Below are 137,677 nucleotides of genomic sequence, written 5' to 3'. Positions count from 1 at the left end.
ATACTTAAATGAATAATAATGATTTTCACAGATTGATGAAGTAAAAATCTTTGTATTCCGCCTTTGATCTTTTCCCCTCGACGCTTTTGCACCAACAACTCTGAGAAACCAGAGAAAAGTCTGTTTAAAGGGACAAACCGTGTAATGTGTGTGTGGTGAAGTGAAATGAATGTGTGTGTGTGTGTGTGTGTGTTTGCTCCATTGGGCCAAAAACAAACACGACTGTGGAAGGGAATGAAAATCGCGACAAGCGAGGAAGACGACGGCCATAAAGAGTCGGTTTGTGCTCGCGAGGAAAAGAAGGACACGGTGAATTTCCAGCAAACTGGTTACAGCGACAATAGCGCGCGATATCAACAGGCTCGTCCGCCTTTTATGTCTTTGTTGCCTGATAGATGAGGCGGTGCAGACTCTGTTCAAGAGGATTTCATGATGAACTGCGACGGGAATGATTTATGGACGTAAAAGGGCCTTTAACACACTTTCACTGTGTGTATATTTCTTTACTACATTATAAACACGAAAGAGAAAGAAAGTAGCCAATTAATGAGTAAAAATCTAACGTTTCTTATAATGTGCAAATAAAATAAATCTGATGATGAGCAAGTAAATAACATGTTTTTGGTCACAGAAAAGAAACCTAATATCGAAAAATATGTTTTCTTACAGAATTAAGAAGTGCGCTGTCTGTTTAATTATATTATTTTGGCATTTTTACCTTTAATAATGTAGATTAAAAATACACACAAGAGAGAACTTATCTGAGACTTTTAACACACTATTAAATGTAGGTTATGCACTACAGTGTAATTATTGTACAGATATTATTGTCATGAATACATTTAGGTTTATGTGACAACTCAATATAAAATCTCCAAACTCTTTGCAGAGACTTTTGTTCCTCTTGTAAGACATTTCTTTTTTATATTTGCCGAACTGCAAAATTCAAAAATATCTGACTGAATATTCATTCAGGCGATTGTTGTGGGACATTTTCGGTCATTTCTTGTAGATGTGGCTGAAATGTTGCCCTTTTTTAACCAACACCCAGTGACCAGATTTCAGTCACGGCCTCCTCACTCTCTCCTCATGAGTGCAGGTCATCCATTTTAAAGCAAAGGCTCTATATCAGCCCCATCACCACAGTCTTCACTGAGTGCCTCAGAAATCATTGATACACATGTATATCAGCAAAAACAAAAGCCCACCACAGAAACACTGTGTTTTTTTACTGCATAAACAGAATATAATCACTGCGGTGCTCCGTCTGAGTCTGTGTTTAATACTTGGACAAAATGGGGATGTGATGTCCTCATCAAGGCCTGAGTCAAAAACGATTGACGTCCCTGAAGCAAAAACAAAAAAAAAGAAAGAAAAAAGGAATCAACCAGAAAAATGACGTTTCCCCCTTTTCAGGAGCAAAGCTATGTTTGTTTGTGGCTTGAATGGAGGAGGCCTGTAATGGCACTGATGGCATCAGGATTGTCACCACAAATGGTCTGGGCGTTTTGCGAGGCTGTTTGACAGAGCCCATTATGTCATTGGTCACGTCCCTCCACTCCTTGCTCGCTTTGGGTTTGAATGGGGAGTGAATTAATCAAATGGTTTGAGAGAGATCAGCCAACTTAATGCACTTTGCGTCAAGGTCTGCATGCGCTGATCTGAGACCCGCGGCCTCGCGCTGTATACCTGCACTGCTTCCATCCCAGACACAGACCTACAGTATCTGTGCCTTTGTATGAGTCGATCAAAGTCTGGGGACATTTGAAGTGACACTAAAAACCTTTGATTCTATTGATCCACGAACATGTATCAATTATCGCTTTAAATATTCACAGTCACGTGTTTCCCTCACGTGGTTTAAAGTGAATAAATGTGTATGTTGTGTGATGTTATTGGTATTTTAACGTAATTATAAATAATAGAGAAAAGCATACAACTACGAATGTACATCTATTCATATAGGGACAAATCTGACCGGTAACCGCGGAGAAGAAGAAAAGAAAAGAACCTTTTTAAGTAAAAACTTCTGCACATTTTAAGATATATTTAACTAACAAGGACTGAGAAATCAAGACTTAAACTGGTGAGTTTGTAAACAACACGAGCTCATTATTTTTAGATTCATATCTCTTTTCTTTTTGCATCTCATATTTTGCAAGCGACAAAGTGACAACTGTGATGAGATGTCATTCATATTTAATAATCAGACACCAACTGGTCAAAAAAACTCAAAATAATAATAAAGTATAAAGTAAAAAACGAAAATGTGCCGCCTGCCACCACCAGGAGGAAAACAATGGTCCCAAAAAGCACGCGCTGTAACATTATTGCTTTTATCAAATACAATAAAAGCGCGAATTAATCAAAGCACTCTGCGTTAAGCTAAGTATGCATGAGCATTGTTTGGCTGTAATGGATGGCTTTAAAATTTGACGTTATTATTTCCCGTCATTTCTGGAAACAAATTGAACATTTATTGCATATATATTAAAAATTATACAGTCGTCGAGAGAGGCTGATGTCTCTGTTATTGAGGCGCACCGAGAGGTGAGGTCTCACCGGATCAATTTCCCTGTCTTGTTACTCCCGCAAGAGGATGTTTGGAAAATGCCTGCACCGCTAAATTGATTCAGAAACGAATTCATAACTTGGGGGGGTTTAAGCAATTTTCTCATATTTTCCTTTGTTTCGTGTTTTGATTGCTTTAGTATACACACAAAGTTTTTATGCCGCTCTGCTTCTCACTGCACTGGCGCTGAGTCCACGTCTTCATTCTTTGTAAAAAAAAAAAATGTATTTAATAAACTGGGTTTTGGGTGGCTTCACAAACATAGCCATTAAGCAGTCACAATGCTTTTATTGTGCACTTGATCTCAAAATAGAGGCTGCTGTGACTGCCGGATCCAGACGAACCTATGGAAAAGGCCTTGTCTTTGTCTGCCTGCGCGGAGATAAATGGCCCGTGTCAACCGGATGATTAGTTTGCACGATTAAATTGTCAAAAAGGAAGATTTTTGCCTAATAGTGCCTTTTCGTGAAGAATTATGGAATTCAGAGTTGTCTGCGACTGCTGGGGAACTTGCAGGGCTTCGCAGGGGCGAGGGCGAAGGTCAGGCAGAGTTCTCAGCTGCGGCCACTGCGGCACCAGCAGAGAGACTCAGCCAGTGAGGATGTGGGGACAAGTGCGAGCCTATTTCCTACAAAATGGGAATGTTTATCTCTGCACTCTACAAGAAGAGAGACACTGATGCAGTGGCACTGTGATTCAACAAGCTGAAGTGAGTTTACCCTGAATTCAGTGCATCTCTTCGTGCGTAAAAGTCGTGCGTAAATGCGCAACACAGCTGCCAAATGATGGCCTGTACTTATACGGGACAAATCAAATCAAATCTGACTTAAATCTAAAGACTTAACTTCCTGCATTGGCGCATGCTCCTGCAGATCTGTTCCAGCTCATCAGTTGTCTCCGTGTGCATGTCATGGCTGCCCCCCCTCCCCTTTCCATTCTGCCAAAACCTCTATTCTAGTGCCAACGTTTTGTGTTAAATGTTAACAACTTTGCCTGATCCATTTAATCACCAACAACAAAATCAGTGTTGACTCTAACACTCGCCTCCATTGTGCCCATTATGCGCCTGCCCTCACTTGAAGATTTATGTATTTTTGATATTAAATTCCTTCTGTCATCAAGACTGCTCTCTTGTTGACTTTTCTTGACCCGTCGACCTCGTTCCCCAAACTTTCCCATATTTAACGCGGGAGCCGCGCCCCCTCCAACTTCTCCTGCTCGCCCGCAGCTGAAAGCTCTGCAGCTCCTTTTGTTGGCATGTGCTGTTTGCACTGTTCTTGAACTTCAGCGCGCTGCCATGTCCTCATCCTGTACTTTGAACCCTGCAACTTTACCCCGAAAATAACGAGCTATTGTTCACAAACGCATGAAGTCACTTCACTGAACCACCGCAGACGCTTTAATTAGTTGGAAAGCAGCAGCGGGGATGTCGTGTTGGAGCAGACACAGTATATCACAATCTGGACATTATAAGGAACTCGGAGGTGTTCCTCCAGGCTCAGGCTTGGGCTCCCTTTGATTTCTGCGCTTCTGTCAAATTCTGCACAACGCATTCATCCTCTGTTGACGCACAATGACGGATGTCCATATACCTTTGCCATATATGACGTCCATGTCGCCTATACAAGCCTCCCTCTGGCTGCCCAGCTTGCTAATTAGTTAAACAAACGCTCATACTAATGATCCCACTGGCCTGGTGAGCTCTGAGGTTTTTGTTCGCTGACTTTGCTCCATCTTCTCCTGCTGGAAACTTGGCCCCGCTGACCCGAGCTATCAGGGCGCTGTGGAGACGCTGGACCGCCCTGTCCGGAGTCCATCCCCCCAGAGGCCAAAGGGCAGCGTCCAAGTCCCGGGAATGCCACCACCAGCTGCTTGCGGTGACACCATTTACAAAAGGGGCTTGGTGAGCCATCCTTCTATGGGCTGTCAGTGTTGTGACAGAGCTGGACTGACATTTATTTACTCTCTCATACGACCCAACATGGTGGTTTGGTCTATAAGCACCCGACCTACAAGGTTCAGTTTGATTCCACGTTATGTTACAGTAATTCAAAATCTGACGTCATTCAGTCATTAGGCAATCCTTAGAAAAGGCCTCAGGACATACGAATACACGTAATGTAAATAGTGCAACACTAGGATATGCACAATACAAGCTAAGATATGATCAATAAGAACTTTTGGGTTGCCAGGTTCTATTAAATTTCCCTCTTTTTTACATTTGCAGCTACAGACAAGAAATCCATTAACATATATTGGATTATTAATGTAGAGGCCTATTATTACACACCCTCCAAAAAACCCAGTATTTATTTGGTTATCATTGATGACTTATAACTGATCTATAAAGCATTAAGAAAGGATTTATTATCATGATTGAAGGACAGTGTCAATCTTTTAAGAATTGAGTGAGAATTTATCTTCTACAGACCATAATACTAATGTAAGTCATTCATCAGAGATTTTAATCATGATGTCAATGTAAGAGGTCAATGATTGAACTGAATCTGAACTGAAATTATCCAGTAGATAAAAACAATATATGGAGTCACAACTTCACACACTTGCAATAGCAGAAGCCAATCGATTTAATAATGTCCAAAATAATAATAATAATAATAACAATAACAACAATAATAATGATAATAACAATAATAATGATGATGATAATAATAATAATAATAATAATAATAATAATAATAATAATAACACCTTTTCAAAACAGTCCACCATTGGTCTCAGTGTGTGCCATACCTGTGCCAAATTACGCACCCACTGGGAAGACTGGCATTCTTCACAGCTTCACCCAACATGATTCCTCCAACATGAACCTGGTATTAAGACAAACGACAATTGTATTTAACAAAGCTAAACATTCAGTAACAATAGAATTATAATTATGTAACACGATCTTAATTATGTTAAAATGATCACTTTTGATTGACAAACATTTTCACAGTCCACATTCCACTGTAGCATGTAGCAAATCGTATTACGTGGACATTAACACGATATTACTGTAATATTATCGTATTATTACCACACATTACAGGATATTACCCATTTGGAAATTGCATTAGAAATAACACGCTGCTATTACAATATTACTAATATATCACTAACACGTCAGTGCCATGTTATAGTAACAGACACGAAGCTTATAAGAAAGTGAGAAATCTATAATTAATGTCAGTGTGTTTTGAGAGTAATACAATCTGAACGTCATTCTTCCATAAATATAAACTCTTTGAATATCAGTAATAATTATTATTATGGTGTTATTTATTTGAAACTATCCTGGGTTTGTCTTCTGCTCTCAAAGGTTTTGCTTCCCCCACAGCGCGAGCGGCGTGGTTAACACTGGCCCATTACACGTTGTCATTTGTGGCTCTTGGTGTTATTTGGACAATGTTTGGCCATTTAGCCCGGGCCCTGTGTCTGCGCGCTCCGAGGAGGTCTCGACAGAAATTGATACTAATTGCGGGGACTGTACACTGCTGGCTGGTGCAGCGCCTGCAGGCAGTTGGAGGACCTGCTTGTCACCGCCTAATTGACAAGGGCTTGTCTGTCCTGGGAGCAGCTGGTCCTAAGCACTGGCGCACAATCGCAATCTTGACACGGCCTCCACTCGCCTGAAGGAGTTTTGAGGGGGAAACGCCGTTAAAGGGAGATTTATTGAATCTCCCTTTGGGTGACGCTGTATTAAGTACGCAATATAGGCTTATTTCCACGGGTGCAAGAGGGAGCCACACTCCCGGTATTAATAACAGAGGGTGGCAATTAGGCCAGACAGGTGACATTTCTAGTGACATTATGAATCACTGCAAACAAGACAAGCGTGGGTAAATAAACGCTGGAGCTGCTCTGAAATCAGGTTTTAAGGAATACTTTTTTTGCTTTTATTTGCAGCTACATGACACACAATGAGCCATGCAGGCTATATGCGCAAATCTGATTCTATGCAGGGGGATGATGTGTTGCACCAGCCATTCAGCTGCAGAGGCGAGAACACAAATAACATCAAGCCTCACAGTAAAATAATCAATTCATTATTCTGGCCTGCTTCTCGTATAGCCCAAGCCTTTAAAGCTGAATGCACCAAGAGGGAGAAAAAGCCAAGCAAGTATTGTTTCCGTCTGCAAGTGGAAAAGGTTTTCCTCCACTTTCCCACTGCCTGTAAAGAAACGCTGCTTTTCTGGCTCCTTTGAACTGAAAATCGTGATTTTTCCCCTGGTGTTCTCCGGACGAGCTCCTTTCTTTCTGGGGAACAATGACAACACTGGAGCACCCCGCCGGTGCGCCACAGTTGGGGATCCCCCGGATTGTTGTGGACATCTTTGGATTTCATCAATCAAAATGACTGCAGTTTTCCATAAAAATGCTGAATTTGGTCCTGGAACCGAGCGGACAAGGTAGAAAATACGAGGCTGTCTCTCTCGATGATAAATGGCCATCCTTTGATTGAACAACGAGAGGAAAATACGTGCCACAGTATAGTGAGAAAACAGGCGAAGATTGTTGTGAGAGGACTCGCGCTCTTGCGTCAGGTCAGGGCAGAAATGAATCCACCACCAACACAAGGCTGGGAAATCAACAGCATTTCCCCCGCAACATAAGAAATGTGTGAGAGTGTGGAGCAGGACGCAGCATGGGTGAAGGCGCAATTACGCACGGACATGCCACTACCTGAATTCTTTAAGTTTCCACTTTTTAAAAACAAAATATCAACAGTTACTGCAAGAGGATGGGACTGTGGTGCCAGAGATCACCACAGTAAAACCAGCGCCTCTTAACCAGATTATTCTGACGGGAACAAACCAGATTAGGACACATATGTAGCTATTTACCGGAGTGTTTGGTGCGGGACCGCATGAAGCTCTGCACATCAAATAACTCTGCTGTTAACAACACGCGGAGAAACCACAGCAGTGACTAAAATCCAATTAACTGGCATCTCTCTCACGTGCAGGGGGGCCTCGTTTGAACAGAGACAGAATGAAGTTTGAGCAAATTTCTATGCAGACGTTTCATTTATTAGAAAAAGCAATAATGATTTAAAGAGCGCGCGTACAGACACCTCTCAAGGTGTCCGCTCTCTAAACGGCCTTAATGCTGCTGTGGCTAATTATCCAATATTGACGTTTTGTCCCGCCTCAGGTCAGCGGGTCAACAGTTGGAGATTAATGGCACTGGATGAAGCTTTTAGAAAACAAGGAAAAACAGCTCAACAATAACAATACATTTGTTGTGTTTCTTCTCTTGAAGCCTTTTGTTATTATAATAATAATAATAATAATAATAATATATGTGTTTACATGTGGGTGAAAATGGCAGTGGCGTACACAGACATTTCAGGGACAGGGGCTCAAGTTGAAAGAGGGCACCCCCTTCAAAAATGATGAACTGCTTTGAATTACATATTCATTGATTTCAATAACCACAAACTCGTGTGTAATCGGCCGATTGAACGTGTTCCTACAAAATGATTGTACAGGAAAACTATTTTTTGTGGCATAATGACACATGTATACATGATCATTTAGAAAAGGACATTTAAAGAAGAAATTCATGTGTTTCAAAGGGCAATGTGCACATTTTTGGAAATGAGTGTTTTACCATGAACCATTTACCATTTTTAATGTTTTTCCACAGAGTTTGAGCGGCTTGTCGTGCTTGAAGAATTGTTTAATTTCAGGGCCCTGGCGTTTCCTGAGGTGAGGTCTGCATTGGCTGCTAATAGAGATCTAATTGATGGGCAGAGTCCCGTTTCCGTGCTCTCTCTCCCTTTATTGCGCCCCGGCGTCTGCTGTAAAATAGGTCTGTAATCAAATTCCGCCTATTTCTCCTGGAGCAGGATGAGAGCTCAGGGCTGCAGAGGGGGAGAGAGAGAGAGAGGGAGAGAGAGAGAGAGATGGGGCAAAAAGAAGAGAAGAGAGGAGAAACAGGAAAATCGTTATTAAAAAAGTTAAGCCTTGAGAAGAAATTCGACATGCTGTTGAAAAGCTGATGAAAAGGAGAGGAATTAGCTTCTTCTTCTTTTTTCTTTATCTTCTTTTAAATACTCCTCTCTGTAGTTTGCCACATGTTTCCCACAGACATGCTCAGGCCGGCCGTGCCCATCCATCACTGTACAGTGACCTTATCAGCTTCTATACCGTAATACTCCCTTATTCCTTCAGGGATTTACTGTATTTTCTTTATTATTTCTACACTGAACCCCCTTTTTTTCTGAAAACCCAAACTTATAAGATTAATATAGATCTGTCATAAAAGGCTCTGTTATTGCTGCCCAAATGCCTTCTGTAATTATTATTTTAACTTGGTTACGTGTGCTTTCAGGACTCAGACTCTCAGTTCATGATCTAATCAAATACCACACATGCAAGGCCAATCTGCCAGTGTTGTCATGCGCCCAGAAAGTACACGAGATGCCAATCACATCAGACTTGAGACTGGCAGCAACAGAAACAAACTGATCCTCTGTGTTTTCTCTTCTCTTCTCTGTTCCTCTCTCCTTTAGAGTTGCCTGGAAGGCTGTGATTGGCCGCCTGTCTGGGCAGTGATCGCAGCCCGGGAGCCAAGGATGATTGATGATGGCGAGGGCAAGGCCGAGCACTGGCAGCATAAAGCCCCATAGACGCCTCAATAAAGAGCCTGGCTAGTGGAGAGCCAGGGCCCCGCTCAATAGGGCCCCTCCGCCTCTGAGGACCCAGGGCTAGAAGAGTGCATGGAGAGACAGAGAGCGAGGGAGAGGAAGAGAGGGAGAAGGAGAGGTGCTCTGTTGTTGGATAATCTGTTTAGCTATCGAGCCAGCAGCCGTCTGAGGCTGGATAAGTGCAGCGACGGATGTGTGTGTGGGGTGAAAATAGCAGGGGTTGGCTGGTGGAGTGCTGGGGGGATGCAGGGACGCAGGAGATGGAAAGAAAGAGAGAGAGAGAGAGAGAGAGAGAGATGGATCATTCAGTCTCAGGGTGCATAATGGAGAAGTGGATGAAACAAAGTGGAAATGAGATCTGCAGGCTAGAAATTATCACAAGCCAAATAAAAAAAGGTGATTAGGGCCTGAAGTGAGGGATAAGACCTCAGTGGTGCAGCTGTGGTGGCCATCACTCAGCCCACAGACGCATAACTGTGGTGACCTTTGCTTCGGCACATCAATGAGACCCTGCTAGGTCGGATTCCTTCAGTGCTGCGTCCACTGAAGTGGCCCCAGACCGCATGCAGCCCTGTTGTAACCCCGAGTGCACAGCAGCTCTGAAAAGCACAATTAGGCAGCAATCTGCTCCAACCACGCCAGCTTTCAGTGACTCCAGCATGGCTACACGGTGTCCTGCAGACCCTCCTGGCTGGAGGTGGCAGGACGGAGGCATGAGAGAGCAGTGGAGACAGTCTGCAGCGCACGGAGACGAAGACGATGAGGAAACAAACTCAAATGTTGTTGTTTATTAAAAATAAAATCTGATTTAAAAAGTGTGGTTGCTTGGAGACATTTGACAAACGATAGCATAAATATGCTCATGTCAGAGAATGATATAAAACACTTATACTTCAGTCAAGGGCCTTGCTTTTTGGAGGTCACCATCTTGTTTCTGCAGCAGAGACAATGACTAAGCGTCCTATGCAACACTAATACTTTCTATTTCTTATATGACTATGATATAAAACAAAAATCAATGATATTTTAATAAATCTGTATTTATGGATGCTATGTAAAGGCCACTGTAGTTCCCTCTTCCTTCTCACTGGACCTTCAAAAGATGAATACAAATGCATTTTCCTATGACTTAGCACAATTATTAGCACTTTTTATTTTATTGTTGTGTGATGCTGTTTTTTAAATCTTGAACCTGCTTTAAATGGAAATAAATCTTTCCCCGACAACATTTGCTCTATGTTCTTTCCTTTGTCGCTGCACTGATTAAGGAGAGGTTTGAGTCCAGTGTCCATATAGATGCATAGTTTTAGAGGATATGATAAATTAAAATGGTAATTATGGACTATAAGTATGCATGATACCGTGTCTGAGCTGGTGCTACATTCAAACCCTTGTGGGACATCAGAGCAGAAGACAGAGCTATGCAAGAGACAAGTGCACATTCAAGCAGAATTAATTCATTCACATTATTGGCTGCTGGTGCATCGGGGGGGCGTTTCAAGAGACTTTGGGGGCCCAAGGCAAAAGAGACCCCAGGGCATTAGTGGAACTGCAGTCGTCTAAATGTTGAGGGGGTTCTTATTAGCAAAAAAAAAAAAAGATCACCTGTTCTTGAGGGCCCCTTCTCCGCTCATGGCCCCAGGCGACTGCCAGCCAGTGTGGCTGACCCTGTTGCTACGGCCCTGCTGGTGCACACAAATGACAGGGATAATAAGGACGTGGCATTGCACTGATGTAGACGTAGCTTCAGTGTTCATGCTGTTTAACACTCGAGTGATTTAAGGTCGCAGTTCTCGGCGTGCATTTTTTATTTTTAAATGAGATCACGTTTGACTTGAAAACCATATTGTGTGTTTGTAGACGAACATGGAAACACACGTGAAGGTTTAAACACGTATGTTTCTTAATGACAGTGATGCTGCAATCTGAAAACTTCCAAGAATAAATGTAAAAGTGTAATAAGGAGACTGCAAATACAAATGAGGCCAGGAAAGCAGCAGAAAAGAGACAAACAGGATTATAAGACAACAAAGCACAGGTTTACAGATGTGAGTGATGAGTTCAGGGTCAGTCGTGTTCATTATCCCGTTCACATTCGGCTCATGATTAAGTTTTCGCGACTCAAATCAGTGACTTACAACATTTACTAATGAACCCAAAAACTAACAACACATCCAGTTATTGTGTTACGTCTAATTAGAGCTGCGGTAAAATCTGCGTGTGCAGTGCAACAGCAACAGGTTAATGAGAGCTTGTGTGTGTATGTGTGTGTGGGGGGGGGTATCCATAACAATTCTGCCTCAGATTTTAATTGCCTAATTGGAGTGATTATTTAGCAATGGGAAACCATTGCACCTGGAATTCTGCTGCGATCAACAGCGTCGATGTTTACGACATATTACATCCTTTCAAGATTTTTCGAAATAAAAGAAAAGAAGAATCCTAATGCAACAGTGTTAGTGTTTCCCAATCTGTGGGTGTGGCTCCTGCAAAGAGAAAGTTAATGAACATTGTTTGGAATTATCTTCTAAGGAAATGATAGAATATTAATAATATTGTTTGGTAAGTTTCCCCTTCCTTTGTTTAGTGAAACCCTATTAAACAGCTCTACAAGTTCATTTTGAATGAATTATCAACAAAGTCGAGATGGTTTGGGTCGCGTGCGGAGCAGAGGAGGGACAGTGAGTGAGTTTAATCCCTGGAGATGGACAGACAGATGGTTTTTCGAGGGGGTCCAACAGAACATAGAATACAGTTACAATAACAGATATAATATAACATACATAGAAAAATACAAAATAATATAATAGCATGGATATAAAGAGTGTGACATTGGACACCGAGGACACAGAAGAGGATATGAGGACATTACCCACAATGCACCTCACGCAGGCTCCAGAAGTTCAGGCAGAGATTCAGGTGATGTTGTTGTGTAGCCTGGAGTCTTTGTCAGAGCTGTGGAGGGGTTAAAGGTTAAAGGTTAAAGGGTAAATAGGCCACGTAAACTCACTTCTTTCTAACTCCACAGCAACAGATTGTTTTGAATGAAAATTCATATTCTTCGGCTGCAAGTGACATTTTTAAATTTTACTTTTCAAAAGCGTCCATTTCTATTTAAAGGTAAAACGAGGCCAGATGATAACAACGATTCACGATATCATCCAAACAAGATCCTCGTCTACGTGACTGATGTTGTAAATGTTTGTGTTGTCTGAGCTCAGGTGGAGGCCATTAGCCCGGCACACAATAATCTCATATTGTTGTTGTGTGCATTGTTGGTGGGCAGAGGTTAACAAAAGGCCAAGACCAATCCAAGCCACCGGTGTTGGCCGCATGGGGAAACGTTGGCAAGCGAGCCAGAGAATAATCATAGGCTAATCTGATTTTGGGCTCTGATAATGGAGGCTGAGCTAAACAAGAAAAATTCCAGGCAAATTTGTGCAAATGAAAAAGGATTCCTCCTGACATAATGGTACGGTGCAAGGCAGCCTCTAATGAGCAATAATCTGTCTAAGAGCTTCTCTCTCTCTCTCTCTCTCTCTCTCTCTCCTCTCTCTCCATCTTCTATCTCATCCTGTCTCAGCTCCCCACACAGCACACCAGCTCTCATCAGCTTCCTCTCTGTTCCTGACGATGTGCAAAGAGATGGAAAAGACGAGGAAGGAGGAAACGAGTGCGTGTGCAGGTGTGGATTGGTGGAGATTTCAAATAATAACAGCTGATCCATCACCTGCTTTTATAATCTACACAATAACTAGACAATTGTGAAACAGGTAAATACAACCTGGGACAACCAATGTTAGCAATAGTGGTGGATAACAACGCTCTATTTGCAGAACTATGTTTACAACTCAAACAGAATAAAGAGTAAAAGTAGCAGAATGTTTTAGTAGCAGCCGTCTGGGAATCCTGTGACAGGGTTTGTGTAGAAATCAATCCTGAATCAGAACAGAACATTCATTTACCATAAAACCGGCTTTTGGCTTTTGACCCAGTATGAGGCGCTGATTTAACCTGTTTTTGTTGCTCTTAACCTGCGTTATAAAGAGGAATTTTACTGTTTTATTGTTTGTCTTATAGGTCGTATGTTTCTAGATCATATTTACCTCTGTTCTGTTGGACTGGTGAAGAAGCGAGAGTAGTGTGTTTACTTTGGTAAACAATTAAGAAAAGATCAGCTGTAAATTATTGCTCTTGACACAATTTATATTTTGCTGTCCTGTAAAAAAGAGCTCTCCATATAGAAAGTTCACAGACTGCAGCAGCAGCAGCAGTGAGACAATTTAACTCCATAGAAAAATAACACCCCTCTCTCCCTTCCCTCCCCTCTCCCCCTCTCTCTCTCTCTCTCTCTCCCCCCTCAGCAGCAGCAGCTCGGCTCTGTGTTCCTGACAACGTCCATAAATTATTGGAGATTTTCATATTTCAAATTTCATCTGCATTCATGCGCAGCAGCCAGGGCCCAGCAGAGACGAGCGTCGGGGTGTCGGGTTATGGAGGAGCAGCAGCCCCCTCGGTAGCAGCGCTGCCACCGGCTGCCTGGCTCGGTGGCCCCAGAGACCCTCGGCTAATTGAATTGCATCCGCTGATTAGATTATCCTTGCGGCAGCTTGCTGCCAATCTGAAGTATGGGTGCCTTCTATCCTACTTAACCCTTCTGCCCCCCACCCGCTGCTGCAGGCAGGCTAGGCACACACACACACACACACACACACACACACACACACACACATACAAAGCAGAGTGCCCAATATATTCAGGGGCCATCAGAGTTGGCCAGTTTTGTTATTTTTCTTTTGCATTGTCTCGCCTCGTAAAAGTGGCCATCTTTCAGCGCCTGGCCTTCACCACCGCTCGCTCTTTGCCAAACAGCCGACTCTGGCAAACTGAGAGTGTCATTACTGCAACTTTGTTTTTCTGTTTGTTTTTGCTTTTCTGCACTCGTTCTGCTGACGCCACAGTGTTTAAAGATGAGATCATCTGTCGTTGTTGTTGTTTTTATCAACAAATCAACATATCATGCACATATTCTGTATTCTACTTTGAAGCTTGTTTATGGTCTTTGTTGACACTGTTGTTAGACTATTGTTGGAAACGCTGACTCGACATTACCATCTCATAACCTGTATGATAGATGTTTTATTTCTGTGGTGATTTAAATGCACTGTATCTGTAACACATTTTTAATTTGTAAAAAAACAAAGACAGTGCTGTTATTATAACACTAAACACTGTGTGATGTAATGTGAACACCTTAAAGGGCGGTTTCACCCATTTTCTTCCCACTCAAATGAAGAATAAAGTTAAAATCATTAGGATGCTGCTGTTTGTGTAGAACATACAAATTTGACTAGGTTTTATTTATTTATTTTGATTTTTTTCAGGTCTTTTACTCATAAAACTTGACAGGGCTTTTATGTTTGACTTTTTGTCAATTTTATAAATGGTTTACAATCCCAACTTCTTCAAACTCTGTTGTTGTGGGAACACATTTATCTCTGGAAATTAATTTATAGAAATTAAAGACACAAAGATAACTGCAACATAAAAATGCTCCTTATAGATTAAACACTACTTTTTAATGGGTTTCATGTATTCTCTTGATTACAGGACTCAGGGAAGAAAGTTGTTGTTATGACATTGTTTTATTACACTGTGGTATTTACATTTATTTAAACATTTTTTATATATATACTGTATATATGTATATATATATATAAATATAATGTGTTACATTACCCACAACATCATGTAGGAGACAGACGCCTGGGTGCTGTAAATCAAAACAAAAGGGTTAAGATTAGTTAAGTTTGAATGAATTTGACTTGTGACAAACTGAAGTAAAGTTTCTCAATCTTTTTCTTTCTTCAGTGCATGAAAGAAACAAAGGTTTGTCGATATCCGATTAAGATTAAGATTATTTGTCACATACACAATCATACACAGTACAATGTGCAGTTTCTTGTTCCTGCTGAATATGAAGAAAAAAAAGTATAAACACAATAATTACACATTTAAAATGCCTCGTTATTGAGTGTCCAGTATAAAAAAATTAAAGTGTAAAGTATCTAAAAATGTACAATATTAACATTCGACAATCAGTCACGTGTGTGTGTGTGTGTGTGATCTGCATTTCCCATCATTTAAGTCACAGACACATTTCCATTTTTAAGGGACAAAACTCTATTAATCTATTCATTGTGGTTCCGTGTCTCACTGAAACTGAACTGTCTGCGTGACGGGATTAATTCCACTTCACTCTGTGCCATAAATTACACAGAATGTGGTATTTTATGACAAACAAGGCCACCAGAGATCATAATGGACTGGAGCCTCATGACCCTGCAGTGACTGCATCCATCCACCGCCTCCCCCCTCTCCTCACCCTCCTCACCCTCCCACTCTCTGGGACTCATGTCATCTCATGCATTGCCACATTTCAGCTTTGGTCCAATGCATAACCCAGATGAATATAAGTGTTCACCGAGGAAAAGTCATGTTCTGATGTAATTATCATCTATTGCTTCCTGTAATCACATCAGATCTCTTTTGAACAATAATCTCATGGTGAAAGTCTGGAGGAGCGGCGGAGACCTCCTCCCTGTTTATTGTTCTCCACTCTGGTAAAAAAAAAACGCAATTGAATTGAGGACTCAGCTATTAGATTTTTTGCTCTGTAGAATAAACTGAAATCGTATTCTTGCTGGAAATTATCAATACGTCTTGGAGAGTAAAAGTAAGAAGACAGAGCAAAAGTAGAGCAGAGAGAGGGAGGATGAAATAGATGAAAGATGAGGAAGAGTCAATGGGAAGACTTTCACCAACTGGAGAAGGGATTTATTGACATACTGAGGTCAGATGTATATAAACTACAGTTTGCAAATCGCATCAAAACTGTAAAATACTGCGCCCTCACAGAGGAAGCTTTATTGTGCGCCTGCTAAAGCCAGTAAATAAAAAGGGGGAGGCATTGAAATGAGGAGCAGTCGTGTTTGCTCGGTGCATGAAAATCCATTCCCGCTGTTGCAAATAATGAAAAAAAAGAAAGAAAGCATTTGTTTTTGTAAGAGAGAGAAAATAAGGTTCATTTTTCTCTCGTTTGAAAAGTTTGAAAACAACAAACAACGCGAGGCTCATTCATCAGAGAAATGACAGTGTCAACTTTTAAATGAGAGAACACAAAACAATATCACAGTCAGCGGAAATTCAAAGGAAAACATCTGCTGTTATAACAATAAGTATATACTGTACAAGCTTCACTTACTGTACATACAGAACATGTTTCTTCTGCTCTCTGAGTGATTCTGACGCCGATCAAAAGAAATCAAAGAAATCTGTTCTCTGAAATATTGATCAATCGCTTTAATCCCATCAGTCAAATCAGACAGTAAACATGGTCAGCCGGAGAAATCCATCCCCAAATGTGATTTTGTGAGAAGGCAGCAGTGGAGCCGGGGGTCGTGTGTTTGCTAATATGATCTTAAAGAAACAATATATATATGCTAGATTAGATTATATGTATAAAAAAGCAGCCACAGTTACCTGATGAAGCTCAAAGGTCAAGCAACTGCTCCTCATAACTACAGACTAACAACTGTTAACGACTAATCCACATAATCCAGCCCTCGAGGTCAACTCACTCTTTATTTATCGATTCTCGACAAATACATTGTCAGAATAAAAATGTTCTCAAATAATGGAAGAACATAATTATGTTTACATTATTCTGACAATGATATGAAATTGACCTTATATTTGCTTCTTCCTTATTGTTTTTGTCGTTTATACGTCTGCTGCACAGTAACATTAAAAAAAGAACACATGAGACACAAATAACACTTATGGAATATCAGCAAATCATCACTTTCTATTAAAAGCAAAGAAAATGCTGCTTTCATGTTTCAGAATATGAGAATTTAGTTGGTGAAATACTGATATATTACATCTGGTGGGAATTTAACGACATACTCTCGGCTGATTTCTTCAAATTTGAAACCAAAATAAACAAATGATCTAAATCAAATCAGTGTGGATGTTTGGTTTAAAGACAGTGTGTAAAAACGGAGATGACTTTATTTTCATTTGGAGAATATTGAGGACAAAAACCCTTGGGATTGCATGTACAGTAGCCTGCAAAGGACAAAAAGAACATTTAGAAGGGAAGAGTGAGGTGAGAGATATTCAGCTACAACATGAAACACACTGTAATCTGTAATCTGTAAGATTAGCAGCAGTTTGGTTTGATTACATGAACATCATCTAGACAAAAATATAATAAAAAATTTTTAAATACAAGCTGCAAAACTTTTACTTTTAAACACGTGTGATTGGACGTTTCACACCATGGTGCATTCTGGGAGATATGTATGTTTGAATGACTTGAAATTAAAAAGGTTTGGTTTAATAATAAGGGCAGATAATGTTAGATATCACACTGGAGCCTTCACTGTGCATTAAACAGCTCTACAGTCGGTCAGTGTCCTACAGAGCTTCATCCAATCACGAGTCACAACTCCACACAGAAAGGTGATGTGAAGAGGAGGGAGGGGAATGCTAACAGTAGCAGCAGCAGTAAACAGGAAGTTAACCAAAAGCTGGCTTTAATTTGACTCTTAGGACAAAATAAATGACCCTGGAGGTTGAAAAGAGCCATAAAACGACGTAAAAGTTATTTTGCTTTGACAGTGAGGGCTGCATTCCATTAGAATGTGCACCTTTCAAGATATTTGCAATGCTTAGAAATGACGTGTGAGTGAGTATCAGTTCACCTGTGTGTGCGGCACCAGGAGGCCGAGGACGCTCCGGCATGTGCAGAGGAGCTGGCAGCCTCGCCGTCTTCATCCATCCAAGCCAGCGCTCTCCTGAGTCACTTTTCATAATTATTGAATTACATTCCTGGCAACCCATTAAGCAGGACATTCTCTTCTTAACCACCTGCTCTTCCCCCCTCCTCCGTCCCATTTTACGCCATCAATCTTTCAGCGTTACCGGAGCCCCTAAAAGCTTTCTGACTGCTCTATAATGGGGGACAGCGCGGGGTCAGGGGGCGCTACAGGACTGTGTGCTCAGGAGCAGTGATGCCTCAGCAGTGGGGGGGGCAGCAGGGGTCAGCCCGGCTGTAACAGGTCACGGACTGGACCTTCGCCTCGAGAACAAGAGGGGGAAACATGTTGGGATGAGCCATTACTTGACTTTGCACGTGTGTGTGTGTGTGTGTGTGTGTGTGTCATGAAAAAGTCGCCCTGCCACATCCTATAAATCTGTCGTGATCTGTTAATGATCCAAACTTTATCTCTCTCCTACATTTCCCAGAATGCCTTTCGACATCGTTTGGCTTGAGGGTCCAGTGTGTGAGTCTGTAAAGGACAATCTTTCCTGCCTCGTGTCGTCGTTCTGTGCCATTTCCACCTTCTTCTTTGTTTATTTTTGAATTCACAGCAGGCAGAGCTGTTCTTTATTTGCTGACCTTTGCCTAAAGTACAGTAAATAACATAAATAATAAAATGCAAATCTAATTCTATAGGAAATGGAAACCAAACAATGTTCATGTTAAATCCACAACATGTTGTTCATTTATTATATTTATTATAAACTCTCCTTACAAAGATAAAACATTGAAATCCACCTTTTATATAAAATGTGTTGGGTGAGTTTCTGACATTTTAACTGCGTGGCGAGTCGCTGTGGCGCTTTAACGTTGCCGTGTTCTCTTCACCGCGTCGTTCGGGAGATTCCACTCAAGTCAATGTTAAGTGAATAGTAAGGTTAGGTCTGACTCTCCACCGCTGGGTTATTGACTCGCCTGTCAATGCCACTGCAGGCAAAATCTATACGGCCAGCAAATGTTATCACAACATCCGTTTGTGGGGTGTGTGTGCGCGGTCGCTCATGCGTGCCGGGCTTTAGGGGTCGCACACAACGCTGGTGTTAGCACCACACCTGCTCAGTTATGTCTTTTAAAACAAGGCTTATAGGACTTTACTAGCACTGATGCTACACAAGCTTTGCTCTCTTCTCCGAGATCCTCGGCTTGAATCTAACCTTCAAATGTCTTTCACACATGGAATAAAGCGTGGAATATTCTCGCAGGTTACCTTTCCTGACTCCTGCACGACGGCATCTATGTTTGATCTGCATCAGCAAAGATTGGGCGCAGAACTCATGTCTGAAAAAGGTAAATGTGGACCAAACGTCATATGGTGCTTCACGGTGACGTCGTCTGAAAAATAGAATACAAAATAGGAAAAAAAGTGAGTGTGAATACTGCAATATAAGGGTTTCATTTCCTTTGGACACAGCACGTGACAAACATCATCATAACAAGCTGAAGCAGAACCGAAAGCCAGAAGTTAGCGAGAAAATCCTGGGAAATGAGCGGGAAAAGTGCAAAATGATCTGGTCCATTATAGACAACGACCTCAGCGCTCGGAGGGTGTGGCTTTGAGGGCTGATGGGAGGAGACCACACACATTTACCTGCTTCTGCTAAAACCAGGTTGTTTAGGTGAGACTTTAAAACATTAACTCATGGATATCTCATCTTAGATTGGACGGCACGAGCTGTCAATCACACTGGTGTCCACTCACATGTGCTGTGCTTTATTTTCCTCTAAACGGGAACATGATTTTTTATGTCCTTTTGAAGAAGAAGACCAGAAACTGAAGGAGGTTCTTTGTGCAACCACCGGAGTCGCCCACTGGTGGCTGACTGCTACTTCCTGGGCTTCACTTTGGTGAACGAGAGTGACCCGTGGTTAGTGAAGAGGCTGCAGGTCCTGATGAGTACAGCACAACAAACGTGTTGTGTGTGTGTGTGTGTGTGTTTGTCGGCTCAGCTCAGCTCACAGCAGGCTGCTCTTTACTCCACACTCACATCCCCAACATGTATTATTCACCTCTGACAGCTCGCAGCTCTGCAGTAAACAAACTCACAGGTGAACACACACACACGCACGCACACACGCACACACACACACACACACACACACACACACACACCTAAAACTAACAGGCAGATATGAATGTAAATGTACTTCACAGCTCCTCACAGCCCATATATGGTCTGGCCTCATCTGCTGCACACTGAAAAGTGACCTTGCAGAACTCAAATACAACATATGCTACACACATGCACACACACACACGCACACACACACACACAGAGTGAGCATATGAGTAATGAACAACCTTAATAACACCTCCAACTTTTCCTCTTCTCTCTGCTGGCTGTTTAAATTCACATCCCCCTTTAACGTCGCTCTAATCTCATTACTGCTGGGCTAATAGCTCTCTCTCCTTCTGCTCCTCCCAGACGCTCGGCTGCCCAGACCTTGGACAACACACACACACACGCGCACACACACACACACACACGCGCACACACTGCAGCAGTGGTACATCTGCAGAGTGCGGCCCAGGGAAAAGAGCTGATAGAAAGGGAAACGGGGAGAAGTTGGTGTGCGGTGTTTATGTGCATGTGGGTGAATGTTTTTGTGGGTGAGACGGGGTGAGGAGGGGGTGATGTATCAGCAGCCAACTCCACTTCAAAACCCTCCCCTCACTCTCTCTTTCTCTTCCCTGCAATACTACCACCACCACCTCCTCCTCCTCCTCCTCCTCCCTCTCTGCCCCCTGAGTAAATCTATAGGGAGGGAAGGCAGAGACAGGTGCATTTCTCCACAAATTGAGTTAGCCAAGACATGCCACATCCAATTGGGCTAAATTGATGTGAGAGTTTGTGATGTCTGCCGTGGGTATTACAGCAAAGGTCAGTGTGCCGAGACAATGACATCAATCTGGTCCACGTGGCCGAGCACTCGGGCCCCCGCCAGCCCCCTGATTCAGATGCAAACCTGCAAACACAGCCAGGGGGAAGGAGAGGGCGGACGAACGCTGGGATGCAAACTGGTGGGCATTCTGTGATCGCTATTGAATGGGAACTAAACAAGACCTCGACACACCCAGGCTGCTGCCCACATGTGGACGTTACAGGCGGCTGGTGATGATCCACAAACAGACGCTCCAGACTAAAAAGACTCTAAGTTCAGTGAAACTAGTCGACACAAATACCTGGATCTGACCAAAGCCAGAACTCTGATTGTGCAAAAGACAGAAATTAACTAAGGCTGACGACGCCAAGGTGCCATGAAAAGTTCCAGGACTGGTGCAGGATCACCGACATCCCATTACAACATCAAAAAGTTGTTTGATAATGCGGTTTAAATTGTTTTTTTTGTTTTTTTTGCCAGTAGAAAATGTGGTTAATCAGCATTCACTCCCCCACTCACATGCAGTGCAAGCAGGTTTTTATCAGCTTCTGCTCTTATCTGCAAGTAAACACGTTAATTACTCCTCCGTCGGATTCATTTTAGACAGCGATGCAACTTTTGCAGCATCGTTTCCGGTGAAGCGCGGCCGTTTGTCGTGAATGTTTGAAGTGAGCCACAGTTTTTACAACATGGTGACTTCACAATATCTTATTTCATTAAACTAGCTCCTTAAAATTGTTCGCTTGCCTTTGAGTTTGGACGAGGGACCAAAGTAAAAGACCTCACTTTTCACACAAGCGAGACAAATGGCAGTGCTTTTAATTGTTGTTGTTTTTTTTTGAAGTATTAAAAAGTGTAAGAATTCCAGCGAGACTCACTTGTTTTAGGTTGTAGACTTACGTTGTAATTACTCGGATTTCCTCAGGGGGGCGACAGCTGTTATGCAGCGCAGCTTTAATGTAAACAGCCTGTTCTCGTACAAACTCTGCTGCATGTAACTTTCTTCCCCTTTGAAGACAAACTGCCAGTCAATGTTGTATCCAGCACATGAGTGGCAGTGGTTTAAGGCTACTTTGCCTCCACTCTCAGGAAATCCAATAGAAACTTCATCATGCTGTCACCTCGGCCAGGCCCTGCAAACCCAGATTTAAGGGGTATGGCTTTCATCCCACCTCTATTCTGAGAGCCATTTTCTTTGATCACATTAGCGTTATTGCTCCTCTTATGGTTCCCTCCGTCTTCTCGCGGCTACTCTATATCAGCCCGAGGCTATTGGTTTTCATTCCGTGGCTTCAATCTGGACCTGGACCAGGCCAAACCCAGACCAGCGAACACTGACGTTCATTTATATAAAAGCAATCTGAACAGCAGAGTTCAGCTCGTTGCTTCACAGACTCACTCAATCACAGGAAACACAACATTTGACAGAGAGTATTAAAAGGTAAATAAACTGGGGCGATAATCTGAGGATGAATGGAGCAATAACCACCAATTCATGTGTGTGCATCTGTGTTTCCAGGTTTGTTTGACCTGATATTTCATTTTAGCCAAAGCTTTTCTTTTAAACTGTTCCAGTGGAAGTTACTGTTGGAGGCGTCTTTGGTTCCTTTTGCTAAATTATTTTAAAGTGACTAATTGTAGAGGACAACGTCTCCTCATCTGCTCGGGCTTTTGCTGGAACCTCTGGGAGGCGCGGAGAAGGCTTCAATTCATCCCCAGTCACTGGATCGCCAGACTTAGAGATTTGTCTGAGAAGCAATTTGCTGTCATTTGCTGGAGAGCGCCGGCCTGATGCATAAACATCGTCCTTAATATGCCAATTCATCATCAGGCTGCCGGGGGATTCTGGGTGTGTTCTGATCAAATTTGCACCCAGCGATGATGAGGGGCATGTAGGGTTTTGCTGCAGAAAAGTGCAGATCCAGCTATTTGTCACGTCAGGCTTACACGGGGATGCAGCATAGAAGTGCGGGAGATAGAAGAGAAGCTCACTGTTCTCTGTCCGGCTGAGATGGCTGGCATGCATCTGTCGCCACATGTTACATCTTTGGTTCTTGGGACAGTGATGCTGCTGCGTTTGTTTGTCCAGGGTCTGCAGAATGACTCGGTTTGCAGGTGGTTTACGTGGCAGCAACAAGACGAGAGCATGTGTGGTTATAAGTCAAATGTCTTGGTAATTCAGGCTTTCACTTGTTGCCGTTACATTATTCTTACATGACCCTGGTGCGTTGTCCTGGGTACGAAACTAAACTGCATCCAAGCGGGGGTACATGGGATAAAAAGTAAATTACTACTCAACTGAGCGGGCACTTGGGTTACAAGGGTTTGGAACCCTGAAGTCTCCAACAGCAGTTGTCTTGCAGGCGGGCTGGCGTGGTTTATGGCGGACCTGGACTGTAATCATGTCTCCATCCACAATGGTGCCGCTGGAGAAGACCGGTGTCCAAAGTGCGTCGGTCTCAGGATGAACAGCAACAACTGAGGCCCAAAGGATCTGATGTGGAACTACTGCTCGGACACGAGCGACTGCCTAGCATAGCATAGTCTCTATTGTCTGTTATCGTGTTGTTATGTTGAGGCCATGGCGAAACGTTGTCTCAGCTCTACATGTAAATAAGCGAACATTAAACCTTGTAGATAATCCTTTATTAGTGGAGATTAGATAATCTATAACTGTATTTCTATAACTAGATAAGTGGTTTTTCTACAGTATTTCACTAAGTTACGTGTCGTGGATCAGTCTTTAACTCGTGCTGTGTGCTTCTTCCGCCTCGCCTGCTCAGCTGTGATCTAAAATGTGTCACACAGCAACGTTACTGAGGACGCTGTATGTCGCATTATCACAAAGAAATCACATCACATTGATTCCAGCGCGACTATCTGATCTACGTCTCGCAGCTCTGTGGCGCAGCATCATCCCTCATCGCGCAGAGCGCTGCCTTCTGGGAACAGGAAGTGAATCAGAGTGTGCAGAGGACAGGCACACGCTGATGACTCCCATCTGGCTCTTCCTCTTTTAAGTATTCCGATCCAATCAAATTAGCTGTGATTGATCAACAGGCGCCGCCATTGGACGATGGCAGCGGCGAGATATAAATCACCCGCTGCCATCGACATGAACGAGGACTCAGGGAAACTCGACTCCCTCATGTCACATTTACACTTGACTCAGTTCTGTTGACGATGATGATGATGATGATGATGATATTAGGAGGCTAATGTACGAGATTCAGCAAACGTTTGAACAAACAGACGAAGAGATCGAAACATTTGGATTCTTACTGAGCTGGGGTCAGGGGTCACGACACGTCAGTCAGGGTCATGGGGTCATGGGGCAATAGGATCTTAAAATGATATGACGATATTCCATCTTGATATCACAAAAATGATATTTGTTTCAAAATAAAGGCGTGTATTTGAAATGGAACGATATAAAGTTCTGATGCAAAAATGAATCTGTAAATTTAAAAAACGTTTTAAAAACACTCAGAAATACTTTGAGATCTTTGTCTTAAAGGGAACTCTTGATTGTTGGTCACATGCTCAGCTGTTGTTGACACTAAGGATCATTTAATGTTCATTCTCAAGAAATTATTTATAATTAATATTATTATTATTATTATCGTTATTGCTGGATTATCAATTATAAACTTCCACAGTAATATTTAGCATTTCAGTCATAATTAATGAGGAAATAAGGCTGATTCAGGTATGTGTGGTGTGTGTATTCCATTACAGAGTGTTCTAAACAATCTGGAGCTAAATCGCTGGTTTACTTTTGTGTATTTTGTTTTCATTTTATGTTCATTTACATTTCAGAAGGAAGTGTTTTATAGTCTAGTCAAACTGTTTTTCTTCTCCTTGAAAATGGAATCATCTCATAATTAACGATGCAGCAGGAAATCACAACTTGATCAGGTGCAACAGGAATTATGTTAATGCACCAATTACAGTATGTTCAAATAATATAATGCAGTGTATTCTAAAAAAAAGAATGATGGTGCATCATTACCTGCATCTCCTCGTGGGTACACACATACTGCAGCTTTGCACTTTAATGTGGGTAAAGTTCTGGTTCTGTTTCCTCTATAATGGCACATTAAAGGCACAGTCAAGGGAAGTAGAAGGTTAATGGACAGCAGAGCTCTTGTTTACCAATCTGAATTGAAATCACTGTTAATCTGACTTATTAATGGAAAGTACATATATGTGCACGTTATAAAATAACAATAATAATAACAAAGTAGAGTAGCTATAGAAGGAGGACTTTATGTTGACCCCATAAATACTGACAATAAAATGAACAGCAGCTCATTATTGTAATGTTAAATCATTACTTCATTTATTGATGAATGATTGTGTTTGTGATCAGGCTGAACATCCTGTGGTGTAAGACACTGCAGGCCCACGTGACTCCTTTGACTCTATGGAAATGATCATTCATAGCAGGGGCCTTATATACATAAGTCTGATGGTTTATGCAGATGGAGGCTGCGGGCAACATTATATGTACAACAGGAGCGGACATGTGTTTGGCCTTAGCGCATAAAAGAATATGAAATTTGGGTGCTGGTGGTGTGTGTGTGTGGGGGGGGCGAGACAAATTAGCATCTTTAGAAAGTGATAGCAGGTGTTTACACGTGGTTTGTGTTTTTGCATATTATAATGTTGGAGCAGCATGATAATCAATACAATCCACAATGACCTTGACGTTTTATGATGGATTGGGAGACACCGCCTACTGTAATTGCCGTCCTCCCCTCCTTTCCTTCCCTTCCCTCCTTCCTCCATTTCACCCTGACGCCTCCACTCCTCTCTCTCTCTCCCTCTCTCCCTCTCTGTGGCCGTGACATTAAAAACCGCTCCATCATTCTCGATGCGCCGCCTTGTCGCCTGCCGCTCAGATGACCATTAATCGCTTAATTCCAGTAAACCTACGTGCGCACAAAGGCGCGCTGTCTGCCGCTTAATGCATGTGTGATTAAGCTTTTAGGGCCGACCACACGGCATTATTAGCCAGCAGGTCCTTGTATAGAGGGCCAAATGCCTTCAGGGGGCCCGGGGATGCTGTGTGTGTGTGTGTGTGTGTGTGTGTGGATGTGGAGAGGAGTCCGTGAGAGAGGGAGGGGGGAGGAGGGAGGGCAAGTTAATGACACTGACCCTCACTTCCCCAACAGCTATTCAATTCAACAATAATAACGGGTCACGCAGCTGATTTATGAAGCAGGGGCTAATAATTGTCAATTGCTAATGCGGGGTTTGGTGGTTGGGGAGGTGACGGTGGTGGTGGTGGTCGTGGGGGGGGCGCAATGCCAGTGGACCAAGCTAAATAAAATATGCTTTGACCCCCCACGCATGGGGTGAAATGCTGGAAAAAAGGGGAACGAAAGAAAGAAAAATGACAGATGATGCAGTTTTTTTTTTGCATTTTTTAACTGAGTCTGACACACAATGTTGTGTGTGTGTGTGTGTGTGTGTCAGTATTTTGGTTCAAAACCACCATTGTGATGACAACTGGACACTTTAAATGGCTTCTGAGAGTTAAAATGTACAGAGATTAGGGGTAGAATTAGGTTTAGGTGTAGGTTAAGTTTAGGGATCATGGTTATGGTTAGCCGTGGTCAAACAAGGGAAAACCTTAATCTTAAATATCATACAATACATAAAAACTTGAAAAGATTTTTCAAAATTGTGTAATTTATTTAACAGAATAATGTGACATCCATTCATGGAAACCCAAATCACACAGTCTGTGATGGTAAAGTGTTCCCTTAAATATTTTTCTCGATGTGGTTCATGTAAGGATAAGGGATGTCCTCACAACTACAGAGAGACAAGTGTGTGTGTGCGCGCAGCCCCATCCGTCTGCCCGCATGGCTGCAATAAATTAATAACAACCCAAACAATGTGTCGTGGAGAGGCGGATTCAATTACTAAGTTTATTTACAGGGGGGAAATCTCATGAAGGCCCATTGACCAACGTTAAACAGCGCGGGATGAAACGATGACAAGAGCCCCGATAAGAATTTAATTCCATCTCATTTCAGACAATTTTATGAATCAAATTCTTGAACACTGGCAAGAGATTTAATGATCACATCTTTGCGAAATCTTATTTCAGAAGCGGTCGATGGCATTTCTCTGCGTTAATGTCGACTTAGAGGTTGGAGTAATTTAGTAATTGATTCCTTGCCTGGCTCTCGCTCGTGCCAAGGCCGCGTTTGAGGGTAATATGTTTCCTAATCTTATCCCCCGGAATAAGATTTTTATGTTAATCCACTGGCTGCTCTCTTGGTCACTTGCGAAGAGCAGATAAAGGCTCAGAGGGGCCGGAGAGGCCACGGAGAGAGGAGCAGTGCGCATGTGGAAAAACTAACTGGACAGTTCATGGAAGAAAAATGGATTTAAAAAGCAACACAGCCATTAGAATTACACATTTACCTTTAGATGCTGCAACAAACAAGCTCAATTATTTCATTTTTAAATTTCCAGGAAAAAACAGCGCCAGAGACAAATTACGCACGAGGTAAAAACCCGTGTATAATAACACTAACATCCACATGAGCGAGGTTGCGTCATAATATTGACGTCTTTTGTGCTGCACACTCGCTTTTTTTCTTACCCTTTGCAGCAGACACTGAGAGAAGGCACCACAACAGCTTCTAATTTAATTTCGTCTCTTCTCCAGATGTCACTTTCCATCTGTGCGTTTGGAAACGCGATGCGCCTTTTACGCATCGGCCTGGAGCATCTTTACAGACAGATCTGGTTTCACATCTTAAAATTGTATCACATACGGTATAAATAAAAAAATAGAATATATGACAATATGACACTAGGTATTAAAAGGGGACAAAGCACAGAAGTCGTTTTTGTTGTTTTTGGTTTATATAATAACAACAATAATAATAATAATTATTATTATTATTAAGATGTTTATTTTTTCCAAATCTCACGTATTCTCGCAGGTGAAACCGCGCCCCTGTCAAATTGAGACATCACACTAAATTGCCACAGGAGCATCCTGATCCCCCTCCCAGAATTATTTTTTTATCAGCTCGCGAGACCCTCCCCTGCAACACGCGGCCTTATTAATAACCGTTTTGATAAGCGTAGGATTTCCTCGGGCGGCGGAGTGAGACATTGTGGGTAAACTGTGACAGCGGGACCCTCCCATCGCTCTCTCTCTCTTTATCCTCCTCTGTTTCTTTGCCTTTTCGGGGGAGTGGATCCATCCAATCCATCCAGAGACAATGGCATTTTGTTCCTCTGTTTTTGTCCCTCCTGTCCACCCGCATTCCTTTATCGCTGAGCAACGACAGTGCGCACTAAATGGAGAGGAGTTGCTCCCGTATCCCGCGCTATTGTCCGGCACTTGCCAGGGGAATTTAGGGTCTTGCACACATCGCATTTTGCTGATTTATTTAAGTGAACGCATATGGTTAAAGCCCTTTATTGTGCCACATAATTACGAATTAACGAGCACTTTATTCATCAATGGGTCATTATGTTACTGTAAATCACTGTTTTCACGCGGCGACTAAATAACAATAATGACTTTATTTATAGCACCGTTTAAAACACAGTTACGGAGATGCACGTGTTTTGTTTAAGAACCAAAACATGGACGTGTAACCTGCAGCCAGTATGCGTACAGGCCTAACTGTGCACGTGATAATGGTGCACAAATAATATTAAATTAAATAGAAATAAATGTCATAGAATATAGAAATAGCTCATGTTGTCAGATTATCAAACCATCACACTCGGACCAGCTGAAATAATTAAAAGATGTTGAAACTATAAAAGAAGGGGGCGTTCCAATAAGCTGGTGGACGCTGGTGCAGGACTATAGAGCGTGTTGGAATAAAGAGCGGCTTCAGTGAAAGAAAGCGATGGCTAAAAGCTATAATTGTATTTGCCTCGGCGAAATATCAGAAAAGACTTCTCGTTTCTTTGAGCGTTATTAGATTAATTCCCAGAGATGGCTGCTTCTTTCTCTCGCTGGCTGCCAGACGCGTGGAGGGAGGACGGTGAACCATTTGGCTCTTTGGTTTCAATAATCAAATTAACCATTTGGTACAACTTTCGGGTCCCAAATGCTCGTGTGTGGAGAGAAAAGGCTTGGAAATAAGAAAAAAAAGGGGAGAAAACATTTACATAATAGGGAGCAGGTTGTGTCAAGAAAGAATTAACTTTTTTTTCTTCTTTCTTTTCCTGGCGTTTATCTTTGAGAAGACAATGTACACAGAGAAGAAAGGAGAGAATCACAGAGCAACGCGTCAGCAATTGTGGAGGAAAAATAATGGATGACGAATCTGTTATTGTAGCAGATAACACAGGCTGCACCTTCAAGCCTTTACGCACGAACATCTGCATTAAATGTCTTCATTTATACTGATGTGAGAATCACAATTTAAAAAATGACCAAGTCTTGTATTTAAACATCTTAACTGGCCTCTTATTGTAATATTCTTATTATATTTATTTCCTATATCTGTATTTTCCACATCCTTCTTTGATTGTGATGAAAAATAAGATCAATATCGTGAAGGACGAAATCGAATCACACGTTTGTGAGGTTCTCTGGAAACAAACAAAAAAAAAAAGATCTATAATAATCCTATAATATAAAAAGAATAAATGTAATAGGTTGTGAGACTGTCGTTTATAAAACCCCGTGTCCAAACTAATATCACACAATCTGCGGGATTATTGTGGGAATATCGTCGTGATTTTCCCACAGACAAAGAAGGAAAACCACGCGTATCAGTCACGGGAATTCAAACATCAAACACTCATCCATTAGATTGAATCGATGCGCCATCATTCATGTCGCGCCTTTTAGTGTTTGGAAGGAAGAGAGAGAGAAATACTGCAGCTTCCTTCAGACGAGGACTTGAACTCGGTCCTGTGGAGAGAAAAGAGAGAGAAATAAACACACATCGTGTGCGTGTGTGTGTGTGTGTGTGCGTATGCGCGCGTGTGTTAGCGCCATCCAAAAGCGTTCACCTTATTACACAAACCAAATTAAGCACTCAGCCAATATTGTGAGCCTAAGAGGTCCGATGAAAGCTTCACCAGTTCGTTACTTTCATTAGAAAGATGTTATTTGCCAAATAAACGGAATAATGAAAGTAATAAAGACAATTATAAACTCATTGGAATCATAAACACACACACACGCGCGCGCCCTCACAAACACGGAAGTTTGGAATGAGATGACGATGATGCTGCAGCAAAGAAACGCGCAGGAAAACGTGTTTGCGTTTGGCACAAAAAGAGAGAGAGAGAGAGAGAGAGAGAGAGAATGAATGTGTTTGATTTCTGTGGAATCAAATCCATGCTGTGCACAGTAACGAGAGATTATTATTATTATTATTATTATTTAAAAACAAAAAACTCTAATAAATACTAATAAAAAAGGGTTCTTCTTACAGTACTCCGGATGTGTTTGTGCATCAGTCATTTATCTGTGCAGTCAGAATAAAAAGAATCATCTTCTTCACTGATATGAAAGAAAAAATCTCATCAGTGCAGATTGTTGAGAGGAGACTTCTGTATTTGTATTGTTCCACATTTAGGCCACAACGAGCCCTTAAATGTCTGCACGACATATTAAGTGATTCTATACTTGATAATAAGGACGCTCGTGTTATTTGGCTGCTTCAGAATCACCGTGCACACAGTGAGAGCAGCAGCAGCAGCAGCAGCAGCAGCAGCAGACAGAGACACACACACAGAGAAAGCAGAGGCAGAAGGGGGGAATACTCTGTGAAATCCTGCCCAAGGTATACGGTCGCTTAAAAGGCTTAAAAGCTTGGAGAAAATTGGATCAGGGAGAATCGTCACCCAACTTTCATTATTTCCAAGTGGTGTGATTGAATTAAAGGGCAAGATGGTGGTTGGAGAGGAGAGGGGTGGATGGGTATAGAGGTGGGTGGAGGGGCGGCGGTGGTGGTGGAGGAGGAGGAAGGGGAGGGGGGTTGGTGGTGGGGGTGCGTAATGGCGTGGTATTAAATTCTAATTAGAGATGCAGGGGATCAATGATAGGGAGGTTGGACAGCCCGGGCCCCCAGTGCCAGCCCAATAGACTGATGAGTTATTGTCATGTAAAAAAGCGCTAGCAATAAGACCAAACGCTTTGCTATTGTCCAAGCGGAAAGAGCCAAGTTTATTATGAGGACTATATGCTCTAGAGACCTCGGGCTAGGCGGCTCTTAGGGGGCTTTTCATAAAACAGGGCTAGGTTGCTATAAAGGAGGCCAGTTTTGGAGCAGGCGCTGAGCAGTGAACATCTACCCACCGTCCAGCCTCCTTCCTTCCATCCAGTTCAAACCAAGCAAGTCATCTTTTCCCCCAACTAAACCTCAGACAGACCGCGCGTGATCCTCTTTTTCATTTTTATTATTTTTTTCTTTCCAACCCACTTTTTTGGGCTGTTTTTTTTATTTTTATTTTTTTTCCCTGGAAGTGCAGCTTTCTAACTCCACCGAGCCTTCTCAAATGTATAAAATGGAGTATTCTTACCTAAATTCCTCTGCCTACGAGTCATGTATGGCCGGGATGGACACGTCGAGCTTGGCATCGGCCTATGCGGACTTCAGCTCGTGCAGTCAAGCCAGTGGCTTTCAGTACAACCCCATCAGGACCACGTTCGGCGCCACCTCCGGCTGTCCGTCCCTCACGCCGGGGTCCTGCAGCCTGGGGACCCTGCGGGACCACCAGAGCAGCCCGTATGCCGCAGGTAAGCAGCGGCTCCGGAGCCTCAGCCCGGCGTATTATAGGACGCGCCTTGATTGCATTTGAAAATGGAAATGTGTTTAGTATTTACCAAACGAAATTTGCTTACACAAATGAAAGAATTTATCACGTTAGAAGCGATTGCAGGCAAGCGGTAATTCGGTTACGGGGTTATACTATCCCAGTCACACCCAAAACCGCCAACAGAATTATCGTAAGCTGCCAAAATGATAGGCATAATTTATTTACTTTGCGATGAGACATAAAGCTTGGGAAATAATTAGATAACCAAAGACTAAAGCTCATTATTGACACTGAATTGCAGTTACAGTAGCAACAAGCGGCGCGAATGGGAACATTATGACAAGTTCTCAAAACTTGAGCCTCAATCTGAGGAGCAACAATTAGTTTAACGTTACAATTAACCGCATCACAGGTCAACAGCGTTATCACTTCTGAACTAATTCACGAGCAATCACAGCTGTAATGGGATTGAGAGTTTCTGCTCAGCGGCCTTAACAGGATTTTACACAAAATATCGAATTTGAATTTCAACAATTCCACACGCGCCACATTTGTATCTCGCCACGACTGCACACACAATCAGTGACATTTTCATCCCGTTTGCAGTTCCCTACAAACTCTTCACGGACCACGGCGGACTGAACGAGAAGAGGAAGCAGAGGCGCATCCGGACCACGTTCACCAGCGCACAGCTCAAGGAGCTGGAGCGGGTTTTTGCGGAGACGCATTACCCGGACATCTACACCAGAGAGGAGCTGGCACTGAAGATCGATCTGACTGAAGCCAGAGTCCAGGTACACACAGCTGTTTGTTCTGCAACAGGCGCCAAAACTGCTCATGTTACGCACGAGTACGCATGGGTGGATTTTTACTCCACTGAATAAAAAACATCTTCAAACATTTTCAACTGTAAAAGAATCACTTTTATATTAGAAGCTTTGCACGCAATGAACGAACACTGTGGTCATAAATCACTGACTTAACGCGTTCTCAATTTTCCAGGTGTGGTTTCAAAACCGGCGCGCCAAGTTCCGCAAGCAGGAGCGCGCAGCTGCAGCGGCCGCAGCGGCAGCCAAGTCCGGTTCTGGCAAGAAGTCCGACTCCAGAGACGATGACATCAAAGATACCAAATCCACCGACCCCGACAGCACAGGAGGACCGGGCCCGAACCCGGTGCCCACCTCCAACTGCGGCGGACCGAGCCCCACCGGTGTCCAGGTCAACACCACCGGGAACGGACAGGTGGACCAAGTGAAGACCTCCGTGTCCACCGGCATGGGAGTGACAGCACCGAGCCAAGGCTGGGCCACCGCCCCGGGAACCATCACCTCTATCCCGGACTCACTGGGCGGTCCGTTCGCCAGCGTACTGTCGTCTTTGCAAAGACAGAACGGAGCCAAAGCGACATTAGTAAAGACCAGCATGTTCTAATGAAGCAGACGCGCAGAGCAGAGGAACACAGACAACTTTCCTCCTTCTCCTAAGACTGAAAAGCAATGACCCAAACAGACTCACGGACAATATAAAAAAAAAAAAAAACAGTTCAAAAGAAGACGAACAACTCCTTATTTTATTTTTGATGCCTTGCGCCGTTTCTTGTCCTCGCTGTAAAAATTATCCATCTCGGCGAGTCATTGTCTTACAATATACAATAACAATATTTTTCTTTTCTTTAAAACAACTTGAGCGACATGTTTCTAGTCATATTTGAGGGGAGGAAAAACTGGGGCATTTTACTGTACTGATGTCAACAACGTGACACTGGTGTTTGAGGTGCGTAAAAAAAATCCAAAACCCAAACTGTTCCTCGTGCGTGTTTTAAGGAAGAAAAAAAAAAACATCACAAAAGTCACATTTCAAACTGGATGACGTGACTTTACGGTGAATCACAAGCAAAAGACCTGTGCGCAGTGGAAAAGGCGCGGTGCCAACGGAGCCTCGTTTAGTCACATTTACATGTCAGAGTTCAACAGCTGCTTTGTTTGGTAGAGACACGTTTGTCCACAACTGAGGATGTGCTCTCTCTCTCTCTCTCTCCTCCTCTGTCTGTCTCTCTCTGTCTCTGTCTCACGCCCTGATGCAACAACAACAAACAAAACAACAAACATCCGACAGAACGCATTTGTCATCTCCTCTGCTCTCTGAAGACCCAACAAACAAACAAGCCGCTGCGTGGACGTTTCCGTTCAAGAGTTTAGTTTCTTTAAAATGATCGATTATAAAACACAAATGTTTCCTCGAGAGAATAAGACAAAAAAAAAAACAAAGGCACAAACTTACTGCAATGTTCACCTCTGACAGGAAATCTGTATGTTTTGTGTGTCTTTCTACGGCAGTGTTTTTGTGGCTCAGATTGTATAGTGTTAATATGTATTACTGTCTCCTATAGTTGAACCATAGGCCATATCTCCCTCGTAGATCGATCACACACACACACACACGTCTTTTTTGATGTTTTACAAACATTTTCCCTTGGAAGAATTTATTTTGGGTAAAAGGAAGGAAGAAAAAAAGGGAAAGAGGGAATGGATGCAAACATTGTATTTATTTCTCTATAATTTGCATGTTGTCTCTTTGTCTGATTTTGATTTTTTTGCCCCTCCACCATTTTGTGAGCATTATTATTATTATTATGTAACATGTTTTTGTCCAGGATCTGAAAGTTATTTATATGTAGGTAATGAATGCTTATATTTAAGAAGGAAATATTTCTACATGTGCACATAGTTTTCCAGGTGTACCATTCAAATGGTTGTTGATGATAAAAAAAAAAATAGTCCAAGTTCATTTTTGTCATGTTGTTTTTTTTTTGGGTAAACCAACAACAATTAATCCCCTTTAATCCTCCATTAGATACAGCAGCTATATGTAATCCCAATCTTTTAAAATTTATAAATGACCAGTTTTGATTGACAAGGCCTAAGATTTCAGCACCACGGACAGCGCAGCGCCACAATTATTTACTTTTTCCAAACTAGAGGTAAATTATTTCTCTGCACCTATTTAAACACAGTGTGTTAATCTGCTAGATTATCCACAGTGGACCTGAACAGGTAAGAACATCCACAATTTGGGAAAAATGGAAGAGAGTTTTAAAATGTCAAAATATGCACACAAATGATGTATTTCAATACATTTTAAAAGGTCCAATAATGGAGAATAGATTTAAAAGCTCAATATCAGGAGAAAAAGAGGCAATGATCTTGACCAATATTGTGATTCCTAATTAAGTCTAAACATGTTTGCATCATTTACACAAAGAGAAATATTTCAAAATTATGAAGATTTGACACTTTTTAGAGTCCGTTAATGAGCAAAATGTGTTTTCTCGCCTGAAGAGCAAAATATTGGGGCCGTTGAAATTCCTACAGCACTGCAGAATTTCATCCTAATTCTTTTTATTTGGATGGTTAAGAAAGTGCATAACTAAGAAGTTATGCACTTTCATATTTTTCTACAAATTCTTAACAAGTTTTATCTAGATTTTCATCTAGATTGTATTTCAGTGCCACTTTTGACTGAAATTGCTAAATAATTCACCAAATTTCACTTTAATCTGAGCTAAACCTGAATCTCAAATTAACAGAACCCCCTTCTCTAAATGTTCTAAATATTATTATTATTCATCTGTCAGGCTTTTAAAAAACAACACAGACCGAGGCAAACTTTAAATGTATCACATTTTATTTATAAACATACGGCATATGCTATAAATGCCATTGCATTTAAACATCAAATTAACCTATATATATATATATATATATATGTATACATATATATATGTATCTTGGGATAGTGTTCAGGTGAATATTACAATAAATACAGACGTGAAAAGGTTTTCCGTTCCCCAGCTAAAGAAGACTGACGTCTGAATTTAAGAGCTCCGTCTCAAAGATCCCGCTATAAGAGAGTCAGCCGACATTTGTTCATCAACTAAATGAGGATTTTTTTTAAAAAAGAAGAAAAAATTAAAAATAATAATAATGAAATACACATTTGGAACAGAAGCTTAAAAAATACTGCAGATCAGAGAAGAGATGAACCGGGAGAAGCTCGGCTACAGGTGGAGGAGGAGGAAGAGGAGGAAGCTAGTTTTTATACAGCAAATCATTTGGTTTTAGGCTTAAAACGTGCATTAAAATAATAAGAATAATTAAAAAAACATTCACAGATACATAACTGAGCTCTGTTTCCATACAAGGTCATACAAAGTAAAAGAAGCAAAATATCCAGCCGGTGGCAACTGAGGTGCAACTGCTGCTGGTTTGTGTTTCACTACTGATGTAACATTTACACGTGGTTTTAATTTGATTTGATTTATTTAAATCTTTATTAATGAATACGATACTGCTGAGTTATCAATTATCAAAATTACCTCAATATCAGACAGAAGTGTGTATGTATATATGTACATATATATATATATATATATACACACACATATACATAGATATACATATGTATATGTATATATATGTATATACATATATATATGTGTATATATATATATATATATATATGTATATGTGTATATATATATATATACACACACATATATGTATATGTGTGTGTATATATATATATATATATGTATGTATATATATATATATATATATATACACATATACACATACATATATATACACACACACACACACACACACACACTGTGTGTTCTCCCAGATACACAACAGTTGCGTTCCTTTCTTTGCATCGATTACTGCAAATCACAGAGGAGCAAACGGAAAATTTAAAATGACATTAATGTGAAAATGAACAGTTGTTATGATGTGAAGTAAAGTGTGATGTAAGGAAGGGGCTGCAGTTTTGTCTGTCCTTAAATTTTGGCCAAAGTCCCTCCCTCCCTCTCTCTCCTTCCTTCCTTCCTTCCTTCCCTAAATTTAAAGATAAATATCATAAAACACCAGAGAGCAGCTGGTGTTTCATCCGTTCTCCTGCATCACCTTGCTTTCTTTCTTAAGGCACATTAAAGTCCTGACCGAGGAACAACCTTCTGCGACCCCAGCAGCTGTTATTGCCCCAGTGATGAACTACATCCATAATGTGTGTGTTTGGATTAGATTATGTCATTCTGAGCACAGAACATGGAAAGAGATCACCGTTTGGGCCAAAGGCTTAAACACATAGGGACTTCCTGTGGTTGGATTATAGTGAGCTTTGTTTCTGCAGATATTCAGATCCAGTCTGGATTCTTATCATCCCAAAAAAAAAATGAAAAGAAAAAAGGTGTTTGTTTTTTTTCCATCATATGGAACCAAGTGCTTTTCACAAACCTTTTCTTTTCCATCCAGGACAAAAGCAGAATCTGATTCTACTGAAGTAAGACGTGAGCGTCCCCGTCCCCGCAGAGCGTCCGTGTGTCTGTGTTTGAAGCGTCTGTGAATGTGACCGTGTGTTTTCTCTTCAACATGGCCGCCGCCCGCCACCGTCTCCCTCTTCTTCTCCCCCTCTTTACGCTCGTGATGAAACAGTGAGTCTGTGACGGCACGGGGAGACCAAACAAATCCACATATTTGTGTTTAGATGTTTTTTTAACGAAAACCTTTCGCTCCCATTTGGCCTCGTGATGAATCTTGGGTGTGATGTGTGCAGGTCATTGTGTTACAAACAGGGACTGGACTGAACCTTGTGCTTGTTTTTGTTGTGTAGAGCATCACAACGTGGTGGGCTGCCCGGCAGCTTGAAAGGGAAAAAAAATACATAAAGGAGTAAAAAAAGACAGAAATCACCATTATTTTCTTTTAAATCTGAATTGATTCTGTGGTTTCCTGATCGATACGACGATACGAGAAGCTTCTGTGCAGTGAGAGGGAGGAAAAGGATGGAAAATTACAGTCGCCGTCTTCCTCCTCCATCTCACACTGCTCCACAGCGTCTGACACGTCTTTATTAAAGCAGCGCTGCTAGAAAACGTCTCATATTAAAGCCTCGTGGCCTCATCAGCCTCACAGCACGACTGCAATTAAGCATTAAACCTTTGAAATGCACCTTTTATTTATTATTAATCGTGGAAGAAAAAAAAAAGGTGCCACGTTTACTCTGAAAACAATTAATCAAGCAACATTTTTTTGCTCCGTTTGTGTCTGAAAAACATTTATTCATTAGGAAAAAACACTTGTGTTATTTTCTAATTACTGAGAATGATTTATGGCTTTGATGTAAAAAAGGAAGACGGCCATATTTATTCCCGCTGCTTGTGTTTTTGCCGATAGCGGTTGATTTTCCTCGTCACCCGCTGACAGAGTTTAACCACGTCCATAATTCATATACGCTTTTGATGGATGCACGGAGATATAAGGGAAGGAGAAAAGGATGGTGTGGGAGGGGAAGGAAGAGAGGGAAGGAGACGAGGAGGGAGGAGGAGGAGAGGGAACTCACAGCGGGAGCGGATGTAGCACTGCTGGCAGTTGAGGAGGCCGTTTCGGATTCGCACGTCGGTTCCTGTGGTCGTGTCGCCCAACTGTCCCTTACACACCCCACACTGAAGACACAGAAACAGAGGTTTTAATATGAATAATTCATTATTCACGTGCTACTGCAGGTACATCTTTATTTTTAACAAAAAAAGTAAGGATAACCAAAGGAAAATCTTCAATTTTACACACGGTTCTATGTTTATTTATTTCCCATTAAGGTTTTATATAATCTAGTCTTGTTCTTTAGTGCACTGTAAAACTGTACCGTGTTATGTTGTTTCAAGTAAACGTCACATCTGTTCTGGACCATTTTCAGCTGCATATTTACATATTTAGTGCTCTGTTAAATCATTCCATCAAAGGGTGAGCTTTCATGATCTGTAATGAGCATCTGCATTGGTCAAAATCACTGGATCTGATATGAGAAAAAGAAAATCCAATGCTTGGACTGTTAAAAAAAGAAAAAAAAGAAAAAGTCATGTGAGCTAAAAGTGTCGCTTCTTTTAAGATAAAAACAGATGCGTTTCATTTTGTATAATTCTCACATCAGTACCAGACGATAACTCAAGGCTGTGATACCAGTGTCTGTATCAGACATGAACATGTGACATGTAGAAGCATGCGTGTTTTCAGCAACAGCAGCAGGAGGAGGAGGAAGCAGATTATTTATTACTCTTTTAATCACTGATCCTATCGTGGGGGATCTTTGTGTTTTCAAAACATTCTGCTGTTACCAATGTGGTGCCGATATTATGATGCATCCTCAGACTCAACTTTTGACATATGAACATTCTTATATGGACGTTTTAATGTAGCTCTAATAGTTATTCCAAAAATGTGGGCTACAGCCCTCTGGTGGCCTAAGTAGGTACTACAGGAGGCGGTGTCATAAAATTAACCAACGTAAAGGTTTTAAATGATCAGCTTTGTAATTGAGGTTTGAATAACCATAAAATATTCATGATTTATACTAAAACAAGTTTTGTTTTTTTACATTAAATGTATAGAAGTGTGTATAGAAGAGTGGAAACGTTATCTTCCACCTGTTATAACATAAAACAAGGCCAAAGCATTCATTCACATTTAAGAACGACGGCTCTGATAAATGATGATAAAAACCAGCTCCCTGCACGCTCACTTTTCTGATAAAGACAGAAAGAGTCCATGTGAGAAGAGAGCAGGAAGAGAGTGAATGCTCTGCCTCCTGCAGACTCCAGCCTAGCACCTCCCCTCACATCGTCCTCCTCCTCCTCCTGCTGCTGCTGCTGCTGCTGCTACTAACACGAGACCCAAGACAATCTCTCAACAGTGGAAAACGTCTGGAAAATGTCTGAACCCGATTCTCAAGAGTTCATTTTAGTTGTTGTCGCCCACCTTGAAGCACTGAATGTGGAAGTAGAGGCTGAGAGTTTCTATGATCATCGCGGCACCTTTTCCTAACGGCTGCCCACAGCTGGAGCAAAGCTTCTTCCCACTGACAGACCTGCAGAGGAAGAACACACACACACACACACACACACACACACACACACTGAAGCTTCTGCATTTCAGAGGCACAGTGAATAGTTAGAGTAAAGCATGTGTTTGTATTGCAGCATATGATGAACACAATAACAATGCAGCTGATACTGATGAGCTTCATTTTTAAGACCTTGTGAAAGGCCTTCACACCGTCACACTTTCAGTGGATGATCACTAATTCAATCACAAGAACTTTTACCAGAAATACTCAGACGTTTAGAGGATTTACACATTTGTGTTCACAGAAATACGATAAACGTCAAGTTAATAAAACTTTGAGGATTATTTGAGAAATTGCAGTTTATCATAATAAATCACCTTTACTTGATATTCTTTATCGTTTATACAACAAAGGTGTTTTGCTCAAGTCAATACATTTTGTGTAAAGGATTTATTAATTAAATTTAATTTAATTTAAGAAAAAAAAAGAATATCTGGCAACAGAAATCTGCCACCGACTTCCAAAGATCAGTTTCACTCGACCTTAACTAAAAATCAATAAATAATCTACTATCTTTGTTCATCAGTTTAAAATGGTTTAAAAGCCTCTTGATGTTGTTTGTAACGCTCTGATGTGATGTCAACTTGCTGCTGAAGATCAAGCATTTGGAAATACTTTTAAATTTGTAGCTTTTATTCTAACGTATTGTTCTTATGTAGATGAGGGAGATTAGAAAACAAATAAAAAAGTAAAATGAACTCCATGAAGGTTGGTGTTTACTGTGGTGCATGTTATGATACGAGTGGAGAGCAAAGCAGAAAATGACAGTGCAGAAATGAGGAGCCTCCTCCTCCTCCTCCTCCTCCTCCTCCTCCTCGTCCTCTCTTTTTTCCCTGTGGACTGTTTGTGATGCAGTACCTGTTCGGTGATGGAGGCAGTGAGTCTGCAGTGGGTGGACATGCTGCAGGAGGCTTTGATGAGCTGCGGCTCATGTTATTATCAACGGGACCAGCCCTGGAAATGGATAGCAACATGCAACATGATGATGATGATGGTGGTGGTGACTCATACATACAGAAACACAATTGGCTGCTGGGAGTCGAGACGTGAACCAATCAGAGCCACCGGTGAACTCAGAGATCGACTGAAAAACTAATCTCACTTTATTCTTTTACAATCTCGTCTTTCTCACCATTTATGATTCGAGTTATGTTTAAAACACTGTTTTCCTCTGTTGTGGAGCAGAGCCACTTCATACTGTGATTGTGGACAATGAGGGAGAACTACATGGACGTGATGCCACCTGCTGGCCAAACAAGGAAAGTGACGTTATCTGCACCAAGGAGAATTTCTTTGTTTAGTTGCATCTGTCAGCAGCATCAATCTAAAACTACTGAGAAATCACGGAGGGTTGGGTAGTGATGCAAAGAAAATCCTGCTAATTATAAAATATAATTTACAGTAAAATGGCAAAGAATTTTATGTATGCAATGAGTACAACAATATAACTTAAGACTCCTTCACTTTAAGTCTAATATTTACTATAATAAATTACATAATTACACAGAAGGAGACTGACTAACTAAGAGTTTCAGTGCATGGTCTGAGCCGCAGTGTTTTTACTGAGCACGTGACAATAAACGTTCATATTTTGAATCTGAATCTTGAAAATAAACTCGATGTTTAATGACATAAATTTGTCATTAATGGCAGTTTGTCAGTAAATTACACACTGTTTATTTGTAAAAGTAAGCTCATAGCTGATATATAAGAGGAACTGATTTTAAAATGGCTGATGACTCCTCTTCCACACACACACACACACACCTCCTCTCTCCTGCAGGCCGGCCGGCCTTGTTGCCGTCCGCCGTCAGCTCTGGATGTTTCTTCACAGGAGTGGAGGGCTTCATGTGAGGAGCTTTTTGGCCGTTCTGCAGACTGTGAGCGAGTGTTTCCTGCTGACTGCTGCTCTGACTCACTAAGCTGAGGAGAGACAATGAGTCTGTCGTCATTAATCAGCTGTAAAATACAAACAAACATCAAACACCCTGAATTTCCCGTCTTTGACACACTTCACTAACTAGTTTCTCTTGAGTTTCTCTTGAGTGTCTCTTCGCTGTTCTTCAGTGTGGATCAGAACGTGTTGTGAAAAATGCAACATTGACTGATTGAGTGCAGAGTTCGCCAACCTTCTGCCTGTCTTCATGCTGTCATCAGCTGTGCTGATGTCACTGGTTCTGTCGTTCTCCCTCCGTCTCCCCTCCGCGCTCTCCACACTCGCCCTCTGCACCAGGTAACGAGACACAGGTGAGAGTTAGACGAACTTACAGAGAATCATGACGATCACGGATGTAACAAAAGGAAGTGCAGGAAAACTGAGCAGTTATTCACCGACTGCCTCTCCAGCAGTTCCTGTTTGCGTTCCCAGTCGGCCAGAGAGCGGACGATGGTGTCGTGGGGCTCGGCGGTGGACGAGAGCTCGCCACGGCTGGGGGACGGCAGAGCGGAGGAGCGAGGAGTGAGAGGCGCCACGGTCTCCTCCAGTATCCTACGCTCCTGTTTGATGGGAGACACATGTGTGACTTAACAACGTCTATCAAGTTAGTCGTTTAATTTCATCGAGCTTTACTTGTAAGTCAAAAAACTCATGTGTTGTACATTAATGCTGCAAACACACACCTCCTCATGATACTTCCTCTCCTCCTCCGCCACCTCCCTTTGTGCTTTCTCCCACTCTTCCTTCAGTTTCTCCTGCTCGCGCCGGTACTTCTCCTGTTACCATGGCGACAGACACATGACATGCAGCCAGAGCCTCAACAGGCAGGAAGGAAAACTAAACTGCCTGCAGGTGGATGTTTATCAGAGATGATCTGCAGATTTTACAAGGCTGCACTCTTAGGCTTAGTTAAAATCCCACAACCAGACTACATCAGAGCTAAACCCCATTATCAGAATACATCAGATTGGATGAGAGATGCTTTTAATGTGTTATCTGAGTATAAAGTGAGTACAAAGGCTCATGGTTTCTCTGTTATTGCTAAACACAAATGCTTACTGGGGATAAAAAGCAAACAAACACAACGAGAAGCAGGCAAAAGGCTGAGAACATGCAGAGACTGCTGGGCACAGGGTTCCAACACAACTTACAATCTTTACATTTACTTTAGGTGGTTACTTCATAGAATAAAGGGCACTTGTCTCTTATGAGATTTGTTTTTCTTTCTCCACAGTTGTGTGTGTGTGAACCCCGAAAAGAGGACAAAAGATAAATATCAAGATAAAATCAAAGATAAATGAATTAAAGTGAAAGCAGCACTGGCAGGACAGATGACAGAGCAAGCACAGAGACAGCGTGTTGTAAACCAGGGAACAAGAACATTAATGCACCAGACATTCATCCATTCTAGTGCATCTCATTTCAAACAGTCAACTGCAACCACTTCTCCCCATCACTGCTCTTCTCCGAGTGCATTTATCAAGACGCTGCAGAGGAGCCGAGTTTGTCATAAATGGATCCGGTAAGTGCTTTGGACCTGAGATGCACCTCTGATTGGCTGAGGAGGGAGAGGGTGATTTGGGCAGCAGCAACAGCAGCAGCAGCAGCGACATGGGACAGAATCCTCATCTGTGTGTGTGTGTGTGTGTGTGTGTGTGCATCAGATGGAGACAGGGGAGGGAAAAAAAAGGTTCTTCCACTGCACAACATTCCCCTCTAGTGGTCAAAGTGTGCACTGGGGGAGCTGGGATGTGTCTTCAGGGGAGGATGTGCTCAACAAAGACACACATGGAGGCAAGCTTTGCAAGAAAGCAATGAAACATGGGTTCATTTAGAGAGTAAGATGAGCAGCAGGTCAGCGACTGCTACACAGAAGCTCGGTGTTTTAGGATTTTTAAGATGTTTGCAGTTGCAGTTTAAAAGACATCATCAGTAAATGCACATGTTAAATCTATGTAAACCGAAAAGTTCAAGAGCATCATAAAAAAAATCTATTTCATCTCTTTTTCAGAGTGAAATATAATCAGTGAAAGCAGAAAGTTGCTCCATGTAGGACTTTAAAAAGAGAGAAAACTCAAGAGTATTACTGTAATGTGTCATGTGACTCAGCCTAGTGTGTTTTCATAATAAACCCAGCACTGTAAAAATACTTTTACACTCAAGTGTGTGATGCCAAATCATTTGCTATTTATTTCATTACGACGTTGATTATTCAGCCAATTATCTTTAGTTGCTACGATGCGATGCAGTCAAATCAAAAGTCACTTCAGCATCAAATCCTCACAGTGCTGGTGCCTTGCTCTATCCATTGTGCTCCACAGGGAGTTGAACTCGCAACCTTGCAGCAGTCTCATGCGCCATGCTTCACCCTCTGAGGTGAACTGTGTACCTGCAGCATGCGCTCCTGCTCTTGCTGCCACCTTTCCTGACGCTTTCGCTCCTCATCCGGGTCCCAAGACCAGCGGTCGGCCCGCCTGGTCTGAGGCAACACCGGCACTGACACCTGATAACACCCCCGACACACACACACACATATAAACATGCACACATTAACACACACACACACACAGCTCAGAAATAAACATGCACATGTTCACACACACACACACACACACACAGGAAAAGAAGAAGAGAAGAGAGGAGACAGGAACAGTTGGTCTACCACAACAGCACAACTCCAATTCTAGCCAAACGACTCCTACTAAGAAGAGAGCAGACAGACAGACAGAGAGAGAGACAGAGAGACAGACAGACAGAGAGAGAGATGAGCTCTAATGAAAACAGAAGCAGTTTCGGCCGCCGTCGTCGTTCATGCTACATCGACAGCTCTGTGATGACGTCGGCCCTGAATCTGTGACTTTGACTATCTTTGAGACAAGATTATAGGGAGTGTTTATAAAATAAGAGTTTGTGCTTAAAACTCTTACAAAACCCCTTAAAACGTTTACCTGTAGGGTCATAGAATTACATTGTTTGTCCAGTTAAAGTTAAGTGTATGTTGCAGATAAATGCCCCTTACCCCAGTCACAAAAATGTGGTGGTCCTGATCATTAAATCATTTAAACACACTGGACTTTCAAGTGTTGAAGTTTCAGTAACAACGCAGGAGATGTGAGACATTTGAATCGAGAAATGATTTTACTCACGCTTCCACGGCGTTCCTTTTCCGCCTCTCCTGTGAAGTAAACGATAAGACACAGCGTCAGTAAAAAATACGATTTAACAGAGACTTGTATTCAAATAAGGGCAAATATTCTGGGAGAATGAAATGCTGAGTTGTGGTTTGAGAACCTGAGGAAAGATGAAGAGAGGACGAAACAGAGAGACAACCTGTGAGGCAGAGCAGACGAGGACAAACACAACCGGTCCACCAGAAGCAGTCATTTACATAGCCGTCTTTTGTCCTTTTATCTACTAAACTGTAGTTTTAATTGTAACTTTTCTTCTGATCAAGTCCAGTACATGTATGTGGATTTCTAGCTTTTGGTAGAAAGGCAACACATATGAAGCATGTTGATCATACAGTAGTTGACAAGTTAAAGTTTTATCACTTTTTCATGTCCAGTAACATCAATAAAATCGAATGATACTGATATCAGTCCAATAAAGTAATTTTACACCTTTTACACCTGTCGCTGTTAACAACAGTAGATGATGCTGATGCATTTACCATCTAGCCCACAGCAGCTCACAACATGACTCAGCTAAAATGCAGTTTGTTTTTTTGGATTGGATTGTTTGTATTTTTATCTGCCCAACATCCGCTCCAGTGATTTTTACCAGTATCGGACTGATATCAATATTAATTATTGTGCGAAAATGTAGTTTTCTTATCCATCTGTGTGAAGATTAAACTGATTAAACTGATACTAAAAGAAATGAAATCAAAGCTAGGGTTGGTCATTTTTTGCCGAAACAAATACAGGTCTGAACACACACTTATTTTTCAGGAGCAGAGCTTTGATTCCTTCTCTCCTCTCAACTGTTCTTCCATGAGAGTCGGGTGTTTATTCGATTCAAGACTGGCTCCCTCTGTAGACCATTATTGCCAACCTTAGCTTTAATGATTTAATGCCAGTTTTGAAGGTTCAGTGTGTAACATTTAAGAGGCTTTATTGGTGGGAATTATAATTGATTCAAAATAATAATTATTTATTATTTTGTAACATGAGTTTAGTCAAAGGTCCTGGTTGGAAGTGAAGCTTACTGCACAAACAAAGAAGAACATCCGTTTTGGTTTGTGAAGGCCACCGTACTTCCCTGATGTGTGTGGTAAAAGGGAGGGGTCACTAATTCTTACACACTGGACCTTTAAAGTCACACATATATCTCTATAAGAAATCTGAGATCATTCTTTTAATGATATTTAGAGCAATGAGTCGAGGACAAAGTGGACAAAGACGTGTCTGAGGTGCTGCTGTGTGCATCTGCACGGGGACGTAAACAGAAGCTCCACTGATGAGTGAGAGGTTTTACCTGGTGGAGCGAAGAACTCGCAGCGTAACTTAGGGTTGCTGGTTGCCAGCGGCGACCTGACAGTGTTTGCAAGCTCTAAGGCGAAAAAAAATAAAAAATAAAATATGCAAGTGAAGGCAAAAGAGAGGGACGGAAGGGAGGGAGGAAAGAAAGGGGGAAGGAAGTGATGATTGAAAGAATTAGAGAGGTCCATCAGACTGAGATCAATCACTTTTTAGGTTGTTTATCTTAAATCTACCAACTGTTGTTCTTGTTTTTACATTGTTTTTGTGTACTGATGTACTTCCTGGGTCATCAGAGTCATTTGTTCATTTTATTCTTGTTTGTTTGAACATTTGTTAGCCTCTTGAAAACGAGACAGTACATTTTTGGTTGTTTATACTCTTATTACTATAAGAAATAAGAGTTTCAGAGTGACAGTGCTGGCCTAAGAGATGTCAACTGGTTCACGAGATGATTCATTCATCTAGTGACAAAGACAAGACTTTACTGTGAAAATGTCTAACGTGTCAATTAAAGGGACATACAATGTGAAGACAATTGTCAAAATAAGCTAAAAAACAGCAAAAAGGAAAAACAAAAGAGAGAAAGAAGCGAGGGGGTGCATGGAAAAGAAGCTGCTGCTTTAGTATTTGAACATGAATACTTCACTGACCTGCTGTGATCTCCTGTGACGGCTGAGAAGCAGCTGAGCTGAGCTCACTCTCTCTTTTCTGCGACTCCTGGGAAGTGAGGAAACTCGCCTGCACAGAGGTTCACAGATTAAATGCATGTGTGTTTTCCTTCCTTCATGACGATGTTGGACGTGTTCAGTTTATTCTTCAGTGTGTTCTTCAGGCAGCCTCACCTGTGACGTTACAGGCGGATTCTGTGGTGCGTCGACCCCCGACTGGACGAGACTGCAGTTGTTCTGAGCTGATGGTTCAACCTTTCCTTCTTCCTGTTTGGCTTCTAAAAACACGCAATTGTATCATTCATGAAGCAATTTCTTCATCTGTAAAAGGTTGTAGTTTCTACAGGTTACCAGAAGGTGTCAGTATACTGAGCTTCAGACCTGTATGTGGAGCTGGGTGAGCTGCAGCATCAGAGTTGTTCTCTTGTGGAGCTGCTGCTGCTGCCGCCGCCTGGTTTTCAGCCTTCCAAAAGCTCTCCTGTGGCTTCTGCAGTTCCTATATGGGCCACAGAATCATCATAAATTTAATAACCAACTGTTATTAATGTGGAATTAACATAACTGTTAATTCCACTCAAAGATAAACATATCACATGCTAAGAGTTACATAAAAACAAAAGGTAAAGTGACAATCCTATGTTTTCCATGTTCTCCTTCTAAAATAAGCTATTACAATGCTTTATTATAAGTGTTAATCCTGACCGCCGGAAGTGAGGTTGGCCGACTGAGTGGCGATGAATGCTCGGTGCCTCTCTGCTCTTGGAGATCCTCAGAAACCTCTTCAGTTCCACCTTGTGCCTCTTTGGCCTTTGCCAACACTGGACTTCCTCCTGTTGGTGACACGAGTGGACAGTGGTGTGCAGGAGACGCTGCTGCTGCTGCTGCTGCTGCTGCTGAAGAAGAGGAGGACGTGTCGACAGTGATGGTGTTGGTGTAAGAAGGAGACGCCTCGAAACGAGGAGGAGATTCTCTTCCTCGGCGCTCGGGTGAAGTGGGAACGCCGTTGTCTCCTCCGTTGCCGTTGACGCGAAGGAAACCGTCTGCCTGTAGATCACAGGAGGTTTTAGTCTTTCACAGTTAAAAGCAACTCAATGCAACTACTTCACCTAAAAGAACAGCTTCAGACTCATTCAGATGCTTCCTTTACTTGTAATAAAACTGTTTTGCTATGAAGCATATCTGGCCAGGTATGAGCACTGACTGTACTTCAGTCATTAAACACAATTCTGTCTAAAAATCAGCAGTATCTTTAACATTTAATGAGAAAATCTCTTCTGTTCTGTTGCACCAAACCTTTAAAACCTGTAAAGATTTGGAACACACGGTTCTGCTGTGTTTCAGTTCAGTTAGAATCAGTGACATTGATTTTGATCGTGGTTTTATTTTCTGCTCATGCAAAAAACAGCTCTCACTAAGTAGTAAATTACTATTTGTGCCTACAGAGGGCGCTGCTGTTCAGCAAAACTACACCGTGTTGCATTAGGAGTTCCATGTATTTTAAAATAAGTCCAGAAAAATGTCAAAAAGGTGGTTTAGAGAACAGGAAATAACCCAATCTCATACACACATACTGACTTTTTGTCATTTCTTTGACAGTTTTGTACAAAATCTATTTACTTACATTAGAAATGTGTTTGTGCATTGAAGGATATTTTAACAGCTTTACACATATTGCAAAGTACCAATAACAATGTCTGTAAAACAACAGACAAGTTAAAATCATGTATCTCATTTAAAAAAAAAATAATGGTTAAAACAAATAACATAAAAATATGTATTTACTTTAAAGGAATAACTGTTAAATCCACAACATTGACAACAGTATGTCTGAATAAGTGTTAATACACAGTTGGCTGTACCATATATATGCTGTGTCCACATCATCATTGATTGTGATTGTCAAACAGTCGGCATTTCAGAGCCAGAGCTCTCATTCATGGTCATTACCAGCCTCTCGTCCCTGTTTGTTATTTGCTATTCATCGGGCTCACAGCAGCTCACAGCAGCTCACAGCAGCTCACAGCAGCTCACTGGCCCCTGAGACAAAGACGCACTACTGTATATGTGAGGAGTTCCTATAGTGAGCGGTAACTTAAGACACACTGGTGGAGTCGGGGTGAAAGCAGCCTCTCAGTCCAGTCTGCTCCCCCCCTCTCATCCTAACCCTTGCAGCCTGTGTGGGCCCCGCTTTGTCTGCTGGGAGCCCACTTCACATTGAGAGGTTCCTACTTGTCAACTTCTTAAGTCAATAGGGAACAGAGGGCTCCATTCAAAGCCGGGCTCCGCTCAGACTCCCGACAAGACATTCCAGAACATCGCAGCGCTCAGTTTGGTCTGATAATAACTGGCCCCTCCCTCTCCGCTGCAACAAAACATGAGATCTCATTATGAATATTTCCGTTTGGGATTTTTTCTCCAGAAGAAAAAAGGAAACAGATTCTTTCGCGAGCATTTTTGAGCTTAATTGAAAGATTACGCGCTTCTTCTGCAAGAAGGGAAGTCTCATGTTTTCCAGAGAAATCCGTTGGCTCGTCACCATGGCGGCTCAGTGGCATTCTAATGTAAATGCCAAGAGAGATGAAGGGGGATTTAGCCATCAGCCCTGCGAGGAGAGGAGGCCAACCAATGCTGGGAAGTATCCTTAAGCAAAGTGGTCAAGGCCTCAGTCATGCCTTAGACAACTGTTTAACTTAACTTAAAAGGATAAGTTTATTCTCATAAACCTGAACAAAGAATCTCTGGCAACACTCAACTGTTGTGTAACAGCATGGTCATATTTTATAATATGTAAGGAGATAATATCACAGTAATGCCACATTATTTCTAATGTAATAGCTTGATAATGAGACAAGATGAAGAAACAAGACAGTTTTATATAATATAACTTTACATTATTGCCGTATTACAAAGAAAATATTATCATTCTGTTCCTTCATTAATACTGTACTGTAATGTTAAGTGCTATTGAAACCCTGCAGGATAATTTTAGGCATTTTTAAAGTAGGTCACATTTCACCATGACAACCGGGCATCTGACAAGGAACTGACCCACATGGTGTTAAAAAGTTGGTTCAATCTAAAAACCACACACAGTTTCATTGTTAATGTGAGGAGGAGGTGATTCCACAGTCACACTCACCTTGTTGGCCCTCGACTCAGCCGCTCTGGCTCCGGACTCAAAGTAAGGCTTGGGTGTCAGCAGAGGTACCGGTTTGGGCGACAGAGCAGAGTGCGTGGACGGCGGCTCAGACGAGCGGGAGCGGATCTGGGGCCGCTGGTGCGAGGACGAGTCTTTGGGAAACTCCTCGATTCGCGCCTCCAGCGTGGACGTGAACTTTGGAGCCGGAGCGGACTGCTGGCGCAGGAACCTCAGCGGGCCATTGGGGTCCTCGTCAAAGGGGTCGGGGGTCGTCGGGGAGGCGGAGAGGGAGAGAGGGAAGGGCGAGCCGGGGAAGGAGGGGTCGGCGGAGATGCTGCGATCCAAGAGCTTTGGCAGCTGCAGGCGCTCCAGGACGGCGTCGCTGATGGAGAAGCGCTGGGCGTAACGGTGGAGGATGGCCGACGCCTCCTCTGGGGTTCTGGCTCTTCTGTAGGCATCACGCAGCTCCTCCTCACGACGCTCTCTGGTGACACGAGGAGAGAGGGAACAGGGGGGATAAAGATCGGTCTTTCTGTTCCTCGCATAACTGTCCTACAGTTCGCTTGACGGGATTTAAACTTCACACGTGACTTACTGAGGGCACCAGAGTGTGCAAGAGAACAGGTCCAAGTACTGCAGTAGTTACAGCTGATGTCAGTGATGTCATACTTTGACAAACCAGTTCACTGCTGTTGTTTGTATTCTCGTCCCTCGAGGGCCTTTATTCACCAACAAACTGCCTCAACAAGGAGAGAGGACCGCCTGTTGCTCTTGACTGAATAACGTTTATGGAATATGGAATATACACAGACTTCCGTCTATTATTAAACTAGATTATAGCAAAGATTGTATAATTCAAGTTCCTGTTTCACTCCCCCCTGTGGGAGACCTACTTAATTAAACTCCATGAGGAGTCGCTGTCACCTGCTACTAAGAATTAGGCTGTGTATCGAGTTCTCTTCCATGACAAAGACCTACTTTCCGCTCTGCACTCGGTGTCTTAGCAGAACTGCACTTACTTGTCCTGCACGATCTCTCTGTACGTCTTGATGCTTCTCCTCCTCTGCGAGATACAGGTGTCTCCAGTCAACAGCTGCTCCATCATCTTCCTCTCCTCCTCCTTCTTGATCAGGTCCTGAGAAACACTCCTCCTCCGATTTTTCCACTTCGCCAGGTCCTGGACACAGACGAGCACATTGAAGCAAACGCATCGGGAGATACAGAAGAAAACACAAGCGAGACAGGACGAGAGCTGCAAAAACAGCTGTGGCACAAGTGAACTGATTTAGGTTGTGCAAGTGGAGCACGGTAAGATCATTTTTCACCCTTTGGAAATCAAAAAAGAATAAAACTGATGAACTGCAGAGGGAAGGAATACGTTGTGCAGATAAAACAGGATTTTAAAAGTTCTCTCACAGCAGAAAAGAAGCAAAAAAAATGAATAAATACACACGGACGAAACAAATAAGACAAATCTTAGACACTTACATCCTGCCAGTGATCCTCCTCTTCCTTCATCTTGGTGTACTGATTGTGCATCAGCGCATGACGCACCTGATTATGGGGCTGCGTGATGGTCTCCTCTTCACCACGCATGTCGATCATACTCACACTCCTGAGGAGGAGGAGGCAGAGAGAGAGAGAGAGAGAGAATATGAATGATGACAAACCTGAGTCACTTCTAAGAACAGGGCGTAATTGTTATTTTAAGGATGATTCTATCGCTGCTCGTCATTCTACGATAAATGCAGCAAAGTTTGTTTGTGTGTCTGACATTTATAATTGCACACAGTTCTGTGGATGCAGACAAAAACTGTGACACAATCATTCTCTAAGACTCCGAAGGTTAAGTTACCGTCAGAACCAGCAATGATGATTCACACGTTTGCAAAGATTTCCTTTTGTAAAACATTATGATATGAAAATAATAATTAACAAAAACATACTTTGAAAGCAGAAATCAGTTCAGTGAAGTGTGCGGTTAAAAAGAAGAAATGAAAACTGTGCACGTTAAAAGATAAACTCGTGCTCATCCATCACATCCCAATCTTCTGCTCCTGCACACAAATCAAACAGGACTAAGTTATTTTTTGTGTGCAGTGCAGGCAACAATCTGAACTGTTTTCATAGTGGAGAAAGCAACAGTTACAGAACGTTTACATTGATCATGTTTTTAGTTAAGTCAGTGACGTTACAGCATTCATTACAGACAAGACACTGAAGTTAGAAACATGCAGCTCAACTGATTAGATTTCTGTCATGGTCAGATTTAGAAAAAAAATGTGCAAAATTATTTGGAAATAATTCAAACACGAAAAAAAAAAGATTGTACTACGTCAATGTTTTACAGTACGGAAGAGGATTAGGGTCACACAGGAAAAATAAATATTCCAACCTCTTCCATATTACAGCAATAATCCAAGATTAGCCAAACAAAGACTACAGTCTCATAAACACACTACAATGCAAACAGCGTTTTCTGACCTTAATCTGAATATTCTATCCCAAAATAAGCAAAAAGAGCAATTCAATCTAAAGTTGCATTACAAAAATAAAACGTTAAAAAGAATAAAAAAATAAAAATAACAACTCATGTGAACATAATCTGAATGTATTTTCCCAAATTAAGCACAATATTCACATTATTGGAATATTGAATGTTGGAAATTCAATACTCAATAAAAACCTGCTCCTCTACATTGTACCCTCGCATGCCTGCGAGTCGTCTGCGAGTATGTATTTCATTAGCGATGGGAAGCGGAAATGGTCGTGTTAGGTGAAACATGCAGCAGCTGGCAGAAGCACTAATGTCATGTCGCAGCAATAGTTTAGTCATTTCCTCTCCGCAGCCACTGCTGCAGGCACCGAGTAAATCTGAGAGGAAAAGAGCGCCGTCCAATCAGTTTCTTTCAAAGTGTCTCGTTACGACACTTCAGATGGAGCGGAGAGATTGGGGACATGAAAGCAGAGTGACAGACGTGCTCCTCGACTCAGGTTAATTTACTTATTATATGATACGCATGACGGAGTATTAGGGCCACTTTGAAGAAAAAGTCATAATATTCTAATCTGTTGTTTTGGAAGAGGAGAGTTGTTCAAATGAGGCTGTGGAGCATTTCATGCAATTGTACTTTAGAATAGGTTTCACAAACATCTTTTGGCAGCATCACATTGTCATAAGTATCAGGACTTTAAAAAGTATATGCAAGAAAACGCATCTCTTCAGTAGAAAGAACCAGGCGGACTTGGAGGAAATCGCTGCTTTAGAAGTAGCTGGAAGTGGTCGACTGCAGGGTTATCAGTGGATGCATCAGCTGCCATTCAGAGGGGTTTTGTGGTTTCTCAAGAAACAATGCAACTGATAAAGATTTTGGATCCAGAAGGAGTCCAGGTTCGGCGAGCACCTGAAGAGACCCGAACGCCTTAAGGCGTATGGATATGATCAACTAGAGAAACCACAAAACCCCTCTGAACGGCCCACTGACACGATAACCTGCAGTCGACCAGTTGTAGCTATTTTCTCCGTCTGCTTTTCTGTGGAAAAGATGTTTCTTGCTCTCCTCTTCTAAAACAACAGGTTAGAATATCACGACTTTAATCTCATAAATTAAGACTTTATTCTCGAAGACTGAATATTTTGGAGCGCTAATATTCCGTCGTATTTGTGATATGTGATTCAAGTAGAAGAAAAAAAAATCATATGTAGATAGAATTCAGAGCTTTTTAAACATACTTACAACTTTTAACAAATATAATTGATCCTGACTCTTTTGATGGAGCTACAGCGCCAACTTAGAGCACTGATTTAATTCATTCTGACATTAAAGTGTTCTTAAAGAAAAACCCCAAAACACAACAACTCTCTTGTGTCAGTCAGCACGTGACGTTTTGTCGGTCGTATCAAAAAAAGCTCTTTAAATGAATTCACCCATTCAGCAGATTTTTTTTTTGAATCAATAAAATCAAACAATTAAACGATTAACTAACAGGTTTTGTTTTATAAGTGCAGTCAGTGCCAGACAGCCGGACGCCACCGACAGACAACTTACTGTGAATCGTCCGACACACTATCTGTGCGGCTGAATCTACGGAGAGCAGAGAGTTAGACAGAGAGAGATAGAGACAAAGAGAGAGACAGAGAGAGAGACAGAGGACACAAATAAACACAGAGACAAACGTACACACAGCCATGTGATATGATTTTTAGCTGATGATGCACGTCATGATATGATTTCAAATACGTGTAGTCAGTGTGGGGAGGCAGATGTATTTGTCAGTTTTAGGGTCTCAAACCAAGCACAAGGGGGCAGTCTTATCCAAAACACAGCTCTGACAGAGCAGAGGCCACATTTACTGCAGAAACAAAACCCTGCAGCCATACAACAGATAAACATATATATGCAATCATCTTAACTGGAGTAAAATAAAAGAAATAAGCACATGCATCTTTTATTAGACGACACAAGAGCAACATCTGCTTCTGTGTGTGACCAGCACACACTTGTGGGTTCAGGCCTGAACCCACAAGTGTGTGTGATGTCTCTGTGATGTCACATGGGTGTGAGACAAAGTGTGGTCCATGGTTGGTCACCACAAGAGAAGACGATGATTAAATTCGACTCAAGATGGCTGCCTTACAGTATTCTATATGATGACTTAAAGCTGCAGTAGGTAAACTGTGATTAGTCAAAGTCTCCCGTCACAGACAAAAATATGCAAAGTGTAAACTCATTAAAATTATTGTGGAATTACTTTCTATATTTGCCGTCTTAAAGAAAATGACCAACAACGGACCACTTTGCATTTATATGCATTTTAAAATGAGGAAGAATTCCAGCCCTTTTTCTTTTTTTTAAATATCTTGGTTGATGAACTTTAATTGAGCATCAGTGGGAATTATTCTCCAACTGAGTCTCACGAAAACAAAGGTTTTCCATCCAAACCATGCACAGTTAATCACGTACATCCTCAAACCAAACCTTTTTTAATTTCTAAATGTCTTAAAAGCAAAATAAATAAATAGCAAGACAGTGGAATTCAGAGATTCCATGCATTTTTTTTTTTTTTACACAATTAAAACAAACCATATGACTTTGCATTCATGTTAAAAGTCCCATGCAATCCTCAGATGTTTAAGTCATCCGTGCTCGTAGGAACATTGCTGCTGCCATCGGTCAAGGTCACATGCTTGGATGGCTTATGCAAAGGAATCATGGGAAACATAAGAGTTTCCTCTCAGTTAAATGGTTGATTTGTTTAGATTTAGTTCAATGAGGCAACATTTCATTCAAATGTAGTGTAGCTGCTGGACGGGGCTCACGTTGCTGGAAGATCGTTGTCCAACCACGACGTCCCTCCTTGTGGGTCGTCACTTTCACTCAGTGCCCTGCCCCTTCGTTTGCCCGTACTGGCTGTTTCTTTTGAAGTGGTTGCCATGGCAGCGGGCACTGAAAGCAGGTGGGAGGGACTCAGGGTGGCAATGCGTTTAGGAGAGGTCAGCAGTCGACACACCTGCTTCTCCACCTGGTCTACGTCTGCGACAGGTGGAGTGCCAGCGACTACCATCCTCACTCTAAACTCCTCCCTCTCTGGCGTCCCTCCCGACGCTGCCATGGCGTTTCCGTTTCCTGACGGAGTTGTTGGCGAGCGGCGGAACAGTTCCTCTGAGCAGGAGCGAGCTGGACTGCTGTGGGGAGCAAAGCAAACTAAAAAACGTACTGCTGTGTGGTTATCATCAGCAATCATCAGAGAGCCTGTGGAGGAGCCTGCTCACAGCAGAGACTGCATGTGAAAGCAAATCATCAAATGATCTTTTCTTTGTCAACCTGTGATGAACGCCTACTTTGTGTGAGGCTTATTATTGTGTGGTGGGGGAGCGAGAGACTGGCCAGCTGCCGACAGTTAAGGGGCAAGGCTTCTTTTTCAGCCTGCTCAGGGTCAGGAAAGGATGATGGTCTCATTTCCTTACATCCTGAGGGTGGATCGGCCTATTCATGTTCCGTACTGTACGTGTGTGTGTGTGAAAGTGTTTGTTGGTGTGCGGAGGTCTGAGCAGTTTTTGGCAGAAATCGTGAGGGGGAAGAGGTCAAGTGCAAATAAAAAACGGGAAGTACAACGGTATCAATTGTGTTTCCGCGGTTACCGTTTCTTTTATTTCTTGATTTTGATTTTATCAGGTGGACTGAATGTGTCTTTTACTCAACTAAATGTGTGGTCAATATTACCCGCAAATGTCATAAAGGTTTGCAGCTCCACTCTTCCATAAAAATAAACTGAAATAAACATCTCAGCATGTTTTCTCATGAAAACACAAATAAAATCCTTTTTTTCCCTCATGCCTACACACAAATTCCACCCTAGTTTCCCTCCTGAACACGTTTGAGATTTTACAAGTATCCTCGAAATCCCACGTGTTCCTTGGCACACAGTTAAAAACCAGTCCGATTTCTAACTGAGGATCCCTTCACTGCATTGAAATGTTGACAATCCAGTCAATGTCGTTCACATCAGTGCCAGAAAAATGCTGGAAACTGCTGAAAAAGCTGCTGCGTGAGTGTAACAGCTCAATAACAGGACTGTGAATGAAACGTCTGCCTGAAACACACTGAAACACCGACACTGTTTTGAAGGAGAAACTCCACAATCACACATCCCACTGCATTTTGACAGATAACAACCTTCACTTTGTTGCCTGACCACTACAGTAAAGGCCTGCTGGGGTAAGACCTTGTATAATAACAATGTGTTCCTCTTGCTAATTCCCTGTTATCCTGCTCGGGGTAAGAATAGAATTAAGTAATGATCTGGAAATGAAGGCACCAAAGAATAAAGAGAGTTCGCATGAAAACACCAGATGTGGAAATTAGAAATATTTTCTGCCAGATAATCAGTCCTGATGAAAAATATTCACATGGAAACTCAAGTGCGAGGTTCTGCCCCTGAATTCTGCCTCAGAGACATCATCTGCTCCCTCTGCAGCCACAGAACATGTATAATATACGTCAATATACGTGATATATAAATTATACAAGCGTGAATGACATGTTTTGAATTAGAGAAACTACAGTATGAATGTGAAGGTAAAGACCTGTACTCAGATGTGACTGTCGGGTGAGTTACAGTCTCCGTGTGAGGCTCTGCATGGGGCTGGAGGAGGCTACAGTGCAGAGGCTCACTGCTCCTCCTGCTCGCTGTGGATGCAGTAAGCTCCCCTTCCTCCTCCTCCTCCTCCTCCTCTACTCTCTGATGGTCCACATGAATCTGTGTGTGGGGTTCAGGGGGCGGGGTGGAGTGTGGAGTTTGGGTGTCTAGCCTAGGGTTGCCATTTGGACTGTTAGACCACATATTCACACAGAACACAACGGAGAGGACGGCGCAATCACAGTGGATCGAGATTAGCAACGAGACAGTCACGTGACGCGGGGAAAACACACAGATGAGGTGATGGATGAGTGGGTTCACATGAGGTTTAAGGAGGAAGAAAATGGAGAATGAGGAAAACAATACACACAATATGAATTTACATCTGCATTTTGATGCAACTTATCATGATGGAGGAATTTAACGACGGGGGAAATGAAAGATAAGCAACACTGTTTCCCTACAGTATATCCACCTACTCACAGCATTCCTCCTGCTGTCCCTGAACACATTATCCAAACCACAAAACATTAGCCCGTTTAAGTCTCAACTCTCCCGTAAACGAGTCACACACAACAAACACTGACGTCACAGCTGATCAAAGCAACATCATGGAAATAGAATCCTAGCGCTCTTGCACACATGACATGCCAACCCGACGAATACCACAAAGACATTTAGGCTTTAATGCGTTTCATTTTTGTATATGTGGGGAATTTCACACTTTGGTTCAATCAGAGTCAAAAGCAAATGAAAATGCACACATGGCCTCCATCAGCCACGCCCTTCTCTACAGTGCTGGAAAGAAAAATAATCAAACGCTGAGGGGTTTTATTCCAGACAGCTGAACCTTGAGAAAGTATATTAATATACTATAAATAATATAAATAAAGAGTCCCCGGATAGAAAGTTTGACAACGTTCTAATGTATGTGTATTAGGGCGTTGCTAATGCTAAACCTGATAAATAAACTAATAGTCAATCTTAAAAATCTTGGGTAGTTTTATCATTTCCACAAAAATGCACTTTAAACTAATTGAAATGTGTCATCAGAACAGTGAGGTTTAATGACCATCTAAATAACTACACTGACCTTGCTTTACATAATCATTTCTCATTGCAGTCTCACTCACCTGAGAGGTCTGTCTCCCCCTATAGGTGACGTGGCAGTACTCCAGCTCTTGCGTCCTCCGTCCTCTTTGTCGCTTTTCTTCTTGCGCAGCGGTGTGGGCACGTATCCACTCTGGTTGCTCTTGTTGGGGAGGTACTGGTTGAAGGGCATGGCGGTCCGCGGCTCGCTGACGGACGTCCGACGTGCCAGCATGTCGTCTTTGCGGAGGTCGGGCATCTTTCGGAGGTTGGGACCGTCGGATTCCGAGTCGCTGCCACGACCTGTGCGGAGGAGGAGGAGCAGAGGGGATGAAGCAGCTTATTAATTAATGGAGATTTTAGTGTGCACAGCGCTGATGTGTCACTCTGTAGCTGATTTGATTGCAAGCTCAAGTGGAAGTGTTGGCTGAACCCTTTGACTCAAGTGACTGTACAGTTTACATAAGCTCTGTACATATTAGAGGTCGACTCATACTGGATTTTTAAAGGATGATAGAACAATAGTTTGCAGCATGAAATAACCAGTAGCAGATTAATCAACAGAGGAAATAGCATCAGACATTTCAGAAATTTACAATAGTCATAAAAATATGAAAAGTGTTTCATACATTACAGCATTGACAAAAAAAAAGAGTATATTCCCATCCTCCAATGACTATGCACCAGCAAGTGTTTGTTGAGTGGACTGCATGCAGATATTATGACATTTCCAAGGGTCATTGAATGCATCTCAACATGCTGTGGACTCCACATTACACACACGCCCTCATGCATTGGATCATTTATAGATCCAACAGTGGTTTTGTTTCATAGAGTCTTTATGGAGTTTTTGTTATCAATCATTAGGAGAAATTCACTCACTCACACACACACACAACCTTTAAGCATAACTGACCCATAATTAGCACTACATGTACTTCTAGCCAGATCATGCAGAGCGGTGACCTGCGTCTCCACATGACGGGTGGAGGCCATTGGCCGCTATCAGAGGCAGGTGTGCTGATGCCAAAACGTTGTATAACATCCTCTCAGAGGCGATTAATCGATCAGTGAGATGCAACTAACGATTAACTAAACACCTAGAAAGAGTATGCCTCTGTGTGCCCTGACTAAAAGGTCACAGACTAAAAGCTTATTAAATACACCTGCAATTGAAAAACATCAAAGAGGTGACTGACGACCGATAAAGAAGCAGCAGTAGCAAGAACACAGGTTGATGACACATGATAGCTTCCAGGTGAATGTGAATGGGCAGCACAGATTATATATACTATGCACGTAAAGCCAACACAGTCTTTAATGTGTGATAATGGCTTTTGAAAATGACCGCGATTCCCTTTTATGACTCCCAGAGTGCAGAGAAGCATCTGAGTCATTATCAGAGAGACAGACACAGACAAAAACAAAGAATGGAGGGAGTAAAACAAAGACATTAAGAGAATAAATACAAAAATAAACAGAGCAGAGAAACATGTGGTTGTGGTTGGGGAAAAACTTTGATTTCACTGAAATCCTACAGTCATCCCCAGGCTGTTACGTCACGCAGGTCTACTACAGTGTTATTAGACGCGGTGCATTCCAGTGGCTGAACATAAATCAACCACAAACAGGTTGATGGCCTGTTTTTTTTTTTTGTTAGACAAAGCATGCAACATAAATCTTTAGTAAATGTGTATTGTGTGGCTCGCTCTGACTAAATTGTAGCCTGCAGTTCGGAAACAATTCACTTCGGATGCCACCGCGTCCGTCTGTGTCCGACTTTAAACACGTTGTTGGCACTTTAATGTCAGTGCAGACACCTGGCTCTGCAGACGTGCATCGCTCAAGGACTTTTCCTGCTTTTAAGTCTTAAATTCCTCTGCAAGATGTTGACAGTATAGGGAAAGGAAGACGAGGTTCACAGAGTAGATTGCATGGTCATAATTCACGAGAACAATCATTTCCACCAAAATGTAGGCCTTTTTTTTTTTAAATTCATTCTATTCCATATTCAGTAACATCAAAGTGAGGAAAACTGATACCTGCAGCTTTTCCCAAGGTCTTCCCTGATGTTCCACACATGTGCTACTGGAATTCCCCTTTCCCGCAGATGCACGTGTACTCAATTTATGGCCAATAAATGCATGACTCAATTTCTATATTTTCCAACCAGATCAAACTAATAAAACTTTCCGCTGGTTTAGAAGAGATACATGTGGACGCGACCGGAGCTACAAGTGGAAAAAAACGTCACATTTTCTCTTTTTCTATGAATAGAATTGAAAAAGAAAAAGTAAAGCCTTGAGGCTCAATAAACGACTCTTTACCCATCAGTTGGAAACATGAATGACTTTGCCATCGGAGTCCGTTCATCTTCAAACAACACGACTACGAGGGGTGATCTACGTCTCATCGCACACATGGTAACACTGAAGTGTGCACTTTTATCGCGGGTCAGCGCCGTATACTGTACCGGAGCTTCAAAGGCTGTTATTTACATCGATAATCGTCAACATGCAGTCACGGTAAAGGACAAGTCAAAACCATGGAGTCCACGTCCATAAGTGACTGAGACGCTGGAGCAGAAACACACATGAAGAGTGACAGAAAGTGAGGACACGTTCTAGGATCAACTTTGGGTCTTTTTTTTTTAGCGTATCATGAACCACAGATGCATTACTTTCTGATCTGGGGCTGCAGTGCAGTGTAGCAGAGCTTTTAAGAAGCCCGGGTTAGTTTACATTTGTGTTGAATCAAAGACAGTCAGGCTTGTTACTTTTGAGAGCTGTTACTGGGGCTGACCTTTGCAGCAGGATGTTACACTGTGATCTACAGCATCAGCACGGACCGGAGTGAAACACAAGCTGACGTCTGTTTGTTTGGGAGCAAAGCAAGAGAAGATTTGGAGGAAGGAATTTACATGATGTGGGAAGCACCACAAACCTGGGGATAAAAGCACACGGTAGATCTGACTGAGAGCTTTAATGCAGACCCTGCTTTATCTATTTCAGTGTTTCTTCTGAGACTGACTTTTTAAAGTTGACATACTGCCTTGACCTAATTAACAAAATCATATTATACAATAAAAGCAAATGTGCTAATACTATAATAATTTACCTGCCATTTCAGTGAAAAGCCCACTACAATGTATTAGACTACAAAATCCTTGAGAAAATCCATCTTAGTGCGATCACTACGGATATTCTTTCAAACAGTGGGTATCACTCAGGATTTCTACTATACAAGCACCAGAAGCACAAAGTGCCTTATTTATAGAAGAATCCATCCACAAACAAAAGAACATCATCAATATTGAATTTCCTCCACAGATCAAATGTAACTTTTTTCCCTCTCTAATTGCTGTCAGAGGGAAGTCAGCTTACACGTCTGAATAGGGAAAGGGAAATCTGCCCGAGAGCCTGTTTGTGTGTATTTTAATAAATGGATACTCTTCCTCTGGGTGCATTCATGGTTCTCTGTGATTGGTTGATGAATGCATTGTGCTTTCCTCACTTCTCTCACCTGTGCCTCCAGGGTCTGATCTGAAACAACAACGATATGCAAACTGCAAAGATGGCTGTAGGACTTCAGAAATATGATCAGGCGTGCAAATCTGAAACCGCTGAGGCAGAAATGTTGGTTTCGACTAACTAGCCTCTTTATTCTTCTAAACCAGCAACTTCTCTCTCTGCCTCCTCATTTTTTCAACAGTTTGCAATATCCTTCATTTGCCTCATGGAAACACAAGCTGCTTCACGACACGACTAATCAGCTGTGGTTTACACAGGTCGGTAGAGAGACCACAGTCGTTTCATTGGTTGCACAATAAGAGCAGAAGGTTTTCATTAACACCTCGTTCTAGGTTTGAATTCTTGTCTATCGAGGCTACCATGGAACTGATGTCACCCTTATTAACCTCTGAACATCAGTCAAAAACAAGCTTGATGTCCTTGTTTTAGATTCAGGTGATAACAAATGTTACTTCTACCACCTGACATCTACTTTATACTTTTGCTAATAGTCGCTTAGAGTCGGACACACAGTCCTTATGCAGAATTGTCATATGTGTTTTGTTGTTTTTTGCAATCAAACATCAACTTCCCCAACAACTGCTTTCTTTGTTGGACTGTTGACAGCAGCTCAGGCTTCAGATAACAGAATCTTTCTTTGTACTTCCCCTCAAACAAAACAAAAATGCTCTTGGACAGGATGTGCCGCTTTCCCAGCATGCACTTCAGAGAAGAAATGTATGTTAAGCTTTGTCACGACTGCTGCAGTAATAATATTTATAGCAAAAGGCAACATTTTTAACTGTTTACGACTTCAACACACAGCACAAAAGATGTTATGTGACCTTATTGTTGAGGTTGTGTTGTGTATGGTTCACCGGTGCAGACTATAAGTGTGCATTGATTCCTTCCACTGAAATATAGAGACTTACAGTAAGTGTATCAGTACTGAAAAGTCTTAATTAAGTGGATTGTGTTGTGTGGGAGGTGCACAGAGGAGAATTCTGAGTGCATGACTCAGGAATAGAGAAGGAACAAAGAAGGTAAAAGTCAATAAATTGACTTTTGATTGGTTAGCGTGATAAATGTCATACACTGACGTCTGCGTTTGAAGACAAATAGATTGTTATAATTACTGTTATTTTTAATCACAGAGGCTGAATTGACTATTGAAATTCAGATATCTGTCAAAACTTATTAATCTATTTTAACTTTGAGATTTGCAATGAAAATGGAGGATGAAAAGAGCTGAATATCTTCATAGGAATAGGAAAAATAAAGTGACAGCGCTAACATCTGAACACTGGCTCATACATGCAGTGCTGAACTGTTGCAACAATAACATTACATCAAGTGTCAAGCATTCAGGTTTCATCACCGCTGACAGAAAACACAAGCCAAAAAGCTTCCATTCATACGACCACACCTCTCTCTCTCTCTTTCTCTCTCCCTTCTTCATCTCTCTTTAGTGTCACTCATTTCATTTCTGCACTTCAGGAGTCATCATACAGCCGTAACCCAGGGCAACCAGCACACAAACACGAAACATGCTTTTGTGTGGATGTCAATGACAGGGCAGACATACTTTACATTAACACGTGAACTGAAAATGATGCAGAAGTTAATGAAATGACTGTAGAATAAAAACAGACTGGTTCAGTGATAAGAGTCAGGAAAGATGATGAGCAGATAAAGGCATGTTGTAATAAATATATTAAATGATACGTCACCATGCCTGACCTCTGACCTTCAAAGAAACCCTTCAATTAATCATGATTGTCCCTTTACATACGATTTCACATTATGCAGAATGCGTTTTACCATTATTTTTATAGTCAATTTAATGATACAATGGGGACTAAAGAGGAGGTGAGGCAGCCAAACACAGTTTTAAAAAACAGTTGAGACATATTGACATTAATATAAAAAAGCATTTGCTTTTTCTCCACACAGGCCACAGCTGTGTTGTATAAATAAGAAAGAAAGACTGTTTTGTCTGTTTGAAAACAAACCGACATGCAATTAAAAATCAGATCCTTTTTGGATTCAACAACTTTCATCGCTTCAATCGGACTTAATCATCCCCAGGAGAGGAAAATAAACAACGCGTGTGTTGTGTTTAATGTCACCTGACACAGTCGCAGGACGGTTGTGTTAATATGACACAACAGAACACACTTTCTGAAGTATAAACCCGTGTTATTTGACATAAAGACAAGGGCGACCCGAGCAGGAGTTATGTAATAAACAAACACAAGAAACTTTTTGGATGGATATGAGTGATTAATTAGTATAATTAAAAAACACTTGTCGTAATATTTGCATCTTGCACTAAATTGAGGAATGCTGTGGTTTCCTCATCAGGCCACAGGGACCTCCTCTCATCCACCTTTTCCAACATTTTTCCAGTGAAGTGAAATGTGTTTCACTCAAAATATGATCCTTTATTGACGGAAACCTTTAATGATCTATTTGCATTTATCATTTATTGATAAACCAACTTCTCCTTCAAGCTTAAAAACGACTTAATTTTCTCTTCTCATTCTGTTTGTTTTTATGCACCAAATAAACATTTGCAATAAAACAGGCCCATGGAAACCCACCTTGAGTGCATGTGTGTGTTATTTCACTCTAAATAATACATTCAGAGGAGTTTTGAGACAGAACCGACCTCATTAAATCATGTCCACTAAATGTACTGAAGACATAAAATAAAACAATGGACATAAATTGATTTCTAAAGGGCAATGAGATCATACACATTCCTTTCTCAAATAGCCTTTGACCAACACTGTGGGTGTAGTCCTGCAAAAACATGGAAGGGGGAAGAATTAAAGGCTTTACCACAGTAGCACCAATAACAAGACAATGTACCTCATTTATCTATATTCTGTATCTGTACACCACAGCCGACCCAAACAAACAGGCTGTGCTGAATTACTTCCGTGAGACAAAAGGGCTGCGACTGAAACGACAATGGCTATTGAAGCGATTTAACCTGCGAGCTTATATTTTTAACAATATCACAACATATAAATAGTGCCGGTCCTTACCATCGCTGCTGCAGCGGGCGACCGGGACGTCTGGCGACGGGGTTTGTCGTGAGCGCGAGCCGAAGGAGTCCAGGCTGTCAAAGGAGTCCTCGCGGCCGTGGTGTGGTGGGGAGAGAGAGTCACTGCGCTCGGAGTCCCAGCAGTCGATGTAGCCGCTGTCACGGATGCTGCGTTTGGGGCTTTCTGCCTCTTCTGCCTCCTACATGTTTACACCAAGGAGAAAGTCAAGAAAAGACAACACCTTTGTGATGAAAGTGACCCAAAAACTAATATTAAGAAATTCCCTTTGCATAATCTACTCAGTACAATCTCAAAACTTTCACTGGAAACATTTTACAGCAACTCTGCATTCTTCCCACATCCATCTATCAATCATCCTCTGCCTACTTCCACTCTTCATCACTCTCTCCTCACCTCCGTGACCCCTCCCTTTGTCCGTCTACAGCTGAAACATGTCTTTGCAGCTAATGGGAGGTGGGGAAAGGCCTTTCCTGTCTACAAAAAGGCTTCCTCTTCCTGACCCCGGTACCATCTGTTATGCAACTCCCAAACCCCTTTGACAAAGTGTTTATTATGCTTCCAAGAACGCTCGACGACCATATAACGTCTGGGATTTATCGCATTGTCTGACGGACACCTTGCATTGGTGAAGTAATGACATCGCAAAGTGTCTGACCAAGAACTCCAAACAGTGTGACTGAGTTGTGTGAAGGTTATAATGAGGTCTCAAGGTCATAAATATTTTGTATGTTTTGGGTGTCAGAGTCTGACTTTGAGAAACTGGATTCAGTACAAATTCAGTCATGTATTTTAAAAGTCCGGTTTTAGTCCGGACCAACTCAATCATTTGTTTTTCACAAGGAAGTTTGAGGTACGTAGGTTAGATTCATGAATGGGCATAAATGTATTCCTTCAAATCCACATTTTTATTTTAGTCACAATCTAAATTTTGAGTGCAGCCCGTAAACCAGCCATTCTCACCACCTTAATCCACAAGCTACGTGTGACGCTGGTTCATAAATCGAAGCAGAATAACTACAGATGAAAATTCATTTTGCTTTTCAATCACTTTTCCATTTATACCCACTTTATTTTTTTTCCATTTAACACATATTCCACATGAATAATGGTAAATGCCACTTCCTGAATCCTGAATATGTGCACCTGATTTTCTTTCTTTTTTTTTCCGGATCGTAAAAACGTGGCGTTGTTTTGGTCGGCTTCACTGTGGGAACATCTGGTTAAGTGGTTGTACCGAGTTGGCAGTGATTCCTCAGTTTTAGAGAACAGCAGAGAAATGTCACAGCGTGGAATAAATTGCATGAAGGTGATATCATGACTGTGAAAGTGCTGTTTTTATATATAAGTGTCTGTGCCTGTTTGATTCTGTCAAGGGATAAAACTAAGGTTAGGGTGAATGAAACTAAAGCCCATCATAACCATGGGACATCACAGCAGCTGTTATATGATATAACAGCTGCTGTGATGTCCCATCATGCAATTTATAACTTATACCTACACTTAACCGACAGTGCACAACAAATCATTCTGGTCACAAATATGTCCCACTTCCTCACATTTCAGATTTCCAAATTCAACTCGACAAACCTTTCGCATCTGCGCCAGCAGGCCTTCAAACTCTTTCAGGTCCAGCGTGGGCCCGTTGTAGGAGGTACAGCCGTTGGCAGCACGACCCAACCAGTAGATGGTGATTAAAACCTGAAACGACAAAACAAACACAAACAGATGTTAAACTGATGAGACTTATGATTCTGGGCTTTTCAAGGCTTTTCAAGGCTTTTCAAGGCTTTTCAGCACTAGAAGTCCAGGGAATTCAGACCAATTACATGCACTGTAAATCACCATGTATTAGCCATTCTTTTTGATTTTGGACATAAGAAAACTGGATTCCTTTTTTAAAAAGGTTGCTCATGTATAACCCTCCCTGTTCACATTTGAACACTGATTAATTCTAAGTTTAAATGTAAGCACATTCATTCAACTAAATCTCGTACAAGTACAGCATGTGAACACAGCACATGCATGCCACCGTATGAACCGCCTCAGTTTCTGTTCTTGCACGAGTAAAAGGTACCATTTTGTCTGTCCGGGCTCGTACTGAAGGAAGGTAAAAAAAAGTGCTTGAAGCAAACACTCAAAATCCTTCTCTACTTTGTTCCTTTCATTTATTACAAGATGTTTCCTGCACATCATAATCCAGTCTCTTCTGAAGAAGTTGCAGTGTTAGCCAAGACGTCCTGCACAAACATGACAGGAGTGAGGCATTGTTCCGACCTTGAAAACAGCCCACAGGCTCTTCTGATCAACCAGAGGGACCAAAGTAATTTGTTTTTGGTTCTTAGCCTGCTTCGCCCTGGGTGTGTTCATGACAAGGTCAATGTAAAAATCAGTAGCTGAAGAACTATAGGTGCCACAAATTGATACCATCCAAGTAAGAGTTAGCAAAACACCCAAAATGCAGAATGTACAGATCAACTGTCGCCATAGGGGAGATCGCACAGCGCTGCACCTTTTAGCACTGCTGGCCAAGTGTTCCCGGCTATATTTACTGTGTCCATGTCAACCGGCACTCTACAGGGATTGCTTTGATAAGAAAGCTCAGCATGGCTTAATGTGTTTATTTCAGTGGTAGCGTCAGTGCAAACATCCTCCGTCGTTTAAACACACTCGAAGGAAGAGCAAAGCAAGTGGCTGACAGATCAGACGGAAACATAGTGCTTTTGTGTTTGATGTGTTGAAGGCAAATTCATCTTTTGCAGCCTCTTTGAGCTGCAACTCATTCTGATCATGCTGCAATCGTTGGTTTGTGCACACCACAGATGTGCATGTGTGAGCTCGCATTTCTCAATAAAAACAATTCTGCTTCTTATTTACATGTTTCGTTCTAAAACCTTCTAACACTTTTAGTACACATTAGGAAATGAGTGTGATGATAACTGATGAATGTGGTTACGTCACTGTAATTACTGTAGTCACAGATTATTAACTGTGGCTAAGTTGAGGCCTAAAAAGCACCTGCTTAGGGCAAGGAAAAGATCATGGCTTTTTTTTATCATAACATCAACACCTGAGCTATAAAACTGCACAAAGCTGCAGGGTTTAAATACACTGGGAAATCCCCATAACAACAAAAATCTGAAAAATTCAACAATGCAATGTTCGGTTCTCACCTAGTCACAAACTGTGGTCTGATGCTTCTAATGTAATTTATGCTATGTTATCACCAAATTTCCCTCAAAGTTTTGAAAAAGTGCTCCAATTTCATCCATTTCTGTTATGACACATAATAAAACAGTGTTTTATTCTGTTTTTTATGCTTGATATCAATACCAACAGATATTGGCTTTAAAATGTATATTAGGATAGCATAGCAGTCGGCTACATAGGCTGCTACCTCCTAGCCTTCTAGGCTGGTGCCCTCTCCAAATATTATTTTAGTACGTTTATTTATTTTGCTCAATGAAGAAAATCTAAATCTGCTGCAACACGAGGCATTTCACTACAGAAGAGTATGCAGTTGGGTGCAGGGAAAAAAGTATATATGCTGTATATATTAGTTTTCTATCGGTTATCAGTCTTAACACTCCCAACAAAAAGTCCAATATTGTTGATCCCTAATCGAGCAGAGGCTATGAAGTCTTAAAAAATAAGCCCTTGTATCAAACCAGAATTTATCAAAATCGATGAAAACTGTTTGGGTTTTTTTAAGAATAGCAGTTATAAGATACTTTGCTAGTGCAGTCCTACACTTATAGCACATTATCAGGAGAATTTCACTCCACTGAGCAGGGCGGTGTATTGCTTCTCTGTCACCAACACAATGAGCAGACTGGTGCCAGCTCCCACTAGAAGTGGGTCAGCAGCAATTGTGTTTCTGCTGCTTGCTCATGTGCTTTAAATGCATCAATATTGATTCCCATTTGGTGCACAACTACAGTATTTCACAACTGTGTGACCCCAGTGATTTAGACATGTAACGTGACACCACACAGCAAAAAACTGCATTACAGCACAGACACCTTCAATGACGGGAAATCGAAACTACACAAAAAACACACTGAAGAGGATTTTTGACTGACAGGAATATAAACAGTGAAGTGATGCAGTGTCACGGCAGCTTTGCCACTTCAGTTTCAGCAGTAGTCTCTCTCCCGCTCTCTCTCCCTCTTAGACACAAGCAGAAAGACCTGTCAAAGAGGTTCCACTGAGAAACAACAGTCATCTTTGTTTCATGTCCAAACACCGTGAAGTGATGCAAACGCAAGAAAAAACCTCAAAACCTCAAAACACACACACACATCCATGCACAGGCACTTTCAGCACTTGTCACTATCTGCAAACCTGCACTGCTCCATACACACATACATATTTCACGACACACACACAATCATGTCATGACTACAGCCAAATTCCACCCATTCATGCAAAACACTCTTTGTTTTAAAAGCGCATCCGTTTGCCAAACACCTCGTTTTTCACCACATCAGCACATTCCACCTGCTGCAGTTTCTTCACCTCTCAAAATGTGACGTGCAGCACAAAACAACTGCTGTCAAATCCCAGTCCTCAGCCTGAGTCTGCAGGATAAATCCACGGCATGTCGTAGTAGCAGTGGCTGCTGGGTATTTGTAGGCCTTTGGTGCTTGAAAAGTCTGGCTTTTACTGAGTGTAGCCGAGATTCCCCAGTGTGGAGCCAGCCGAAAGGGCTCGAGCAGCCCGGGACTAGCTCTGCAGCTCAACACATTCACTTGTGTGGTGCACAGCAGCATCACAGAGAGAGGGAGAGGTGGAGGGATGGGTGAGAGGGAGCCCTGCTTTGACTGCAGAGTGGGCAGGGCTACCATTCTCATGTGCTGTACGTCTTAAAGCAGCATTGTGAGAAGAAGGGGGAAAAAAAGGATGGTGACAAACATGAGTGGAGACAAGGATCGGGACATAAAACTGAACAATCAAGAAAAGAAATGCAGTAAAACCTCAGTGATTAGAAGAGCAAAACTAAAACTAGAAAATAAGTTGGGGAATCATGTAATATTATGAATTATAAACGTGTAAGATTACACTGAATAAAGTGACAAATGGCAGATTACCGTCTAACGGACATGACAAAGAATTAGTACAACTTGCAGAAATTGTACTGATATTAAGAACAGATCCACTTTAAGGTCTCTTCAATCTGATATTCATGGTTCTGCCTTTACCAATACAGGTACCAACGCTTGTTCCACCTCTGTGTATATGTACATATACATGTGACTTTAAAGAAAAACAGTGGGTGAAATTGTTGTTTCAATTAAAATTTCTTATTGTGTGTTCATGTTGCCAAATGTATGCTCTATTATGCCTTTAAATTTCTGTTTTTGCTCGTAATCAAGAGAGTCAGCATTAACTCACTCATCTTCTACCACTTCATCCTCCACATGAGAGTCACAGCGGGGCAAATCTGCATATTTTTGGACTGTGGGAGGAAAACCCGGAGAAAACCCATGCACACACGTGGAGAACCTGCAAACTCCATGCAGAAACAGCCTCACAAACCCAGGTCTAACCACTACACCAACATGGACAACATGTCTGTACATCTGTGGCATCAACGTGAGATCAGTTAGGTCCAAATTACTGAAGTTCTCCAACCAACAACACAGTGCTTTTTACAGGGGTTTAAAATAAAGAACAGTCTCAGAGCTGAAGCTAGAAAAGGCTGATAAAGTCCAGACAGAGGTGAAACAGACAAGACAAGAGCAGCTGAAATAAAACATGACAACCACAGCATACAAACAAAGACTGGGCCATAATCACAGCTTCCATACAAACATACATTTAGCACACAAACAAATTATCCCACTGTAATCCAGAAGTCTCACTTACATTCTTGAGTTTTCGGCTGCAGTCACTTCCCCTGGGGAGAGAAGGAGACAGAAGGAGACCATGAGTTCTGTGTTCAAGTTTAACCACTGACACTGTTAAAGACACTGTCTTTTAGATAAAATGCAAAAAACGAAGCAGCAAAAAGTACATTCCTAAAGCTGCTGTATTGCGCCAGTGTTTCATTCACAAAGACGACTCCTGTTTTTGACTCGGCAGCGCTCGGATGCTTCGACTGCCAAGTGAACTTTGAGAGGTGCAGTGAAGAAACGCCACAGCAGTGGCCACTTAGCGCCACACGTGCTGCCAAAATGAAAAGATGTGGATCTTGCTGCTCGCCACTTGAAGCTATAAATGGGGAAGTGGAGCGAGGCAGAAGTCAGAAAGTGACCCCGACACACACGATAAGGGTGAGAAGGAGGGAGGGAGGCAGAGGAAGAGCACCGCAAACATGCAAATCACCACCTCTTTCATCAATAGAAGTCACAAGAGAAACACATTTTTTTAAAAAACGGTATTAGAAGCAAGAAATCTATTATGTTAAGACATAAAATGACCACGATCATGCCATCAGTGATGCAGGAAACATGCATGGCTTCACTCCTGAGCTTTGTATCTAAATTTAAATTGCAGAGTTGTTTGTACTCATATATACAGTCAGATACAGTAAATCTGACATGACAACGTGTCACAATACTCCACTCACTCAACAAACAGGTGAAGCCTACATTTTTCATGACAGCTTTGACCTGAGAAAGAAAGGAATGTGAGAAGAAGAGTAGAAGAGCAAATAGAAAGTAGCCAAAGGGCACGATGTGTATATGCAGTACTACTCCTCCTCCTCCTCCTCCTCCTCCTCATTCTCCTCTCTTTGTCAGCCGACTGAATAAACACAGAGACAGGTAGCTTTTCTCTGCGGTTACATTGTAGAGATAAAAACCTGAAGGACAAACCCAACAGATTCCATGCGACATTAGATCATATTTCAGGACCAAGTCTGTGTAAACATCTATACTTCTCTACTGTTTTCTGCAAGCTGTCAGAAAAGAAAACCTGACAAAAATGTAATTTTCAGACTGTCGATATTGTGCATTTTCGAGGTAAAAGTATAAAAAAAAATGTTTTTGTACTGTAGATATTTATCAAATCTTGTCATTGTGGAACAGCAATTCTGTTTTTCATCACATTTGTTTCTACACATGTGAAGGAACGACATCAATCCATAGCTGTTTCATTTGCTCTCAAACCAGATCTCCTTTCCATCACTTTGATCCGTTTCCATCAACATGCACGAGTATATTTCAGTCCTGAGAACACACTGTACCACAGTCTGTCCGTCTTTACACCTTCCTGTCTAAAACGGTTCCGTCAGATGAGTCCAGTGTGACTCTGGAGGACAGAAGACTCACAACTGCTTCCTGTCGTGGGTACGAGCTGCAGGAAAATCCTGTACGACACATGGTTACATAACATAACAACTGAAAATAGCACACAGCCAATGAAACAACAAAACCAATATTTCCTATTAGTTTTGGGATATTGTGTGGATATATTACTTTTCACAAAACAACAAATGAACCTTCAAATCACAAGGCTTCCTGTTATTCACCTTATGGTTATTATTTACCCTGTGAATTAGCATTTGTTATTAACTGAAGGTCACGCCACTTTTTTCTGTGGTTGTTTGATTGATTTTAATCATCAATTTAATCTCTTGACAGTTATTTTTGAATCTACAATGTGGATGATTTCTGGTTTCACAGGTTTGTGGACAAAAAAGGACATTTTTGAGGTTTGGGGGAACAAAAACAAAAATTTAAAACATTCAAATCACAAATCCATACTGGACACTCCACACGGATAATGGACAGCTGGATTTAATATTATGGCTGGTCAGTGAAGGTTTGAGTACACATGCACACAGGCTACATAAACACAGTAAAATCACACACACACGCACTGCAGTGCTTTCAATCAATTATTTGTCCTGACAGAGCCGGTGGAGCAGCTAACATTAGCCCTGTCCCTCTCTCTCCTCCATCTCAAGCAGCACCTTTCTGAACCCTTGTGTGAATGACACCTCTCTGATGCACTGGCTGCCTGCATTAGGGTTCTCTCTCACACACACACACACACACACAGTTCCACACAAACACATACAGTATGTATATAAAAAAAATAACTACATGGACTTTGTTACCAAGCAACAAAAAGTCACTGTTCAGCGAGTGATTTAAAAGCCTCTTGTTGTGTTTGGACAGAGACCAGTTGTGTCGAACAGATATGCCATTGTCGCTTCACCGACACAGACTCAAACAAACTTCCATTGATTCTCATTTACTTGTTTGTGTTAGCAGTGAAGTGGGTGATTGTGCGACGCACAGATTGAGAGACGCACAAAGAAATCACACAGAGACGCTGCGTATAAACACACGACTGAATTATGTTCCTCTTCAACAATCGAGTCAAATCACTAAAAACTAAACACACACACGTCTTTGTTTAATAACAAAGCTACTAAGTAAGACATGTATTATATTCAGCCATAAAATGACCACAATGTCATTTTATGGCTTTATAATGTGTCATCAGAGGTAAAGGAAACATCTCCAATAACAATGGAGCAGTCAGGTCCAAATGTAATTTTTAAATTTAAAAATACAAATAATATTGTAATGAACAGAATCAAAAATACACTCAAAAGCTCAAGAACAGTGATTTCCAAGGTCTCGAACGACAAGTGTGCAGAATACATATGCTGATGAAGGTCATGTGATACAGTGGAGAGGTATTTATAGTGCCCAAATTCTATTTATTGGTACCTTTTAATGCTTCATATTATCCGTCTGCTGATTGTGTGTCTGGCTCTGCTGCCCGACAGCTTTTATCGTCTACTAAGCCTGATCTGTGCTTTTGTTTCGTTGTCAACGTGGTTTCTAACCTCTGTTGCCTTTTTATACTTTAAAGTTGAGATTTGATGATTTACACGTCACACATTTACGACTGTCTACACTATTTTAGCCTCAAGTATTATGCAACACACAGATGAGGAGCAGAAGTCTACAGAATATCTCTCAGATCACTAGATTTACACTATTGTGCTTAAAGGTTATTATAGACTTATGAATCAATAGCACAATATTGTCTTCTACCCAACTTGTTTAAAATACTTTGGCTTTGGAATAAACACAAAACATAACACACACAAACTGTGCGTCTTACTTGGCGGTGGGGCGTGTCGGCGTGTCCTGCAGGTCCCCGGGGTCAAACAGCTGAGAGCCTTTCAGTCCCAACTCCTCACAGCCGCGAAGAAACACACTGAGGTTGTCCTACAACAAACACACACACACACACACATTATATGATGTTAGCAGACACACAAAAGCAAGGTCACATCCATTCACTGCACAAACGTTTCATCACTTGTTGCTTCTCCTGCTACCTCAGACCTTTCTCCTGCTTTAAAAAGCACATTTGTGAGATCAATTAAAACTAATGTAAACAATTTAATACAATGTAATTTTATTGGTGAAAACACACTAACACATGGCAACTGTATTTCTGAAGCAGGTTACACAATAAGTCACACATAGGACACTCAGCTGAAGAAACCTGTACTTCCACTTTGTCTATTCTCACTGACATAAAGAGGTCTCTAGTTCCCCTTCACCCAAACCTAACTAGAGATTAGGAATAAATCCACGTTTTATACTGATACAGTAGGGAAACCTTGAGTATCTATCGATACTGATATCAGATAAATGTAACTTTTATCCTGAAATAATGTTATGCTGCATCTGTGGAAACTGATGTCCTACTCACATAAAGAAAGTAACAGTTGTCCCACAACATGCTGCTTTTTTTTGCTTAATTAAAGATTTTTCAATCTGTTTTTATTTTATCTAAAAGACAGCTCTGATCACATCGTCTAAACTGCAAAATATCCGCCCTCTTCAAACTGCAGCGTGTAACTTTTTAATATAAACAAATACATCCGATTCAAGCTATTGTCAAACGAGTTGACACAGTTCACATGACTCCCTGTGTTTCATAGCGCAGTGGTGTTTATGTCTATCAACACCCAGTGACATTCCCTCGTTAGACACAGGGAGTGATATATTCTATATTATGACAGTGAGAGAAAACAGTAATAATGTGCATTTAAAGTGACACACCTGCAGAGTTTGAGTGAAAACACAAAGTTATTCTATTGCTCAACAAAAAGCAAGACCCAGCAAACAGATAACGTTAGATTATTTCTGTTGATGAACAGAGGCAGAATAATAACATCAAAAACAACACGACTGCAGCTTTAAGGTCGACGACTGAAAAACAGTCGATTGAAAGCAAGATTCTGCAGATATTTAGATCCAAGTCTGTCTGTCAGAGAGAAAAAAACCCTGAAAAAGTGTAGAAATGCAACACAAAGACACAAAACGAGAGCAGACACAAACACATGGACACACAACGAGAGCAGACACAAACACATGGACACACAACGAGAGCAGACACAAACACATGGACACACAGACAGTCTGTGCACGACATGAAAATCAGGGTTAGGCTACCTGCTCAACAGCAATGTGACACCACCAAGGTTTGTGTCCAGCTCACTTTCACGTCCTCCCTCAGATTATTCCAACTTTCTATCTTCACTTTCTTTCCTTCAAGTGTATTCTTTCCCCGTTGTTTTCTTCTTTTTTCAATCTCTCCTGATTCACCTGCACTTTCTCCGTCTTCCCGTCTCTTCGCTTCAGTGTCTCTCCATCATCTCAGTCTTCCTCCCTCTCACATCTCTGCTCTCTCTGACAGACTCTTTGTTGGGTGCAACCTGAGCTGAGCTCTCCTCTCTCGTTCCCAGGTTCTCCCTCTCCCTCACTCTCTCCCTCTCTTTGTTTCCGTCTCTCTATCCCTCTGAGGGCCACAGTCAGAAGTCCTTCCCACCGCCACCCCCCCGCCCTTTCTGGGTGTCACTATTTCCTCTCCACACCCTGATTGTCCCGGGAACCCCTCTATCTCTCACACACTGACACACAAATACAATGTTGCTTATATTCACATACACCATGAACAAAGTTATAAAAATATGATGTTTAATCAACTTTATACATACATGCAGATGCTCGGTTTATAAACACTGCAATGAAAGGGTTGCAGGCTTGTAACTGGAGGGTCACCAGTTTGAACCCCTGGACACAGATAAGTGCTGCCCACGGCTTCTGTGCCAGGTCTGTGTGTGTGTGTGTTCACGACTGGTGTGTAATAACGATGGGTTAAATGCAGAGTTGGTTTGTGTGCAAATATATAAACAGCTATTGTTGTTAGGACACTGCACTGGCATTCATTTGGACCTAAACACAGCCTGTATCCCTAATCTTAACCAGTTAATGCCAAGCTGCAATTCAAATCTTAACCAGTTCTTCAAAAATGAGATTCTGCTCTTATTAAGACCAGGCTTTGGACTCCATGAAGACTACTGGTCCATGCCAAAAGGATCCTAAAAGGGGTAACAAATACAAGTACACAAACACACACACACACACTTGGAAACTGTTTTTCTCACGATCCTTTGCCATTTGTTGCAAAACACCTCCTCAAAACCCACCCTGCAGCTTCCTGTGTTTTCAGGACAGCTACAACTCTCCACTCTTGATGAAGCAACCCCACCCACAGATACACAAACACGCACGCACATACAATATCACACACACACAGTCTTCTCTTTGTCAAAGGACACAGTAATCTCATGACTGCTTTACCCCAGGGAGAACACACCTATAGTGGGATTAACTGGGTCACACACACACACACAGGCTTTCTGCTCATTTGCATCCAATTATTAAAGCATGTGGATCAGTAACAAGTGACGACTCACAACAATAAGGTCACAACAAGCTGAAAAAGGGGATGATTTTATAACGAGTTTTCATCCAAACTGGATGAGGTTTGTAGAGAAAGTAACACAAACTGGGAATATCTGTCTTGAAAGACACAAGGAGGGGTGAACATTTCAAACTTCACGGTGAACTCTGAAATGGAGCAACTTGGTGGAAAATTAGACTTTTTTTAATAACAAGAAAATTCAATAAACTTGGGAGCTGCCGGTCGCTGGCGGAAGACAACTGGTGTGTCACCCCTGAAAACATTTCGCAAGTGCAAAATATGAGTAATTCAACAATTGATAATCTAATTATGAAACATCACAGTCCCGAGCACAACACAAATCTCAGGAATCATGTTTTCACTGCTGCCAAGAGAGACAAACAAATCAACTTGTAAAAAACGACTGCCAGTATATTCAGTTGTCACAGATTGACTTCAGCTCAGACCTAAAGAAGCTAAAACAATAACAATAAGTCCCACACTCCCCCCTCCTCTGTCAGCTGGTGTTCAGCAGAATCAGGAACAATAATCAAGAAAACAACAAATAATTAAAAGGGCTCATTTAGTAGCATATTACAATTATACCTAAAGAATAACAGTGAGGTGTGTGTGTGTGTGTGACTGTGCAGGTCACTGCCACAGGAAACTGGGCGTCTACTGCACAGACATGATTGACAGTTGAATGTGTTTAGAGAAGGATTGGGAGGTAAGAGGTTGACTTTAATACAATCCACTCCCAATAAATTTGGGCAAAAGTCATTCCCAGTGAGGAAATAATAAAAAAAAAAACACTGTGGTAAGATTAACAAGTGTTAAAAAGAAGCAATAAATTACAACGAAATGTGTGAAGTGGAGAAGAATGGTCAGCGGAGGGGCCACATAAATAACTTTCACGAGCAAAATGTAATGCGTTAAAAGGTAACAAAAAAAAGTTACTTTACAGAGCGAGCGCGTGTCTCGCTAAACACGACACACACTGCCATTCTTACTTGATAGAAACAAGACAAGACCCACCACAGTTTCTCAGGAAGTCCTGATTTTGGATCTAACCCTAATCCTGTTTATTCCTGCCAAGGAAATAATAAAACAAAGTTATAACCTATAGCACAACATAGCATAGCAATAAAACATAAAGCTTCTTTACGGGGAACTTTGTTTCCATTTTGTGAATGTGACCTAAAATGTGTTCTTATCTTATCACAAATAATATATCCTCTATAATTATGGCACACTTATGGAATAAATATCAATAAACCTAGAATTACAGCAGTTTTACAGAACAACCTAAAGTGTTTTTATTGTGCGTCACAGGAAAAATGACACAAACGCCTGTTGCCGTAAAACTTGACATCCGGAAAAACAATATTTTTTTTTTTTTAAGCCCGTGAATCAGTGCCATTCAACTGTCAGGCCGATCAGCAGTGTGTGTGTTTACACACTGTAAAACATGAGCGTAACAGAGGACACGCCAACAACCCGACCTGTTCACCGGCGGAACGCGGAGCCCACACTGAGGTAGCTGCTCTGATTACAAAACAGCCCAAAACTCCTCAGAGACTCATTTTCCCATTAGCCCCCCAAACAGGAAGAGGAAGGGGGAGTCGCCTGTGTTTTATTACGATGGGCCAGATAACAGCAGACCCCTTGTTGATGTGTTTCTCACCTCCCTAATCACAGCCAGAGGGAGGAAAGAAAAAGCTACAGGAGGGTTAAAAGACAGAATTATGAAACTAAAAGTATAAAGGGTCATTTTGTTCAGCCAGAAGGTGTGACTTTCTTTCTTATGTCAACTTCTCCATGTCGCATAAACATGTTGTCCTCAGTCTGTGATTCATTTCCCCCCTTTGGACCAATTAGTAATGGTCACATTATGTTTTTATGTCCTGTAATTGTCATGTTTGTCCTTGCTGCTAATTAGATTTGTTTTGTTATAATAATAATAAAGTTGTTATATGCATCAATCTCCACAAAGGCGTGTGATACCCAGTGAAAAAAAACCTAAAAATATATTGCTAAAATAGACCGATTTGAAACTTTGCCAATGTCTGTGATACTCTGTGTTAAAGGGTTACATTTATTTGTAACAGGGACCAAGTCTGACTTCCTTTAATCTCAAAAACTGGCTAGTTTCTATGTTGATGATATCAGTGTTTGGTATTATTCTTTTGTAGATTAAATTAAAGTGCACATCACCATACATTAAAGTAAATGAGATTAGACTTAATTCATCCAACACTGGGGAATTTCAATTTTAACAGCAGCAGCAAAGGATCAGAATTAGAAAAATGACAGCAAATAACAAAAGGATTACAGTAAGTAATCAGGTAAAATGAAGAATCTCAACATAAAAATACGAAGTAGGAATAGAATTATTGTACCAAGACAGAAAGGAACAATGTTCTGATGGATCAAGCAGAGCAGTCAAGCTGAATTGAGTCCATTAGGCCATAAACCAATGAAATAAAAAAAGAAAACCCAACAAAAATGTAACCCCAGTGTCAGAAAGTGACTTACACACTTATCACAGCCAGAGTGGTGCAGAAGTTGTTGGGTATAAAAGCTCTAATGGGATCATCAATTGTTATTCTAGCTGTTATTGCACGGTGGAAAAAAGGTCAAAAAAGAATGGTGGCTGTGCAATTATCTGCCACTTGTTAAAAGTCAGTGACGCCACGAGATAAGAAAAGCTATTTCAGCCCAGGACACACTTCCTCGTCTGTTCTGTCTTCTTTTGGTCCAATAACACCCACACGTCACCGTGAACTGTTTGTCTTCAAGTGCTTCAACTTCTGTCCTCGTGGCCCGTATCGCTCTTTCTTAACATCTCAATAATCTGTCATTACTATACGCTGACTTCTTCAACACCTGTGGTTTTTAATTATTAAAGGAAAAATTAGTATTTTCCCCCTAAATCACACCAAATGAGACACTGATTTTAGAGAATTGTCATAGTGAAATTATCGTACTGCGGTCGTGTCATGGCCATAACCTGTAAATAATGTCCATATCGATGATATATTAAACTGCTGTAGCATTTTCCCTCAACAACATTTCAGACATCACATATAGAGAGCAAGTCAGGAGGGAGGAAAGAAAACACACTTGGCGTGAGATTGAATATGGACTTTCTCTCTGCCTGTGTTTACATGTCTTTACTGCTCCTGAAAGACCACTTCATGCCAGATCACAGTCTTAGGTCATCATGAAGGGGCTCCACTATGTTACACTGTACTGAAACACCTCAGTGTTCAGGTCCACTGAAATCCACAGGCTCTCATTTAGAGCAGGACGTGAACTTTCTTGAGATTCCTGAATAAAACCCACACATGCACACACACGCGCACACAACACTTCATAATCTTGGATTTAGGTTTTTGGGAGCAGCCTTTAATTGACTTGACAGAGTTAGTGTGGAGAGAGAGACACGCAGTAAAAAGGACCACAAGCCAGAACCGGAACCGGGCCACTGCAGTCGGCTGCAGCCACAGAGGCACCAGCACTAACCCTAACCAAGCAGGCAACAAGAATCTCCAACATAAAAGTACAGGCAAAGAAATATGGAGACAAAGGTAGACAACGTCATATTAAGATCTGGGTTATGGTGCGATTTATATCCTTTGGGTTAAATTTCTGTTTTGGAAACCTGCACACATATGAAGCCCAAGTTTTAAAGTTATGAGCCAGAATATGTGAGGGTGTCACACACTATTATACCACACTGTCATGTAAGGTTCAGGTTAAAGGTTAAACTCACTCTTAACATGTTGGAGGGTTTATTGACAGAAATCATTGATACCATTTGTGTATGTGTATAATGGCTTTAAAAAATTTTTTTTTATAGATACCTTAGGTTAGGGCCTTGCTCTATGAAGGCCACCATCTTGTGTTTCTACTTCAGTTTGAAGAGATTTCACTTTGTAAAGCAGAGACTTGATGCAAAACAAAGAAGAATGAAATCCTTCCTGGCATGTGAAGGCCACAGTAGATATTCCATTTGTTACAATTTGCAGTCTCACTAATGTCACTAATAGATGTGACTAATTCTTAAACCCTGGACCTTCACCATTGAGAGAAAAAGTATTTTTGAAAAAGAGGCCACAAGAAAGAGGAAGGCACAAGAGACAGCCAGAACAATTGATAAGCTTTGGTGGAAAAATAATAATAATTTAAATTAAAATAGTGTGTCACAGGGCAGAGGACTTACCAGACCAGCAATGGGTGTAGGGAGTCTGTTAATTTTCTTCACTAGACCGGGTTTAATGGAGCTCAGCAACCTAATAAAAAAGACACAGACACCATGAGCTAAATATGCTTTAAAAACAAAATGGTGATTTGCAATGTGATAAGCATTTATTATCATAGAATGCAGTGTGAAGTTAAACCCGAGCACAGAAAGAGTAAAAGGTCTGCAGAGAGTGGAGAAAAGTGTCCGTAAGATGGAAATGCTTCTACAATCACTGCTGCTCATTTCAATTTCACTGAGCTATTTTTTCATCCAGTACGCGTCATGTCACACGCACATGAAAAGTTATGTCATGAGCAAAAATCCTCACATCTCCCACTCTTACACTCCAACACTTTCTGTGATGTTAACTGCAGTTCAGATTCAGTTATTTAGCAACCCACTCAGCACTCATTATCTCAAACACATATTTGCTGCCTTATGTTTCCCAGAATAACCCAGAGACCTAAACAAGGAGGCTGTTCTCAGCTCTACACACAAGACTGAAGTATTTCCCTTAAAAAAAATAATGTCAAAATAGTTTGAGGAGGGAAACGTGTCCCATTTGTGCAAGGACAAACAAAATGACAGACAACTGTCAACGATCTGGTCAAACAATGCACTTAAGCAGCCGAGGGAACAAACACGGGGGGATGTGAGGCCGATGAATAAATCACAACAGTAATTTAAGGATTTGAAACACTGACCCAGAGGATCACAGGTGCGATCACTGCAGCTGTTAAATATGAAACGTTCCTGGTAAAGTCATCATCTGCACACATTTACTCAACATGTGTCTCTTTCTGTTCGAGCGATGACGAACGCACTGTGTGTTCATTTGGTGTCTACAAGCTTAACATGTATGATAGCAACAGTTCACAGGCAGTGTTTGGCCAAAACTACACCAAAAAACGGTCATTATAATCATTACTTGCTGCCCTGGAAATAAGAGTCAATCATTTCAACCATATACTACAAATACTTGGCTTACAACTAAATGTTCCACCAAATTTGAATTCAAAACAGAAATTGGCTTTCACTTTTTGACAATTCTTATTTCCTAACTGAGTGAAATGAAAATCCATCTGGCTCACATTCAGAATCTTGTGTAAAGGGTTCAACATTTTTCTCAACTCCAAACAAATTCTAATTTCAGTTATTACTGTATTAAAAAAAACAAGCACAGACAAAGGCTGCTATTTACAACAAATCATAAGTCAATGTTGTCCTTGCATTAGAAGATATTTAAATGGCGTCATGTGGAACCACACAATCTATAACACAGTGAACACTGAACTGAAGCTTGACCTAAAATAATCAAGTGGCAAAAAGAAAAATCCCACTTTGATATGTCCTCCATATCTGTAAAACAATAAATACCCATTTTACAAACATGCAAGTTCAGAAATCACTGAAGCATTTAGCATTTCCAAACTATTTGATAATTTTGAAGGCCTGCGGTGCGACAGGCGGTACACTCAGTCCTTCCAGGATATTCCACAAATTCCAAAACCAGTTGGGACACTGTTAAATTGGTCCTCGTGTCTGCTATCGCAATAAAGACAGTGAAAACACTGAGGCTTGTGTAAGTGAACTTGACACAGAGGAATGCGAGTGAGAAACAGTGCAAGTGTTTGTCTTCTCAGTCTCATTTCAGCACATTATGAGAGGTAAGGCAAAAGTTCACGCATCACAGAGGGGGACAATTCGACAGCATGTCAGTCTCTGCTGTGACAAATCAGTGCGGGTATGTAAAGGAAACCTGTTTGACTGATGAGGTTTGTTCCGACTATAATTAATAGGTCTGGTTATTGTGGGTTAACAGGATTGTCACAATGTTACGATACCGAAACTCACGTAATGAAAAAGCATGTATAGAAATGTGCTATTGTAATTAATTATATACTGAATGCAGAGAGGAAGTGAGGACTCGCAGTATTTGTAATCACCGTCATTATGACCTTTAACCTGCAGCAGGGATTTAAGCTATTATGGTTGTAGTGGTGCTGCTCAAGCATGTGGATTTGTTTCACTCTTGAGTACAGAGAAAAAAAAGGTGAGGGAGAGATTTGTATTGCATGCTATGCTTATACGTGCACAGCTGCCGGGCTGTTTATGTGGACAGAAATAACTTCTGCACAAGGCTGACAGAGCTGCACACAACTCAGCAAAGCAATAACGGAGCAAAACATGACTCATGAAGTCTGTAAAATGTCCACAAAATCGGGGTCTGGACATTTTCATTCAAGTATTATCTGGAAAACATTTGCCTAGATAGCTGGCATAGGAAGTCAGTGAAACTATGGACCATTTCAGGAAAATGTCTCGTTTGAAAGCAGCTTAAAAAAAAGATCTCTCATGTTGTCTTCGTTTAAAATAATTATGGATGTTCATCCTGAAACAGCGGCTGGACAAATTGGACAATGACGGGCCATTAGAGCTGGAATGAGTCCTTCATTTTGAAGTGACAGTACGAAAGCATCATTTCCTTCAAGTGAATAAGAGCAACAGAGATAAAAGCTCAGACAGTGAGCGAGTCAGAACTTACTCGCACAGCAGTATGCCGTTCTCCAAACCCCCTCTGAAATCTTTGTCACCAAAACATCTTCCCGTCACGGCCTGCAGAGAAAACAAAAGGGGAGGTTAGCAAAAAATACAGCGTGGCAGGCACTGGAGGTCAAAAACAGAAGATAAAAAAAAGATCACTTTGGTTTCTAAATCTTAAGTCTACACACACACACAAACAAACTCGGCTTTAAGACCTTTATCAAAAATCCTTTCACGTATTTCCTTCACAGTAAATCTTGGCAATGGCACGGACAGTAGCACAAAGAGCTGCCTGCCATATATCAAGTCCCTCTCTGGTTAACAGTGCTATGCACTAACAAGCTTGACATAAGCCACAATCATCCCGACCAAACGGCCCTGGCAGGCTAATGTGTCGTGACAGGGGATTTATCGGGTAATAGTTGCTCAGACCCTCTGAGGAGGAGAAGCTGCCTGTTTGCATGTATTTGCATGACTATAGAGCGTGATCAGGTTATCTGTGTTCCTTCTATGACAGATATTACAACTAATAGACACATCTTATTCATCTTCTTTGGGGTTTGTTCCTTCAGGGGTCGCCACAGCGGATCTGCCTCCACCCATGCGTCCTCATCTGTTACAGCTGTCATGTTTACATGGCATTAGAGAACAATACTGAATTAGTAGTGTTAGTGTGACTACAACCAGACTTTAAAATACATGTAGACATGTTAGTCCAACTGAAATTGTACTAAATTTTCCAATGATGGATTAACATGCATAGATAATGCAACTGGGGGTTGAAATGCTATTGCATATATACATTTAACTAGCCTAGTTCCTCTGCTCATGCTCAATACATCCCAACCTTAGGGTTTTACCTGGAATAATGGAGGAAATCAGAAAAAGACAACTGTGAGCTAAATCCAAAATGTGGGACTGATAAGGTGGCAGAAGACATACTTTGTCAGCTTGAAAATGAAAGATTTTTAAGTTAGAATGGTGCTTGACATTGTTCCAGCTAACGTAGCAGGACACAGCGCCACCTAGTGTAGCGGAGCCACACACACTTCATACGATAAATCAGTTCCCTGCTCGGGTTTGTATACTAGAACAAGGACAGTAGTCATATTAAATGGGGTTGTAAGGCTAAAACGTAGCATGAGCTTGCATGTGCATGGAAACATACTGACTGAAATAACAATCTCCTATAGTGAAAAATATCTGCTGTAGCCGAGCCCATTTAAAACCCATTTATCCACACAAACACTGGCAGGTATTTGGAGGAGGGACCCCTCTGGTCCAGCCAGTTTAGTAGCCAAAACAATTACAAGATTAAATATCCTGGGTTTCTTTTAGCATTTATTTTCACAGCTGTGGGGACAAAAAGTGCAAAACTATCAAGTCTCGGGCCAGCTGTGGATTTCATGTTGAGCTTGGAATTGTTATAGAAGAAAAGAGCAGCTGAATGTTTACATAATGGACCGCCATTTCTGCTGCTGGCGGAATCCATTACAATTTTAGATCAATCCTAGGTTTATGATTTGTTACCACCAAATACAATAAAACTGGATGTTCTTTAAACACAAAGAAAATCTGTTTAATCTTAACCATGTAGAGTAAGTACAGGTTATGTTATTTGATCAAAGTCCTCAAGTTTGAATGAGAGAATACAAGGGTTGTACCATAACGGCCCTAGAATAGACCCCTGCGGGATCCCGCAATAATCTAGTTACCAAAACTTCATTTAAAACTATGTTTCAGATGTGGTAATAAACTGTGTCAAAAGCTTATATTAAGTGTAAGGGATACAGGCAGACAGAGATGCAGACGAGCAAACAGAGAAATGAACTTTCCCCATATGTTGACATTAAGCTACTGGATGCCACCATTATCCAACTGCAGCGGTACATGTGACTGTGTGCCTGGGGTTGACAACGCAAAGTGACGAGTGAAGCCCGAGTGTAAAAATACCACAGAGTGGGCCTCTCAGCCCAAACATACACAAATCTATTATTTCAGTATATTAATTTGATACAGAACACCTAGAGCAATTTTTGTTGAGATAAACATCAGCAAAATTCAAAAGCACTTTGGAAACAAATATTACACTCAATACAGATTATTCTTAACAGCAGAAGTTACATCTTCTGTAGTAATCTGTAAAGGAAACTTATCATGTCATACACATTTCATATATATTATGTCCTTACTTTTCTTAAGCAACCATGGATCAGAGAGCAGCTGATCAGTCCACATTTTGTACACTGAAGAATGACATTTCCAGATCTGACTGTACACGAAAATATTCTGTGGTCTTCTGCATGAGGGAATAAGAGTCCCTGTGTAATATGTGCAGCAACGCCAAGTTTATCTCACAAGAGCAAATATTTTCTGGTTCTGTTCGTAAGAAAAAAAATCTGCTTAAAAAATCTGCAGCTGAGCAGATGACCTTGATTTAGGAGCTGAGTTAGATGGACATTGGTACTGTGCTAAAACTGGATGAGTGCTCACTTATCTAATAATGGTCACTGTTATCCAGAACCCCCTCTAAGATACAGCAAATAAGGCCATGAAGTTGTTGTCTTTGCCTAGAAGAAAATGCAGCATTACAACTTGCTGTGTAAGAAAATATTAGCTCTTCAGGAACCTCCTTAATGAGCAAGAGTGCACATGGAGATTAAAGTGTCACAGTTGGAAAGAGAGATTACAGTGTCACAGTATGAATGATGATCAGTGCACAGTTTAAAGAGAAGAAAAGGGCTGCAGGTGCAGAAACTGAAACAATGGAAAAAGCAAATCACTCTTAAAAAAAAAAAAAAGGTACAGCGTGCAAAAATTTAGAGTGAAGTTGCAAAATCTAAAGTCTAGATATGTTTAGTTTATTCTTTGTGGACTCTGTTATCCACATTAATTCCAATAAACAATAATTTATTGTAATAAATTACAATAAATTCTTTTTTTTAAAGAATATTATCACATCATTATCTTGCTGCTCTTTGGCAGTGACTGCAGAGCACCTTGATTCATGTACATCTGTTGTTCCCATAAGTGTCATCCTGAGCTGAAGAGTACATGAAACTCATATCTGGCCAGAGGAACATTCAGTGATACACATTTGACCAACATATAAAATAAAGCAGATTTACTTTTCCATTAAAAATCAGAGGCTGTGGTTATTCTTTCATTATGGAGGGCGGATTGGCTGTTAAGTTACGCACTTGTAATCCCTAACTGACTAACCTGCAGACTAACAAAACCTTCTGAGTTATGGCAGGAAACCACTGTCGCAACTCCATAAAAGTTAAGATGGCATGCATAAGGAGTGTTGTTTATTGTAGGTCAAGGTGTCTAAAAAAAAAACTTCATTATTTGAGGTGGCCATTAAACACTAAATCAGAAATACCACAAACCTCAAGCATCAGATCTAACACAGGAAGCACTAAAACACCCACCGATGACCACCCAGATGTAAGTATTGCCGTTTCCTCATCAAACAAAATTGAAGTTAAAACGAGGAAAGAAATACTGATGTAACATTTTTGAACTAGTAGACTAGAAATAAGTAATATAAGAATATTAAGAAAATACATGAAATAAAAATATGAATTTAAATGGTTTAATGTAGGCTGGTCGTGCACTCAATATATTTTAAACCTGAAATAATAGTTATTTTCAACCCAATCAATATTTATAATGAATTCTAATTATCACTCACACCCAATAAATCAGTGTATTAACACGCATAAACCAAAATGATCATTGGCAATAAACCCACAACTGTTTCAGAATATTTCCAGATCTTTCAGCAACAATCAAAGTACCTTTAAATAAACAAAAGGTTCAATGTCCAAATAAATGACCACGTTAACACTTGCACTTAAACTCAAAACAGTGCAGACTCGATTCACCGGGGTCGTTGAAGTCAGAAAACTCAGTGACCGCTTCGCTTAGACAAGCAAAATAAAAAGCAAGAAAGAAATGCACATGTAATTGGTTTTGTACTCACACTGTCCGCCCTCAGTTAGCATGTGATGTGTGTGGACATGATGGGAGTAAGGTTGTGGATGGATGGTGAGGAAGAGGGAAAAGGGAGACCCAGTGACCGCGGCCTTGACCCATGTGGCTTCTCACTCACAGCCGATACCAGGTATCGAGAGCAAACAAGGTCCAAGGAGTGTATTCTGGCCCTGTCCTCTAGCAAACACACATAAATGTCCTTTAACCAGTCCCTATGCGCTTCCATGAGCTCAGTCCGAGCTCACATAGCAAACAACAGTAACACACATTTAGCACAAGTAACGTGAGGCTACTGCAGCTTCGCGAGTGTGCTAACAACCGTTAGCACGCTAGCGCGAGCTAATCGCTACTCACGTCACAATCCGTGATTACCGCAACATGAACATTTACGTCCATATAGCGTTGATAAACCCCGCATCCGTCCTGGTAGGAGGACAAAACTTTGGCATTGTAAATCCCCCGTGTCGTCTTTCCGACGTTCTCTCAACAGGTTAGCTGTTGAGCTAGCTAACCTGCCCACTGGATGTCGTCTCACTCCCATAACTCATCTGACAACTGAGCAGCCAACCGATTGACAAGCTTTACATTGTTAATGAATGAATGAATAATGAATGAATGATTTTTTTTTTCCGGTTACATTCACCTAAAAAGTAAATAAAAAGTGAAATCATTCAACACAATCATTTGCCAGTAACCGAAAATAGAATAGGCTGAAGCATGTGGCTTAATGTTTGCCTGTCCTCTGTAAAATTAGGAAAAAACAAACAAACAAGGAAATCAGAGATTTTAGAAAATACATAAAACAATGCACTTACAAATACAGTTCTAGTCTTTCACTTTGCATTGTAAGCTGTAATTATTTTACAATTTAATTTAATCATTGAGCTTGTTCCATAACTTTACCCCCAAATCTGACACACATCGGTATTTAATTTGTTCTCACTTTGATAGTTTCAAACATGAATAATCTTCACAAATTATAATTTCCTTATCTTAATTTAAAGATTGTTTGAATGCAAACTGTTTAATTAACCACACAAAAAATGATCGATAATGTTTTAGAATGTACAATGAAAAACTAAGCTTTCAAATAAAGCCAAACACAACTCAAGAAGAAGAAAGTGCATCTTAAATATGGCAGAAATGTCTGGATCTGACAGCTGTCACACCAGCACTGGGTCACTCAAGAGGAAAGTATCACATTTGTTGTTTTTGGGAATGTCACATGCATTGTTTGAAAAAACAATCAAACGATTCTGGTTGGGTTTTTTTGCACTTCCTTCCTTTTTGGAAAACCATGTCCAGACTGAGTTCATTCTCATGGATTCACGTTCAAAGCAGCCACGACTATCACTTTGGTATCCGCGAAGAAAGGACGCCAGCGACTGTTTGTTTTATAAACATGTGAATAAACTTTGCAGAAGCAAAAGAAGCTTTTGCCGAGGGAGCAATTCTGTGTGTGTTGTTTTTTCTTCCTTCTCTTTTGATGAATTTTAGAAAAGAGAAAACACAGAGTTCTCATATGAAAACTCCCTTGAAACATTGCTTTCATGTTGTAAGAGATAAAACATCAATGAGGAGAAGAGATTCCTCTTCAGTTAGACAGTGTCTGGCATGGTTCACAACTCAAAGACAGTTTACTTTAACATTACTGCCAAGAATAATACCAATAATAATAATGACCAACAAACAGACAAAGCACTGGTGATACAGTCAAGACAACAACCAAACCAAGACCAAGATGACTGTGCAGTAGCTTTAGCTCCTCTCTTTATGCAATCCCTTAAAAACAATCCCATGCTGCTGTGCAGTCCAACACTGGACGACTACATGTCCAAAATCAACAATTAATTCGCCAAGGTTTGCAGAGAGGCTGGTTTCCGTGACGTGGGGGAATTTAAAAACACTACTTACTGCACGACCCTGAGGCAAATTATGATCAGTCTGTTGAAGAGCCGACAGCTGTTTGCTCAAGGGCTTGCAAACATAAACAGAGACATGTGCTCCCAGCCTAAAGGCTCGCTTCTTTGTCACATGTCTGCTCTGTAGTTGAAAGCATTCTGCCTTACAAGATGTTTTCTTAAGAGTGTTGCGTAATCCTGACAGAATCCGACGCTATATGTCCAAGTCCAAGAATGCATGCACGTCTCCTGGCCTACAGCCAATAATCTCATTAATTCAACTTGGCAAGGGAGCGTAATCTGTAAATGCTTCTGCTTTTGCTGAACAACACAAAAACAGCAGCGGACAACCTAATGATTCTGAAATAGAAACAAACAATTGTGCCGAGACATGATCTGTGACGCCTAACCTCTCCTCCAAGTAACAGTCGCGAACAATAACTCTTCTGTTTCTTCAGTATTGCAGAACGTAAATCAACCGTTTTGTGACGAGGTTGAAACACACAGTTCTGGCACGAAAATGCTGAGTCAACCCCAACATTTTTATTATCATAACAAACATAGAAATCTTCCATTTGGCTTCGTGAGAAATGGGACTTCAAGAATAAAAAGTATTAAAATCAGTAACATTTGACTCTTAATATGAGGGGAGGTTCATGTGGCCGAGGGTCGCCTCAGCTCATGGAGCTACTAACAAGTTCAGCCAAAGGTCGTGAGTGGTATCTGCCTGCGATCAATCAACTGGAACCTTTCACAAGCTGCCACTGCTGCCACCACTGTGGGGATTCACTATTGTGACCATGGAGCCTGGTGTGCTGGCATGTCAGTGGATGGTAAGAGAGAGAGACAGAGATGGGGGGATATGGTCCTGAGGGATGGATCTGAGAAAGCTTTTAAACTAGTCAGCTTGTCATGTTTTAAAGATTTCTTTTTGGCCGTCTTTGCCTCAAACACTAAAAGCAGAGTTCAGAAGGAGACGGGGAGTGTGGAATGAAGTCTGCCCCCAGTATGAAAAGAATGGGGGAGGTTGCAGCTACGAGGACATGTATTCTAACATCTCCACTACAACACAACACCCTGAGGGATATATATTTGAAGAGACGACACTACTTAGACCCCAGTTATTAAAACAGATTCAAATAAAGAGTGAATCCAGAAATGTGGCTGTAAATAACCACTATTTTGATGGTTGAGTAGTCAATGACTATATATGACTAATATACAAATATACAGCCTAGAAGTGCAACTAAACGTTGCACCCGAATATCCACAAAAATGTAAACCCAGAGAAAATGACTGTGCAACTGTTTGGATTAAGGATTTAAGGATTAATCCTCATAATCATTTTTAAGCTCTTGATGTCAGGAGACTCTTTGTTCTAACCTTCTGTGTACATCTTTGTAAAACATGTCCCATGACAAATTAAACAAAACTCCTACTTCAGAATATTAATTCACCAATCACAAACATTCCAAACAACATCTCGACTTGAGAACTCTGAGCTTTCATCATTGATCCACAGGAATCACAAACTCCACATCACAATCACCGACTACATCTGGGGCCAATGTGAGCGTGGAAAACAAAATAGCTTGTCTATCTTTTCTTTTTTTCCCTCCCTGCCTAATTTTAACATGAATCATGAGGTTTCCCCTGAGTTGGCACAGGTTTTATAAGATTTGGGACAAATATTGGGATCATTCTTCTCAAGACCGCATTGCAGAGCACCGCTAAGTAGCGGCAATCAGTAGCAAATCCAACCATTTACCAAGTCCAACTCCTGTCAAGGCAGTGACGCATATATACATGCAGTACACAGTGGTGAGAGGCGGAGCCAAAACAGACTTGTATTTATTAAAAAACAAAAAGATTCATGGACCACACGTACATCATTCTGCCCAACGACAGACACACCAGCACAGACGGTTTAATGACACCATGTGTTGTCAGTTAACCGTGTGCAAACACCCAGGTTTGTATTTGTGATGGGAGGGGATTTCATGAATCCAGGGTGAGCTGAGCTGAGCTGGTACCACAGCGGCACAGTGGCTGCACAAGCCCAGAGACAATGAACAAGAGAGCATTACCAAACAGGGATCATCGCAGGTAATCACGGTTAATAGAGTCTCATTAGCCTGGTATTATACAGCGGAATCAACAGTGGACCGCAGGAGTCCAATCCCAGATCTGGACTGCGTCGGAGGGGGAATATTTATAGACTGATTTGATGACAGCGGAGTATTTGGAGTCAATCTGTTGTGGTAGAAAGACCATGCTTCACAGACCAAACTTTGCAATGGGTAACATCTTGAGAGACCACCTCAAAGACACATGACTAACGACCTCTGTCATAATAAAAGCCCACACATCAATAATAAAAAAAAGAAGTTGTATTACTTTTTAACTGTAAGACAACATGAGGAATATCATGCGTGGGACAGAATGTTACGCAAGCTCTTCTGCACTTGGATTACGACAAGTTTACCTTCCACATGTGCCGACCACACACATGAATTATGTTGATTTACAGTGAGGGAGAGCGCGATGAAAAGGGGGAAGGAAGACATAAATGTGTGTGATGGTCAAAGGTGAAGATCAGTGAAACACTAGTGCAACTTTACATTGTTTGGGGTCACGGCCAGATTATTTCTTAAGGTTTATACTGTATAGAAAGTATAAAGGTATTTTTCTGTGTGAAAATGTATGAGGCCTGACCAGTGTTTTATGTTTTCAAACACACTTTCTACTGCTGCTCTCATTTTAGTCAGAAAAGCACAAATGTTTCCAGGCACACGCCGGATCCTGTGAGAGTCATCTGGCGTGGGAAACCTTACACAACCTCCCCTGATTACTCATGTTCTGCTATCTGCTCCCACTCAGCAAGACGCACTGGTTTTCATGAGCATAAGCTACTTTCTTTACTGTAACAGATAACCGACACTGACTTGAACGAGCAAATAATCTTCTAATGGTTTTCTGTGGAAAAATGCAGTTAGAGGACGATGGCGATGGAGAACTTTGAAGGTGAAACCATCACCCCTCGAGTACTGAAGATAAATGCCACATCCAGATAGAACAACATCAAATTCAGTTTGTTGCTGCAACTAATGAGACAACTTCTTCTTGGTCCACATACAAGAACTTGGCATGCGGTAATGGCACAAACATTTTAAACCAATCAAAAATGACTCATAAACAATCGGAAAACAGTGAAATAAATAACTGTGAAGGCCATTTTATTTCTGCTTACAGGAGCGCGTCTCCTCCCTGGGGCTGTTTTCCGTGATTTCACACCTTTTGTCTCTGGAGTCTGTCTACGACGAGCCGAGGAGCGGAGCTGTGAACGGACGCCCATCTGCTCCGAGCGTTCACACTGTAAATCTGGACGCCACCTCGGAGTCTGCTCCATATGTGGCTGCATTCCATAACCACAACATGTCACCGACATAGACCTTCATTTAATGGATAAGCAACAGAAAGAAGAGCACTCACACTCAAAAGTAAAAACAACCATAACGACACGAGACAGCAGGAACTGAATGTGTTGCTTGTTGAAACTGCTCTCCTTGACACGGTTAGAAGTGTTCCTGTGCAGAGACGATGTGATTCCTTTCAGCTCTAATGAAAGCATCAACACGCTGACTGCAAGACCTCATTTAAATATGACAAAAGCAGCTTTTTATCACGAGGCCTAACACGACACGACTGTGCAACATTGTGTGTCACAGATGACACACTCAAAAAACAAATATCATCTATAAAACCTTCTATTGTTGCCTATGAGGAATATCACTAATTACTTCTCTGCAGCTATCTTCAAGTCTACAACTTCCTCAGTTTACTGATCGGTTGTTCACGATTCATAACATAACAAGCAACTTTATGATGAAACTTGAGAAAAATGAACTAAACTAAACTAAAAATGTACATCCTCAAATGTCTTCTGTTAAAAACAGAACAGAGACATTTACTTAACATATGGAGGATCAAATAACCCAGAAAATCTTCACATTTAAGAAGCTATTCTCACAAAACAACCTAATTATTAAATGACTCACAGTCAATCGGCAAAAACATTCTGGATTTTATATTTTAATTGAACAGAAAGTGAAGCAGCACATGAGGCTCAGCGCTGCTTTAATGTTGTATCCTGCAGGAGAAAACTACCCTGAAACAAGTGACACAAGTTAAACCCAAACACAACCTCACATTACAGAGAAAGTGCAGCACACCACACACGCAGCAGGGATCATATTTAACTCAATATTCTGTGAGAGTAATTGCACAAGACAAGTGAGAAACTAGAGAGCGCAAGAAGTTCTCCAGACTTGGCTCAGCTTTGCTCTGTCACCTCAACAAAGCAACGGTTCAAACACTTCCCCAGAGAGATGTAAAGGCCACGTGGAACGTCACACTATGTTTGCACGACAACTCGGCTTTCTTTTCCTGATCCTTTGTTTCTCCGCGTCCGTCTCGGTGAGGTCGTGAGACCAACGAGCCAGATTTTCTAGTGACACGTGTCATTTCCAGAGCGGAGAGTAATTACCAGTGAAGAGGTCCTCACAAAGGGAGCAGTCCTAACATTTCCGGTATCAGTTGAACTTTAATTACATGTTGTCATCGGACGCCGAGGTATCGGTGACGCTGATGTCTGGGCTGATGGATGAAGACGATGATGATGATCTCATACTTAGAATCAAAACAGACACTTAGCGTGAGCTTCCGGAAGGTACAATGACAGAAATGACACACACTTTGTTTTAATAATACAATTTATGATACAATTTCTATATATTAATGTAGAAAATTGCTAAAATAATGTTCAAATTGTGATTTATGTTCATGAAAAATCACTAAAGTTGACCCAAACTCTTGTGGTGTGCAGAAAACATGGTTCGATTCAGTCGCGCCCTTCAAGTTAATGAGTTGCAGCTGACGACGACGACGACGAAGAACCTCTGCCAGCACATTATTCTGTTATTTTAACCATGACAGTGACCAACAGAACCAGCTTTTACACGGTCCAGACGCGTCTCTCTACAGTGTTACCCCTAATTGTAAGTATTTAGTTGTTTGGTTAAATAAAACATGACAATATCTCTCTATACATAAACCTCAAACCTACTGATTTAAAATAACTGAACACTTCAAATCAAAACCTAATCCACATTTCATTGTCATCACACTGTCAGTGATTATTAATAAATGAGGTCTAAACAGCCAAGTGTGTGTGTGCCACACTGCAGCCAGGAACATGACAGTCTGACTGTGAATGAAGCAGTGAATAAGAATGACACAGTATAGTCTACAAACCACACCACAGGTGACTGCTTTCTTCTTAAACTTGTTTTCCTAAGAGTTTGAAGAGTCTTTATTCCACGATAAGTCCTTCTGATTAAACAATCAAATTTCCTGTGACTAAAATGGTCTGGCCCCGCAGCTAAATGTTGGTATTCTAGCCACTCTGTCCAATTTCCACCCTGATTAGATGATGGAACAATGTTTGGGTTGTGGATTAATCCCACTCTTGTCCCCATTGGTGCCATTCAGTCCCACCCCCCCATTCCCTCCCGCCTTGTTCTCCCCCATTTCTCTCCCCTGCTTTGTGAGACCTCGAGTGCGTTATCAGGGGAAAGACGAAGCCCACGGACTAAAGGACGGCTCAGGAACGAGAAGGACCAAGTAAACTTTGACTGCAGAGCGAGAGGCAGAAGTGAAGACGATTACATTATCGTGTTCTCGCAGCAACGCGAAGCCGACAGTTGTGACTCGTCGGCCGAGTGAAGTCAGTGCGTGAAGAGGAGTGTGAATATTTAAGTCAGTAACACTTGGATCCAAAGGTTTGTGTGAGTGTGAAGCACGGCGTTTAGAGATGAGGCTCAGTGCTACATGCGGAATATCTCACTGTCTTTACTTGGTAACAGAGTGTGAGAATAAAAAGACGAAAGAGTCGTAGTTACTGTGTCTACAATGTCTCTTTAGAAGACCCGGGTGACCAGTGGAGAAGGACAGGGACTCGCAGGGATTCATGGCATCACCCTCACACCCTAAGATACGATAAGATAAGATGGTCCTTTATTTCCTTTAAGACAGTAAAGATAAAGATAATAAATAATAAACATGCATTAGCAAAACATGTACAATATATAAAGATATTAACACTAAGTCTATAAAAAATGAGTTAAAATAGAATGTAGAATGTACATTATGGACATCACACACTCATCCGACAAACATCGTCCATCAGCACAGTTCTACTACGATGATCTACCCTTAGTGATCTTATTGTGCAAATGAACACTTTACCATATCACACTTCCTATCCATCAGGATTTTAGTCTAAACCCTGCACAGCCTTTAAGTTTCAGAAACAAAGTCTCCGTGTCAACACCAGCTCTCTGAGCTAAGCTTCCAAAGCGTGAGGGGGGCTTTTCCAGAGGCCTCACTAGTTTCCAGTATCCTGCTCACTCCAGTTTCCACGAGGCCAAGGGCGACAACCTGCTGCTGGCCACACTGAGAGCGTCAGTGAGACAGACTTCACAACTCTGGTAAGAAGAGCGGGCCACACTTTAAAACATCCAACATCACATGACTCAACTGCTGTTATGCTTGGTTTTCTATACGCATGTCAAATGACATTACTACAGTATTATAGCGAGACTGTGCAGGTAACAAATTAGCATCACTGGCAACTGTTGTTGAACATGCAACGTGATATTAATCCCAAAATATTCGCAGTGGGCAGGAAAACTGTTACACAAGGATGTGATCAGAGCCTCGAGCAGGTGCAGTTCACTCTCAGATCCTTTGATTTACAGCGTCCTGAAAAGTTATTATGGGATTATCATCATTAACAGAGCCACACCTTTAGGCTTTAAGCAAAATGGTTAGATTTCTTGACTACACTGAGACCTGATGCTCAGTTCAGTGTCCGGGCGACAGACTTCAGAACATAGTAAACACAAGAGAGATGAGGAGAAGTCTTTATCTTCATGCCGTCGTTCTGAGGTAAGGAGGAATGAATACCAAACAAAACTCTTCTACATGAAAAGATTATGTTCCGTGTTGTGCACATGCTCGGACATGTCCCCCCCGCCCCCCCCCATCTTCTCATGGAAAACCTCTGTACTCACTAAGGCTGAACTAATCAGGAGCTTCAGTGACATACTGTGTCAACACTACAACACAATGAGGGTTAATCAGTGTGTTTACAGCGGCTTCTGCTTTCACAAGAAACTCTGTGGACGCGGTGACGTAACTGCGACGAAACGTGCACTTAAGAAGAAACTCAACACCAATTCAGTTTTCTCTAACAGTTCCACACTGAACACACACACACACACAGTAATATTATTAGAGGTAGACCTGTAACTAACTCCAGGACGTGTTCGACAAAGCAGAAAAGACTCCTTCATTGAGAAAATGTGTAACTCTGTATTTGGAAGGTGATGAATCCCTCTTCCCTGACAGCTCCCCTCAGGCTAAGCCCCTCCGTCACCCCTGGGAACATGAGCATCTGTCAGTCCAAGTTAGCACTAAGCTCCATCAGAAAAAAGGAAGCAGTGGAGCCAGGCTTTCCCTTCGCCCCAAATGCACAGAAATCCTGCCATTGTGCCTCTGCCCAGGGGAGTTTGGGGCCTTTAAAAAAAAGAAATAATCCCGGGACTGATACAGTATCTTCCAGGGACAGCAGGAACACATTAAGGTGCAGAGATGATGACACATGGTGTAGACTGAGCACAATAATCCAATATACTGACTGAAAGTAAGATAATTCAGCATAAACATGAACATAATGCTGAAAGTTCCCGTTCAGCATCAGCTGCCTCGAACTATAACACGCTCTGTGATTACATGAGCACTCACGCTGAACACGTGCTAAAATTAATCACTTCTTTAAGCAGATTTTAAGAGGAATTTAGTGAACAAACAAAGCTCCAGTTTCATTTGTCAAGTGATAAAAACCAACAGATAAAATCAAAGACGAGCGACTGTGAAGTTTGGGCTGAGGATGAATCAAAAGTTCTGGGATCAAGCTTTGAAAGGAGAAATGATTTTGTCTGAATAGTTTCACAACATCTATTATTCCAAACATGTAGGGAAGGGGTCAGTGACTGAGGCTTAGGCTTTGCTTAAGTTGCATAAGTTGCTTAGTAGTGGTTTGAATAACTGATTATATCACGAAGAACAAAGACGGTTTATTTCTGGAGCGAGTGCATCATGTGGAAATGAATATGAAGTCGGAACATTTGGACAGAGTGTTAGCTTGTAGTCATATAATGGATGTGTTACAGCTGAACCAGGTTAATAACGTTCTAAAATAACCATCAAAGTTCATCAAGTATCTGTTTTGGTTTTTTTTTTGAGATTCCTCCTCCTCCGTCTTCACCAGTTCAACTCGAGATTAGTGAATTCCAAGAAAGCCTCTCAACGACCTCCAAAGACGGGCCGTGAACTTTCTGTTTCCAGCTGTGAGGGCTACACGAGAACAACATCATCAGAAACACCACGGTCCGACAACTTCCATCAGGTTACTTCCTACATTAACTTCCTTAGAGAGGGACACACAGTTTTCTTTGTAAAACACAGTATTAGAATATGCAAAAAGAGAAGATGGTTCATCACGACGAGCTGCTTTTCAGTCGAGGTGAGAGTCAGACGTCAAAGTCACAGTTCCTCTGTAAATGGAATTGTCAGAGTTGGACTCAGCAGACACGAGTGCAGCAGGCTAGATTAGTCAGGATTAGCACTACCAGCAAGCTGATGGGGATAACTGCACCCAAGGGTCCAGTACTGTAGGCTAAGCCATTCCACTGTAGGTATTTAGTTGACACTCTTAAACGGGACAATGTGTAAGAACTGGCCAACTGTCAAATTCATACCGCAAACAATCGTTTTCCTCGGTTAATGTTACACTCACTATAGAGGAAGTGAAACAGTGAGTGTTTTGAACAACGGCACCGTGACCGTGGATCAAACTAGGTGTTTGATCTCTGTTGAAACTATGGAGCACAGGCAGGGAGTTAGCTGCTGGAACACCTCGTAAAAAGAGCATTAAATACACCTGAAATGCAGTGTGCAACCATAGTTACACATTGATTTGAACATTTTCAAGGAAATTACACACAGAGTTCATCCAAACACGTCAAGGTCAAAAGACGGAGTCTGAACAGACGTTGTGAAATGGCTTGAGCCCATTGTCAGGAATGAAGACGCGAAACTGGAGAAAGAGCTTCATCCGCAGAAACGTATCCAAAAAAGAAAAAAAGCTGCAGAAAAGGCCTGTGACATGGATGTAAAAGGTTTTAAAAGAATGCCAGTGCTTATTTATTCAAAGTAACTGAAGTCTATGTAAGCAATAAATAAACACGACCAAAGGGAGGCTGCGGTCTGAGATCCTTATCACTCATCTAACATGTGTTTGTGTACTGGCGTCGTACTTCAGTGGAGAAATGCTAAATGACCCGTCACGATTAAATTGTCGCCAACGTTTAACACATAAGACCACGGGTCTGTATTGTGGGACTGGCTGTGGTCCAGGACTCAAAGAGAGACTGGGGAGACGATTCTGTCCGCTGCTGTCAGAGCGAACAAAACTCTTCTACTGTACAAATCAAACTGAAATCCTCCTTTAACTGCAGTGAATGCTTGTATTTTCAGCACGGCTGAGCCCAGTGGAAAGCCCCAACCTGCCAGTGTGTCGTCTACTGTTGCTTTAGGGACCGGTTGCCAGCGGTCACACACAGATAATACTCTGTAGTTATGAGGAAACTGATTTTATGACATCTGTTTGGTGGTACACTCTCACTTTCCCTTTCTATATCTGTTAAAGATGCACATAAAGCTGGATTATGGGTTCAAATGAAGTATTTGAGGTTTTTTCCCTTGCATGTTGTGCTTTCTGTTCCGTTTGTACACTACACTCTCCAAACATGCTTTTAAAGAAAGAAAGACAGAAAGAAAGACAAGTGCAGGTTTTGTAGTTTTGTCCATTCCCTTGAGTTTTTGCTGGCAGTGAGGTTGAAGTTTCCGGTCAGCAGGTGGAGCCATTTAGGGCCACAGTCATGGTTATTTCATGATTTCACAATTCTCCTCACTCCTCTGCTTTTCCTCCCGTCGGTTTTATAAATCATTAAGATTCATCGACACTTAAACGCGCCACAGAGGACCGACCACACAGCAACAAATGAATCCTCTGCGGACGTTTTCACAGGAATAATTTAGACTCCAGCTGTGGTGTCAGCTGATGTGACAGTGTAACACTTTTCTGTGATCAGATCATTCAGTGGTGCCGCACATCAGCTCAGGACTACAATTCTCAAGCCTGTTCATTTAACACAATAAATAAATAATAAAAACCTTTTCTGGGATTACAGAACAAGGCAATGAACAGCAGACATTCTCATGCTAATAGCAGCTAATGGTTTTAGCAGAATAACCAAATAAGAGTCAGTGATGGGAGCACAGACGGTGGGGGGGGTTTAACCAGCAGCTGTTTTATTTTGAAATCCTATTCCATTATCCTCCTTGAATGACTGCAGTAAAAACTGAATAGAAAACCCAGAGGGAATAAATAAGTAAATGCATTTTAAAATAAAAAAGGAACTTACATCACCTACAGCATTACTTTAAAAAGTAGTAAAACTTTAAAGACTGTTTCTGCCACGACGACATAAACATGCACCTCTGATGCAGCAGAGACGCACATTAGTGTCAAAATAAAACAACGCCAGTCAGCTGAGGAACAACTGTGTCACTTTCCAGAGTGGTGACAGCATGCATTGTTGCTGTGTGTATATGTGTGTGTGTGTGTGTGTGTGTGTGTGTCCATACGTGTGAATGGGATGGAGACTGAGGGGCTCAGGAATGCTGGGTTGAGTTGGTTGAGATTTGTGTGTGTGTGTGTGTGTGTGCGTGTTTGACAAACCGTCCCACTCAGTTCTAAAAGCCTCCATTCATGTTGGACCTGAGTCATCTCCTCTGTTGAGTCTGAACAATCTGATTTTATCAGGCGTATCGTTGTCGTTTTTCAAAAATAAAGTACATTTTTCCACGAAACAGGACAAGTTGAGGCAGAGATCTCGTACTGTTATTTTATCGTTGTCAAAATTCAGTTGAAACCTGCACAGCTGAGGATGGAACAGTCACACTGACAGTGAATCTGAACACAGATAAACAAATAACTTAAGATTGATTCCACAGAGACTCAGCCAAATGTGCATTTCTGTCTTGCTACGTCCATTCTTGAGTCATCAGTCACATCGGCAGATCTCGGTGTGTTTGCCGATGTCTGATAAAGCCAATAATTAGGCAATATCCACGGGGTTTTCAAACTAAAATGGAGTCAGCAGTGTTTTTATGACACTTGACGACCATCTCTCCCTCACTGCCAACATTGCTGCAACAGCTAGATCTTGCAGATACATGTTGCACAACATCCGAAGGATTCGGCCTCTTCTAACCCAGAAGGCGGCTCAGGTTCTGGTCCAGGCTCTTGTCATCTCACGCTTGGATTACTGCAACTCCCTCCTGGCTGGTCTTCCTGCATGCGCCATACGACCTCTGCAACTCATCCAGAATGCAGCAGCTCGACTGGTCTTCAACTTACCAAAATTCTCCCACACTACACCGCTCCTCCACTCCCTTCACTGGCTTCCTGTAGCTGCTCGCATCCGCTTCAAGACTCTAGTGCTTGCGTTCCATGCTACAAACGGATCCGGTCCAGCCTACATCCAGGACATGATCAAAACCTACACCCCAGCCCGCCCACTCCGCTCTGCATCGACAAACCGGCTCGCTGCCCCCTCACTGAGAGGATCGCAGAGGCACTCGCAGAACTCGAGACTGTTCACTGTCCTCGCTCCCAAATGGTGGAACGATCTCCCCATCGACATCCGGACAGCTGAAAGCCTCCACATCTTCCGACGCCGACTAAAAACACATTTCTTCCGACTCTACCTCGACTAAGACGACAAAAAAAAAAAAACTTGTACATCGCACTTATGACTAGCACTTCATAGTTTGTTCTACTTGAAGCTCTTACTTACTTCTAGCTCTTATTTGTACCCAAATGTTTAAATGCACTTTTGTAAGTCGCTTTGGATAAAAGCGTCTGCTAAATGACATGTAATGTAATATACTGCTCCATTTTGGTGAGCCAGGGCAGTGAGGATGGCCGGCATATCCTGATTTTGTAGTAGCTGTAGCCTCATATCTGTATACTTGCCATATTTCTGCAGATGCAGGAGAGCAACCACTGAAAAGCTGGTTTAAAATATGTCAAATGTCTTTAACTATGATATTGTATAATGTCACAATTAGATCTGATCAAAGTTGAGATAGATGAGCGATCAAGATCAAGAATATTTCCACCCTCCGTGCTGTGACGCGAGCACGGTGGTCAAATAAATCTGCCTGTGCAGACAAAACTGGTCAAACGAGATGAATGAAAGGTTTGGTTTTCACTCTGTGTACCACGCAGCGCAGTTTGCACTCGCTCCCCCGATAGTCAGAAAGAGTCCAGCTCCCCTGTGCCGCAGCTCAGAAAACTAGGAAACCAGCTCAGCCTCTGTGACCCAATTAGAAACCTGTCCCCTGGACAGTGGAGGAGCATCAGTCTGTCACATCCATCAAACTGCCCCATATGCCTGGTAAGAGCAGCTGTAGACGAGCAGGAAGAAGAAGAAGAAGAAGAAGAAGAAGATAATCATATTTCAAACAGACAACATCAATAGTCTCCACCTGCTGATAAATAACATCCACCAGATATGTCTGATTTCTCCCTTCATCCCCTCAATCATTTTGGGTAACATTTACTGATCTATAGAGGAACAAAAAGGCTTCTCCAGAGTTTCTGTTCCAGTGCCATCATTATTAGTTCATGGCTGCTGCGTCATGAAAAGGAAAGGAAAGGAAAGGAAAGCAGGCCAAGTAAAACTTCGAAAAAGGTTGATGAGGAAGTAACACCAAGATTCCTAGAGGGCTGAATAATAAATTAGTGCCCAATTGTGGCTTTAAGAAAATACACGTTAATGGCGGCGTCTTAATTGAAGCAGCTGTGATCCGGCACAGTCCAACAGAAAGAAAGATTTTCCCATTATCCTTTTTACCCAAAGTCTGTGGGGGCAAAATCCCCTGTAAAAGGTGTCAAAACAAAGGAAATCAGTAATAAATAAGTGGTTTCTCCCAGTTTCACTTCAGGGCATTAATGAAACTAAAAACAGATTGATTTCTAATCACAATAACCCTTCTGGCCGTATTATTGTTCAGCCCTAGATGAATACGGACACATATTTACATGAAGAATTTGAACTGAAGTTGGAAACACGACAGGATGAGCAGGAGCTCGTCCTCTTATGACTCTGCCAGGTGGTGAAATGTGGTAAGAAACAACAACTGTTCACAGAGTCTGTGCAGCCCTGGCCCTCAGCCAACACTGGCTCCGTCACCCTTGTTGTCCGTGTGTGTTCACGGGTGTGTGTCCGTGTGTGTTCACGAGTGTGCGTCTCTGTTGCAGTGCACACTGAGAACCAGGCTGCTTTGATTTCTCCTGCTTTGAAGGCACTTGTTGTTGTTTTTCTCTCTCAGTGTCTGAGCACACGAGGCCGACTTTGACAAAAACAGACTCGGAACATCAGGCAATAACAGACAGACACGTACATAAAGATAGAAAGTTACTTTCTAAAATCATGATCATGGAACAATACATTCTAGCAACTAAAGCATCTTCTTATATCTATAATAATTTATGTTTAGGTTTTTTATGAGTATGCGACGCCACAGCTTCAATTAACTAAAAGGTCTTTTCCTTAGCGATAAAACGATGACACGAGGGCAGTGAGTACAAATATGTTTGTTATCAGCCTGACCCAGAGCAACAGCCACATCCATTTGCATACATTTGTTTGTGAAATGAAGTAGCTGCAGATTTGACCAGATAACTAAAGCTTTGTGGATGTCCCCTCGCTCCCTCGCTGCTCGGGAGGAAACGTCATCTACTTTGGCCTTCAAAAAAAACATCCACTTCCCATTATTGAAGGTGAACGGCGGCCAACAAGCCCACTGCTTTATTGGAAAGCTCCTTGAGATGAAGGGCGTTCTAAAAATCAGCAACAGGCAGCAGCGCTCACGAGTGCGAGAGAATGAGTCAGAGTAAAGATGACGATATCGCTCTGCAATCAGTAACTGCAGTAAATGTTTCACTGCTCATGCACCTGAACCTGAACCTGCACGCCAGTCTGACCAGAGTGTGATGATGAATGTTAAAAATCAAGTCCGTAACTGAACCCATCGAGTGCTTTACACGTCTATCACTGAACCACTCTCTATGGACAAAGGAAGTCGCTTACACTCCTATTACGGAGCGGTTTCTGTAGCAACTGGGACTCCACGATGGATGAGCATCCCGTCAAGGATAGTGGAGTACCTCCTCCCCCTGCACTTCCCTATATGCTAATTGACAAGTAAAGAGGCTTAAAGTGCCAATTTTCCTGTCTTTGATATGATGCAGCCAGGGCTTGAACATCAATCAGACATCGGAAAAAGAGGGAAATCAGCCGCGATCTGTCGACCCCTAAATACGATATAAAAAGAGCTGCAAATCGCACAGAGACAAACTAACACTGACTCTCATGTTCAAACGTCCATCAAACCTTAACTGCAACACAACTCAGCGAGGTGGTTTACAAAGAGACAGAAGCTTTGTGTACAGCCTTAAACATTTAGCACTAAGTTGGACAAGTGCAAGCCACTGGTTTAAGGTAAAGGTGAGTGGACTGTATTCATAAAGCATTTTTATTGCCATACAATTATTTCTACAGCTTTTTTCCATCAACCTTTAAATCTGGTAATGTTACCTCCTCATATGAACACACAGTATGTGATAAACTGAGATTATATACTTGTAAAGTCTTGTCTTTTTCAGATCTTACACTTAAGTAACGATATGGATGTGCATGCCTGCAATTAAGTCACGGAATAACAGATTAGATTCATGTTAGACAGCATTACAGCGAGGGAGGGGCTAATCTCCAGTCAACTGTGATAATCCACCACAAGATCACGTCTCACCCTTAACGTGCATTCATGTTCATCGAGACCCATGTGGACACATGTGCCACAGTATTATAACATCATTTTATTTTTATCTCATTACACAGGTTTTCTGAGGCTTCTCTACATCAGCGGCTAAAATAATAAGAAACAAGTGCGAGTCAAAATCTAACAACTTGGCTTATTTGAAACATCTAATCCCTGGTTGTTGTTGTGTTTTCTCTCCTGTGTTCACATGTCAGCTCTTTTTCTTGCTCCGCCCAGGGAAGGACATAAAGCTGAGCATCTGAGATTAAGAAGATCATAACTACTGGATTAGTGATTAGCATCTTACTTTGCGGGAGTTCTCATTTGTGTGAGTGGCTGAAGCTGAACATTCACGTGTAAGCTCTGCCGTGCCATAAATCAGCATGAGACGAACATGGATAAATATGTTGTGTGCCGCTCAATCAATAGCCAATTTGGTTGCTTCAGTGTAGGCCGTACATAAACGGCCATCCAAGTACGACAGATGGGAGTCACGACGCTTCATTAACATGATTTCAGAGGCTGTTGTGTTTCATACATCTACAGTATACCCAATACATTAATACTGTAGAATTAGAAATAGAACATTCTGGCACACACACACACACACAAGCCACGCCACAAATGACTGGAGTCTAAATCCAGCACCTTAGACCGATTTCAATTAACATAATAGTTTAATTTTATCAGCACTGAAACCACTTACTCATTCATACACATTTTCTTCCCTCTGACAGTAAATCAGATGTAATGTCATTATTTCACTCCATTAGAGCAATAGTTTGAAAGATGACTACTAAACTCTAAAGATAACACGCTGACATATGCCCATGTTTTAGCTCAGTTGTCACCCTGGAATAATTCACTTAACTGTGGACTCTAAGCTCATCATTCAAGCTGCACAGTCAGGACGAGGGGGCGGGGCTTTGTGGTCCACCATGGATTTCCAGCTCATGCAGAGAATTAAGGTGAGTGATGAAGGCGACATCCTCGATGTGGCCTGAACCCTCCCCTGACAGATATTTCCCCTCCATCCTCAACACCCTGAACGCGTCAGTCCTCTCCAACTGTACTGACATCATGGAAGGAGTGAGGAACAAGGGAGTCACAGATCGTTTCTAATCTGGCACCGGCTTTTTAAAACAGCCCGGGGCCAAAAAACAGAGAGGTGTGCGTGTGTGTGTGTGTGTGTGTGTGAGGTGTCACGTTTCAAACGGACGTGCCGTCACGATATCCGACACAGACGAAGATTTGGTACAAGAGGAGCAGAAAGAAGTACACTGAGGTTTGACACGACAGAGACATGAGAGACTGAACTGAGAAGACACGGCGCTAAACATGAGGCAGACATTTCAATGCTGTTTTAAAAATTGTTGTTGTAAGACGATCAGTAAAACACCTACTATCTGAATTTTAGATTCTATTGTTAAAGTATATTGTAGAAGATAAAATAAAATTTGCAAAAAAAACCAGTTTCCCTGGTTTCAGCTGTTCCTCAGTCTAAAGCAAACATTAAGTTCCAGGTCGCGTCAAATGTGCACAGGTTTGGCTTTACAAGTTCAAGCCTTTAACACCAGGGAGTGAACCTGAGGCCTGCTGCTGCTGCTATCGATGCCAGTTCAAACTCTCACCAGTGGTCAAAAGAATCGTGCTCAGCAAACTAAAGTGAATCTGCATCACGACAAAGTCGACTAACGGAGTACGAGGATCATGATTCTGATTTTGCCTGCAGCGTTCTTGGCTTGGGTCGAACATTTCTCGCTCTTTAACTCAAAGTTTCCATGTCAGACACCGAGAGTTATCATCACGTCTGGTCTCATCTGCCACTTCCCACCTGATATAGAGTCGTGGTTTATCCCCGTCAGTTGAAGTTGGCTCTCACAGGGTGCAATCAATCACCTCGCAAAAGTGTTTGTTTGGCAGCGCAGTCAACCGTCTTCTGGACGCCCTCCATGTTCCCTCTGCACAACGGTTACTGACATGATTTATTGAACAACAAAATATGATTCAGATCGTCTTATAAAAGAATAACAAAACCTTGGACACGCAGGCTGCAGCTGTGTTTTGTAATTGTGGGCACGTACGATGTTGGTGTTGACTTCTATAAACTATGTGTATATTTTTTCTCTAAACACATTTCTTTACAAAACAAACCATTGCTGAGGTGCTTTCATAGGAATAAAATGTAACATGAACAGAGGTCTGCAGAGTTTGCAAGTTCTCAGTGTGTGTGAGTGGGTTTTCTCCGGGTTCCTCCCACACTCCAAACACATGCAATATGGATATTAGGTCAATCGGACACTCTAGATCCAAATCCTGCACTTTAAAATTGATTATTAATAACTAATTTAATAATAGATCAGTTGGGTCTACGGTATTACAGTTGCTAACCTCTAATGTGGGGTAGTAAGCGCCATTAAACAGGATGCCGACCACCGAAGAGGAAGAAGAAGAAGAAGAAGAGGAGAACCAACACCCCGCCTTGTAGTGGAGAGAAAAATGTACGACCCAAGTTGTTAATTTCCCTGATTATTAATCGAAAAAATATTAATCCGTGTTATTTTAATGATCAAAATAATCGTTAGTTGCATTTCTCCTTTTTTAAAACTGACCTCTGCAGTCATTAGGTTTTAAATGTGATGTATTTTCTTATGTTAAGTCACTGTGGCTTTACATACTGGACAGAATTATACACACACTAGGAAATACTTGTGAATCACTTTGTAGTCACAATAATAATAATCCAGACACAATCTAATAGCATGGATCTGTGTGTGATTTGTCAGCCTTGATACGAGTGGGATGATCCGTGCAGATGATATCACTTCTCCTTTCAGGACTGCGACAAAGAATGTTTGTATAATTGCGAGCGGCATAAAAAAAAAAAACGTGCCATGACATGGATAGAAGGAGGCAGCTGGGGGGGTGGAGGGGTTTCAGGAACAGAAATAATAGACAGATATGCAGACAATACATAACGAGCAGAGGAGAAACAAGTTGCGACAACTACTGAGGAAAAACAACAAAGAGTTTAGAGATTGAACAGTTTAAATTCCTGCCGTGCAAATGGAAATGACACCAAACTGCTGAACGTGACGACACGTACGTTTGTGCAATCACAGATAATTGCTGTGTTTTTGTTTCAGCTGGTTAGACGTGCCATATTTATTTTATTTTTTTTTAAATTGCGTTTATTTCAACAACAAATACTCAGTCGTCAGTCAGTCATCAGGGAGACGCTGTAATAAAATCACTGTTTTAGTCTTTGATCGAGCAAAAACGCTGAAGAGTGATGAGTTTACTGAGGTTCTAGCTTCTCCCTCTGTGTGGGTCACTTCAGAGGACGATGCACAGATTTGATTTGAGATTTTTACTTCCTCATGGAAACCTTCCCCTTTATTTTTAAGTCCAGGCTCGGGATCGGCACTAGGAGTCCACTGGACGAGGTCCCAGTGAGCAATAGGTATCTTGTTCATCCCCATGACCTGGTGGGGAACTCTAACCGGCAACCCTCCAATTACATGCCCACTTCCCTTCTCCTCGGCCAAGTTGCTGCTTCTAAATACCCGTGCATTTCTGGACGTCTTAAACACAGTTAAAATGTCTGTACGTCCGTCCATCGCTTTATCTTCCACATGAGAGTCACAGGGCTGCTGGTGAGCAAACCCCGGACAGGTCAACCCTTCCATCGCACGACCAACAACCACTCACTCACACAGACAATTTAGATCGGTCCAATTAACCTCTGCATGTTTACATGTACAAGCACAAGTTCTAGGGCTAAACGGGGGAATAGAAATATCTGATGATCTTATCCCACGTTTATTCATCAGTTGGATATTTTTCTACACACACACACACACACACACAAAGATCAGCAGTCCTAACAAGACGACTGATGAATTACTACGACTCTGACATTGTTTTTGTCCCGCCGTTAATCTGTGGTTTTTAAATTTGCCGGCAGCAAAAATATTTGTCAAACACCAGTGAGAAGGTGTGTCCTGAGAACAAGGCCCAGTCAGGCGGGGTTTCAATCCTCGCAGACACCCCATGGCTACGTGACGCAAATCTATCAAAGCTCACCAACCGTGGCTTTTCCATCATCATCATCATCATCATCATCAAAAAGGAGGTCAGAGGTCAAACTCTCTGTAAAGAGCTGCAGCATCACTGAGTCCACGGTGGGAGGAAGTAAAGAGTGCAACAGTGACACATTTTAAAAGACTTCTTTGTAATTAAAAGTAAAATAAAAATAAATTAATAAATAAAATTAAAAGTAAACCCCCCCCATTCCAAATGACCAAATTTAAACAGGTTTTCATCTGCATTCACTCTCTATATCCTGCATTTCTAGTGTTGATGATCACTGTGTGTCCTCACCACCGTCAGGAACAACACAGAGCCACGTGTCTTGTCCAGGGACACGTCGGCATGTAGACCAACAGAGCCGGGAATCAAACTGACAACCTTAAAGTTGACAGACAGACGACTTTATTGATCCCTTTGGGAGGTTCCCCTGGGGAAATTAACAGTTGAAAGACGACTCGCTCTTCCACTGAGTGACTGACGTATTTATCTGCTTCTACCACACGAGTGAGAACACAAGAACCAGGTGAACCCAACATGAGCTCCAGCATAATTCCCAACTCTACGCTAAGATACACTTATATCTTAATGCTGTATACTAGTACAGCTCACCAACGTCTAAATGCAGGAAGAAAGGACTACAACGCAGGGCATTGTGGGTAAACACAAACAAACAAAACATACAGAACGATAGTCAGGAGAGATGTCTGTGTGGCATGTTTGACACACACACACACACATATATACACACATACATACACATAACATATATATATACACATACATATATATACACATACATAATAAATATATATATATATATATATATATATATATATATATATATACATATATATATATATACATATATATATACATATACACATATATATTTCACTATTGGGAACTTTAAGATAAGGCAACAGTGCAACAGCTCATAAAACTGACAGACAACACACGAACACACACACACGTGTGATTAGTCACCGACAACACAGCGTAAACAGAGAGCCTGTTGTTGTAACCTCCAGCCTCGAGTACTGACACCTTATACAACACTTGAATCTAAGCAGTCAAAGAGTGGCCATCACATCGCTGACTGAGGCTTTTATTGTGGAACCAGGAACCGGTCTCTGGTTGCCTGCAGCGACAGAAGGACCATGGCCAGGTGCGTGTGGGAAATGAAATCACTCCCCACGGGAACAAAAAGGGAGACAGGGGAGGATCGACGACACGGGGGAGTTATCAGTTTCCTCTCTATTCAGCGCTCTCAGCCCTGAGCTGCCTCCCAGATTCTAGGTCAGTAGTGGCTTTTTAAAGATGTGACACAGACCTCTGAGGAGTCTGGACGCCACAAAGGAGTTCTGTGATCGCCAACGTATACAGAAACTCCAGTTTATATAGCATGAAAGCTAAAGCCGCGTATAATAGGGCTGGAAATAAGAGACAAGCGTTCAAATATGATAATGTGATCTACAGTGTGGAGATGCTTTACTCAAGAGGACGCAAGCATACTGGGTCACGACCCACTAATGGGTCATGAGAGATGTTTATTTGTCCCCAGTCAAACTTTTACGTGCATAGAAATATGTTGTAATCCATTTACCAAACAATCCAAAATGTTATTAGTGTAGATTTTACATTAGTCGCAGTCGTTTCCATCTTTAAAACAAAGATCCTCCGTGGAGAAACACTGGTGTAAATAATATACGCAGAGCATTGATTGGCCTGAGCGAGGCCTGCTGCCAACTTAAGGTCAGAGGTTAAATACAACATAACACCGCTCTTATGAATACTTGTGTTAAATCGATACAGTTTCAGTATGACATCTGTATAAAATGTTTTTATTCTCTTCTCGGTGAAGCAACAGGTCAAGTGATGTTACCGTTTGATGCATTCAAAGACAACAACAGACAAATCCACATCCTGCTGTCGAGTGTCACACTGCAGGGCGACAGAGTGAAGGCGCAGCGAGGTCAGACGGTTGTCGTGACTGAAATTCTCCCAGAACAAAACCCTCACTTGTGTTGTGATTATTGTTCAGCCGCGGCTCACAATGAGGCAAAAATCCAGCCCACATGATCCACATTCACCGCTTTCAGCCACAGCTACTGTACAATAGCCCCCCCCACCACAAAACAAGTGAACGCCTGCTGCAGCATTCAAGAGGAACTCAACAGCCACTCTATTGGATACTCATGACATGGAATTAAGTGTCAGGAGCGGCACGCGGTGTGGTTTGCTGCTGCTGCTGCTGCTGCTGCTGCTGCTGCTGCTGCTGAAGCTGCTGGCTGTTTACTTGACGTGTCATGCCTTAGAAAGACAACAGTCACTTAAAGAACTTGTACAACTATCTGCTCGTTCTCCTCTGACCTCTGACCTCTGGCATCTATGAGGCATTTCTTTCTCCCAGAAAACTGCAGCCGCTCACTGCTGCTGACATTTTCTCTTCTGCAGAAACCCGACTGAAATCCCAGTAGATGAGCACTTTCTGGACAACAACCATGACATGTTTGTTCAAAGTCACTTAAAACACTATTCTCTTCTCATTCTGATGCTCAGTTTGACCAGGTCTATAGTTTTTCAAGGAAGATTATACTGTGACAGATGAAAATATTAAAACAGTCACCTGTCTGTCTGTCTGTCTGTCTGTCTGTCGGTGTTCACAGGTGACAGCGCTGCAGGTAAACATGTTGCAGAGGCAGAGCAGTAACTAAGGCCACGCACGGACAACACAACACCTGCGCAGAGAGGGAAGCCAAAGTGCTGCAGAGTTGAGACCAGCTCTTCCTCTGTGACTGTGACTCACCTCGATCCATTTCTGCGCCTCCTGGAACGCGGAGTCTGCGGCCGACACAGTGCCAGGCTGCTGCTGATGATGAGGAGGAGGAGGATGCTGATGCTGCTGCTGCTGATGATGATGATGATGAGACTGTCCTATGTCTGCCACCGGACTTGCCATTGGCGAAGAAGCTCAGCTTGTCAAGTCTCAAAAAAGCCTCGGATTGTGCGTAAAAGCAGCGCAGTGACGCGTCGACTCCACCTGCGGCAAACAGCCGTGGACTGCGGCAGTTGTGTCGGTTCTTCTCCGCCGGGGCTGAAGGTGTTGAAGCGGAGGCAGCAGCAGTGGAGACACCGGCGGGCTGCGTGGACCAGTTGCTGCTGCTGCTCTCACAGTGTCGCTCCTGCCTGGAGTCTGTGGGCAACACACGAGCAGCGTCAAGTCAGCCGGAGGCTCCTCGGCAGGTTCCGGTCGGAGCCTACAAAATAAAAGTCCAGTATGAAACATTTATGAGGGCTTTGTTGGCAGAAAGAGAAGAAGTTACCCGGCCAATAAATAAACCATCTGCAGTCCACAAGAGGACTGTGCACCATAGATGGAGCTGAGCGAGAGCTGAGACAATTAGTCGCTTCTTTCATGATTAAAACAAGATTTATGATTGTTTCAGCTTCTTAAATGTGAAGATTTTCTTCAATAAACAAAGAAATCATTCAAAACTGAATCATTTTGGATTGTGGACAAAAACAAGACAAACACTGATAAAACACTGACAAACACTTTTTTTAACGTTGTCTGACATTTCATGGACCAAACGATGACTCGACAGATTAAATCAGCTCTAATGGATCCACAGATATGAGGAAATGTCTTTTTGTGTGTGTGTGACAATTGAATGTTCAGCAAACAGGACATGGAAGTTAAAAAGAAAAATTTGGAAATCTATATGTATGGTATAGATATTCAATAAATATCATCTTATTTCAGCACAGCTTTAGGGAGATGTTTGATGGTTGATGTTTTTAACAACCCATGTAAAATACAAAAATGACAAAATAAAAGAATGGAAATGTACAGCAGGCTCTGCCTCAGGTTCACTGACACACTACGGTTTGAGGAAGAACTTGTTTCTGTTTCTGTGTTTTTACAAACAAAATAACCCAGTGTTTTATCTCTAATTGCGCTGAAGAAAAACAATATTTAGGCTTGAATAATAAAAACAAAAGAAGAACACATGAACTCGTGGGATCAGTCTTTGCAGGTTGCTTTGGCGTGAACATGAAGGTTCAAACATTGTCATGTGATTTTTTAATGAGCAATTACAAAATGAAATCCATTTGCACTAATAAATGAAGTTTATCTTATATTCATCATGCAAACGGCCCATTTATTCAAACTTTAACTGATCAGTGTCTTCTTTACAGGATAAAGTGTCTATTATTTCTGTTTTTTATATAACATGAGGCTATGGAATGTTTTACATGTGGCTCAGAAAGATAAAAAATAAGGTGGAACACTACAAAAGGTTATTATTACTACTTTATTCATACAGGCTTTTATTTTGGTTGCAATAACCTCTCCGCTTCCGGTTTTAAAGCAGCAGGTCTCTGTGAGCTTGACGCAGCCGGACTAACAGGACTTAAACTGTGTGCGCACACACACACACACACACACCGCAGCAGGATCCGCTTCAGTGGCCAAAAATACACAGAGCTGCAGCGAACGAGGGCTGACGATCTCACAGCCACGTTCACTGATCATGACATATACACTTTATTATTAATGCAATAAAAAAGGTTTCTGGGGCAAATGTTCGTGTATATGGTTACAGCGGGAAACCTGCACTTCAAAGAAGACAAAAAGGGCATCTAGCATTTAATCCAGAGATTAAAAAAAAAAAAAGGTTCTATATTGACCCACTTTTAAAAGATGGCAAACTATTCTGACTCAAACTTTCAATCCTGTATGTAAATTGCAACTTGATTTTAAACAACAAAATGTTAGATTTCCACCTTCAAATGTTGTCCCCGAGATTATTATCATGATTCCAGGTCTGCGCCACAAAAAAGAACCACAAACATTCTGCTTTATGTCACACGGATTAACTACTTTAATCCCAATGGAAGTTATTATATTAATAGTGACATTAAGGACAAGTGATGTTCACCAAAAACACACAATAATTCACACACAAAAACTTTGTATTATTCATGAAAACACACACATTCATTTTAAAATCGTCTCAGATCCGCTCAGAGTGAACCATCGCACCGAAACAGAACGATCTCTGTCCGCTTATACTTTCACTTCCTGTGTTTTAAACAGTGAAATCACCTAAAAATCATAAAGTTGTGTCATGGCAGATGCTTTTTTGACTTCAGTTCTTTCTCCACGTGATCAAACATCTCAACAAACAAGCAAACAAACAAACAAACAAACAAACAAATACGATCTGTGATCACAAACCGCTTCACTCGGTTTGACTCACCTGTAAACGCGCGTGTGTGTGTGTGTGTGTGTGTGTGAGAAAGACTCACCTGTTTCTGCTCTGATGGTAAAACATCTTCATCATCATCATCATCATCATCATCATCATCATCATGATAAAGATGATGATGATCGAGATTATTCCGGATGTTTTGGAGATTCTGAGACCAAACCATTGGCTTTGAGTCGCAGACATTTAAATATAAAAATGGCGCGTGTTTTAGGATGCTAGAACCCTATTGGCCCGGAGCAGGTGCACGTGACAGGAGGGGCGGAAGTGGAAGTGGAAGGCACGTGATGGATGAGGAGCTCATGCTTCATGTTACCTGAGTCTCTGTAGAATCTGCATTTTTGCAACGGGGAAGAGATGTTTGTTTGTTTTGTCAGAAACTAATACTTAAAACTCAGCTGAACGCAAAAATAAAGATGATGATAAAAATAACAATATTATTATTATTATTATTATTATTATTATTATTAATAATAATAATAATAATAATAATAATAATAATAATAATAATAATAATAAGTAATCAGAATTGCAAATGTTTTATTATTTTTTTTCTTTTGCTCAGGGTAATTAATTCCACTGATCACTGTGGGCTCACTGTATATCCTTTATTATGTTATTATCTTAATGTGACATGTTTCAGTCCAGACTTCCTTCCCCTGCAGGACTGAAAAACACTTGGATATGAACTCCAAAAACACCCAGAAACTCAAAAATAAAAGTCCAGGACTGACACTTTTTTTGTAAAATGGGTAAAATAGGTCAAAGTTCAAATTGCAAATGTGAAATTGTTTGTTTATGTAATTTTAGAGTTCCTATTTTGTAATAAACTTGAAAACTCAAGTTTTTCTTGTCAATTCTACAGCCACAAAATCAAAATAAATCCAGGCGGCCTGATTATAATTATGGTCATAAGACTGTTTTTAATACATATTCCACCTAAATCCAGACTGTTTATAAAAGGAAACAACAACTTTACCCTGATAGTCGACCACCTCAGGGGGTCCCTTACAAAATATCAGCACGAGGACTGTTTGGCAGAGTTCATCCAACACTTACTGTAAGTTAAGTGATATTTTTACATCTTTACTGCCCTCTTGTGGAAAAATGCAGCAGCACTGAGAAACAGCAGCAGCAGGAGGAGGAGGAGGAGGAGCTTTGTGACGCAGGTGTCTGTATTTCCTGGTTACTGCTGTGAGTTTTCCTTTTCTCCTTCAAGCAGGAAAACCATGTTCATTGTTTGAGGAGTCTGACAGCTGACTTCATATGTTTGACCTGTGCTTGAATCACAGGAGTGACAGTCCCACCTGTGTTTGACAGCGCACACACACACACACACACACACACACACACACACACACACTCTGAACCTGCAGGAGGACAGCTGGGTAAGTCTATACCAACACCTGTGTGTGTTTATTTAAACATTATTGTCTAGTAAATAAGATGGAAATGACCAACATGTCAAAATCTATTGCAAGTTTTTAGATTGTTCAGGTCAGAAATCATTGTACACATCATAATATTCACTCATTACAGCATACATGACTTAAGCAAAGACTTAGTAAAATACTGCACAAATCTATCATGTCATTTGTCAACGGTCAGTTTTCAGAGTTTATAGAAAATAAAGGTTATTTTTCCATTTCCGTGCTGAAACAATTGGTTAAGAAATGCAAAAATACACTGAAAAGCTTAAAGATAAAAGGATAATCTGTGTGTAAATGAACTGAAATCATCCTTTGATCTGACTTTTTTTTATTCTCTGATTTCTATGTCGAGATTTCTCACAGATTTTTTTTCACAATGACCGTTGAAATGTGGCTGCTTGCCGTTTCGGCGCCGCTGCTTCCCGCCATCGTCGCCGTGTCCAGTCGCTACGGCGACAAAGTTTCCACGCTGTGTCACCGAGCTGTGGCCTGGCTGCTGAGGTTGGTGCGAGGCGGCGTGTGCGCGAGGAGGACACACGCCTTTGTCTTCTCCAGCTGCACACACGGCAACGTCCACAGCGTCCTGGAGACCTTTGACCTCTATGCTGACACTCACGCCTCTGCAGCCATTGGTCCAGAGACTGGTGAGGAACACACTCAGATTACATCACATGGAACTGTCTTAGTATTGATTGTAACAATTAACAGTTGATTTAAGTTGTTATTAAGTTGTTAGGTGGAATTAATTCATTTAAAAACAGATAAAATGACCACCTTAGTTGCTCTAGTGTCAAATTTAAGGGCACAATTTAGCTCCAGATCAAGTGGAAACTACAGTGGATTGTTGTTTGTTGTTGTTTGTTGTTGTTTGTTGTTTTATTTCCAAAGCCAGAGTGACACAATGCTGAAGCTGCATGAGCTAAAAAAGCTGAATGTGCTGTTGATGAGACGTCCTGCGTGTGGCGCTCTTTTCCTTTTGTAGCCACTGTTTGTATGAACTCCTTAACACAGACGATGCCTTTGTTCCTTTAATTTGAAATCAGAAATGTTTCATGTCAGTTTTAAAAGCAGCAAACGTGAGCCAGAGTCACAAATCCCTACGATTGTCCTTCAGTTTACGAAGGTTGCTTTAACAACAGGCACTGAAAATGTTTCTTATGTCTTACTTTATCTCCATTATTCTTCACTTTCATGAATTATATCACTAATATTAATAAAAGTGACAATAAAAGTGCATTATTTTATAAATACTATCTTTTGTCTACAGGTAGTTCATAAAATTCACCTTATATTAATAATGTGTTATTGATTAAGTTATAATATTCTCATCTTATTAAATCTATCTAATCAGTTGTTGGTATTAGTCATAAATAATAATTACAAAACAAATGAGACAATGATATAAATCTAATATAGTAGTGGAGTGCACAGACATAATATGACAACCTAGAATAATGAATGAAGTAAACACAGTAATAATAGAATATGCCTATATATACTAATACTAATGTAATCTAATGTAATGTAAGTGTCAATATTCATCATTTATTCAACATCGGTCTCACCTCAGCATCATTCTGTCTCCCTCACCCTCAGGTGAGGTGTTGGATGACGTGGTAAAGCGTGTCCGTCCGTCCCGAGTGTTGGAGCTGGGGACGCACTGTGGCTACAGCTCAGTCCGCGTGCTGCGTCTGCTGCCCCCTGCTGGCAGACTGGTCACAGTGGAGCTGGACCCTCTCACAGCAGATTTGGGAGAGGAGATCATCCTGGTGGCAGGTTTCAAACACGCTCAGGTACGAGAGTGAGGAAACAACAACAACAACGCGTACAGGAAGTCAAAGTCTAAACTGTGACATTTCGACCTCTTCAGTTCCAGGTGTTGACGTCCAGCTCAGCTGAGGTCATCCCCACACTGCACTCAGTCCTGGAACCCGCTCAGAAGAGCAGTGATGGCTTCAGCCTGGTGCTCATGGACCACGATGCACAGCAGTTTCTCCCAGACCTGCTGGCTCTGGAGGAAGAGGAGCTGCTCTGCTCCTCCGGCTGCTCCGTCCTGCTGATCAACAGGAGACAAAGAGCCGAGGATCTCAGGGAAATCCTGGATCATGTCAGAGTGAGACCGGACTGCTTCTGCGTGAAGATGGAGCGTCCGTGCGTCGTGGAAATCTTTTACCAGAAGGACAAGGCAGGATTATAAAGTCTGTGGATTTTAAAACACTTTATACAAACTGGCAAATAAATAAAAATGTTTTTTTGTCTTTGTCTACGGCAACCATTGGAAGTTATTGATACCAGTGAAACAACTGATTCTTAAATAAGTAGTAATCAGATTAAGATTATGGAGTTTTCTGATTTCAATCACACAATGTAGAGCAATAAATCCAGAGCTTTTTATAAATGGAGCCACTTTATAAAAATGACCTATTTTACAAACTAAATCATGACTAGGCCAAATTTGAGCAGAACATAACATGTAACTCTTCAATTTCTGTAATATTTCATATTCTGAATTGATAAACCAAACATTTTCAAGAAATCTAACATCTCACACGACACAAGATTCTGACACAGTCTCTGTGATTGACGGATGTAGACTATATTCACCTTAATCAGATTAAAATCCTACTGGAGTTTTCACAGTAGTGGACGTAATGAAGCTGTGAGTCACACTCGGACAATAATTACTCTGTGATATTTAAACAGGAATATGAAAGGAATGATCAATTAGCAACTCATGTAAATAACATAATCTGAAACATGGCTTGCTTAAGCGTGGCTACGTCGTGTTACAGCTTTGTTTCCGACCGCTGAGGTTGCCGCGCGCCATAAAAGGAAACAAGAACTCCTAACCTTCACCCCTCACGTGTATTTATGTTATATGAATAATTACTACAACCAAAAATAACATTCTTGTTATTTAAAATCCCCCCAAAACAATTCAGGTTTACTCTGCATGCACGTTTATGACGTCACAAACAAACTTAGATTGAAAAGGTCGCTTGGCAACAAACTGTAACAGATGTAACACTGCAGAGTAGCCACTAGATGGCATGCTCTGCTTTTTTAAAGGAATACAAACTGAAGCATTTTCACTGGATCGGTCTCATGTGTCTTTAAAGGGCAATGCCCCCTTTTTTAAGAGCTCTCACCTCACCACGCTCAGAAATGTCAGCCTTTGGATTTGATGTCATAGCTCCTGATCTGTTGATGATGAGGTGGATGATCCACAGCTGTTTACCCCTGACACACACTCCACTCCCCCTGTGCATGCTGCATTAGTCACTTCCACACACCTATAGTGCCAATGTTTATAATTAATTAAATAAATAAAGCCCTATTGTGGATATTGCTCCCAGTTGATCTCTCTCTCTCTTTCTCTTTTTTCCCCATCCCAACCTTTTTACTAACATCAGCAATCTCACTCTAAGTGGCTGTGATGTCTGAGGTTCAGTGTTCCAGCAGCAAGCGTCTTAAATGAGGGAGAATCTGTGGAGTCTTTGGGGTGGAACTCAGGTGGAGTTTTCAGAATTAGCCCCTAATGGCGCTGCAGAGGCGTCTCAAAGCAGCTGGAAGGCCATTTACACGGTTTAGAGACAATTTAGTGCCGCGTTTGAATAAATAATATTTGGTGCAATAACAAGGGTTTAATTAAATGTAATATTTCCAGGAGCCTCCGGGACAGCGTGACGAATGTTGGATACATTGCGGCTACAGAGAGAGAGAGAGAGAGAGAGAGAGAGAGGGAGAGTCAGGCTGCATGTGTGGAGCGTGTACACACTAACATAAAATCATCCAGTTTTACTGTTCACCACCAACGACTCCACAGAGTCAAACAGGTAATGGTGCTGGCAGAATTTGACGAGCTGCATAAATACTTTATGTCATACACAGATCACTATTTGCAGCAGCAGCAGCAGCAGATGTAGACTTTGACCGGAAAACACACTGGTTTTCAGGAAACTGGGGTTGTTCAATATGTATGACAAAGCTACACTAAACCCCCAGGACTACAAGGTTACATGGATTTCAGTTCAATATGAAGTAATGACGAGAAAGCAGAGCAGCCACTGAGTTACAGTGTGCTCTACAACTGCAGCTGGAGGTGCAGAGACATACTCAATCAACTGCTTATACAATCTGCTTCACAATATAACTCTGTCCCAATTAAGATAATGGTGACTCCCACACAGAGGAAGATACTGCATGAACGTCAAAGATATGAATAATATGTATGTATATATATATATATATATATATATATATATATATATATATATATATATATATATATATATATATATATATATATATATATATATATATGTATATATATATACATATATATATATATATATATTCTTATTAGTAATCTGAGACATTTCACACAGATAATAGCAGCATTTAAGGTGGATGTTCCAACTCCATCCACATTACATGGAGTTTTTTTTTTCTGACAACAAAGACTCAAGGCTTTGGATTCTGTGTTTGTTGTTTTTATACCAATACAATATAAACAGTCAATGTTTCAACTGAAACTTCCATTTCAAAAGAGACGTAGCGTTTAAATGAAGTTAGTTTGCAGCTGGAGTAATTATCATATTATATCATATTGATACTTTCTTTCTGTTACTGATCAATTAAATTTTTTTTTTTTCTTTTTTTATTCAGCAGTTCACGCACACCCAACCGCAGTTTTTGCATGCGGTTCCAAAATCTGGGCTGCACGTGCAGTATACCTGTTCAAAGAGAGAGGGGGCGAGAGAGACAGAGGGCACCCCCTACTGGCTGAGCTGCATGTACATGGAAAAGTTACGATTCCCATACTGGCAACTATGCTGCCTACTCTTCAAAGCAACCTTAACAAAAGGCCAAAGAGTCGAGAAGAGAGTTCAACAATAAATGCAGTTTAGGTGGAGCACTTCAGCCATGCACGTGCCTGTCTCCATCTTCTTAGAATGGGAGGGGCTTAAGGTAGAGAACCTGTTAATCCTGTAGCATTCTGTGAGGGTTAGTGTACCATCTAAGATCATGTGACTTCCTGTGGCGGTCATTGTCGACCAGGAACACTGAAGGTTGAACAAACCACTAAAAAAATCAATGAAAGTGAATAAAATGTTTCTTTTGTTTGTAAAACGCTGGATCACAGTTTGTAGGAGTTTACATTTCTGTTGCACGAGCATTTTGATTTTCACGCTGTGTTTACAGATTTGTCCGCATTTGTCTTTGCTCAGCTGCAGTGTACGAAGACATGATGAATGAATGAATGATTGGCCAGTGTGTGTGTGTGTGTGTATTACACAAAGCAGGCCGACTCTAACGATCACTCATTAGCTTCCACCACCATCTCAGCTCAGATCGTCTCCGGGCTTCACACAAAGCGAGCGTTAGAGCCAAGAGGTGGTCAATTTCTCAGCTGTCAGAGGTGATTTAACGTTTCCTTTGCTCGCCTTTCAGAGCGCACACAAGTGTACACAATGATGTACAACCAAATGTAAACACCATGCTCTATGACCACCCAATCCCCGGCCACTGTCCCTAAAAAAAAAAAAGAAAAAAAAAGGAATGGGTTGAGTTTGTGGGTTCCTCCGATGTCAGGCTGTATGAAGTGCACTCTGTGCTTCAGAGGCTGGAGGGTGGATGTAAACACAGCTTTCAATTATAAATCAAATCCTAAAAGAGCCACGCTCTGCTGCCCCCGGGCTCTGTGCACAAAGGCCCTTCATACCCAAACAGCCCACAGTACACTGCTGGGAACGTCTGGCCCTGCTATTCACCAGGAGAAATTCACATCTGAGACAAAACACTTCTTCAGTGGCCGTGAGTGTCACAGATATGCAGAGAATGTCGTATATTCATCTTCGGTGTTTCATCTCTCGAGGATTCCTCGCAGAAAACAGCTTATGAAATGGAACTGAATCCATTCCTCAAATGCTCCTGTGGTTTAATGTAAGTGGAGGAAAGTGTAACTATTGACTAGTGAAACGATTCAACTATTCGTCAGTGTTGAGTCAAATCATGATGCGTTATAAAGAAGACACAAAACTTTGCATGACCTCCAGAGGCCGTTGTTCAATAGCAACCAACTCTATCAATCGGTTTGTGAGGTGTCATTTTAAAACCTCAACGTTTTCTCTCTGTATTCTTATTTTTTTAAACATTTTGCCCTGTACTATGTGGATGTTTTGAAGCAGGAAGTAACCATATTTAGAAGAGGACATATTTAAAAGGGTGGAGTCTGACAGAGCTACACCTGTTGGACGATACAGTTTCCATGTCAGAAGACTTCATTGTAATCAAGTGTTTACAGACGACGTCACAAGTCGTGTGAATGTTGCACAGACTTACCTACATTTTTGCGACCAGTGAAATTGCCCCCTCTAATGGACGCCCAAGAGAATACAAGTGTCAGGTTCTTCTGCAGTGGATTTACTTTCCAGATACAGATAAAAACTATAAGCTAATCTACAAAAGAACCAAACAACAGTAGATGATGATGATTGTTGTGATTGTGTGAAACCACTAGAGCAGGGGTGTCAAACTCAAATGACCTGGGGGCCAGTGAGCATCTAGTCTGGTCAAGTGGGGGCCGACATAGAGGAAAAAAAGTGCAAAAAACAACTATTTAGTAGCCGGTGGTCAATATAAGATATTCATTATGATATTAGACAGAATTGCAAAGTTTTGATTTAAATGATTCACAATAAAAACACACAAAAACTGAGAATTAAATTGAATATTTAGCAAATAATGACGAGGATAATAATTGTGATTAAAACAGCTTAAATATATGTCATTTCATGTTGAGTGTAATACATTTAATAAAGCAATGATTACATCCTAATGTCTTATTACTATTATAAAAATATTGCCGGCAAATACATTTAGTCTTATATTCTGTCTCTATTCCGTCACCTCGCACAGTGGTGGGCGGGCCACATGTAATTGATTGGAGGGCCACATGTGGCCCCCGGGCCACCAGTTTGACACATGTGCACGAGAGGAATCATCATCTGTTTATAATTCTGTGTTAAAAACCAAATATTTGAAACCCACTTTCAATACTTTTTACTTGACCTCATTAAAACTCCAACAGGCCGCTGTCAGTTTGTGACGCTTTGTGCGAATCCTTCCATGTTTTTTTCTCTCTTTTCATAGAAGCATAAACACTCGTTTACAGGAAAGTCACTTTGAATTCACACCATGTTTCTTCTCGGGCCGTGCAGGAACAAAAGCCTGGCTCCTCAGAGCCCGGTTCATCAGCTGGAGTGGGCAGAGTGGAAGTAGAATGGCGACTCCGGATGGCCTCTCCAGAGACAGAGAGACTTCTATATTTGGTGCACGGTGATAGCATCCTCCTCCTCCTCTCCCACACACACACACACACACACACACACATAGACGTGCTTCATTTTGTCCACTTCAGTGTTGGGTAATGATTTAGTCTCCTCCCATTGGATCGCTGTCTCTTTGTACTCAAATGTGTCATCTGTGAGGTCGGTCGTATGTTCCACTCTTTCTCCCTGTAAGTATACAGAACATCTGTCTCTAGCTACAGAGGAGGGAATGGAGCATCAATCACTTTTAAAAATTAATCTATACTGTACTCATGTATTACAGTATTAAAGAAATGAACTTGTCCTGTGTGTCCTTTTCCTTTAATAATATAAGATAAGTTTATGAACATGACAAACAACTGAGAGGAATTTGCATATTCTACAGTTGATCCGATGTGATTGGTTTCAAGTTATTTAAGCGATGATAAGAAATTCGCTCAAGTTCTGTCTTTGAATCCATCGATCTGACAACGTGACGGGACTTTACAACCTACACACACACACACACACACACACCATCCTCCCTGTTGTGAGAGGGAGAGATTGGGAGAAAATAGACCTCCCACCATGTGGCATTTTAAGAGGCTTGAAGCGTCTCCGATTGTCCTTTCTCTGCTCCTCCGCGGTGAAGAGACGTTCTCCTCCTGAGGATTTGATCATGTCCTCATCCTGGAGACAGACATAAGACATTTGTGCGGTGCCGAGGGACAACTGGACAAACACTAGAGCTTTCCTTTGATTTGTTAACTGCAAAGGAAATGGTGCTTTTTTAACTTTCATCATCATTAAATTGTTCACTGATAAAGCGGTAAATGATGGATGGATATTTATATACAGTGTTATAACAATATAAACACTACATTTGCTGACTGATGGTTTAAATATTCTTGTAAACAACACACACAAAACAGCTGTTGACCCATTTATTAGGGACACTTGTCGCACTGAACACAAATCTCTTGATTCCAAAGTTCAACCACCTCCAAGTTTGTTACAGTGAACATTTTACATTTCTATATTTTCTTGGTAGCTCACCACAGTCGTCACTTGCCGTCCACGTCTCTGGAGCTGTGGATGTTTTATTGTCGTTTTTTTTTTTAACCATTAAACGGTAAAATAATCCCAGGACATCAGCAAAGAAACAACGTTAAGAACCTTCTAAGCACGTCTGACGTGGTTGAACGGCTGCTCCATGATTGGCTGATTGGATAATTGCATGAACAGACAGGTGCTGCTATTAAAGTGTGAGTGACAATGACATGAGGCAGTGACTGAACCATTCCAGGAACACATGAGAGAGAGAGAGACAGAGAGACAGAGATAGAGAGAGAGAGACAGAGAGAAGGGGTCGATACAGGAGGTGGAACGCTCATGGTGGAAAGATGGGATGTGTAATTACTTGAATGAACGTACATCGACAAGACATCTTATTATCATTGACCTTTTATATATAATTCAAGCATTTCCTTACTCCACCATTCTCTCTCTCTCTCTGTGCATGTGTGTGTGTGTGTGTGCAATATTCATTTTCTTGTTCAGTATGGATTGGAGCCGGCTGTTTTATTAATGGATCAGTTGTGTTTCTGCATGATCAACCTTTGAGAGGCCACTGAGGGCGTTTTCGATCTCGAGCACAAAACACACACAAAAAGGCGAGTTTGGAGAAATGTGAAGTCATCGATCGACGAGTTACCGGGGAAATAAGAAATGAGTCGCCACCGACGGGTTCCCACGGGAGAGCGGAGGAAATGATTATTGGACGAAAAATGTTCTCGGGGCCACGTAGATCATCTGAAGAAACACCAAAACAAAGAAAAGAAGAATAAATTATTCATAAAACTCTAATGACTGTGTTAACACAAAGATACAAAGAACTGAGAAAAAGTGAGAAATGACAGCTGGTGTGTGACTTTTACAGCATTAACTGATCATAAGTAAGACTATAAGTAATAAACCAATAAAGTAATGGCTTCATGTGGATATTAATATATTATTATCAACAAAGAATGATTTCACATAGACACTGTATTTTGATATTTACAATAATTCCACATAGCAACCTTTATGTTTCTGTTTATCAACAGCCTTCACCACAGTGAGTCAGTTAATGCAAGGATCGTCTGTCTGTCTGTCTGTCTGTCTGTCTGTCTGGCTTGACAGGCTTCAAACTCTGCAGAGGACTTACTGAGGGCACCAGTGTGAGCTGCAGTGACTCTGACATTGTTTGTGTAAGAAATGCAGTAGAAATTATTATAATTAATTACATCATTATTTCAATATCTTTAGGTTTGATGTAAATGTTAAATTAAATTGATGTAAATGTTTTATTATTACTTTTATACTTTTATATTTATATTTATCCTTAAGTGTGTTTATGTTTCGTACTACTGACTCGTAGAACCCGCACAAGATTTCCAATGTGCCTGGACTGTCTGTTTAAGCACAAATGGCAAATAAAAACCTTGAACCTTGAACCTTGAAATGTTGTCATTCAACCCTTGGAACACAGAGCATTTTTTCCATTTAAACAAACACAGTACAGTTTATACAGAGGCTATAAGAGTGAGTTATATCCTTCTTTTCAACACATTTGAGGCAATCTGATGAAAAAAAACATCATTTTCACCAACTATATAAACACACCTGAGCAAAAATACATCAAAATATTTAAAATCAGATTGAATTTGGGAAACTTGGGAAATATGTCACAGTTCAAAGTTCATTTGGCTCGTTTTTATGAACAAAAACGCTCTATTTTTGTGACTTCTGCACAATTATTGCTAATTATTTAAAGCCTGAATATGTGACCTATAAACACACACCCCCAGGATGTCCATATAAGGAGTTGTGTGTTATGACAATTCACCATGGGTGCACTAAGGGTTAATATCAAATGTGACTCTTCAAACACACCAACAGTACTCACTGACGTTGAAAAGCATTGAATGACAACACATGTCTGATATTATGGGATGCAGACAGTTGTTACCCAGACCTCGCCTCTAAAAAACATCCTGTGGGAAGCGTGAATGTCAATGTTTACCATTTGAGATTAAGTTAGTGGCTTTTCAAATTCACTCAGATTCACCCCCTGACTACGTCTGAATGATGTTTCATATCAGATTATTGAGACATTTAGGTGTGAAACAACGTTTCCAGCTGCTGCTGTGGCTCCGTGTGTCGGTGAAACATGTACCTGAGTGCATACACTATACTGTTTGTTGCAGTTGAAAGCGTCAAATGCTCCACTGTTACCCAGAAGAACACGCTATGACAACAACAACAACAACAACAGCAACAGCCTTGTTTTAAAATGGATAGGTTTCTAACAAAGTGCCATGGGTGGAGCACAAACGGAGCCACTGAGTTTATTTCCCTTGAGTCTATTACTGCTCAAAGTAGTCGTAGATATATTAAGCCTGGAAGCAGAATAAGCGTCATGTGATCCCTGACTGTTTTCATGATGGCTGCTATAGTGCTGCAGCGTTTTATCAAATCTAAATAGAATTGTTTTTTCATTTTTTTTTCACACACAAATTGAGGCCATCTCCAAGATTCCCTAATGGCATAAATGTACTTGCAGGCAGCTCGCTGTTTTTTATCTCTCCTCAGCGCTCATCCTATTTGCTGCTGCATTTTGATGTGATTTCCCCGCACACGGCTGCTTTATGGCTGCTCTGAATGTCTAATCTGATGCATCAACATGTTTTTTCATCTTATTTGAGCGAGAACAAGTGTTCCTCCGCACCCGAGTGTACGGGCCTCCGTTTTTATAATCCCACATGAGGAGAGAAGGCAACAAAATGGACTTTTCATTAGGACACAGAATGGGTTCTGGTCACAGCAGCAGCACAGATGATCAAATCTCAAACAATGGAGCTGCTGGCTCTGCTCCAGTTCTTTGTTTACTGATGTGATGTGAGGTGCAGGTGTGTGTGTGTGTGTGTGTGTGTGACCTGATGCTTTTGGTATGTTGTTGTGAAATTTCACCATTAGTGAATGATTACGGGGGGAAAGCTGTGAAAATGGGTTTTTAAAAAACTTCAACCAGAGAATAATTATGTGTTTTTTTTTGATTATGGGAAAATAAAACTGAAAAACAAATAGAAATAATGATGAAAACAATATGCTCACACATGGCTTTCCAACCAAGAGTTAGAAGAGAAAATAAACTACTTCCCATGTCCAGTTTTTCACGTTCACATTACATTTTAGTAAGAATCTACGCAGCAAAGAAATCCCCACCTTATAATGAGTAAAACTTATATTAATATATCATATAACAAATCTCTGTCAGTGGATTTGAACCAAACTTGTGTGTATGTGCAGGGTGAGACACTCATGGAAAGTCCGACTTCACAAGAACAGATCTCAGTGACATCGTAACAGATCTGGATAAGTTTAGTCACGCTTATGTAAGAAGGTAAATGTCTGTCCAGATCCAGACAGTCTTCTGAAGTTATACACTTCTTACATCATTCCAACAGGAACAGGAAGTCCATTATATCAACCGCATGTACGCGAAGAGTTAAGACGTTCACTTTATTGTGACCCTCACAGCGAGGTTTCAATGACTCCACCTGCTCTGTTCAAAATGTGTTTGGATTTCGATAAAAAGGAGAAATAAAAACTACATTCTCACACGATCTCTTGGTTCATTTTGTCATCATGTCCCATGTCTTTATACCATAACACCATACAGTGTCCGTCCATTATGCTTTGAGAGATTTATTTGAGTTATTAGATAGGGAAACAAATGAGTATATGATGTGACTGTGGCAGTGGGACATGACGTGGTTAGAGGTTGTAAATCAGACACTGATTAAATCAGTCTGGGCCAGAATTGTCCATTTGCCTTGAGTGCAAGACTGACCTGATTTTGGTGATTTTCCTGACAGGTCCGTACATCACTGGAGGTGGAACTGCACTGCGGCACATCTCATGCCATTAAAGCTCCGCGGCTCTGCTAACTCTTCCAGGTTACAGTATCCTCAACAGCACTTTTAAGACTTGGGGGAGAAAAAGAATTTCCAAGTGCAAATGGTGAGGATAATGTGTTGCTGGCTTGTTTGCTGTCAGGACAAAGGAGCTGCTGACACATTAGCATCTTTCCTTCTGTGAGGTCCCATCGACAAAATCCTTTCTCTTGCTGAGTATTTGTTTTTTTGGGAAAAAACAACACAGATTTAAATAGATAAAAGCATCTTGTGCTTTGTTCTTTTTTCTCTCTCTTGCAGCATTTCATCAGACGAGTGCTTTCTCTTCCTCTGGAGAAGTCAGACCTGTCAAGGCCACTTTAAAACCAAATACTTTTTCTCCCATTTTCTCTGCACTCGGTGCTGCTGCGAGGCTAAAGGTCACTGCGCTGCTGCTGCTGCTGCTGCTGCGTCTCAGCACCCCCCAAATAATCGAGAAGAAGTGAACATAGAAATAAACGTTAATTTAATGAATGCACTTTTACTCTGGGAAACATTCTGTGCTGCGATTAGTCGACGTCAAACTAGGAGCTCAAAGTCATTTATTATGAAATGCGATACTTATTTGGTCTTTATATAGTGATTATAATTTCTTACATTAAAACCAAACATTTGCCAAAGGATCTGAACAAACACGATTGTGTAATATCACACACAGCACTGAAGGCTTTCCTGCTGTTTGTTTCTTAGTATAACGTCTTATGACATTAATGATGATTAGAATAAAGTCTGTTTTTGTAGAAACCAGGGTTACATCGAGCCTCACAAAATATTATTCCATGAGTGTTTCCACAACCTTAACCTTAATGTTTGTTATTCTAACCATGATGATGACGATGAAGGTCCTTCAAACAACACCGTAGTTTTCCCTAAGCTGCAGCGCCCCTGGTGGGCACGACGAGACATAGACTCATGTTCAGTAAACACAAGCATCAATCACTTGAGTAGAGTCCTTATGTTCCTAGACCTCAGTGACTGAAGTGCTGTGTCTGTATCTGTGAGGTTTCTGTGCTGAATGCTGGAGGAGGGGCTGAGGTTTGTGACGGGGGTCTTATCACTCACAACTCAACTGTGTGTCAAAGGTCATCTGATATACGTATGTTTGCAGCTGTGCACATGATCAGTTACACATGAGAAAAGTCAGAAAAGCAGAAAAGCAGACTGGTGTGCAAACCGGCAAGGATGTCAACAATCAGGCGTAAGACACAGGAAGTAAACTGTAACGAAACAAGAAAACAGAGAGTTGTACAGACGAGTATTAAAACGTATGCTTCATGTTGTTTTTCAAGGCAAACAGAGATTTTCCAGTGGAATAGTTTCACGGTGTCGATATAAAAGCACATGTACAGTCGAGTAAACACAACCGTCGACAACTCTGAATGTTATTTTGTGCCTAAAGCATATCATAAAGGTTTGATACACCTTATGCTATAGATGCTGCTATGATCTGCACCTGAGAGTAAAGAAGAGAGAAATGTAGTTTTTGTTATTCTTTTCTTTAGTGTGGACAGAGATGCAGAGTAAAGCGGCTTTGACGTTTCACAAGTGAAATATAAAACACAAAACTGAGCTTCTAACACAAAAACTCGCACCGTTTTCTTCTCGTAAACCTTCGGTGAACTCACTGATATCTCCTGAAAGGCAGTTGTGTGAGTGTGTCAGAGTTCACCGATCACACGTTTAGTATGCACAACGCCTCATTCTACCATCACAGGTACAACACAGGGCTTGACCTTGTTTTCCATATCATTCCAACTGCTGCGCATTATCATATGTTCCTGTCAAACGCAGACACCATTATACGGACGTCCCTGGAGACCCAAACCACTATAATTAGACCAATCTGCATCGGCACACCGTGTGTGTTTTGTGCCGTTATACGTCCGATATCTAAGATGCAACTCGGAGGCTTGAAAGTCATCTAACGAACCTCTTAATGCAGCCTATGATTGCATTTCACTTGTCATAAAAAGTGATTTGAAAGCTCCTCTGTTTGCATTAAATCTCCATAATGAAGCAAGACAAAAATGCCACAGCCATTAGCACATGGATTACATTTTTTAATCTGCCGCGGCTCATTATGATGAGGCTCGTGTGCACGGAGGGAGATTATTCACAGGAGAAAATTGCCTTATTTCTTTTTATTATTGGACTGAACATCTGTTGTTTACTATCATAAGAAGGGACGTGGAGCAATGAGATTCACTACCTGGCTCTGTTTACACCATAGTTTACTTTATGTAGTGTGAACTGTGACATGGTAAAATTCTATGAGACGTTGTATCGTGAGTGCAATTCCCGGAATATAAAACTGATTTAGTGATTTTAGCGTGTTCATAAGGCTGGATTTCTTGCCCAGTGCATGCTGGCACAGTTAGCAATCAGACCATTGTTTGGACTCCTCAAGGCAGAACAGATCGTTCCGAGACACCGGTGATGTGAATAATGGAATGATCCAAATCATTAATGAAATCATACAACAACACAAGAAGAAGAAGATGAAGCTAAAAATAAAAAAAGAATAAAAGACTTAACCAGCAACGGGTGATGTTTAGAAGTGAGTCCAGGTTTTTAGAGAGGAAATCCAGAGTAGTTGTGGTTCCATGAGGAATCTTGATGCTGAACCATATTTAAATGATGCAGGAGCTGGGGAAGAAGAAGAAGTGGGTGGAGAAATGGATGTGGGATGGAGGCAGTAATGACTGGATTTGTATGGAAGTCCATGGCAAATGAACCCATTTTCACTGGATTAGTTGATGGTGTCAATCACTAGTTTCAGGTCTTCTTCAAAAGCACATGATGCACATTTTGTCCTTGAAACTCATTTCAGCAAAAATCACTCAAACTATTTCAACTGTTAAATAAATGGTTTGGCTTTTTTTGTGTGGGGAGAAATTCTCTTGTTAGAGTTTTTACAATGGGGAGGGAGGACGGTTGTTATTGTAACAGTGTGGTTGCCAGGCAACTGGTGGAGACTCCTGTGGTTTTTGTTTGAATTACAACAAATGAGATGTAGTTGTTTATTAAAAGGCTTTAGAGAAATGTGTTGGCAGATCATCAAGCCTTCACTTCTGTGTCTAATGTAGAGACACAAGAAAAGAAATGATTAGAAATATCTGAATAAGCACAGAAACTAAACTTTATAGATTCAAAAATGGAAACATTTGTCTCTCCTGTCTCTGTGCAGCAGCTGCAGATATCAGCAGTAACAGCAGCTGACCTCGTGGGTCTCGTCTCTTGACGTTGTTTCGTGTTTGTCTCTGTGTTATTCTATAAATACGAGATAAGGGCCATGGCAGATCCCATGTGTAGCTGTGTGGTTAATTGAGACGTAGCATCAGTGACCTCGGTGTATGCCCGAGCTCTCCACACCGCCGCCCATCACTCATGCCGGGTAATTGGTTGCAGTGCAGCTGCAGCGAGGCGACGTAGAAGTGAAGCGCGGTGACTGACAGAGTTCCGTGCAGGAGTCGAGAAATGTGTTGAAAGTGTTCTGCAGAGGTGTTTGTTCTACGTTCGGACGCATCTCTCTGACACGCTGAAATAACACATGCTAACAATAAGAACAACAGAACCCACTTTCATCATTTGAGACACTGTAAATCCTCCCTGCACCAAAATGAAACAGCAGTGTCAAACAAAAGCTGACTCTTTAACAACAACAACAACAACAACAGACTCAAGAAAACTGCATCTGAAGCTCGTCCCCTCCCTCACTCATGCCATGTGTTCCTTAATAAAGAGTATTATAATGACATGTGTGGCGCTTGTAAATCTTACACAATAACAACATATTCCTCTTCGAACCCAGCTGACTATTGTCTATATGTACTAACTCCATCTATCTACACTATCTGCCCAATTCTTTCCACTTTAGTTTTGCCATGGATTTGTTTTTTTCTTCTGCCAAATACAAGTCAAGGTATTTTCCAGGGACTGATAGAAGTACGTTCTGGTTGGAAGAACCCCAGAACTTTTTTTTAAAATCAACTTTACAAGGGAATATTGGTAAATAAAGTAGAATTATTTATTTTTGCTAAAACCCATGAGACAAAAATGTGTTTACTTACAGCTGATTTTCCCTAAAGATGGCCTTGAACTCAGGTAAAAATAATCACACAAGTAAAGAATATAAAAGATGCTTCATGTGCAAAACACTCAAGCTCCTCTTCTACATCTTTGACGTTCCCTTTTTTTAAAACAATAAAAACCAAAAAACAACATTCAGTTACCATGACCCTGAAGAGACTCTACCCTCCACCGTGACTGTGTGTGTGCAGCTCCATCCATTCTGGATTTCCACCCATGGACGTTGTGACACAATGAACAGCCCCAGGTATTTTTTTTTGCCCCCTTCTGAATGCATGGAAGTGGAGGAGGGTGTGTGTGTGTGTGTGTGTGTTGAGAGGAGATGAGGGTGAGGAAGGGAGGTGCGGGAGGTTGCCGTATCCCCAGGGGAGGGCAGCACAAATCCAAGGGAACAAAAAAAGCATCCATATTTGGCAGGGCTTTTGTCTCCCCTGACAGCTGAGTGTATCGGGGGGGGGGGCAATAATGAATTGGATTAAATGTGAAAGTAAGAAAGCATGGCTCCTCAAAGGCCGGGGTTGGTGGGGGAAGCCGTCTGTGGTGTGCTGTGGTGGGAGGTATGCTAATGTGTGTACAGTTCTGACACTGAGGCGGATCAAAGATGCATTTTCTGTTTTTCCCGGAACATGATTGTCATTTAAATGTTTTCTATCCGTGCCACACGTGTTGTCTTTTCAAGAGGAAACAGGAAAAGGGAGCAAAGACTTTCCTTCCTAATGAGGAAAGATGAGCACAACACTCATATATTCAGTCACACGCAGCCTCAAAGATTATTAAAACACCTGATACCAAAGAGTGTCAGAGCTATTTTAATCATCCACCTCGCTCATTCTATATTCCATTACTCTACACTCTTTCAACATGACCTTAAACCTCGCTGGATTCCTTTTATTGCTGCACTTTAATGTATAAATCTCCCAAAGAGAAAGCAGGGGTGATTTTGATTTGCATTTTATTGAGCTTTAGATTGTGCGGGAGATAATGATGAGATGTGGGGGCAGCGTTAATGCTCTTAACGTTGACCACCGCGGAGCCACGACCCCCCTTTTCTGTCTTGGCGGTGCAGTTTCAGCGAGACCTGCTGCTTGTAATTACTTTCAGATATCCATGGCTCAGGAAAAGGACGAGGCAGGGTGACCCAGCTGTGTGTCCCTGTCAAGAACAGGAGGATATGAATAAAAGGAATCCCAGTCACATGACTGCAGGTGACACTGAAGAAAGTGCAGATCACCTTCACAAGCGCTGATATTTGCTTCAGATTTCCACGAGGAGCTGGAAAGTCTCCCTTTTAACCTCAAGTGAAAGGATTTCAACCTTCAAATAATGTCTCCAGGATCATTTTCATGGTGCTTCCATTTACAACGGGGTGAATGGCACGTCTGACAAAGCCTGAGCGTCGGCTCTATGTGTTACCTCTGGTTTCAGGTGCATGCCACAAAAAGAACTACAACACACGTTCATTATTTTAAAAAGAATTGTTGTCTACGCGTTCATTATTCCATCTCTTTGATGTAAAAGTAGTGTGCAAACTTTTAGCACCATACATTGGTGAAGCTGCAGAATATGTAGCTATGAGACTCTTCCCCTCTTCAAATCCAGACTCAAAACCCAACCACCAAAATGGCCCACTCTGTAATTTCACTGTTCCATTATCTGTTTACTGTGTCGTATTAGACACAAGAAAGAAAGAAAGAAAGAAAGAAAGGAAGAAAGAAAGAAAGTGTTATTGTGCTGGAGCTAGGAAACACAAGTGTGCTGCAGCTGAAACCAGCGCCACATTTCAAGACAATAAAAACAACAACAAAAGAGTCAGCACAGACAACATAAACCATCAAAACATGAAGAAACTAATGAAAAGATTGTTAATGATGTTAATGAATATTGCTCTTGTATGAGAGGAAACAAGGACAGTTGTGACAGCTTAATTCACAGCTGCTGACAGGAGATTCATTGTTGTGCTGTTTTAATTACACGTCATGGTGCTGCTTAGATTGTGGTTTTAACTGACACTAATCTGTGACATGAAGAAAAGAACACGTATCGCCGCAGACATCTGTCTCTCTCTCTCTCTCTTTTAGCCTTAAAACAGTTGAGCATATGAATTCTCATGTGTTTACGGTGCATAAACGCTACACAACAGAGTTTTCATTAGAACTGTGATGCATCAAACAATGATTTCTTTACAGTGTGTGAATGCACATTATCACTAAAAAGAAAAGCATATTTGCAGCATAACCCAGTTTTTTCCCCATCTCTCGCAATCATGGCTGACAAAAGATGTGATGACACACATGAATAACTACAATTCTCAGAGAGAGAGACAGAGACACAAATAATTAGAGATGTGATACAAAGACAAGATAAACAAGAACTTCTTAAGATTAAAAAAGGGATTTTTAGGGGTGGAAACTGTATGATGTGAACAGTAACTTAACGCAGGCGTCGTATGAAAACACTCATCTCAGTCCCAATCAAATAACAATAAAGAACAAACACACAAACACACAATGAAACCTCAGGAACGTTTGACCAAAGGGAAATTACAGTAGCCTGTTTCCTGTGTGTTGTTTACGCCGCTGAATGGCAGCTAACAGCCTCTGGTGAAGGGAGGAAACAAACCGTGCTGAGTTACAACACCACTGACTGGCACCAGTGTGCACAAACACTCGTATTATGGCTTAATGCTATCCATCATCTTGTCATTCAAACGTTGAAGCGGTGACTTAGACGTTTCTGGTGCCAACTGTCTCGTTATTCACCGAGGAAACAATGAACCTGTAACAATCACGCGCTCACTGTGTGTATTTCATGTTTCAATGTCAGCTTTTTTTGTTTCCTCAACAACTGCAGTCAGAACCCGAACCCTCTGTTGCTATAGCAACTGCTATTGACACAGATCTATAGAAGCTTATAGCGGCCAGGCAAATATTGACAAACATATTCTTCACCTTATTCAATCTCCACCTCAGATCATTGGCGCGTCGCCTGTATGCTAAAGCTGTAAAACACGGTTGTGCTCAGCGGTTAATAAAAGCTGTAGCTGTTCTCACTAATGCTAAAGGATCCTTAATGAAGTCATGACGACAGACGCCGCGCTCTGATCTCCCGGCTTCTGTAACACACTGCAATCGCTGATCAGTGTCGCAACTCACAAGCCATTCAGCTCAAAGAAGCTGATGGAAAGTTCAAAGAGCGAATCGGGCCAAGGAAGGTATGAGGCCTGGCGGGGGGGCGGGGGCAGAATCAGAGGGCAGGAAGTGGTTGGTAACAGAAATAAACACCGAGCAAAGAAACAGGAAACAACGCATCAAACAATAATTGAATAAATAAAATAAAGTTGAAGCTCACAGCAGGAGGTCAAGAAAAGCTGGCGTGAAATAACATGACTGACATAATAATCTCATCGAGTGTTTCACCTCTTCATACTGTGGTTACCATCAGCTGTTGCATGTTGCTCATTCATGCATGCATCAGTAAATATGTGATCGATCCAAAGGTTCTATACTTCAACAAGCACTTAGCTAGATAACTTAAACCTGGTTTGACCAAGCTGAGCATTCTCATCCTGCATGGACTAAGCCAGGATTAACTTTGGAACATAATTAATCCTAAAAACAAAGACAAGAAGGCAATTATCTAATATAATAATATAATTCCTCTGCGTCAAGAGTCGCTCATCAGAGCAGAGATCTGCATCAGATCGGCCTCAGGTTTTTTATCTTGTATGCGCTGCAAAACTGGGCTCAGCCATTTCTCCCGGTTATCGTTCTACATGCGCGTATGTTTCGGCTGTGTGTACCCACAATGCCCTGCGTCGTAGTCCGCTTCCTGCATTTGGTCCACTTGAAGCGAACCGAGACCTACGTTTTTAGGGGGACCAGAGTTCGTGCGGATCAGAGTTTGAACTGGACTTTTCTGAGCAAAGGAACTAGGATTGGATTTAGAAGAATCTGGTGTGAACGCTCCCTCACAGTCTTAGAGAGACACAGCAGGGATCTGGATTTGGATTTGCTTCCGATGGATCGTTTGTAGTAGAAATAAAATCCATTCTGTTTCTGTTTGTAACTCAAGAACTTATATCAGAGATGACGTGGACGTGGATGACGTAAACTGGACTTGCATGACACCGCCCTCACACTGCAGCGCTCTGTCGACCCCCGAGGGGAGCAGCACCTCTCCTCTGAATTTCAAAGGTCACAGCAGTTTCACTCTCTCTTTCTCTCTTTTTCACCGCAGTGAAATGAACGTAAGGCCTTTTGAGAATATTGTTTTCCGTCTCTGGGCCCCTACAGTGCGTTTCCAACCCTGCCCTTGGAAATGCATGGACAGTCAGCTCACAGCATGGCGACACGCACAACACACTCCTGTTGATGCCGTCGGTGCCTCTCAATATGCAAAGCGTAGATAACGGCATTCACCGCACAGTTGGTAGCGGCTTCCTCGGCCGTCTTTTGAGCGGCGACACAGACTCACACTGTGCTTTGTGTAAAGATCTCTTGGTAAACAACGAGGGATGCGTCGACCGTGAGGGAAACATGGATAAGGTCCACGCACCAGAGACCCCGGGGGGAGACGAGACAGTGTCTTTCCTCAGCAATTTAATCAACAAGGAGGCGTTCCGGGGACACACAGGGACACAGGTGTGCATGGATTGAAGTTGTGGTGCCGCAGATAACAAGCTCCACTCACGAGACATCCTCTCAGTTTGTTGTGCGTGAGGTGAACGGATCATTTACAGTGATTGAGCCAAACAGATCCCGTCATTCTGAGGGAAATACATCATGTAACGTGCCTCCTGCCGCTGTTTGGAGAGAACAAGCTCTAACGCTGGGAGATAAACGCAGAGGTGTGCGAGATGAGTGTCAACCTTTTACAACTTTAGTGAAGCATAAACGTCGTGTTTTTCCCACACAGACCGTAAACAAGCGTGGAAACGATCTTCTGCTTTGAAAAGTGAAGTAAGAGAAGAGTGAAAATGATGAGGGAGTTCCATCAAATGCTGTTTTACTATTCAGCAGAAGTAAGAACATAAATACTTAATGTTTTGATGATACATGTAATAAACAATAATGCTAGTGCATATAAATGTACAGCGTTGTAAAAATATCCCCTGGCTGCAGCCGATGGCTTCAGGTTGTTTCAGGGTTCGTTCATGAATTACTCATCGAGAGCCATTTTAATGTAAAATGACGCGTTCATTAACCATTTATAAACACGTAAACTCTTTATCTGCGTGTGACATGTTTTATGTATGTATGTATGAGTGGATTTGTTTTTATAACCTCTTTTAATCTGTGCATTTAACAATGGCGCCAGTGCTTATCGTGGTCGTGAAGGGAAATGTTGTGTTAGAAGCGACACTTGCAGTTTATTACAGAACGCTCTAATGTCGCTTTCACTGTCTCAGACAAAAAGCTGTAAGCTTGTAGTTCTTTAACTCGCTCTGCAGCAGCATCAGTCGCAGGAACGGCTCCGCTGGGATTGAAGCATAAACATCCACATGAATATACAGAGCTTTTTCAGCTTCGATGGCACATGTAGAAGGAGAAGTAAACTGTTGTTTATCTAAAACTTTTTTGCCTTAAATTTGTGATTATGGTGTTAAAGTGGAGCAGCGGTAGAAAATCAACATCATCTGCATTTATATTGGCCCCCTATTAGCCTCGCTGTCATTGCAGCTGCTCTCAGACATGCTCTCAAGTGAACGCTACAGTCACTCTGGACATGTCCCAGACCGTCTCCTGCCTGTCCACCAACACTGAATGTCCTGCGTGTCCCCCACAAGCTCCACCCCTCACCTGGACATGTTATATTTTCCAACACAAACATCCCAAATTGCAGAACTACAAAATAAACAAAAGAGGCACAAAAACAAGAAAGCAGGAGGGAAAAGCATCAAATGAACGTCAAACACTGGGACAATAAAGACGGAGGAACGAGATGAGCTGAACAAAATGAATCAAACAGGACACTGAGGAGCACAGAGACTAAATACACCGGGGAGGGGCGGGGCTGATCAAACACAGGTGCAACTAATTAGACACAGGTGGGGCAGGGCAGTCAATCAGGAGCACAGACAGGAACACACAAGGAAAAAACACTAGAAAATAAAGCAGGAAAGAAGGAAAAGATATGACAGGAAACAAAAAGCACAGGGGAAAAATGTGAGGACTCAACATTCAAATTCAAGAGAAAATGAGTTGATGACAGATTGAATATAGTGACACACTCAGAG

General features: G+C 41.5%; 3 protein-coding genes across 13 annotated transcripts; 2 read left to right on the top strand and 1 right to left on the bottom strand.

The window, feature by feature from the left end:
* Window positions 1–31,389: 31,389 nt before the first annotated feature.
* Window positions 31,390–33,829, top strand: phox2bb (paired like homeobox 2Bb). The gene is made up of 3 exons (XM_044039657.1): window positions 31,390–31,741; window positions 32,368–32,555; window positions 32,764–33,829. The coding sequence occupies exons 1-3, from the start codon at window positions 31,501–31,503 to the stop codon at window positions 33,190–33,192; spliced, it is 858 nt and encodes a 285-aa protein (XP_043895592.1). The 5' UTR covers window positions 31,390–31,500; the 3' UTR covers window positions 33,193–33,829.
* A 2,564-nt stretch (window positions 33,830–36,393) lies between these two features.
* On the bottom strand, window positions 36,394–111,593 carry LOC122778314 (LIM and calponin homology domains-containing protein 1-like). 9 transcript variants are annotated; one of them, XM_044040057.1, is made up of 29 exons: window positions 111,147–111,593; window positions 83,272–83,342; window positions 80,706–80,775; window positions 73,841–73,947; window positions 70,622–70,652; window positions 66,344–66,454; window positions 64,736–64,934; window positions 58,218–58,476; window positions 57,032–57,274; window positions 55,265–55,630; window positions 53,994–54,029; window positions 51,433–51,559; window positions 50,964–51,121; window positions 49,945–50,428; window positions 47,508–47,849; window positions 47,187–47,301; window positions 46,980–47,083; window positions 46,788–46,875; window positions 46,133–46,207; window positions 44,803–44,831; window positions 42,340–42,432; window positions 42,052–42,216; window positions 41,850–41,944; window positions 41,488–41,643; window positions 40,579–40,674; window positions 39,573–39,681; window positions 38,161–38,263; window positions 37,408–37,461; window positions 36,394–37,258 (listed from the first exon to the last, which is right to left on the bottom strand). In XM_044040057.1, exons 1-28 carry the CDS (start codon window positions 111,297–111,299, stop codon window positions 37,436–37,438), a joined length of 4,011 nt encoding a protein of 1,336 aa, XP_043895992.1. In that variant the 5' UTR covers window positions 111,300–111,593; the 3' UTR covers window positions 36,394–37,258; window positions 37,408–37,435. The 9 variants fall into 9 exon arrangements, with proteins under 9 accessions (XP_043895992.1, XP_043895991.1, XP_043895994.1 ...); XM_044040056.1 differs by having other exon boundaries at window positions 36,394–37,461; XM_044040059.1 differs by lacking the exon at window positions 46,133–46,207 and having other exon boundaries at window positions 36,394–37,461; window positions 111,147–111,592.
* Window positions 111,594–114,775: 3,182 nt separating this feature from the next.
* On the top strand, window positions 114,776–118,340 carry LOC122778615 (transmembrane O-methyltransferase homolog). Of its 3 annotated transcripts, none has more exons than XM_044040668.1 (4): window positions 114,776–115,001; window positions 115,407–115,687; window positions 116,640–116,836; window positions 116,914–118,340. In XM_044040668.1, the coding sequence occupies exons 2-4, from the start codon at window positions 115,420–115,422 to the stop codon at window positions 117,238–117,240; spliced, it is 792 nt and encodes a 263-aa protein (XP_043896603.1). In that variant the 5' UTR covers window positions 114,776–115,001; window positions 115,407–115,419; the 3' UTR covers window positions 117,241–118,340. The 3 variants fall into 3 exon arrangements, with proteins under 3 accessions (XP_043896603.1, XP_043896601.1, XP_043896602.1); XM_044040666.1 differs by having other exon boundaries at window positions 115,396–115,687; XM_044040667.1 differs by lacking the exon at window positions 114,776–115,001 and having other exon boundaries at window positions 115,011–115,687.
* The last annotated feature ends 19,337 nt before the right edge of the window (window positions 118,341–137,677 follow it).

Source organism: Solea senegalensis, linkage group LG12 (genome assembly GCF_019176455.1).
Source record: "Solea senegalensis isolate Sse05_10M linkage group LG12, IFAPA_SoseM_1, whole genome shotgun sequence".
Lineage (NCBI taxonomy): Eukaryota > Metazoa > Chordata > Actinopteri > Pleuronectiformes > Soleidae > Solea > Solea senegalensis.
Note: the sequence above shows the minus strand (reverse complement) of the source record. Positions and strands in the feature narration are given on the sequence as shown.

Excerpts from the sequence above, each read along its gene's own strand:
- phox2bb (XM_044039657.1), top strand. The coding sequence starts at position 31,501 with ATGTATAAAATGGAGTATTCTTACCTAAATTCCTCTGCCTACGAGTCA. Across the intron at positions 31,742-32,367 it reads GAGCAGCCCGTATGCCGCAG|TTCCCTACAAACTCTTCACG; the intron begins GTAAGCAGCGGC and ends TCCCGTTTGCAG. Across the intron at positions 32,556-32,763 it reads TGACTGAAGCCAGAGTCCAG|GTGTGGTTTCAAAACCGGCG; the intron begins GTACACACAGCT and ends TCAATTTTCCAG.
- LOC122778314 (XM_044040056.1), bottom strand. The coding sequence starts at position 111,299 with ATGGCAAGTCCGGTGGCAGACATAGGACAGTCTCATCATCATCATCAT. Across the intron at positions 80,776-83,271 it reads AACGGCATACTGCTGTGCGA|GTTGCTGAGCTCCATTAAAC; the intron begins GTAAGTTCTGAC and ends CTTTTTTATTAG. Across the intron at positions 55,631-57,031 it reads ACAGTCACATCTGAGTACAG|CAGTCCAGCTCGCTCCTGCT; the intron begins GTCTTTACCTTC and ends TGCTCCCCACAG.
- LOC122778615 (XM_044040668.1), top strand. The coding sequence starts at position 115,420 with ATGACCGTTGAAATGTGGCTGCTTGCCGTTTCGGCGCCGCTGCTTCCC. Across the intron at positions 115,688-116,639 it reads AGCCATTGGTCCAGAGACTG|GTGAGGTGTTGGATGACGTG; the intron begins GTGAGGAACACA and ends CCTCACCCTCAG. Across the intron at positions 116,837-116,913 it reads CAGGTTTCAAACACGCTCAG|TTCCAGGTGTTGACGTCCAG; the intron begins GTACGAGAGTGA and ends CGACCTCTTCAG.